Genomic DNA, 144179 nt, shown 5'->3' with positions numbered 1-144179 from the left:
GCTTTGTCTGAGATTAGGATTGCTACACCTGCTTTTTTTACTTTAGCTGAGGCGCAATATATTTTACTTCAGCCTTTTACCTTTACCTTGTGTGTATCCCCCTGTTTCAAATGTGTTTCTTGTAAACAGCATATTGTAGGATTATGGTTTTTAATCCATTCTGCTATCCATTTCTGTTTTATGAGAGAGTTCATCCCCTTCACGTTCAGAGTTATGATTTCTATCTGTGTCTTTTTCTCCATCCTATTTCCCCCTGTTTCTGCTTTTATTTCTCCCTTTCCCCTTCTCCTCCTCAACACAGTTTTGCTTTTGACCGCCGCCTTCCTCAGTTTACCCTCCCTCTTTATTCCCCTCCCTTATCTTACCGTTTCCCGCTTGTTACTTCTCCCCTCCCTTCTGACCACCCCCCTCCCTTTTTCCCCCCCCTTCCCCTCCTACTTCCCGTAGGTCAAGTTAGATTTCTAAACTTATCAGGGTATGTTATTCCCGTCTTGAACCAAATCAGATGACAGTGACGCTCAAATACTGCTCTTCTCCCTCCCTTCTTTCCCTCTACTATAATATGTTTTTGTGCCTCTTCATTTGGTGTAATTTACCCTTTTCTACTACCTCCTTACCTCTTCTCTCATAGCCCTCCCTTTACATCTCCTACTTATTTTTTTTATCTTTACATCAGTTAATTTATACAGGCATGAACAATCTATGTGTATCCCTTTCAATTGTCATAATAGCTGTACCATTCTCAAGACTGACATATATATGTATATATATAAACATACATATGATGATGTACTCCCACATAAAGATGCAGACAACCTGCCCTTATTGGTTAATAAGGTTTGTGGGGGTTTTTCCCCCTGGTTACCTTTTTATGTCTCTCTTCAGTTTTGTATTTGGAGATCAAATTTTCCATTGAGTTCTGGCCTTTTCATCAGGAAGGTCTGGAATTCCCTTATTTCATTGAATGTCCATCGCCTTGCCTGAAAAATTATGCTTAGTTTTGCTGGGTAGTTGATCCTTGGTTGTAGTCCCAGCTCTTTTGCCCTTCGGAATATTATATTCTAATTTCTCCTGTCTTTTAATGTGGAAGCTGAGAGATCCTGTGTGATCCTTACTGTAGTTCCATGATATTTGAATTGCTTCTTTTTGGCTGCTTGCAGTATTTTCTCCTTTAGTTTATAGTTCTGAAATTTGACTATAATATTTCTTGGTGTTTTCAGTTTGGGATCTCTTTCAGGGGGTGATCAGTGAATTCTTTCAATGACTATTCTGTCCTCTGGTTCTAGGACCTCTGGGCAGTTGTCTTTGATAATTTCTTCGAAGATACTGTCAGGGCTCTTTTTTTCATCGTGGATTTCCGGTAAACCAATAACTCTTAAATTGTCTCTCCTGGATCTATTTTCCAGGTCAGTTGTTTTCCCAATCAGATATTTCACTTTTTTTTTCTATTTTTTCATTCTTTACATTTTGTTTTACTACTTCTTGGTGCCTCATAGATTCATTAGCTTCCACTTGCTCAACTCTAACTTTTAATGAGTTAGTGTTTTCATTTTGCTTTTGAGTCTCCTTTTCCAGTTGGTTGATTTTGCCTCTCAGGGTGTCATTTTCTCTCTCTAGATTCTGAATCTCCATAGCCATTTCACCAATCTTTTTTTCCATATTTTCTTTTAGCTCCCTAATTTGGTTTTTAAAATCCTCCTTTAGCTCTTCTAGCAGTGCTTTTTGGGCTGGAGACCAGTTCACATTACCTTTTGAGGTATCCAATGTATCTACAGTGTCATTGCTGTCTTCTTCCATATTGGTATTTTAATTCTGCCTGTCTCCATAAAAAGAATCTATTGTCCTCGATTTTTTTGTTGTGTTCTTCTTCATGTTTGTTGGTTTGCCTTTTCCTGCCTTTACAACAAATCTCTGCCTTTGGGCCTCAGGGCTCTATGTCCCAGCTTTCTTATTCTGGGGATTGTGAGTCTAGAATTATAGCCTTCAGTTTCTTGAGGTGTGGGGGAGGGGTCTGGCTCCCTGACGTCTTACTCCCTATGGGTGCTCTCCAGCATTGTTGCTCTTCAGCAATGGTCTCAGCTGTTTGTTGTTTGAGCTGATGTCTGGCACTTCCCCTGGGGGAGCAAGATTACAGTCTGGACTCCTGGTCTTGAACCCTGCCGACTCTGCCCCTCTGGGACTAATGAACTTCTACTATTTGACCACTGAAGTCCCACTTCTTTCTCTTCTGTTCCAGCTTTCTTTTTTTTTTCCCCAAGGAATTGAATTCTCTGGGTGAGGTGGGGAGGGATTAGAGCCGTTTAGCTGGCCATTATGTCTCATTCCTTTGGGCTGCAAGCCTCAGGAGTAGGTGTTTTCCCAGCCGGTGGCTTTGCGCTGCCTCTCCTCCCTTCCACAGACTGCCGTCCTGTGTTGGGAGGCCTGGGGATCTCTGCCGGTTTCGGGCACCCAGCTTTTTCCCAGCCTGTCTCCCACATGGATTTCCTGGCCGGCCGCTTCCGCTTTGGTCTGGAGCAGCTCCCCAAGTCCAGCCCTCTCTGAGCCTACAGATTCGTGCCTTCGGCCTTTCAGACTCTCCCGGCTCAGAAATTTGCCCCACTCAGACTGCTCGTGGTTTCTGACTCTCTCAAATCTGCTCAAATTCACTTTTTTATAGGAATCTGACAGACCTTGTGAGAGAGCTCCGGTAAGACGTTGCCTTCATGCAGCCGTCTTGACTCCGCCCCTCCTAACTCCTTTCCAATATCAGTTTGGGGTCAGTCCCTGCACCACACAGGGTACCTGACATCTTGGGTCAGGAGAAACCACTAAGGAGCCTTTACTTCCTCCATACTTCCTATCCAATTTTATGTCTTTATCCCAAGATCACCACTATGTGGTACTAGTCTTCCCTAAATTGGGCTTCCTATGTTTATCATGTTGAAAAGTTCAAAAAATTTATCAAACAGACAATTAGCAGTATCTATAGATACCTATCTGGTCATAGACCCTTTATCCACATCTAACCATGTGATCTGAATTTTCACTGACCAAAATCACCAATCTCTCCTCCCCCAGCTGGTGGAAAAGTTAAAAATTCCATCCTACCGAGCATAATATCATTTTCCTTATCTCTCAAAAAAAAAATAAATTCAACCCAATACTCTGTTCACTTTTAGTTTCACAATTTTACCTAACATACAAGCTCTGGTACCTTTGTGAGAAGGAAAGCTGTGCTGATTGGGTTTGTCAATTGGGTTATAGAAAGGTAAATTACCAGCGCAATCTTATTTTTAAAAGGTCTCCGTCTAGAGAGCAGGCTAAGTAGAAAACAATGGATGTTTGCTTCAGGACTATATTCAGCAGCTGTCCCTTTTCCTACACAGCTGTAGCTAGACTGGACTGTGTATTAGAGCTAGATGCCTGAAGTGGTGGGCAAGCTGAAGTTAACCCAAAGCTGCAGGTGGCATAGTGATTTCTCTAGATGAGAAACATCAGGATCTTTCTCTGTCACTGATATTCATGGCTTGGTTTTAGGTGGTCCTCAAGGGAACAGAGTTGAGAGTTGATAGTGTTGGAAGTGTCATTTCATAAATATGGGGTTCACAAATTAAATATGTTTTTATATCACTTGTGAATATATGTGATTGCCAGTACTAGTTGAGGAATCAGTGTGAGGGTCAGAAGTCAGTGAACATATTTGCGGGAAGCTGCTCCGATACATATCTCTGATAAAGTATATGGGAATATTTGCCTTGTCCTTCATTGTAAAATGGATGAGAGAGAGAGAGAGAGAGAGAGAGAGAGAAAGAAAGTGGGTGTGTGTGTGGGTGTGTGTGGGGGTGTGTGGGTGTTTGGTGAGATAGGAGTAACTCCTGAGCCAGTGGCTGGTGCCTTGTGGCTGGCTCTGTGGGAGTATAAGCCCTACCTGTGCCTCAGGTAATGCCTTCCCCTTTTTATGTTACCTTCATCAAGTTTCTGTTTCTTCCTCCTGCTCCTGCTCCTCCTCCTCCTCCTCTTCCTTCTCTTCCTCCTCCTCCTTCTTCTTCTTCTCTCTCTCTCTCTCTCTCTCTCTCTCTCTCTCTCTCTCTCTCTCTCTCTCTTTCCTCCTCCTCCTCCTTTTTCCCCTTCCTCTACCCAGCTCCCTTTCCTCCCTCTTTCTTCCCCCTTCTTCTCCCCCATTCCTACTCTTTCTCTCTCTCTAATATATATATATGTATATATATATAATATGTATCTTATATTCACCTAGTTATTTACATGTTGTTTCCCTCATTACAATTTTTTTTAGGATTCTCTTTTAAGGTAGAAACCATGTTTTTGCATTTCTTTGTATCTACAGTGTCTGGTAAATGCTTAATAGATGCTTGTTGACTGATTAAGAGTCCCAGATCTTGGGTTGGTATTGGGGATTATGATGACAAAGCATTTACAGAATTTGTATATTGTTTTGGACAGTTCTAAGTGGCAAAAGAAAAGTCCTAGGGGGATGGTGATAGATCCAGGATTGGGGCATGAAAGTTATGTGTAGAAAACTATTTTAACACTATCCTTCCAAGCACTATTCTTTTTAGACACTAGGTGTCAGTAAGCACTCTCTAAAACATGAACAATCCTTCACACTGCTCTTCCTTCTGTAACCTGCAACCTTGAAGGACCATCCTCGACCACTGGAAACACACAAATAATAACAAATCATCACGATACTGTCTGTTGCATAGATCCGATGCCTTATGGATTCAGTGAGCTAGCGTAAGGAGCTGCCACTTAAGCAATAGATGTATGGTACATCAACTTTGGGATCATAGCTCTACCATCATAAAGGCCCGCAGAGGTGGCCCAGTCAAATTCTCTCATTTCAAAGTTGAGGAAACACATCTAGGGTGATTCCAAAATCACACAGATCATAGGCATCAGAGGTAGGATTTGAATTCACTCCTCTGACTCCAGAATTAAGGATCTTTTCAATGTGTCTCCTGAAAACATCTGGGTATAAACATACTTTGAAATATGAAAAGTCTCTGTTTTAAAAGCATTGATCTTACCAACTTAGAATGAAATCAGTACACATTTTCAAGTTACTATAGACAGAGGAGATCTTCAGAGAAAGAGAATTCCCCTTTGATTATCTCCTAACTTGTAGTTTTCAAATCCAGGAATGGCTTCAGAAAACAGAGGCAGTGTGATGTTTTAAAAAGCACCCTGGACTAGATGTTAGATGTGTTGATTTCCAGATATGATTTTGCTGCTAATTAGTTGTGTGATCTCACACAAGTCACTTAACCTCTTTTAGTCTCAATTTCTTCATGTGCAAAATGAAATGTTTGGACCAGATGTTCTCTGATAGTGCTTTCCATTTCTAAGAGAGAGCCAACACTGCATTGTAATTAAAAAAAAACCTTATCATTGGTAAAAATTTAAATTGCTCACAAAGTCTCATTTTCTGAACATATAGAAAAAAGATAATATTTCAGATAGAAGATGAAAGCCTCTGGAAGAAAAAAAAACCCCAAAATTAAAAAAAAATAATCTTATGTCAGACATTTGGTTGCCCTTCCAATGCAGCGTTGAAGTGGAAAAGTACTAGATTAGGAACCCAAAGTGCTGGGTTCTACTTTCAGCTCTACTATTTGCTGACTGTGGGAAGGGTAAGATGATTTAGGCTTGAATCTTGGTTATGAGACTCACTGCCTTTGTGACCTTAGGCATATCACAACTTCTTGGGTCCTTAGATTCCTTGCCTGTGAAATGAGAGGATTAAACTAGATCATTCTAAAGGTATCTTTTCAACTCTAAATTTTAGGATCCTATGACAATACACAAGTCACTTCACTCTAGTCCTCATACTTATAAAATGAAGATTACGATACCTGCTATAAGGAAAAGATGAATGTATTTTGGAAAGAGTTATATAAGTCTAAGGATGAGAGTTAATTAATCACCTTACCCATCCTAAAGTAACTGACAATATTAACAGGATGTCTTGATATCTTAATCAGGTGAGAACTCTTCTCAATTTAATCAATCATAACATTTAGACAGATTGTGGAAAAAGTCCTTAGCTATATTGATGTCCTTGGAAATCAGTTGGATGAACAGGAGTGTTGTTGCACAGATTGGTTGCAGAAACTTGGTCATTATGTCCTGTGGGTTCTACGTAAGAAAGCATGCCACATTAGAATCAAAAGGAGCATTTGAATATCTGGAAGCATAAGGTGGAAGACTTTCAGCCAAGCCCTTGAGAAGGAATCACTTGTAGGAAGCAGAGGAGAACCTGACTTTGGCCTTGGTCACCCATTTCCTTTTGGCCAGAGGAAGATTTTGTGACCAAAGATCATAGAATTTGCACTTTTTATTGGTTTCCTCTCAGCATCTCCAGGGTAATGGAGATTGAGGCAGTGTCTATATTGGAAGCTAAGGACAAACTAAATGCATAGAGGAAACGTTGCTTCAAGACTCTGTAAGGAACTTAATAGAAAGCTTTAGCATGCTGAAAGGAAATTTCAACGAGTATCAACAAATGGCAGAAAAAGATGGGTAGCAACCAGGAGCTGAGAGTTGTTCTTTTGCCACATGTAGTTTCTAAGCTTGAGACCACTTTTCCTTGGATTGGGAGGAAAGTATGTCATAGATTTTTGGTGGGTAATGTTATATACCAACAGTCCTTACTATACTACTGTGTTAAGTACGTCTTTCTAAAACACAATTAAGTCTAGTTGGTTAATCAATATCAGCCGATAATAATGGAAGCATAACAGTAGGGTTCATGATTCTATAGCATTAGGACAATATTCTTATTTTCTTAAATATATCTCTAGAATTTCGGGGAGAGGGTAGGGCAATATAGCAGCTACTCTGAGCATCCAACCTGCCATTGCAAACGGGGGTTGAGAGAGTAGGTCAGAGTACATGAACTGCACATTATGATGAATTAAAGGTTAAGAAGAGGTAGAATGTATGCTTCTTGAGCACAGAACTATTTTTCATTTTTGTCTATATTGCCACTACCTTGTACAGTACCTGGCCCAGAGTAGTGACATTGTTATTGTAGTCGTTAGAAGACATTTTTTAAATGGAAAAAATGGTTGCATAAACATGCATTAATTTAAGGAGGTATTAGAATTATTTTATAATAACATTTCTCCAATGAAGGAATTTTATATGAATCTCATATTCCTCAAAAACTGAAGAAGAAACCCTTACCAGGCATACCCAGCCAGGATTAAGACTGCCATAATGCCTCTCTGATTTGTTTGGTCTGGATTGGTTGGGTATTTATTATTTTGGCATTCAAAACTGGCTCAAGGGATACAATATTCTCTTCTAGAAGAGATCAGAGTACTTCTCTTCCAAGTTCATCTTCATTAGTGAGATAGTGGAAGCTTTCACAGCATCTCTGTATCAATTTTGTGATGTATTCCATAAGAAATATTTGGTTCTAAAAATTCTTTCGTTATAACCAAAAAATAAATCTTTGGTTATTTAAAGGAGAAAAGGTTTAAAAGTCTTACGATTCTCTAAATGATTTTCTTTGAAAAGTTTGAGACACTTGCAATATCTAATCTGTAACTCATCATCACCTTGGGTAGGACTGTTACTCATTCATGACTAAAAACTGAACAGATTATAATTCAAGATATTAGCATTTATTTGTTTAAATTTTTCCCACCCTTGTTTTGCATATGAATTTCTCTAGACTCAGTACAGGCATGCCTCTTTTTATTGTTCTATGCTTTATCGCACTTCACAGATACTGCATTTTTTACAAATTGAAGGTTTGTGTCAACCCTCCATTGAGCAAGTCTATCGGCACCATTTTTTTCCAACAGCATGCGCTCACATCATGTCTCTGTATGACATTTTAGTAATTCTCACAACATTTCAAACTTTTTCATTATTATTATATCTGTTACAGTGATCTGTGATCAGTGATCTTTAATGTTACTACTATAATTACTTTGTGGTGCCACGAACTGTGCCCATATAAGACTGAGAACTTAATTGAAAAATATTGTATGTATTCTGACTGCTTCGCTGACTGGCTATTCTCTGGTTTCTCTCTCTCTCTCCTCAAGCCTCCCTATTTCCTGAGACACAACAATATTGAAATTGGGCCAATTAATAACCCTACAATGGCCTCTAAGTGTCCAAGTGAAAGGAAGAATTAATCAATGCAAAAAACTTCATTTTTTTTAATTTTAAGGAATTACCATAGCCACTCCACCCTTCATCAACAGTCAGCCTGATCAGTCAGCAGCCATCGACATTGAGGCAAAACCCTCTACCAGCAAAAAGATTACATCTTGCTGAGAGCTCAGATGGTGGTTAGCAAATTTTTTTTTTAGCAATAAAGTATTTAAAAATTAAGGTATATATATTATATATTTAAAGACATAACACTACTGCACACAATGGACTACAGTATAGTGTAAACATAAATTTTATATGCAGTGGGAAATCAAAAAATGTGTGTGACTTGCTTTATTGCAGTATTTCCTTTATTGTGGTGGTCTGGAACCAAACCCACAATATCTCCCAGTTATGCCTATACACGCTGGGGTATTTGAGATCAGTTTAGAGTTTCACTTGTTATGTAAGTTCACCCTCCCACACCCAAGGAGTGTTTCTGGCTGTACAGTACACTCTTCAGTAATTACTCAGCTCTGGTTGCTAGGATGTTTTCACATTGGAAAACAAAACAAAACTTACACAAAAAACTCCCCAGTTGCTCTCATTTATCTAATGTTTTGAGGAGTAGCCTGGCATAGTAGATAAAGCATTGACCTCAGAGTCAAGAAGACTTGAATTCAAGATCCATCCCTGACACATACCTGTTGTGTAACCCTAGGCAAGGCATGGAACCCCTTCAAGGCTCTAGTTAACTCTCCAAGACTGAGTTGCAGAGAAGGTGCCAACTGCATTGGTAGAAGGAATTTTCTCGTCCTGGGGTTCCCTATGAAATCCCAGCTCCAGTACCTATCCCTTTTAAATGGTTACCAAGTACTATTTTCATACTAACCCTGTGAAGGAGCTAGTACAATACTTTGCAAATCAACTGACATTTCTAGAATGCTTTAAGAATTTCAAAGCACTTAATATACATTACCTTGACTGATGCTTTAAAAGACCCTATAACATATTACCCTTACTTTAAATGTAAAGAAATAGGAGGGGTAGGGAAGAAAAAAGAAGAAAAAATTTACATGATAAATTTGATATTTGAAAGGAATAGCAAGTTGTGCATAGCAGATTTAAAGTTTCATCTACAATCATTTTTTAATTGCACTGTTATGGAAATGCTTGTTTTATTCCATAAATTAAAAATAAAATAAGTAGTCTGAGAGAGGTTAAGTGACATTCCTAGGCAGCACCTAGAATGCTGTCCTGGGCACTTGGGCTAAAAGGAACTTGCGATAAGACGTAACCCTTGTCTGTAAGGGACTAATAGTTGCAATCTATCAGGAGCAAATAGTCTAGTAAGTAAAAGGAACTGCTCTGAAATTTTAGACTCAGGGGCATCCTTAGGTAAAATGGGATAGTAGACAAAATTTATTTCCTGTGAACCCTTTCTACTCATGTACCTGCCCCTTCCCCCATCAGTGTGTGATTTTATTGCTACTCACTTATCATTAATTTGCCCAAGATCACAGATAAAGACACATAGACACATAAGAATAGAGCTTAGCCAAGTCACTTCAATGAAAAAGCTCCAATTCCTTTAGGTCTAGAATTCGAATGAAAAAGTTATCTACAGGTTAGTTAGCAGGCTACATGAATTTTCACTGAGTGAGCATAACCCTCAAGCAAACAACTATGAATTAATTAAACTCCACATTAACTCTATTTTATTGGCTACATCTCAGGCTTTCAAGGAGCCACATTCACACACATAATCAGCGACGTGGTGGCGTGTCACCTTTGCATATAAACACCAACCAGTGTCATGCTATGACTGTGCCACTCAGATTGAGTTTTCTACTTTAACCCATCAAGGCAAAACTTTCCAAATTCAATCCAAATCCCAAAGCATATATTAAGTGGCTACTATTTGCAAGACATTGTGCTAGACACTAGAGATACAAGGATAAAAATGGCAACCATTTCCCTTCCTCAAGAAGCTTATGTGGATATATCTATTGACAACAGGATCAATGGATTGGTGTGTGAAGTTCCTTGTAAAAGGTGGGATCACTGAGGCTATATCAGACCATAAGCAAATTTTTGGCAGGTGACACTGTGAAATTGGATGCCATGGTTTGTTGACACACACAGGCCATAGATTTAGAACTTGAAGGAACCTTAGAGATAATCTTTTCCAACTCCTTCCTTTTTGAGGAAATGGAGATACAGGGAGGGGAAATACTTGTGCAAGGTCACAGAGGTAGGAAATTGCAAAAAACAGGAATTCAAACCCAGGTCCTCCTATGCTGAATTTAGTATTCTTGCCACCACATCTCATGATGCCTTTAAACACAACTAGATTTTTATATTGAAAAGTTTGTCACCATCCAAATGCTTAATACACATGTTTCAAAGACTTATTTGAGTCACTGGCAACTAAAATGTAATGTAGCCCCAAATGACAGATGGGATTAAAAAGTAAAAATTAGTTCTTCAGGTGACTTTGGACTGAAGTCACTGAATTACTTGGACAGCTATGTGGTTCAGTGGATAGAGAGTACCAAGTCTGGAGTCAGGAAGAATGATCTTCCTGAGTTCAAATCTGGCCTCAGACAGTTACTAGCTCTGTGACCCTGGGACAGTCACTTAGTCATGTTTGCCTCAGTTTCTTCATATGTAAAATGATCTGGAGAAGGAAATGGCAAACTACTCCAGCATCTTTGCCAAGAAAATTCCAAATGGGGTCACAAAGAGTCAGACCAGACTGAATCAATGGCGACTGGTAGCTTTATGGCCTGTAATTTTTGAGCTAGTTGAAGGAAAGCTTAGGACACTCTGGAATGCAAGGGTAACCTGACTCCTATGACTTGCTTTTTTTTCCCCACCCTTAGCTTTCTAGTCTTTCCTCTAAGACTCAGCTCTACTCTCTCAAGCTGCTCTTCTCTTGTTTCTTGCCCCAGAAGAGAGAGGAAAAAAATAAAATGTAACGATCATCTTTTAAGTCTTATTGGTTGGTTGTTATCCTTTGCTCTCAAAGAGGACTAAAATGACATCACTATGTTAGAATTAAGTTACAGTACATCTGACTATGACTGATCAGACCAATACTATCTTGGAATGCTCTATCATAGGTCAGGTATAAATAGTCCATATGCACATTTGGGTGGATTCTCTAAATTTGCACATTTCATGTTTCTTTTGAGCTAATTCTTTTTTGTTTGTTTTGGGGGGAAGGCAAGGCAATTGGGGTTAAGTGACTTGCCCAAGGTCACACAGCTAATAAGTGTGTCAAGTGTCTGAGACCAGATTTGAACTCAGGTTCTCCTGACTCCAGGACTGGTGCTCTACTCACTGTGCCATCTAGCTGCCACTTTTTTGAACTAATTCAATTCTGCTTTGTGCATAGAGCACAGCACCTTCTCTGATGAGGGCATAGCATGCTGGGCAGTTCTGTGCCAGTGTCTCCCATGTCACAAATCAAGTTCTTAAGAGAAACCTTGTGAGTGTCTTATATTTTTTCTTCTGACCACCATATGAGTACTTGCCCTGTGTGAATTTTCCATATAATAGTCTTTTAGGCAAGCATATGTTTGGCATTTAAACAGTGTGACCAGCCCATTGTAGTTGTGCTCTGTGCAGTAGGGTTTGAATGCTTGGCCATTTAGTTCTTAAAAAGACCTCAGTGTCTGGTATCTTAATCATGCCAGGTGATCTTCAGATTCTTCCTAAGACAATTCAAGTGGAAGTGGTTCAATTTCCTGATGTAGTGTTGGTAGACTGTCCAGGTTTCATAGGCATATAATAATGAGGTTACCACAACAGCTCTGTAGATCGTTAGTTTGGTAGTCAGTCTAATACTCTGATGACAAAATACAGACTACTTATGTGTCTCTTAAATATAGGGATTTTGTTTGCTTTTCTCCCCCAGTCCTCCATGAGCTTATTCATTATTGAAAGCTACCTGGGAGAGGAAGGTTTTATTTGGTCACATGGGGTTGATTCCTCTTGAAGGTTCTCATTAGAATATGCCTTTGTGGAATGGTTCCTCACTTTGGGAGTTAACACGTCAGGATTCCAAATATTGGTATTGAAAACTTGCTTGAAAATTGAGTATTCCACTTTACAAAATACACATGTATTCACACATTTCATCTGGTTAACACTAACCATACAAAGTTCAGATTTTTTTTAGGTAGAATCTATGCATGCAATGTAGAGAATTGAGGCAGTAATCTAGGTAATCAAGCAATGTAAGCATAATCACAGTTATTTTTGTTTAAAGGTAGTTCAGGTAATATTATTTTGGCAAGAATTATTGGGATGATTGCTATAATTTTCCACTTCTCTTTAAATGTGTAGTTACAACCTTGAAGTACAATCAAGATACATTCCCCCTGACTTCCCCCCAAAGGGAAGCCCGTGATTTGCCTAAATTTTGTGAAGAGTAAAGTCATTTTTGAGATGATATCAGCTAGGAAGTGTTCCAAGTCCAGGTATTATAGGAATAATTTTACCCTCTTTTTGCAACTGGTAGTAAGTTAGATACTACTAGTGGTACATTGACTCTAATATTATTTAGTAATTTACAGTTAATGATGGTCCAGTGACCTTCATGGTCCCTGAATACCTCCTGCCCCCCATCTCTGGTTCCTTTAAAGCAGTACAGCTCACAAGATAAGGGCGCCATTGACTACCTGGCTCACCCTACTACCCCACAAGGTTTCTAAATGAGGAAAAGAAAAGTTCAAAAGAGCACTCGGGGATTTCAAAAAGCCATTTCTGAGCCAGCAGATTAAGCTCGACATGTGGTTCTGAAGGTTATGAAGCTAAGTTTCTGTAAGCTAGCATTTATGATGATTCCCGGGAGAGAAATTTCCTTGGATATAATATCAATTTTCAAGGTAAAGAATTCAAATGTCAGGAGACTGACTCATAATGGTCACTTATTTTACAATTCCTGAATCCTGAGTTGTAATTTCAATAGCACATAAGAATTAGAGGTATTTTAAAATGTGTCCCATGATCTTTTGGAAGGATGGTTGAATAGCCTATTTTTTTCTACTTAAAATGTCAGTAAAGCAGACACTGAGATAGAAAGCCAAGAGGTCTTTGTTGCTTCTAATAACACTATTAAATGCTCTGAACAGCGCTGACAGAAATACTAAGGATTGGTACTTAGAAATGAAATGCTGACTGTGGTCACCAGTGTATTAATGAAGAGAATATTGTTTTTTGGGAACGGGCATTTATATTTTTGTGTACTAATATCTCAAGTTTATTGGAACAAAGGTATTAGTTACATACACACTTTCTTTCTGTTTGTTTTGTTCAGTGCGTCTTCCTTTTCCAAAGAAGGAGCTACCCTGCCCTTCCTCTCCTCTCCCTGCACCCCCTACCCTACTTTATCTGGGAAAAACACACCAAACCAAACATGGAACCCACTTTAAATATGAACTTTAATGGACCTGTGATCTCATCTCTGTGAGGGTTTTCTCCAAAGGTATAGATCAAAATATAACTGTCTTCCCATCTTTGGTGATTTTTGTCCTTGTCTTTTATATAGGGTCTGCCCAGTATGATAGAGGTCTTTTTCTTCATCTTTTTTTTTTTAAAGATTCAATTGTTCCAGTGGAACTTTTGGGCTGTCCATCTGTTATCCCTCACTCCACTGTTTACATGATTGGCCAACTTCTTTTTCCAAGCACATATTTCTTCGCTGACATACATTATACCACAACAAAACTCAATTTCTCTTATAGCAGGGGTGATTAGAAGAACCCCTACTTAGTCTTATGAGTCCCCTGATCAATATGATGTTTTTTTGCAGAGTTTTTGAAGGGGACACTGCCCCAAAGAGCTATAAACACACTCCATCCTCCTTGCTGATTGGTCCTAAGTGACTAGGTGGACTCAAAGATGATTGGCAACTGAGAGAGGGGAAAAATACCCAACAACAAATAGACAACTCTTGCTAGAAGAATCTGACTCCTCTGTGGGTTTGTACAGAACTGTGAAGAAACTGCTTTAACCTTGGAACACTTTTCCTTGGATTTTTCTTTGAGTCTGGAATAAATCAAGGTGAGAAGAGAAGGAGATTTCCCTCGACTTTTTCCCTCTTTCCTCCAGAAGTGATGATGACCTATAGAATCTACACATGCCAATGGGAGATGTGCTTGTCTAGGTGAGCTGGAGACTGGAGTTTCTGGGACTTCCTAATTCTTGGGTGCCCTTTTTTGGTCTTTTTGTTTCCTCCTCTAAGCCCACAGGTCAGCGATTAGTGATCCCAAGAAATGGACATTTCTAGCCTTTATGGATAATCGCTAGTTTGAGAGTTCTGGAGTGAGAGACAAGTATTATATTTTCTGATGGAGAAAATTTACGTAACAGAGAAGAGGATCACCAAAAGTGAAGTCCTGTAACTGAAAGACTAAAGATATGCCTGGGCAGAAAATCTGGGTCTTGCTCACCCTCTATGGGAAATGCAGGACTAAGAAGATTAAAAAATATTTTTTTAAAAAGTGTCTCACAAAGGGTCTTTATGTTTTATGACTATAATGGGCTACTTGAACATTTTATGCTTCTGCATATATTCATGAGTTCTTATGCATCTTTTGTATCTTTGGCATTTTCTATGATGGAGAAATAGAAAGCTTCCTTACAAAAGATAATCAAATTGTACGTTGAGTAACTTTTGTGCACAGAGGCTCAGTTATCTATATACTTGGAAATCATAGACATAAGCCATATCAAAGCTTTATTTTAGGGATTTCCCTTAAGTTTTATTTTGGTTTGGGTGACAAAATCAGAAAAATAAACCCATCCTCTGTAAAGGCTGGGACCCCAGGATGGACCAGGGTCTGTGTGAGTGCAAAGTTCTTACAGGGAAAAAATTTTTTAAAAAAGTTCTTTACAGGGGACAAAATTAATATAGACCAAATGATTAAAAATAGAAAAAAAGATAAAGAAAAAGACAGGGGCAAAAAATCCCTAATAAACTACAAGCTGCTGTCACCTCATAGGGAAAGTCTAGTTTCAGATGAACAACCAAGACAAGTGGGGATTTCTAACAGGGATTTACTACCTGGAGTTTGTTGGAGTTCTTCATTAGGTGAGAAACCAAACTATCCTGCTTAACAATTACTCCATTTGATCTCTACAGTACATAGGATAGCATAAATTTCTAACATGTATTTTTGCAAGAGTGAAGATCCAAATGGAGATCTGCATAAAAATCTCCAGAGTGGGTCTCAAGGGCCCCCAAATTTTCTTCAATGTATCCATGTAAAGCATAGGGAATTCCAAATGGAGGTCCAGACCCACCCCAAAATAGCACAAAGAGGTATCTCAGCCAAACTCAGATGAGTCCCAAATATGTATGAGGCTCTCAAAAAGGGATTAAACACTTAGAGTTCTAGGCAATCGCTCAAGTGATGTTGAATTTCCCCTTCACCTCAGATGTGTACTGCCAAAGCAATTCTTAACAATTATTATCACAGCAGGATGCCAAAGTCCACATCTCCTGCTCATCCATGGCATTGCCTTTATCCTTTGGCTGTAAGAGCCTCCTGTGGGTGCTCTTCTCTTTTATTCTCTGAGAAGCATGCTGTTATGGAAATCTCTTTCTGAGAATTTGGTATCCAATTCTACAACTCAAGAGATCTCAAAATTCAGTATTACCCATGAGGTAACCTCCAAGGTTATAATCATCCCTTTCTCAGGATTGCCAGTTGGTGACCTATGTTTAGAAAAGAGAAAGACAGAAAGAGTACCTGGGAATTTGGAAGCTGCAAAAACTCTAACCTCCAGAACACCTGGACAAGCATATGTATCTCATTTACATGTGCTTCTGTTGTAAGTCACTATTGCTACTGTGGGGAGATGCATAAAAGGAGAGGCGAGAAATCTCTTCCTCCTTTCACCTTTATTTTATTTTTTTTTTAAATATTTATTTTCAGTTCAGGGAACAAAACAAACATTTCTGTAAGACAGTACATGATTGCACATGAAACTGCAACTTACAGTACGACTTACTGTTCCCTCCAAACATGCGACAAAGTTGTCATAGACATTTCTTTTTCCCCCTTTTCTTCCTTCCCTCTGATGTCCTGCTCTAAAGATGGTTACCATTAGATACAAATAGGCATATATGTGTAAAATTATTCTATACATACTTCTATTTATCAGCTCTTTCTCTGGTTGCAGATAGCATCTTTCTTCATATGTCCTTTATTTTTAATGTATATATTTATAATAGTTAAAATGACTTAGTCGCTCAAAATCATTCTTAAAACAATACTACTGTTACTGTATACGATATTCTCTCGGTTCTGCTCACTTTGTTCTTCATTATTTCTTGCAAGTCTTTCCAGGCCTTTCTAAGATTGTTGAGATCATCATTTCATTAGTGTTCCATCACAACCATACACAACTTGTTCTCCCATCCCGAATTGATGGGCATCCCTTAAATTTCATTAATTCCTCCCTTCACCTTAATGCATTCTAATCTTGAAGTTCAAGGGAGAGAGCAGGAGAAAAGGGTCTCAGGGTTGAAATTCTTTTATCATAGCTCACTCTTCTACACAACTGACAGCAGAGGGCAGAGGTTCCTCCAGCAAGAATATGTTCCCCTTTCATTTTTAGCTTTCAATCAAATTTGATGTAGCCCAGTCTTTGGGGACCACATCAGAGGATTTTCCTGTGTTGTCTCAGTAAGAGGATGAAATACATATCTGACTGTGGGAGCTGCCCACTGCAAAACAATGGTCTACATCAGAGGTGTCAAACATATGGCCAGTGGCTGATTGGGGAGAAGATCAAAATGTAATTGGGAAATATTTAACAAAATAAATACAAATACATTGGAGCACAGACAATGTTTACGTGGTTTTCTAAGTCAGTATGCTACTGACTTATGTAGATCCTTATGTATGGTTATACTGGTTGCCATTTCTAGTTGAATTGGACACTACTGGTCTACATCCTACAAAAACTGTAAAGTGGAGCTTGAACTACAAAAACCCAATTTTTCCTGCTATATACTATTCATATTTCAGGGGGATGGATAACATATTTAAAAAATAATATTTTGGAGTGAGTAATATTTTTAACAAAACAGGATATTTTAAGGTGTAAAATATGTGAAATCCAGTCATAATTCATGTGCTCTTGTGAAATTTATGGGATTCTACTAATTTTTCAATATTCCAATTTTGATAAAGTTTTGTTAACTCTTCAGAGCATCATTTTTCAAATTTCCAGTACAGTAATAGGCAGTATCTTTGATAAAAAAATCACCCAAGAGATCAAATGTCCCTACTTATAACTGACATCTTCAAATTCATCTATCCAGGGAGAAAAGCTGTGTTCATTAAGTCAGACATTTATCTATGTCCAAAAATTGTTATTTAGGTTTGTCATTGTAACAATATTGCATTATATCTCTCTCAGTTAGCAGACTAAGTGTGTCCCAACTGGAGTGGAAACATTACACTTAGATTCTCCTAAGTAAATGAGGTATTGATTTCCCATGATTTCCTCTGGAGTATTTTCACTGCAATCCTTAGGTTAAATGGTCTTTTCCTAATGAATACCTTACATGAGAGAACTTCAGGAGGTCAGGTCAGGGTGGATAAAGATTCTTAATCACTGAGGCAGAAAGAGCACAAATGAAATGGAGCAAGGGAAGCGAAATATCTTTTTTGTGCATGTGCCTCTTTTTATTTTCTCTCTCCTTTAATTTTTACATAACTATACATAGTTGTCTCATTCTGCAAAGTTGTGAAGTTTGATGCCTTGTATTGAAGCTATACTTAGGATATGTCTATATCTACATCTACATCTATAGACATCCATATAACTTTATAGCTATATACCTATATATACACACCTATATACCTATACTTATATACACACATATGCATAAATATACACACATACCTATGTATGTATACATATATGTATTTATATACATGTATATATATATATATATATATATATATATATATATATGGAGAGAGAGAGAGAGAGAGAGAGAGAGAGAGAGAGAGAGAGAGAGAAAGAGAGAGAGAGAGAGAGAGCACTTACTATGTGTCAGGTATGATGCGAAGTAAATGCTAGGGATCCAAATACAAGCAAGTACAACAACCCCTGTCCTCAATAAGCTTACATTTGAATGGGGGAAACCAACCCATAAGGGGTGTTGAAAAATTTGAAAGCAGGGATGGAAGGGTAGAGGAGATGTGAGTATAGAGAGGAGACTACTAGAAGTTGCATGGTAGTCTGGAAACTATAAGGCAAAAACTCATCTACAATCAGAACTGAGGGAGCTTGGGGTCAAGTCCAAGTTTCTGGTAGGGTGGAGATGATAGAGGAGAGTCATGGTAAGGAGACTACTAGAAGCTGTAGAAAAGGGATGCTATACACTCTTTTTCTGTAAATGGCTGTATATTTGACTGATAATTTTGTGGCGTAACTTAGAGACAGTGTGATATATCAGATTGAGTACTGGACTCTGAGTCAATAAGACCTGAGTTCAAATCCTGCTTCATATCTTTATTTGCTATGTGACCCTAGACAGGACACTCAACCTCTCTGGGCCTCAGTTTTCTTACTTGTTAAATGAGAGGGTTGAACTGGATGACCTCTGAGGTTCTTTCCATTTTGAAATAAATAATCCTAACATATCCAGAAAAACTGAGTTTAATTCTTCAGGGACAAAAAAAATGGATGTTTAATGGAATAGAGCGCTTTCAAGTGTGTCTGATGAAAAGACCAGACCTGAATAGAAAATTTGTCATTCAAACACAAGACTCAAGAGATGCAAAAAAAAAAGTAAACATGAAAGAGAAATCAATAAAGGACTCAATAAGGTTTAATTGTTTATATTCCCATATAGGAAGATGAAACATGTGACTCCTAAGATCTTCGTTATTATTAAGGAAGTTAGAAGAAGTCTACATAGAAGCCATGGGTGTGAGTCAATTATATTAGGATGATCTTAAAAAAAATGAGGAGGTGAGAAAGAGGGATGTATTGGGAGAAGGGGTAAAGGAGAGGTAGAATGGGAAAAAATTTTCTCACCTAAAAGAGGTGTGCAAGGAAGAGCTTTTATAGTGGAGGGGGAAATGGTGGAGTGTGGTGGACAATGCTTAAACCTCACTCTTGTCAGAGTTAGTCCAAAGAGGGAGGAACACACATGCATGCATACTCTCACACACATACAAACACATACACATTCAATTGGGCCTAGAAATCTATATTATCCAACAGGGAAATAGGAGGGCAAGAGGATAAGAAAAAGTGTGTGTGTGTGTGTGTGTGTGTGTGTGTGTGTGTGTGTGATAAAAAGGAAGGGAAGATTAAGGGGGGTAGTGGTGAGAAGCAAAACAGACTTTTGAGAAGAGACAGGATAAAAAGAGAGAGAGAGAGGGATAAACAGAAGAAAATGTAATGGAGGAAAATACACAGTAATCATAAGGGTGAATGTGAATGGGATGAGCTCACCCATAAAATGGAAACAGATAGCAAAAGGGATTAGAAACCAGATATTTAAAAATTACACTTGTAACAGAAACACACACAGTTAAATAAGAGGCTGGAGCAGAATCTATTATGGGTCAGCAAAAAGAAAAAAAAGCAATCATGATCTCAGATAAAACAAAAGCAAAAATAGATCTATTTAATAAAGATAATCAGGAAAACTTTATTTTGGTAATAGGTACCATAGGCAAGGAAGTACTAACAAAAATTTTTACATCATGTTTCTCCAATAAAGACATCTCTCAAATACATAGAGAATTCAGTCAAATTTATAAAAATAATAAGAGCCATTCCTCAATTGATAAATGGTCAAGGGATATGAACAGGTAGTTTTCAGAAGAAGAAATCAGTTATCTATAGTCATATGAAAAAAAAGCTCTAAATCACTAATGATTAGAGAAATGCAAATCAAAAGAACTTTGAGATACCATCTCACATCTATCAGAAATGAAAAATGCTGGAGGGGACAAGGAAAAATAGATACACTAATGAACTGTTGGTGGAGTTGTGAACTGGTCCAATCATTCTAGACAGCAATTTGGAACTACGCCTAAAGAGCTATAAAATTGTACATACCCTTGACCCAGCAATACCACTACTAGGTCTGTATACCAAAGAGATCAAAGAAAAGGGAGAAGACTTGTATGTACAAAAATATGGGCAGCAGTTCTTTTTGTGGTAGTAAAGAATTGGAAATTGAGGCAATGCTCATCAATTGCGAATAGCTGAACAAGATGTGGCATATAATTGCAATACAGTGCTATTATGCTATAAGAAAAAATATGAATGATTTATATAAACTGATTCAAAATGAAGTGAGCAGAACCAGGAGATTATTATACAGTAACAAAAATATTGTAATGATAATAAAATGTGAAAGATAGCTGCTGTGACCAAAATCATGATCCAAGACAATTCCAAAGGACTCATGATGAAAAAATGTTATTTACCTTCAGGGAGAGAACTGATGAACTCTGCATGCAAAATTGAAGTATAGTTTTTCACTTTTTCTTTTTTTTCTTTTTGTGAGGTGGCTAATATGGAAACATGATTTGCATGATTTTACATGTGAAATTGATAAAACGTTGCTTATCTTCTCATCGGCTATGGGAGGGAGGAAGAGAATTTGGAGCTCAAAATTTAAAAAAAGAATGCTTAAAATGAATTGATAATAAATTTATTTAAAAAAGGAGAAATCAATGATCCTATAAACAGACCATTTAGAAAGAAAATGAATTGAAGAAAGGACATGAAATGGCTAAGCTCCATAGGATTTCTTTTTCCTCTTTTTATTATACCTCTGGCAGGCCCATGACTAGTTTTGGAATCAGACTGACCTGATTTGGATCCTTACTCTGTCATTTACCAGCTCTATGAATTTAGGAAAATCATTTAACTCTTTGTAGCTGTTTCTTCAACTCATTTCAGGGACGTGAATATCTACTATATCTGGAGGTATTGTTATTATATATAATACTACTACATAAAATAAAATTACATATTATACACACTATATTAAACATAGTATATTATGATATACAGTTATGTAAAATATATTTAAATATAAATTATGACATAATTATATCATTTTATATTAAATAAATTATATATTTATGTGTATTTGTGTATATATACATACATACATATACACACATGTGTGTATAAATGCATATATAAAATTTTGTCAAGAAGCAAGAGGGTGCAACAGGGTGTTGGACCTGACATCAGAAAGACCCGAGTTCAAATTCTGCATCTTACACTTATTATCTATGGGGTCCTGGATCACTTAGTATAGTTCTGTCTCAGTTTCCTTGTCTGTAAAATGGGGATAATAGTAACATTTATTTCCAAAGTTGTCATGAGGATTAGTCAGCAAGTCAATAAACATTTAAGTAGCAACTATGTGTCAGGCACAAATGCTAATCACTGGAAATGGTATAAAGGTCCCTGCTCTTGTGAAACTTGTGAAATTGTGAAACAATTTAATGGGAAGATAACATTCAAATAGCTATGTACCAATTAGATATACATACACACAGGATATATTGCAGTAATATATATGTGAATACATGTATGTATACATATATACATACATATATGTATATATATGATATATTGCAGATAGTTAATAGATGAAAAGCATTAGAATTAAAGAGGTGGAATTTTAGCTGGAGATAAAGGAGAAGAGACTTCTTGGCATTGGAAGCAACCATGATGAGGGTGGTGTCAGTGTCAGAAGAGAGAAGGGGATATATATGAAATATAAAGGTAAAACGGACAGGCTTTGGCAAGAGATTGTATATAGGAGGTGAGAGAGGCTGAAGAGTCAAGGATGGCGCCAAGATTTTGAGCCTGGGTGACTGGCAGGACGATGATTTCCTTAAGAGTAATAGGGAAGTCTGGAAGGGTAGATTTTTTGGGGGGAAGGATGAGTCCAGTTTCAGACATGTTGAGTTTAAGAAATCTATGAGACATCTAGTTTGAGATACTAAAAAGTAATTAGATATGCAAGACTAGAGGTTAGCCACAAGGTTAGGGACACAGAAGTAGACTATCATTAGCATAGATATTGTAACTGAATCAATGGGAGCTGATGGGATCACCTAGTAAAAGAATGTAGGAGAAGAGAAGAGGTCCTTGAGAGATACCCATGGGGAAGGGCATGACCTGGATGAAGATGAAATATCTACCACCATCATCATTACTGTTGCTATTTTTATTATCTTTTGCAAAGTCAATAGTCAGTAAACATTTATTAAATGCCTACTATGTGCCAGTCATGGTGCTAAATGCTGAGGATACAAAAAAGAGGCAAAAGATAGTCCCTGCCTTCAAGGAGCTGATGATCTAATGAGGGAGACAACAAACAATCTATTTGCAGGATAAACAGTAAATAATAGAGGGGAAGCATTAAATTTAAGAGGGGTTGGGAAAGGCTTCTTGTAGAAGGTGGGATTTTAGCTGGAGCTTGAAGGAAGCCAGTGAAGTCAGTAGGTGGAGATGAGGAGGGAGGGCATACTAGGTATGGGGGACAGCCAGAGGAAATGCCTGGAGCCAACAGGTAGAGTGTGTTATTCTTGGTACAGCAAGGGGACCGGTGTCACTGGATCAAAGAGTATGCGGCAGAGAGGGAGGCACAGAAGAGTGGAAAGGTAGGAGGGAGACAAGGTTATGAAGGACATTGAACACCAGACAAAGGGTTTTCTATTTAGTCTTGGAGGTGATGAGCAGCTACAGGATTTTATTGAGTAGGGAGATGACATGGTCAGACCTTCACTTTAGAAAAATCAAATTAATTAATAGGTTTAGTGTAAATAGTGGCTATTGCTGTTATCATTGTCATCCTCTTGCCTATTATTTTTACTATATGTATTATTTAATATTATTTAATTTTAATTTAACATTTATTATATTTAATATATCACTGTAATACATTTACTCATTATCCTCTTGATCTTGGGGCGTCAACTTCTGTCGCAGTGATAGAATCTCTGGAAGTCTCGTGTATTAGCAAAAGGACTACCAAATGATGAGTCTTAGAAAGTTTTGTATTCCTAAGTACTTTACCTCTAAAAATTCTCCCAGAAGAGGATTACTTAACTGTACAGGGAACTTTGAGGCACTAACTGTTCTTGATGCCATGACAAAAAAAGTGATAGGGACATAGGATAAATATGAAAGGAATACAAAGGAAACCTTTTCAGTAAGCTGGCATTTGACAGATGAATTTGAATCAGACAGAGAAAAAAATATATTACAGTTACCCATGGGCAAGACACTGATCTCTTTGCTTTGGAGCTAGTGCTGATTTGTTCTTTGTAGACAATGAGATTTCTCAAATTGTATAAAAAGTCTCAGAAGAGAGAGCTTTGAGCATATAAAATGGAATAGAGAATTGAGTCAGTCAGCTGTCTACATAATTCTGGACTCTGCTGACCTTTGCAGGGGGAAATGATTAGATAGAACGATCTGTCCTTTCCCCCGCCCCTGCCACCCCCTCTATTCATCAATTCTTCGCAAGAAAATACTCTTAAATTTTTTTTTTTTGCATCCAACTCACTTATTCTTATGTTACTGTTACTTGTGTATCTTTTCTCCCTCTGGAGATACCAAGGTCTTTTGAGAGAAGGGTCTGCATTTTATTTGTCTTCGTATCTTCAACACTTAGCATAGGGCATTGTACAAAACAAATCTGGAATAAATTATTGTTGAATTGACATAAACCTAAAAAGGACCATCAAAGAAATCTAAGCATAAGAGACCGACTCATCCTGGTATAGAATTAACCCTGGGTTTGTGAAGGTTAGGGCAATAGAGTTTAAGTTCTCTCAGGTTCTGCCAAACTGAAAAATTTGTGCCTTCTGGTATTTCCCATCATATTGTCCCTCCTGTCTGAGAACCACCCTGGTTAGGTATGGAGAAGTTCATTACTTGTAGGGTGGCCATCATGGGATGAATTCTTTGGGTATGGCAAGTCATGAAACAAAGAAAAATGAAAAGTGGCCCATGTTTACTTCTGCATTGATGACAGTAGTGTTAGAGAAAGGGGGAAAGGGTGTTAAGAATTAAATTTTTTTTAAACTATCTTTAAACATTAACTTAGCTCTTGGTGCTCTTAATGTCTGACCATCCACAGTTACATACTAGAGGAAGTGTAATGTATCGTTGGATCACAGATTTAGAACCGACCTTGGAGGCTATTAAATCCAACCCTTTTTATTTTATAGGTGAGGAACTGAGGCTGAATGAGGTTAGGTCTAGGGTCACAAAGTTAGAAAGTGTCTGACACAAGATTTGAACTCAGGTCTTCCTGATTCTAAGCCCAGATATCTATAGATTATGCCACTTATCTGCCCAATTTTAATATTCTTACTGCAAGTGAAACCAGAATGGAAGTTTCAATTAAATGGAGGGATGGTTCACAGGTTGTCCTTGAAAAGACTTATAAAGGAGAAAAATTACAGTTCTTCCAGTAATTTATGTAGGCATTGGTTATTAGGTAAGGATCTCAGATTTAAAGTACTAACACTATAGCACCAAGAAACAAGATTTCATGGGTACTTGACCATCTTACTTTTTCTTGTTCATGATCAATATAACCACAAAGACCAGTGCAGCTTATATGCCGATATCTGCTACAGAGAATGAAATGATAGATTATGAAGAACTTAAAGGTTTTTCAGATCAAGTCGATGTACAGATTGATATTTCATTTCTCTAATGGGCACACTGTGGGCATAAGAGAGAACAGTGAAAAATAAGGTTCAGGATTGAAAAATGAGAGCTCAAAGGCTTGTAGGTGACTCAGAAACCACACACCTTTGTATCATCACTATTGTCTTCAAGTAGAGAGCTCCAATGAATTAGACTTGCTGAGCACCAAACACCTACCACAAAAAAAGAAAAAAAGAAATTCAGTATCATAATGGAAACCAAAGGCAGAATCATTTCCAAATCACCCATCTATGTGAAATTAGACCATAGTCCCTCATAGGGACATAGAGATAATATTTAAGAAAATTAATTCATGACTGTAGAAGAAATCCATTCTGGACATGACATAGTTTTGAAAGAACTGAGATACTAATGTTCAAGATGTCTGGAAAAGGAATGGTACCAAAGGATTAGAAAACATTATGGGCAATAGCCTTCAGTTATCTCCTCATATGTGAGCCCCCCAGAAAAGCTTCCCAATGCTCAAGGTACCCTGCGGGTCCACATTCACTCAAAAGGATAGCTCACATAAATAATGTGGAATCAAAATAAGGGCAGCTAGGTGGCACAATGGATGGAATGCCAAGCCTGGAGTCAGGAAGACCCGAGTTCACATCTGGCCTCAGACACTTAGTAGCTGTTTGATCCTGGGCAAATTTCTTAATACTATTTCCCTCAGGGCCTCATCTCTAAAATGAGCTGGAGAAGGAAATGGCAAACTACTCCAGTATCTTTGCCAAGAAAACCCCAAATGGGGTCATGAAGAATTAAACGCAACTGAAATGACCGGCTCAACAACAAAAATAGTAAGATTTAAGATTTGTAGGAGAACCTTCCTTTCCATAAACCTAGGACACTTTATCCCACAAATATGTATACCATCAGTGGGGAGAATGAGCATGCCTAAGGATCGTGCGTGAGAGACCCCAAGGTAGGGAATATGTGTGGAGGGGCACCTCACCCCTATACTTCCAAGGTGTCTCTGGTCTCTTCTGGTGATGTCACCCTTCTGTGCTTACTGGGACTGCCGTGGGTGGTCTCTCTGCTTGACATGTTGCTTCATTGATCTTTGCTGGTCCTTGTTATGTCTTCTCCACTGTTCTCATTGTGAGTACCATTGAGGCAGGTTTTCACAACGATTTTCTATGAAAGATTCCATGTTCATAATAAGTCAGTCAAGAAGAACTTAATAAGCACCAACTTTATGCTAGGCATTGTGGTACGTTCTAGGTATACATGGGAAAGGCAGAAAATGGTATTGATTGGAGTAGGGAGAGACATGGAATAGGGATACCATTTCAAAGGTGTTTACAACAACCTAAGCCAGAGATGATGAGAGTCTGAACAAAAGTAACTGGTTTTGTGAGTGGTGAGAAGGGGACAGATTCAAGAGACATATAGAGAGGACAAGGTCTGATAAACGATTGGATGTGTGTGGTAAGTGAGGAAGAGTTAAGGAAGTCACCAAGGTTATGGGCCTAGATGACAGGAAAGAAGTTAGTGCTCTGAACAATGACAAAGAAGTTTGGGAACCAGGAGGATTTGAAGGGAATGATAAAGAGTTCAATTTTGGACCTGTTGAGTTTGAGGAACCTATGAGATACTCAGTTCAAAATGTCCAAGAGGAAGTTGGTGATTCAAGCCTGGGGATCAGGAGAGAGGTTTGATCTAGCTTTATAGGTCTGGAATTCATGTGCAGAGAGATGATAGCTAAATTAGTGAAAGCTGATGAGATTATCAAGTGAGATAATATAGAGTAGGGGTTCTTAACCTGCAGTCTACAATAGATTTCTGAGAGTTTGTGAACTTTGATGGGGAAAATAGTTACATTACCATTTTTAACTAACCTTGTTTTCCTTTATAGCTTAATTTTATGTTAGTTTATATATTTAAAAACATCCTGAGTAGTCTATAGATTTAACCAACCACCAAAGCAGTTCACAACAGACAAAAACAGATTATGAATACTTGGAAGAGAGAGAGAGAGAGAGAGAGAGAGAGAGAGAGAGAGAGAGAGAGAGAGAGAGAGAGAGAGAGAGAGAGAGAGAGAGAGAGAGAGAGAGAGAGAGAGGAGAAGAGAATCCAGGAAAGAGTTTTGGAGGACAGCCAGGATTAGTGGACAAGAACCAGAAAAGAGGGTGGAGGAGGAGCAGTCAGTCAGGTAGGAAGAGGCTCAGAAGAGAACAGTATCATGAAAATCTAGAGGAGAGAGCATACGAGATGAAAGTTGAAAAAGGTCATTCAATTTTGCAAATACAAGATCATTAGTGACTTTGAAAAGAGTAATATCAGTTAAATGATGAGGCTAAAAGCCAGATTACAGAGGGTTTAGAAAGGAGTGAGAGGAGAGGAAATACCTAAAATGGAGAGAAAAGATAAAGAACTATAGCTAATAGAGATGGTAGGTTTTTTAATTTTTTTTTTTAGAAGAGGGGAGATGTATGATAGTAGCCAGAAAGGACAGAGCTCAAAAGAGTAAATTAGTATTTTAGAGCTGGAAGGGATCCTAGGGATCACCCAATCTCGCACTTTCATTTTAAAGCTATTGTCTGAGCTGGAATACATTAGCTCACTATAGACATGAACAGCATAGCAAAGGTTCTTTTTCCTCAGATTAATTTCAGATACTCAGAAGGGGACTTTCTGAGGTACAGCAATAGATCACAGGAAAAGTTAAGATTGAATAGGGGTGGGGTTGATGAAGAGAAAAACCCAGAAATAGTGTGTAGGAGTTTGTCAAGTGACCTTGCTGGAATCCCTGGATAATAATGGGCATGGTGGCATTAGGAGATTGACAGGAAGGTAGGCAAGTAGGAAGAGGGTGGGGAAGGCAAGCTGTGTTTATTTCGTAATTTTGCCTAGAATAAGCTGGGCAATGATGACGACTATAGATGTGGAACATTGCAGAAAATGTGGAGCTTTTCTGATATATAGGTTAGTTTTTTCTGAACTCTTTAACCCCCACTTTTTAAATTCTTTACTATCAAGGATAGCTCTCTGGGAGTGGGTTGTAGGGACTACATTGGGAAATATAGATGATATCTTAAAAGTATTCCATAAAAATACATTTTGTAAAAGTTCTAAAGTCCTCCCTTCCCTTTAAGAATGATTCCTTCTCAAGGACCTGTTTCCCCCACCCCTTCCTCCCTCTAATTCTGGTACCAACTCTCAAACCAATGAACCTTGAACTGGAACTCTTTCCTCATCATACTGCCCTACTCTTTTTATACAGAAACCCAAGAAGTATGATTGATTCTCTCAAGAAATCACATAATTTATTCCCTTTCTCCATTTAAAGAGGAAGTTGCCCCTGATAAAGTGACCAGAGGCTAAATAAATCTTGTTTATCTATTGCAACCTAGTCGTGTGTGATTATATCATTGTAAGGTTTTAAGAAAATTCCTTTAACACTTATTACTCCATGGATAGATTGATTCTATTGTGCTGCCTGGGCCTTCTAGGATTTTGTTAAATGAGGTAGAATCCACCCTCTCATTTCCTTCCTCATATTTTGTTTTAAACCAGTTGACTATGTGTTTGCACTGGTGAGGGGCACCACAGAGGTGAAAGGAGAAATGGCCATGAATTCCATGGATTGATTTACCCTCAGCAGTGTTGTATGTTCTTCTACTTTGAGGAACTATTTCTGTAACTTATCAACATGATTTCAAACATTCTTCTTTTATGATGTGTTATCCACCATAGTGGATAACACAACAACTATGTATACTAATTTTTGTCACCAAGTCAATCATAAGAATAATGATTGCTCATCCTTAGGATCATAATCTATAGCTGAAATACCTCAGAGGCTATCTAATCCAGTCCTGGCTTGTACAAATGAGGAAACTAAGTCCTTAAGGAGGCTTAGTATCTTTTTGAAGCTCACACAAGTAGGGAGCATCGGAGGCAGGATTTGAATAATGTTGCAGTGGAAAAACATTGGAATTGAAGTCAGAAGACCTTGGGTTAAGTCCCAAGTCTGTGACTTCCTTGTATATTGTGGGGATAAAAATTATCCAAACTACAGTAAGAGAGACTGAGGCAGAGCTCTGAGCCAATGGCACTTTATTAAAGGGTCCATGATTCCCTCTAAAGAAGTGGTGCTCAGATCTTCCTCACCATCTGAGATGCCTCCTCCTTCCAGGGCCCTATTCTTATAGAATTAGGTATATAAACATTCAAAGAACAGCTACACCAGATACAAAATAAAAACATTGGTTGACATATGATGAATAAGCAAAAAAGAAGCAAGGTCATGAATTGGATGAAGCAAAGAATATCTCTACTGACTAGGTAGTCGTAAGATGATCACCTGCTTGTGTTGGACAAGAGAGAATGGTCTGGAGGTACAAAAGTAATTGGGGGACTTTCCATATAGCTGAGTCATCTCCCTCACATTTGGCTGGGTCACCATAACAAGAAAAAAACAAAGGTAGAGGGAATCTAGTTAGTTTCCTATGATTATTCAAGTGATCTTGCAATCTGCAGCTCACCTAGTGACCATAATATACAGTTGACTATGTGTTTGCATGGGTGAAGGGCACCACAGTGGTGAAAGGAGAAATGGCTATGAATTCCATGGATTGATGTACCCTCATCAGTGTTGCATGTCCTTCTCCTTTGAGGAACTATTTCTATAACTTATCAACATGATATATATATATATATATATATATATATATATATATGTATATATATATATGCATAATATACAGAACTTATAATCACTATAATTCCATATGGAATCATATCAAATTTATTGGAATAGAGTAGGGGTGTTCAGTGAATCAACTTTTTCAGTATTGGTGTGGACAAATGGTTTTTTCTCTCTGAGTCTTAGTTTGCATGCTTGTCAAATGTTAATGATAATATTTACACTGCTTTGTGTAACTCTGTCTCACTTAAATCCAATTTATGCGTCAGTCAAAAGACATCATCTATACCATTTGCATCACTTACCTTTGAAGGTGTTATGAAGAAAGTACCATAAAAATGTGAGCTGTTATTATTTGTACAGAGCTTTAGGGTTTGCAAGATTCCTTCCTCACAACAACCCTGGGAGACAGGTAGCCCAGATCCATTTGACAGATGAAGAAATTGAGGCTCAGCAAGAAATTAATGATTTACCCATAGTCATGTGGTTAGTGAGTGATAGAGTCTCAGTCTTCTTATCCCAAATCCAGTGCTGTTTCTACCATGCCAAGTTGCCTTAATTAGACTTGGGAACTAATACAAACCATCAGGCATGGCCTTTTGGAATGCTGCTCAACATATCTTATTATTTTGACATGGAGACACTGGATGCTGCTCTTTGGGTTTGGTTTTCCATTTTTCTAGTCAGCCAGCATTTTAGGATCCCAGTTTGTTGCAAATTGTGCCTTGTGGAATGTCATCAGAATCTTTACTGGAGTCCAGATAAATTGCATTTATTGCCATAAAGCCTTATTATGCTGTCATAGTAGAAAATTAAATTGGCCTGACTTGATTTGCTCTTCACTGGGCCTAGTTAGTTATTACTGAATACTCTGTGCTCCTCTAGGCCTTTGCAAATTGGTTGAGTGGGTGTATGAATGCTTTCCCAAAATCTTTTAGCTTCACTTATTACAAGTGCATGTATTTATTGTCTGCGGCTTTCAGAAAGTAATGTGTTTTACAGTGAATTGATTAATGGTAGCAAGTAGTAAATCCAATTTAAGTGCATTTTCTTCCAAGCCCATTTTCAGCATTTCTCACCCTAAAAGGCTTTCCAAAGGCCAGCTTTCTGTCTAAGAAGGACTCTTCAAAAGGAGTGTGATTTGAGATGTTTTTGAGCTGTCTCTTGAAACAAAAACATCAATCAATCTTGCTGCCTGTTATGCCACCTGTAGAGCTCTGTTCTTTTGGACCTTAAGTTTTTCCACTTCAGGAGGCCCCGTGAAAGTGATGTAACAACAATGTTACTTGCCGCTACTGTGGCTGTGTAAGGCCAATAACACCAGTATATAGAAGGGCTGCCAGCACAGGTTCTTTGATCTGCTTTTCTAAGGAAAGCAACTTTAAGGGGTTAACAATCTCACTTTAATCAAACATACATATATCGTTTACTTAGTTCAGGGGAAAAGCCAGCGCCCTGAACTTCAGAGAGAATACAAACAGAAATTACAAACATACATTATATAAACAGAGCAAATAGCACAAACCAGTCTATCCATAACAATACATAGTTACCAGAGGAGTACCAATATCTGGGTTTTCAAGCTGTGGGGAAGCTCCTTAACGGCTACCCAGATTTTCCACACCAACACTCTTCTGGTGAGTGAGAGCCCCAAACAAAATGTTAACCTCTGAGTTTTTATACCCTGTTCAGGGCCCCAAGGCTTCACATCTAATCAGCAAAAAGGTGAGTCACGGCCTGGGGCTTTGCACCTAATCAAAGACACTTGATTATTTTAGCATTCTAAAAGAGAAAACAGTAAAAAAAATACCACCCTAATTACAATACAAGTGAAAATACCTCTGAGAAGGGCTAAATCTTAATGATGAAGCATTATTTGGTAGATATCTGAAAGCAACACCCCATGGGACTGAGATAGGTGCTTGGTTTGCAAGGTGGGACAGTCAAAGAATGAAGGAGTAGAATAGGGAAGGTAGCAGAGACAAAGACAAACTTGACCTATTTCATAATTCAATTTATCAAAAATTTATTAACCCATTATTTATTAATAGCTAACGATGTGTCAGATATTATGCTAGGTACTTAGGTTATAAAGATAAAAATAAAGTGGTCCTTGAATTCAGGGTCCTCCTTAAGTGGAATATAGCATGCATACAGATAAGTAAATTACAAAGGTAATACAAAATAATTTCAAGAGAGAGAGTGCTAATAACTTTGGGTGGGGGGTAGAGGGAAGGAGGGAGGTCAGAAAAGGTCTTGCATAGGAGATGGCACCTGAGTTGTGCTATGAATGTATTTCGCTTATAATCATTCTTAAATTTTATGATCATTTTAGAACTTCACAGAATGTTAGAAAAAGCTAGAAGTGATTTTGGTCTTTAGTACCACACTCTTATCTTATTTGTGAGGAAACTAAGGGTCAGAGAGAAGATGTGATATACCTGAAGTTGTAGGCCTCGAATCAGGCCTTCTCAACTTCCAGTTCAATCCTTTTTCCACTGTACCATATTTGGGAAAGCTCTTCATGAAAATAAGAGTAATGAGTACATCTCATATGTCCCAGTACTGGTGGCAAAATAGGAGAACATACATTACACTTCAAAATTTCTCATATTTTTTTTCAATTAACAAGCATTTTTTCCCTTCTTCCCACCTCCGTCCTCCATTGAGAAGAAAAATGAAAAATTAAACATTGTAACAAAAATGCAGACATAATCAAATAAAATAAAGTCCCATGTTGGTGATTTTCAGAAATGTATATCTCTTTTGGCATGGTGAGTCCAACATTTCCCTATTAGGAGGTGGGCAGTATGCTTCATTGTTGTTCCTCACAATCATGGTTGGTCAACATATTAATCAGGATTCTTAAGTCTTTCAGAGTTGTTTGTCTTTAGGAAAAGAGGCCTTTTAAGACCTTCCCACAGATGTCCTTGCATTCTTTGGAGAAGAGAACTCAAAAATAAAAAAGGTCAACCAAAGCGATCCAGGAAATAAACCCCAGAGCTTGCAACACTGGTACACTAATGTATAACAAACTGACACAAGACCCTGTGACTTCTACGGAAAGATATAATGAAGTGGAGAAAGGAAGAAAGGTCAGGAACTGAAAGAGATTTGTGAGTCATTCTCAACATTTACAGAAGGAAGCTAAATTCAAAAGGACTCATGAGATCTTTCACTGGAAAAAAAAACCCCAATAATAATTATAAAAACATCCCCAGTTTTGACATTATTTTTGTTCAGGCCAAAAAAAAAAAGCACATGGGAGAGGACAGCAAGAGCCTATTGCTTCATTAAACTCCTAAACATCTTAGCCAGGGGTAATCCTTCACTCTCCTTCCCCCCATAGCACTTTATACCACAAATGACACCATCTTTCTTATGATATGGTTTATTTTTTGGTAGTTATTTTAGTCTTGTGCCCCTTTGCTGACTATAGGTTCCTAGAAAGCAGGGGTCATATGTTACCCATCTTGCATCGTGAGGTTTGTCCATGAAAGGCAGCTTGGTAGTGGATGGGGTGCTGGGTCTTGAATCAGAAAGACTTGAGTTCGTATCTGACTTCAGATACTGGGTAACCTTGAACAAGTCAGTTAAAGATCTACTTGCCTCATTTTCCTCCAACGTTAAATAAGGATAATAATAATCTGTGAGCAACAAATGAGATAATATTTGTAAAACACTTAGCACAGTGCCTGGCACATAGTGTGTGCTATATCGATGCTAGCCATTATAATTCCTTTATAAGCATCTGATTAATGATTTGATGTACTTTTGAGTATAGTTTCAAATTGTTTTCCCAAATGTCAGGATAAATTCACAGCTCTACCAATTGGGTATTAGTCTGCCATTCTGCCCTTGTTCTCTCCAACAATTATAATTTTGTATTTTTAATTGTTGTTATAATCTTTGCCAATGTGATAGGTGTGAGGTAGAATCTTAGAGTTGTTTTCAATTTCATTTTTCTTATTATTCATGATTTGGAGTATTTTTCATATGGTTGTTGGTAGCTCGCATTACTACTTTTGAAGATTGTTCATTTACTCTGACCACCTATCTTTGGTGGGGGGGAGGGGAGGATACTTTTTGTTCTCTATACATTTTGCACAATTTCATCACAAAAGTTTGATAAAAAGATTTCCTCCCCCAATTATAACTGTTTCCCTTATAATTTTATCTATGTTGATTTTGTGTAGAAAAACTTCCATTTTATGTGATTAAAATTGTTCATGTTATCTCTTGTGATCATCTCTTTCCTGTGCTTGGTCAAATATTCTTCCCTGTGCTCAGACATGAAAGTTAATTTCTTCACTATTTCTTCTATGATATGACCTTTCAAAAATATAGTTTGTGTTTCCATTTGGAACTTGTTACATATAGTATGAGATGTTAGTATAAATCAAATTTCTGCTGTACTTCTTTCCACTTTTCCCAAAAATTTTTGTCAAATCATGAGTTCTTAGACCAGTTGTTGGACAGCTTCATTCTGATGCTCTACTACTGTAGTAGCAATTTAGATTTGAAGATCTTTCCCACCCATTAATAGGCCATGTGACCTGCTTATATCACAGGAAGCCTAAGTCACATGTGGTGGGAGGAGCTTCCTGACAGGAAAAGGAAGTTGTGTCACAGGAAATGCTGAGAGAGAGAGATGTTATGGCTGCTAATGGCTGCTAATGGCCACCCTTGTGATTGTTAGAACTGAACAGGCTGACTTAGCTGGGGGTCAGAGAGGTTTTGGGATGGGAAGGCTCCAGATTGTAATATTGTGTATTGAATGTTTTGGGTTCCTTGCTGTTATGATGAAGTGGATTGACTGGATAAATGGCTCATGGGATATGGTTCTCTGGTGTCTGAATAAATGGTTTACTTCTTCTACCTTCTATGTGGAGAGTCTCATATACTTTGTGATACAGGACTACATAAGCATTTTGACAATTATCATCTACATTGTTATTATTGCCTTACTGTTACAACTACACATTCAAAACTGAGTTGTATTTTTCTCCAAACCTCTTCCTCATCCTCCTCCTAACATTCTGAATTCTACTAATGGTGGCACTATCTTCTACTTATCAGGAATACTCAAAATTATGAAGTTATTTCTAATTTTCTTTTTCTCCTTTTCCTTTCTATCTTCCTACAATTAATTGGTCATCAAGCCTGATCAACCCTGTATCATAAAGCATCTCACATCTGCCTTCTCGCCAACTGCCATCCTAATTTGCCTCTACCCTGGGATGTTAGAATAAACTCCTAGTTGGTATTCATGTCTCCTGTTTCTTCCCTCTTCAATCCATCCTACACATTCCTCTGGGGATACTGAATAGCCAAGAAGGCAAATGAAGGAAAAAAGAAGCTGATGGATTGGGAAGGGAGGAAGTGACTGAGGGGTTGGTCGTCAAAATAGGGTGAAGAACAGATTCATCAGGCAGGACCAAGGGAGTAGAAGAGATGGAAGTAAGGGAGGTTATAGTCAGAAAAGTGGCTCTTCAGAACATGAGATAAACATAAGTAATAGACAATCAATCAACAAGCATTTGTTAAGGACCTAATATGCGTCAAGAACTATGCTTGGTGCTAGGGATACAAATACAAAGAATGAAAAAAATCCCTACCCTCAAAAAGTATATATTTTAATTGAGGAAATCCCTCTCTCTGCCTCTCCTTATGTATGTATCTGTATCTATATAAAGTATATTCAGAATTAATAGAAAGGGGGATGAGGATAAGCATATATATGCTTATATATTGTATAAGCATTATGTAAGCTTTCTATGATATGTAAGCATTAGTATGTATGTATACACACTATATATATATGTCTGTGTGTGTGTGTGTGTGTGTGTACATACATATATGTATGTATATATGTATATATAGTGAAGGGAATAAAAACAAATAAAGAATACCAGGTAATAAGATACAAGATAAAGAGGGTGCAAGCAGTTGGGGAGATGACGAAAGACTTCATGTAGAAATTAGAGTTGGAGTTGCATCTTGAATGAAGAGAGGGAATGTTTGGGAAACAAGTGTGGAGGGAGTTCATTCTGGGATAAGTGAATGCATAGTAGGAACAAAGACAAGAGATGGAATGTTACATGCAAGTAATGGAGAGAAGTCCAATTTGGCTGGATTGCAAAACAAGGGAGAAGGAATGATATCCAATGATACTAGAAAGATGGTTTGGGTGGCTACGTTGTGAAAGACTTAAAAATTTCAACAGAGATACATATATTTCATTCTAGAGACATTAGGGGGCCATTAAAATTTGAGTATGAAAGTGACATGGTGACTTAAAAAAATCACTTTGGCAACTGTGGGAAAGTTAGAGGGGAGGTAAGGAAACCATCTAGGAAGCTATTGCAATAATCTGGGTGTAAAGTGATGAGGACCTGAACTAGGGTTTTTGCTGTGTGTGTGGACAGAACAAGTCAAATGATTCAGATATAGAGGTAGAAACGGCAAGACCTGGCAACTCATTGGATATGAGGGATTAATGAGAGAAAGATTTTGAGGCTAACTCATAGACAATAAAAATGGTAGAGTCTTCAGTAGAAATAGGTTCTATACATGGATAATATGTTCATGGAGCTCTGGTGAGAAGCAGGTAAGTATAGGATAGAGTGGTAAGAGAAGGCCATGGGTAAGACCATGGCTTGCATCTTGAAGATTCAATGAGATTTGAATGGTTAAAAGGGAAACAGCCTGAAGAAGTGGAGTTAGATCAAGAGAAGACAATGAGGTCACTGGCTTGAGGGTTCATGTTGAAGAGTAGTAAGATATATGATTATTTAGGCCTTATGAGGCTAGTCTATGAATAACCTTTCATGCCTGGTTGAGTTACTTCGTCTTTATCCTGTAGGCGTAGGAGACCATTGGAAGTTGTTGAGTATAGTAGGAAGATGATGATTTAGATCAGGGGTGGACTGTGGCCTTGAGGCCACATGTGGCCTTCTAGATCCTTAAGTGTGGCCTTTTGACTGAATCCAAATTTTACAGAACAAATCTATACATAATTAGACACCAAAAAAAAAAAACCCCACAGATGAGTATAAGATGTACTGGAGAGGGAAAAAAAGATGAGTATAAGATGTATCAGAGGGAGAAGAAGACTGGATTCAGGGTTTTGGTGCTGGATCTTGAATGGGCACAGACATGAAGGGATATATTTGAGGGCAAGAGGATTTCTCTGTGTCTCTCTTCCTACAGAGAGATGAGGAGGGGATTAGTATGGGAAAACAGTTTCTGAAGTACTTTCGAAATGATGATGGCAACAGTTAGAAAGAATAGTTCAAAGACTGAAGAATTTGGAATCAGAATACCCAAGTTAATCTCCTTTATCTCTTTGATTTTAATATTCTATATCTATTGGAGGCAGCTAAATGGCACAGTGGAGAGAATGCCAGGCCTGGAGTCAGGAAGACCTGAGTTCAAATTTGACCTCAGACACTTACTAGCTGTGTGATCTTGGGCGAGTCACATAAGCCTGTTTGCCTCAGTTTCCTCATCGAGCTGGAGAAGAAAATGGCAAACCACTTTAGTATCTTTGCTGAAAACAACACCAAAAATGGGGCCATGGAGAGTCAAACATGACCGAAGCAACTGAACAGCAGCAACAGCAAGCAACAGGTGAGAAAACTGAGATATATCATCATCATAATAGAATAATAATAAATATTCATCTATTAAACCTCTCTAGACCTCGGTTTTCTCATCTGTAAAATGAGAACTTTGTACGACTCGATGGTCTTTAAGGTCATGATCCCACGGCATGTGCTGGGTTAAATTTGTTTATATTCCTGTCATTTATTCTAGATCTCAGGTTTCTTGAAATCAGGTAAAATCTATTTTGTTGTTGATGAAGCAAGAATGGGGTCACATCACCAGGGCACTTAAATATTCCTGAACATAGAAATGGCGATTTCACAAATGGGTAACCTTTGAAATAGAAGTTAAGCGCATGCTGTGAATCCCTGGTAGAGGCAAGACGATGGCTGACTGGGGATGGGTTTGGGGGTGGGCGGGGGAGTTAAGGTGCTTTGCTCATTGGGAAAATCTGTGTCACAAATGCTAGTGACAAAGAGATTTGACTGCTTTTCTATGGCTAAATAGAACACCGAAGGCTAAATCCTTTCCAGTGCCTCAGTGCTTCCCTCATAGTAGATCCAATTCTGTAGAAGATCCATTTGCCTTTTGATGATAATGATAATCATAATAGCTAAAGTTTATATGGTCATTTTAGGTTTACAAAGTACTTTAAACATATTATCTCATTTGATCCTTGCAACAACCTTGTGAGGTAGGTGCTATTGTTAACTCTAATTTACTAATTTACAGAAGAGAAAATTGAAATTGACAGAGGATAATTGACTTACCTTAGGTCACACAGTTGGCTGGTATCTGAGATGGGGTTTGAATTCAGGCCTTCCTGACTCCAAGACCAACCCTCTATCCACTACCAGGTAAACATGTACAACAAGTATAGTCTTATTCTGCATAGGATTGTCATTATTCTTTATTCGTTTTTAACATCACTTTTACGGAAATACCTCATACCTGCCCCTACAAAATTATTTTGCCTGGAGTTGCATTTTTGCCACATTTAATGATTAATAGCATAATAGTTAATAAATTAATAACAAATAAATGATAATATTAATTAATGATTAATAATAATGATATGGCCATGCCTGAAAGCATTATTTTTCTTCCCTCTGTACTCACTAGAAAATGTAAAATCTTGAATCCTCTTAGATCTTGGATCAATCTTAAAGTCAGGGATCATAAAAAATGGAAGGGAAATATCATCCGGTACAATCCTTTCATTTTATAGACAAAGGAAAGGTTCGGTGATTTGCCCACTATGGCACAGCTAAGTTTGTCAAGTCAGAGCTGGGACTAGAACCCAGCTTTTCTTACTTGGGGTCAATGTACTTTCCATTCCTCCCCGCTTCTGTGTGATACTTAACATTTTGGAGGCTAGGGCAAGAGCGTTGCAGCAGGAAGTCATAAGAAGCACAAGAGTTAGCTTTTAGTTTTGGCTTTGTTATTAACAACATGTGTGACCTTAGGTAAGTCACTTCATCCATTTAAGCATTTGGTTTCCTCATATGTAAATGAGGAGATTATAATAGACTGATCTCTAATGTCTCTGGAATCTAGCAGGATTACTCTGAGGCAGGAACTAGGAAGGAGACTTCCAAATTGTCTGTGTCTGTGTATTTGAAGGGAAGCAGCTGTCTGACCCACAAAGTTGCATTCAGAGGAACAGCCATCCAAGTTAAAGATTAGGGTGGGTGTTAAACACTCTGATTCACACACACACACAAACACATATAATATAGTGCATGATTCTGATCCCAACCTATAGGCTGTCACATGACCCTCTTCTCTTGGGGGTTGAAGTACTCAAGAGGAGAGTTCTTTGTAGTCCTTTCTAGGCTTCATCTAAGGCCTCTGCCTCAACTCCTCTCCCCTCTCCTTGACTGTTTATTAAATCACTTCTATGAAAAGAAGAACATAAATGTTCTCCATCTAATAATTTAATAAAAGGCATTTAATAAAACTGCCTTTTTCTTTAGGGCTAGAGCCAAGTCATGGACATTTTTGGAGTTGTTTTCAAATATGCAACCTTGTGACTTTACACATGGTTTGTATTTTAAAAGCTGTGTCAATTTCTAGTAATGGTGTTTTAAGTGAAAAAGAACCCCAGGGAAGGGATATTTTTGAGGAGAAGTTGGAATCTGAAGGTGAGGGGTGGCGAGTGTACAAGTGTGTTAAGGCTAAAAGGAGGGGGGAGAAGCATCTTGCCCAACAGCCTTGTATACCTGATTGATGATATAACGCAGAGGCACTAGAGAGAATACAAAAATGTTGCTTTCCCTCTCTTCAAGAAATTTATATTTTAATGCTAAATATTTTTTAAAAAGGCATTTTGTTTCATTTTCAGAATATGATGTCTTTTATTTATGAATAAGGAGAAAAAAATTGGCCAGGAAGGCAAGACACTTGCCTCATACGGTTGTTTTATTTTTTTTTTTAAAGGAATACTTAGAAGGAACATTTATTCAAGATGTAGCCATCTTTCCCCATAGTTCCATTTAAATTGACTACTTAGATTCTTTCCACAACATAACACATCATTAGATATAGACAAATACAAGACTTTTCACTGGAGCAGAAAAGATGCCTCAGAGTTCCATGATCAGTCTCTGAAAAGCTTTGAAAGGCAGCTTGGATTTTTTTCAACTACAGAGATAAGACCAGAAAATCTACCCTCTTTTTCTCTCTGTGCCTCTGTGCTTCTTTCTCTTCCTCTGTCTGTGTCTCTCTGTGTCTGTGTCTGTGTTTGTCTCTCTCTTTCTCTCTGTCTTTGCCTTTATCTGTCTGTCTGTCTCATACTGGGGAGTACATTGAGTCATAACTACCAACTCTTCCACCTGGGAAAAGAGAGGGGGAGTAGAGACTAGGCAGTGGTGTTGATATAGTGGACTATCTGACCATAGGTGTAGTTGTACAGAGAGAGGGGCCAGTTTCTTTTCTAGGGAATCTGGCACTTGTCCTCAAGGGACTGGTTGGGGAAGATGGGCCGCGGGAAAGGAGTGCCATGGTTTCAGGACCCTGGAGCAAGGAAGGGAAGTAGTTGTATAACACATTGTCGCAGATCAGGTGAGAACTTAGAAGTAAGATAGGGAAATGGTGGTCACCCTGGATCAAATTTCTGCTTGCCCTAACTTTGTTACAGATCTGAGTACATTAATTCGTTTGGTACCTTCAGGAGGAGCTAGTTTAAAAAAAATGCTGTCATTTACTATCAGCAATTTTGGAAAGACGAGTGGTTGTAGAGATCTGGGCAAAGATGAAGGCAGAAAAGGAGGAAAAAAGAAGGCTGGTAATGACTGGCATTTATATAAAGCTTTAAGTGATATAGTTCTTTATGAATATTATTTCATTTTATCCTTATAACAACCCTGGGAGGCAAGTGCTTTTATTCTTTCCATTTTACAGATGAAGAAACTGAGTCAGGCAGTGATTAAGTGACTTGTCTAGGGTCACATAACTAATAAGGATTTGAGTCTGGATTTAAATTCAGGTCTTCCTCACTCCAGGTCCATTGTTCACTGTGCTATCTAGCTGCATAGGCCAATGGAGGCAAGAGAGAGATAAATGGAGAAAGAGGTGGATAGGAGGATAGGTGAGCTGCAACTTTGCTTTGTAAATAGGTTTCAATAAATGGCTTCTTTCCATCTGGATCAGGTGGTTCTGAGCTGGACCTGAATGATGGGTGGAGTTGATTCCCACTTGGGAGCTGATTCATCAGAATTACCAAATGAAGGCTGTCTCAGAGCAAGACCCCATCTACCTGGGAAATAGACTCTCTTCTTAACTATAACTGGAGGAAAGAGGCAAAGTGGCCAGTTTTGACAGAAAGCTTTAAAGTTAGTCTGGAGGCATAGGTTTAAATTCTGGGTCCCCAAGCAAAATGTTCAGAAATATCCCACTTATTATTCTTCAGTTGGCTGCAAATTAAAGGAATGTTTATCTCTTTGGGAGATACATCCCACCAATAGAGGAGGACTTTAGGGGAAAACTAAAATGGAAGATTAGAGCAAATATATTATTTAAAATAATGTAAAACTCAAATAGAAATGGGGATGGGGCTCAACTAAAGCACACGTAAGGATCCCTGCCAGCAAATATTAACTTAGAAAACCATATTTTATTGTATTTTTATTGATTTCATTAAATATTTCCCAATTATATTTTAATCTGGTTCAGGCTACACTCAGTGCTGTTGGCCGTGCAGGCTACACTCAGTCTAGATGCTGTATGTTTGACATTCAGATTCTGATATAAAATGCTTGGCCCTCATGAGGTGCACACATCACACAATATGTGGCACAGTACCTGGAGAACTGTTGGTACTTAAATGATTGCTGATAGACTGAATCACAGATTTATGCTTGAGGCATCAGAAACCCAGAGAACTTGTGACTTGGCCAAGGTCACCCAGCTAGGTAATAACAGAGTCAGAATTAGAATCCAGCTTTCAACACTGAATCAAGTGCCTTCAATTCAATTCCATAAGCATTTATTAAGGTTTTATTTTGAACAAGGCACTATATATATCATGTTGCACTGCAAAGGTTATGTGGACGGGGACTAACTAAAATGTTATAGGTAAATACTTCAAGAATCTCCAGTTTCAGGGGCGTGGCTATTCCCTTGATCGTTAATCCTCTAACACTGTGGTTGCCAGTCTTTGTGAGTTGCTGTGACTTCGACTGTGAGATTCTTCACTTGGTGGGCAACCTTTGGTGATGGGTCTCTCTGAATACTTTTTTTTAGTAAAGACCTGGAATGACATACACATAGTCCACCACCACATCCATATAGAAAGGCTTTCCATTTGGGCGGGACTTGGCGGAACTTGTACTTGGATGATAGAACCTTGGAAAAACCTCTGCACCACGGCAAAAATATTAGAGTGTAGCTTTATTGGATCATTGTGGGTAAAGATATTTTAAATGGGTTGTTATGTTCTCCATGGTGATTTCATTGCATCTCACAGCCAAACTTTTTTTTATGAGTTTCATAAATAATATCAATGGGAAAATGAGATTTAATGAACAGAAATCTGTCTTACCTTGAGATTTTTAGGAGCAAAATCAGAGCTAATATCTGGTTACTTGTCTCCACATTGCTCAAACAAATTATTTGCTCTTTCTTAGGTCTAAGATCACTCTCCAGTAACTTTCCTTTAAAAAATGTGTCATTGCTGTTTTTTGTTTTTTCACTGTAGTAATTTTTGGGTATCATTCTGTATCTACATTTCTCGCACAGAGGAGTGAGACCTTCCTCTGACCTCAGGCCTTCCATCTCTTACTTCAAGTGCTCCATCCTCTCTTCCCATCTTAGGAAATCCCTCGAATGCCCTCCTCTCCTAACTTTCCTATTATTGTCAAGGGCGACAAGCAAGGAGCAGCTAGGTGTCGAAGCAGATAGAGAGCTGGGGCTGGATTCAGGAAAACTTGAGTTCCAATCCAGCTTCAGACATGGACTGATTCTATGACTCTAGACAAATCACTTAATTTCTCGGTTTTGCCTCGTTGCCTCAGTTTTCTCATCTGTAAAATCGACATAATAATAGCACCAGCCTGATAGCATTGTTGTGAGGATCAAATGAGAAAATACCACAGTGCCTGGCACATAGCAAGCGCTATATAAATATCAGTGATGATGAGGATGACGATGATGAAGAATTGTCCTCTCATTTCCCCAAGCTTACAACCTAGCTGTCATCTTTGACTCCTCACTCTGTTACTTACCCCTTCTATCCATTCTGTTTCCAAGGCCTGTCTATTTCATCAACATCTCTCAAATACTTCTTTTTCATTCATTCTTTTTTTGTTGTTGTTGAAAGGTAAAATGAATTTATTTCAGTACTCAGTGTATATTCATCCAATGGCATATTTTCTAAATTATTTTTAAAGTTAATTTATTTATTTTTAGTTTTAACATTCACCTCTATAAGCTTAAAATTTTCTACCCCTCTGCCCTCTCTCCTCTCCTGACAGCATGCACTCTGATATAGGCTTTACATATACATTCCTATTAAACATATTTTCATGTTAGTCATGTTGTATAGAAGAATTAGAATGAATGGGAGGAACGATGAGAAAGAAAAAAACAAGACTAAACAAAACAAAAAAGAAAAGCGTCTACTTTGCTCTGCATTCAGACTCCATAGTTCTTTCTCTGGATGTGGATGGCATTTTTCATCATGGGTTTTTTGGAATTGTTTTAGTTCCTTGCATTGCTGAGAAGGGCCATCAAAGGGCTATCGAAGTCAGGCATTGAACACTGTGGCTGTTACTGTGCACAATGTTCTCCTGGTTCTGCTCAGCATCAGTTCATATAAATCTTTCCAGGTTTTTCTGAAGTCCCCCTGCTCCTCATTTCTTATCGCACAACGGTATTCCATTACATTCATATACCACGATTTGTTCAGCCATTCCACAATTGATGGGCATGCCTTCAATTTCTGGTTCTTGGCCACCACAAAAAGAGCTGCTATAAATAATTTTGTAGATGTAGATAGGTCCTTTTCTCATTTTTATGATCTCTTTGGGATACAGCCCTAGAAGTGGCATTGCTTGGTCAAAGGTCAAATACTCCCTTTTCTCCCCTCTGACACTGCCACCATAGTGCAGGCCCTCATCATCTCACACCTAGACTATTGTAATAGTCTGTTGGTGGGTCTCCTTGCATCAAGAGTTTATTAAATTGAATATAATAGAAGCAAAATCTTTCTATTTGTGTCTGTTTCTGACCTTCCTTCTGTTCTCTTTTGTGTATATTTTAACATTTTATCAATGCTTTTTTCTTCTTTTCTTACATCACTATTATCATCTACCAACTCTACTCCCCTTCTTCTGTTCACCATAGAAGCTCTCCCTTGTAACAAATACATGTGGTTAAGCGAAGAAATTCTGTTGTCCATGCCTGAAAATGTATGTCTCATTCTGTACCTCTAGTCCACCAATTCTTTGTTAAGAGATGAGAAGCTCCCTTTGCCATTATCCTAGTCTCCCTGCATCAAGTGTCTCTCCATTCCAAACCATCCTACCTTCAGCAATTGAAGTGATTTTCATAAAGTACAGGTCTGACCATGTCACCCTCCTACTCAGTAAACTCCAGTGGCTCCCTATTGCTTCCAGAATCAAACACTGAATGCTCCTCTTGGCATTCAAAGCCCTTCACAGCCTAATCCTCTCTTACTTCTCTAGTCTTCTTACACCTTACTCCCCATCACGTATTAACTTGATTTAATTTTGAACATCAAAAAACATGGGCATTTGTCTATACAAAGAAGAACCAAAAAGGGAATTGCATTTGCAACTTTCAACTTCTGTTATATACAGATATTTTGGGGGGGAGTTTATTAAATTGAGTATAATAGAAACAAAATCTTTCTATTTGTGTCTGTTTCTGATCTTCTGTTCTCTTTTGTGTATATTTTAACATTTTATCAATTTTTTTTCTTCTTTTGTTACATCACTATTATCACCTACCAACTCTACTCCCCTTCTTCTCTTCACCATAGAAGCTCTCCCTTGTAACAAACACACATGGTTAAGCAAAGAAATTCTGTTGTCCATGCTTGAAAATGTATGTCTCATTCCGTACCTCTAGTCCATCAATTCTTTGCTAAGAGATGAGATGCTCCCTTTGCCATTATCCTAATGAACTCATGATTGGCCACTGCATTGATCAGCATTCTGAAGTCTTTCAAATACTTTTTCTTTACGTTATTATGGACATTACGTAAGTTGTTCTCCTCCTTCATTTTGCTTCACTTCATATCAGTATCCCCAAATTTCTTGGAATTTTTCACATTCATTATTTCTTATAGTATGGTAATATTCTATTACATTCATGTACCACAATTTGTTAACCAAGCCCCCAGTTGATGGACATTATGTATTTCTAGTCATTTATTTATTATTTTTAGGTGGCAAAGAAATAGAAACAAAGTGGATGTATTTAATTTATGAATCCTTGATTTGTACTTTAAGTAGGAAAAAAACATTATCTAGGGGTTGGAGTTTCCTTTTTGCAGGCAGTGCTAAACCTTTCAGGTTTCGTCTGGTCCCCAAAAGCCTGAAGCAACAGAGCTCAGTGAAGGAAGACTGTCAGAAAAGTAAATCCAACTTCTAGAGTATTATGTGACTCATGAGCATATCTACCTAAAAAAGAAGTCAGTTTTAATTTTGAATTCTGGAGAAGAAAATGCTCTGTAGTAAGCACAGGCAAGTGATGAGAAAGTAGTTCTCATTCCTCTTGTGGGTTCTGATGGAGAGGAAGTATGATTCATTTTAGAGGAGTTCAAATGTTCAAGGGAGAAGAGGATAAAAAAGAAAAAAAAAAACCTTGCACATATCAAAGCGTAAAGATAATGAAGAAAGTGAAAGAATAGTTAGAGAGGTCAAAATGATGTGTGTGTGTGTGTGTGTGTGTGTGTGTGTGTGTGTGTGTTAAATGATTCACAGCAAGTTCATTTTCACTTGCAAATACTGCTACTTATTACCTGGGTGACCTGGGGTAAGCTGCTTGATCTCTCTGAGCCTCAGTGTTCTTGTCTATAAAATAAAGGAGTTGGACCATGTGGCTTCTCAAGTCTCTTCCACCTCCAGGTCTATAATTCTATGATCCTATGGGCTTCTTCACATTTTCCTTAAAAACCTTTGCTTTAAAGAAGAGTAGCAAATAGGGAATGGGGCAGCTAGGTGGTGAAGCAGATAGAGTGCTGGGCCTGGAGTCAGGAAGACTCATCTTCTTGAGTTCAAGCCTGGCCTCCTACTCTTACTAGCTGTGTGACCTTGGGCAAGTCACTTAACCTTGTTTGTCTTACTTTCCTCATCTGTAAAATGAGCGGGAGAAGGAAATGGCAACCTATTACCATACCCTTGCTAAGAAAATCCCAAATGGGGTCACAAAAAGTTGGCCTCAAGTGAAAAAAAATTAGGAAAAATACAAAGTGTGTCATAGTTACCAAAGTTTACACTGTTAACAGGAAAAGAACAAAAGATAGAGGTAACATTCTTCTCCTGCAAACTCTTTTAAAACCAAAGCTGAGATGCCTTTTCTATCAATCCAAAGAGTAGGTCTTCTTGATGCTTGAAAACATGTAATGTTTCCAATTGTCCCAAAGAGAAAGGAACTTTGGCAAAAGTTTGGGAGATACGATGTGTGTGTGAGAGAGGGGGTGTTGGTAGAGAGTCACGAAGAGGAAGCATGGTAAAGTAAAGAAGATTCTGTATTTGTTTTCAGAAAGACCTGGGTTCAATTCTCACCTTTAGACACCTAGTAGCTCTATGATCCTAGATGAGCTACTTAACTTTGAACATCAATTTCTTTGAACCTTAGTTTCTCCATCTGTAAAATGAAAGGGTTGGATTTGATGGCCACTAAACTCCCTTTCAGTTTTAATTCTGTGATCTGTGAGAGTCATGTTTATAGGTCTAGAATGATTGTGAGAAACAATGTCCCATAGACCTAAAGTTTTTTTAGGGGGATAGCATTATTATGCATAGGGAGCTCTGGTTTCTCTTTCTTCATTAAAGAGTCCTTAAAGGACTGTGGGAACACTTTAGGAGACTGGCAATGGAACAGGGACACCCCTCCTTTCAAGGCTTGAGACCCCTCCCCCCATCCCCTTTTGCCTGTTTGTATTCTCCATGGTGTCCATAGTTGAGCGTTGATATGGAGGTGGAGATTGTGGATTAAAGGGCATTGGCACAGAAACAGGAGATTGCTTAAATCAGGTAAATATGGAGGAGGCATTCAATCCATATTTGTGGGTTGAAGGCTCAGAGGATCAGAACTTGAAAGGAGCTTAGAGGTGTTCTAGTCCAACTCTTTCTTTTTACAGATGTGGAAAGTACAATCCAGTAATTTGCCTAAGGTCACAGATGTGGTATGTGGCAAAGTCAGGATCTGAGTACACGCCCTCTGATTCCAAAGTCGGTGCTCTTTCCATGGTTCTATGACTAGGAAAGGGTGTAATCTAATTTGGGAACAGAGAGGTTGGGTTAAAGCCTGAAAAGCTCTGAGCAATATTACAGAGGGTTGGAGACCCCAGTGATGGCAGAGAGGTGACAGGAGAGGGTGGATGTTCATAGGATCATAGGATCAGTTGACAAGCATTTATTAAGCACCAACTGTGTGCCAGTCACTGTGCTAAGTGCTAGAAGTACAAAGAAAGACAGAAAACAGTCCATACTCTCAAGAAGCTCATGCTCCAATGGATCATATATTTAGAACTGAAAGGGACCTTAGGATAGAAGTAAAGAAATGAACATCTATTAAGCATTTATGTCTTATATCCTCAACATCTAGAACGGTGCCTGATACAGAATACATTATTTATGAAATGTATATTGATTGTTTGATAGGATATCAGAGCTGGCAGAGATCTTAAAGGTCACCTAGTTAGATCATCTCATTTTAGAGATAAAGAAGGTAAGATGCAGAGAACTGTTTCCTTTGAAAGCCAGTTTGGTGCCAAGTACCTGATAAAGTCTGCAGTCTTTTGTGGCCTGATTTTGTGATCTGATCTGGGACTTCCTGACAACTTTGAGGGTGTGTGATGAAACACCTAAATCGTATATTCAACTTCAGAGTGCCATCGACTATATGTGATATTGCATTTTGGAATATTTGGGGGTGTTGCCAAGTTCTGCTCCCTTCCTTAAGTTTTAGGAAAACTAAGGGACTCTCTCATTCCCATTTCTATGCCCTTTAAATAGCAGGCTTGAAGGGGTAATTGCAGTTTCTATTGACCCCTGACTCTTCCAACGCTCTGTTGTCCCATGAGCACTGTGGGTAATATGGAAAAAGCTCCAGAGTGATGCAAGGAGCGATGTTTCCCTGTCCCATTGCTACAGCTTTCCATAATATTCTCTATACCTTAAGTGGATTTCTTGATGCAAACACGGAATTCAGGACACCACGTAATGCTCTGTGGTACCACAGGGTACAATGAGTCTCTTGTTGACCACAACCCTTACTGGAGAGGCATGATATCAAATATGGTTCAGAATGATTAAAAGATTAGAAAGAGTCATAACTCTGCACAATGGTAGTCCAAGCCATAGAATCATTTTCTCACTGGACAGTAGTGGGATTTGGCAGCCCCCAGGTGTCTGATCAGCCCTTTTCTAAGGATCTACTCTCCTGGTATGAGGAATGGGCTAGACAAGGTGCCCTAAAATTGCCTGTTTCACTCGATCCTGGACTGCTGCCTGTGGCAGAAGAGGATCCTACCTTGTGGTTAAAACAAAAAAAGTTGTACAACTTTTATGAAGATAATTCTGCTAAGCATTAGCACATGGAATGTGTGCATACTTATGGACGATGAAATGAAATCCAGCAGACTTGAAAGACAAACAGCTTTTGTTTTGTGAGAGAACTCAGCAGGTATCACATCCAAATAGCAGGTCTGCCAAATGAAAGCCAGCTTACTGAAGTCAGAGTTGGATATACTTTTTTTCTGGAGTGGCCAACAGTGATGGAGAACTCCGTGAGGCAGGCGTGGGTTTCTCAATCAAAACTAATCTAGTCAACAAGCTTATATGTCTACCAAAAAGAGTGAATGGCAGGCTTGTGACAATGTGATTGCCACCTTCAGGAAAGTGCCATGCCACGATCATCAGTGTATATGCTCCCACCACAATGAACCCTGATGAGGTCAAAGAAAAATTTTATGAAGACCTAGAGAGCCTCATCATCAATGTGCCAAAAGAGGACAAGCTTATAATTCTGGGTGGCCATAACACCATAGCAGGAACAGACTATCAGACATGGCAGGGAATCCTTGGGATGAATGGGATGGGAAACAGCAACAGCAAATGGTCACTTACTACTGAAGATTTATGCATCTCATGACTCATCAACAACACTGTCTTCCACAATAAAACTTTATGGACAAACCCTTGCCACAAACATTGGCATTTAATAGACCAAGGAAATGAGATAGATGGGATGTGACAAAGGCAATGTGTGGCTCAGATTGTTGGATGATCATAGATTTATACTTTCCAAGCTCAACATTTACATTCTTGCAGGGGGGATGGCAGGGCAATTGGGGTTAAGTGACTTGCCCAAGGTCACACAGCTAGTAAGTGTGTCAAGTGTCTGAGGTCGGATTTGAACTCAGGTCTTCCTGACTTCAGGGCTGGGGCTCTATTTACTGTGCCACCTAGCTGCCCCATCAACATTTACATTCAACAAAAGTGGCAGCCCCAAGGCAAGAGGACTACCAGAAAACTTAATGTCTACAGATTAGAATGCTTCTCTGAGTGTGAATATTTCCTTCCTAACTTGGAGGGAAAACTAAGCCTTTGGTTGGCAACAGTGGAGCAGAAAAGGAGTACAACACTGAATTAACCTCTCTGGGCCAGAATACTCACAAACCTCAAGACTGATTTGACAAGAATGATGGGAAAAATGAGAACTCCACACGGTTTACCAGTAGGATAATTCATTCATCTCTAATTAGGCAACATTTAACTTCATCAAAAGTTGTTGTTTGTCCTTTATTCTCGAAGAGGAACATGACATCAGGAAGATGATCTCATGACTTGCAAGTTAATTGGATTTAAGTGAGGGAGGGCTGTGCAAGGTCACCAGCTTCACTTTCTTCTTCTTCAGATCCATCTAGGTGCAGTGGCAAGATATAGATCAGGATGACTGGAGATGGCCCCCTCATCAAAAGCAAAGTGCAAGCAAATCTTAGAGAGATGCAGGATTCTTGGCTCAATAAGAAAGCAGATGAAATTCAGTTTTACATTGATAGTAACGATCCAAAGCACTTTTATGATACCCCGAAAGCTATTTATGGACCGAAGACTTCTAGTGCATCTCAACTACTCAGTGCTGATAGAGCCACATTCATTAGTGATAAAGACATGATCCTGGAGAGATGGGCTGGACAATTCCATAGTGTTCTTATCAAGTTGTCATCAATCAATGCTGAAGCCGTTAACTGTATACCTCAGGTTGAAGTCAATTACTCTCTTGCCAAACTTCCAACTGAAGAGGAGGTTTTGAATACCATTAGGTTCCTCTTGTGTGTCAAAGCACCTGGTTCTGATTCTATTCCAGCTGAGATTTACAAGGTAGGGGGTCCATTGCTCATACAAAATACAGTACAAAAGCTGACAGAAATTTTCCTGGTTATATGGCAAGAGGAGGTTATCCCCCAGGAGTTTAAGGATGCCTCCATTGTCCAGCTCCATAAAGAAAAAAGAAATAGGTTGTCTTGTGAAAATCACAATGGGATCTCTCTTTTGCCAGAGTCCTAATTAATAGGATTATTCTTCACCTGGAAGATGGTCATCGACCCAAGAGCCAGTGTGGGTTCGGAAAAGGTCAAGGAATGGTCTATATGGTGTTTGCTGCTTATCAACTCCAGAAGAAATGCCGGGAGCAGAACAGATGTCTGTGTACAATGCTTACAGATCTAATGAAGGTTTTGACATCGTCTGCCATGAGAACTTGTGGAAAATTATGACAAAATTTGGGTGCCCCGAGAAATTTGTGATGTTTCACAATGGCATGCCTGCATAGGTTCTGGATAATGGACAGTGCTCTTGTGCTTTCTCAGTCACCAACGGAGTGAAGCAGAGATATGTACTCGCTTCCATGCTTTTTAGCATGATTCTTTCTGTGATGTTGTCAGACACCTTCAGTGAAAATGAAAATGACAACAAGTTCATCTACCACACTGATGGTAAATTATTTAACTTGAAAAGGCTACAAGCTAAGACTAAAGCTGAGGGAGAGTTGGTGCATGATTTTCTGTTTGCAGATGATTGTGCATTCAGTGCAGCCTCTGAGGCTGAGATGCAACAAAATGAATTGATTCTCTGCTGTGTGTGCTAATTTTAGCCTAACAATTAACACCAAAATAAAATCAGAGGTTCTCCATCAGTTAGTACCACACCATCCATATGTGGAATCATCAGTTAGAGCAAATGGAGAAGTTTTGAATGTTGCGGATAAGTTCACTTACCTTGGCAGTGTACTTTCCAGGGAGGTACACACAGATGATGAGGTTGACACATGCGTTGCCAGAGCTAGCTCAGTGCTTGGGAAGCTCTGAAGGAAACGATGAGAGAGAAGAGGTATTAGACTGCCTACCAAACTGAAGATCTATGGGGCTTTTCTGCTAACCTCATTGTTGTATGCCTGTGAAACCTGGACACTATGCCAGCACCATGCCAGAAAACAGAAATGCTTTCATTTAAATGGTCTTAGGAAGATTCTGAAGATCACCTGGCAAGACAAGGTACTGGACACTGAGGTTTTTTCTTGAGCCAAGTATTCAAACTTGACTGCAGAGAGTAGAACTCTGATGGGCTGGCCAAATTATTCGAATGTCAAAAGTACATTTGCCTAAAAGACTGTTTTATGGAGAACTCACACAAGGCAAGTGCTAACATGGAATTAGACGAAGCAATAAAAGAACACTCTTGAGGTCTCTCTGAAGAACTTTGGAGTCAACATGGGAAACACTGGCACAGGACTGTCCAGCCTGGTGTGCCTGCATGAAAAAAGGTTCAATAATCTATGAGTGAAGCAGAATTGCAGTAGGTCAAAAGACATATGAGATGTGCAAGTTCAGAGACAGCTCCCTTCCAAGTGTTCATATGGACTATTTGTGCCCGACCTGTGGTAGAGCCTTCTGAGCTTGTATTGATTTGATGAAGGACAGCAATCAGTAGTAGTAGTTAGTAACAAAGTCAGCATGGCATATTGGATAGAGAGATGATTTTGTTTGAGGTCAAATTTGGCCTTTGACACATGCTGACTGTATGACCCTGGACAGTTCACTGAATCCCTCAATGCTGAGGCAAATGTCTAACATTATAAAATCCAGAGCAGTTTGCCAATCTGTGTCAGTGGAAGGTGTTTCCACCAGGGAGCTCTTGGTATCAATTAAATTAAAGGTATAGACTCTCTGGGGCAGCTAGGTGGTCAAGTGGACAGAGTGCTGGGCCTGGAGTCAGGAAGACTCGTATTCCTGAGTTCCAATCTGGCCTTAGACACTTATTAGCTAGAGAAGGAAATGGCAAACCACTCCTGTACCCTTGCCAAGAAAACCCCAAATGGGGTCACAAAGAGTTGGACATGATTGAAACAAGTGAAAAACGACATGGACTCTCCATCCCCAAACCTGACCCTGACCCCAACCAAACAATTATTGTAATCCAGACTTGCGATGTCATTACTGTAAGGAATTCACAGTGAGAAAAATCTCCTCCACCAATGCAGATTAGTGAGAGCTAAGGCGGCTAGGTGGTAGGATGAAGTGTAGGACTTAAAAGTCAGGAGAGGTCTGAATTTGAATCCTGCCTCAGTTGCTTACTGGGTGTGTGACCAGAGACAAGCCATTTAATTTCTGTCTGCTTCAGTTTCCTCATTTGTAAAATGCGCTTAATTATATCACTAACCTCCCAAAGTTGTTATAAAGACAAAATGAGACGATATTTGTATAGTGCTTGGCAAACCTTAAAATGTTGTCTTGTGTTAGTATTATTATCATTATTTGTAGTTTTGGAGGTGCTTAGGAGGACTGAGAAATGGATGACTATGGTTACATGGCTAGTATGTGTCAAAGGACAGACTTGGCCCCATGTCTTCTTGATACCAAAGACCACAGTCTATTCAGTATGCCAAAGATTACAGATCTTTTGTAATTGAAAAAATGTGTGATAGTTTGACTTTATTCAATTAATGTTTCAAAAAAGCATAGTATGTTTTCAGTATTATAACTGTTCCAATATTCAAATTCTATAAATATAAAAAGGCACAATAAAACCAAAATACAAAAAGTCAATATTTATTTCTCACTCAGAAATGCATTATTAGATACAATAAGAACCAATCAGAAAGCAATAAAACCCAAATCTACAATTTTGTTGTTGTCTGTTGTTGAGTCATTTTCAGTTAGATCTGACTCTTTGTGATCCCATTTGGGGGTTTTCTTGGTACAGATACTGGAGTAGTTTGCCCTTTCCTTCTCTAGCTCACTTTACAGATGAGGAAACTGAGGCAAACAAGATTAAGTGACTTTCCCAAGGTCACATAGCTAGTAAGAGTCTGAGGCAAGATATGGACTCAGGTCTTCCTGATGCTATGCTTGGCCTTTATAAAAAGACAAACAATTGCTTCTTGGTTGAAAGAAGAAAAAAAGTCCAACTCATAAATATGAGTAAACCTTGTGTTATGTATGTATTCATGTGTGTGAGTGCCTGGCACATAATAGGTGCTTATTTCTTTCCCTGCCCTCCCCTTCCCTTCCTTCTGCACCATTAATTCCCTCATAAGGTTGCAATACCTTAGTTAGATTTTTAGTCTGAATAACACAGTTCATTTTTCAGATCTCAACCTCTTAGAGTATACTCTGAGCCCCCTGTGGGCCAAATGCTATGACACTACTGAATATTTCAATTTTTTTTTTTGCTAACTCTGACCATTTCAATTACAGAGTATCATTTCCCAAAAAAAAACCGATTGTGACTGTTAAATTTCCAGGTTTTACAACTGCTAGGTCCATCTGAAGTGCCTCCTATAATCCAGGAACCTCATTGGTCTCTGCCATTTTCACCATTTTTACCAATTTGTTTAAAATTGCATTGGGTAATAGAGTGATAGCACCATTCCGGTGATGGTTGAAGTGGTAGCCAATGGGGAAAAAACATTGCATTTGGTAAAAATTCATTCTGTTCATTCCATGTATGGTCCCCAGTGCTTGTCTCCAGAGCCAAGTTGTCTGGCCTCATTAAACATGCAAATTAACCTGGCTTTATGGACAAAAGTCTCTAAGAACAAAAAAGGTAGATATTCAACAATCTGCATTGGTTGAATTTGATAGATTCTGGTAGATGTGAGAATTTGATAGTTGGTAGGTTTCTTCATTAGGAATTTCCAACACCAATGAAATCACTGGTATAGACAATGATAATATTATTTTGTGTGTCTGTATTTGTGAAGTATGTGGTATTTAATGACCATAAGGACTTACCCCTACCCTGTTGCTATTGCCTGAAATTCTACCACTCTTCCTTTAAAACATGAATTGTCTTGGGATAATTAAAATAATTCAACTACACGATTAGTGACTTACCCATTGGTCACTCTCTTCCTGATGGGAAGGGAGGCCAATGGATATTGAGAGCCTGGGAGGGACAAAATGCGGAAGAGGACTACAGTGTGGGAGGCTACTAGGAAAGGCATAGAAAAGAGAGGTTAGGCCACAGCTTTACCTAGGCTAGTCCTGAGCTTCTTAAAGAGGCCCATAGAAAACTGAGTCTCAGGAAACCCTCCTGAGGCCCTAAGTTTCTAAGATACCCATGAATTTTTTTCCTCCTCTGCCATAGTGCTTGAAACAGTTGGAGGTAATTAGATGGCACAGTGGATAGAGCACCAAGCCTGGAGTCAGGAAGACTTGAGTCCAAATCCAGCCTCAGACACTTACTAGCTGTGTGACCCTGGACAAGTCACTTAACTTCTGTTTTCCTCAGTTTCCTCATCAGTAAATTGGGGGTAGTAATAGCACCTACCTTCCAGGGTTGTTGTGAGGATCAAATGAGAAAATAATTGAAAAGTGCTTAGTGCAGTGCCTGGTACATAGAATGATATGTTAGCTATTAGCATTAATTTAATGTATCATGCACTTATTAAATGCCCACTATATACAAGCTATTGCTGATGGCTGCTAGGACAAAAAAAAATGAAATTCCCTCTACCCTTAAGGGACTTTTATTTTACTGAAAATAATACAATAATACATGTGTAAAAATGTACTATATATAACATATGCACATATAAACAAACACAAATATGCACATATTATATATGTGTACACATACACATATGCATACAAACATATGCAATGCATGTATGTATATATACCTACACATATGTATCTCTCTCTCTCATCTATGCTTATATGTATCTATCTATATTTATTTCATACCTCTATGTGTATATTCTATATCTTTTTATAGCTCTCTTTCTTTTTCTATATGTATATTTTTCTGTCACTCTCTATCTCCTATTTCAATCTATATGTATCTATATACTTACTTGTATATCTCTTTATTTCTATCTTTCTATCTCTATCATCTCTCTCTATCTTTCAGCATATGTATCTATCTCTATTTCTCTCTCTCTCTCTATATCTATGCATAAATATAGACACCTGTGTGTGTATATATATATCTATATATCTTTCTATCTCTTTTCTAAGTATCTCTTTATGTATGTATGTATCTGTCTGTCTGTCTAAATAGTGAGCCACATGTGCTGGTGGTGAGAAGACAGAGTCACCTCTCCTCCACAATGAGACAATCAAGTTGATGAGGCTGTGTACTGCAGTGGAAACAGTGTTTCACTCCAAGTCACAGAAACATGAGTTGGCATCTTCGGTCTGCCAGTTATTACCTCTGTGACCCTGAGTAAATCCCTCGATCTCTCTGGGCTTCCCAAACAAGATAACCTTTAAGATTCCTTCCAGGTGGCTCCACATGTCTGATCTGGTGATTGCAAAATCTTGCAAATTTTCCCCTGCCTCACATGGTACATACTTTATGGTTAGGCCAATGCAGAACATATTTCTGATTCAGTCAGGTTGTATCTGCTCTTAAGCTTTAATCTCTCATTTTTCTCCAGGATATACTTCACTAAGTGTCTTCCCTCCTCGGCACTGATGGAAAGAGTGCCCCATATGCTTGGTAGGAGTTTAGGAGTGGCTTTTAGAGGAAAGGTGTCACCAAGGTGCAATGAATCCAGAATGCTGTGCTTTGGCTCTTTGACTGGGTCTGATGAAATTGGAAAATGAATCAACAGCCACCAGAACTTGTACATACCTGCTGGCTTGTTGGAAGAGTTAAAGTTTATTGAGGTCCTTTTCCATACTGAGTAGTCATCATTTTCTGAACAACTGGGCAACCTCACAGCCAATTTTTGTGTTGTGTTGGAATGATAAGTAACTGTATAGTGTTGTAGATATGTCCCTCCTCCCCAGCCTCTCTGGTAATGAGCAATAAAATGATCCCAATATATCTCTTGTCAGTTAGCTCTCCCCATATTGAAGGAAGATTTAGGCTCTAGATTATAACTTTCCTTGCTACCTGGCCTCCTCCCCACAACCTTGAAGACTACAGCTAAAATCTTGTTTAATGAAAATAAACTCCAAAGGTCTGGCTTCATTCTATTGTTGAACAGACATTTTGTAAATTTTTCCATGATGACAGCAGATGTTGTAACAGGATTTGGCTTCTAGATGGGCCTGGGGTCATAATATACTGCTAACTGTTTAGAACTCCATTAAATAAAGTCTTTGAAAATTATTTTTAATTGTAGATTTTGCGATTACTGAGTTTAGGCAGACCAGTCCAAAAGCAAGGGCTGAGTGATAAATGCAGGATGTCTGTGGTTTGAACAGTCAACAGAATTCCAAACTTGGAAGGGACTTCAGAGATCATAATCCAACCCATATCTGACCAATGAATCCTTTTACAACGTTCCCATCAAAGTGGTGATCCAGTCTTCACTTGAAGATCTGTAGGGAAGAGGCTGGGGGGTACAGTGTATAGACAACTAGGTTCGAATTCTGCCTCAGATGCTTACTAGCTCTATGACTCTAGAGAAATCTCATAACTCCTATAAACCTCGGTTTTCTCACCTGCAAATTGAGGATAATACTAACACTTATTTCAGGAGGCTGTTGGGAACATCAAATTAGATAATAAGTATAAGGCACTTGGAAAATTTCAAAGCACCATACAAATGCTAGCTAGCTATTTTTATTAGTAGAGCCAACCAGGGCAGTCCATTCTATTTTTGGATGGCATCAATTGTTACAAAATTTTTTCCATTTAATATCTGAAGACTAAGTACATTTAAAAAATAGGTACTGAAACTTGTAACTGTGATGACTTTATCTAAAGATTATTGTAGATGTAATAGGCCATATAATGGAGCCCTTCCTCACTGCCTTACCCCACCCACTCCAGGATATTCAATCACCATTCTTGATTCTAAGGCTTGGAACCAAGGCAAATAACTATGGGGATAAGGAGGGAGAAAAGAACCTAATTACGTAGAAATCACATTTTACCTGTGGAAATAATTGAAGGACCTTCTAGAAAGTCATTTGTACCTTCAGGGAAGGGAGGGAGTGAAGTAGCTTGGTAATCAGGCCATTTTAATTTAATAATCATAATTTGAGCCATTTTTGCCTTAATAGATGGTTTCAAATCTTGGCTTTAATATTCTTTTTTTTTTTTTTGGAGGAGGCAAGGCAGGGCAATTGGGATTAAGTGACTTGCCCAAGGTCACACAGCTAGTAAGTGTGTTAAGTGTCTGAGGTCGAATTTGAACTCAGGTCATCCTGACTCCAGGGCCAGCGCTCTACTCACTGCACCACCTAGCTTCCCCTATTCTTTTTTTTTTTTAAACCATGTTTTTTCTTGAAATTTCTGATGTTGTGCAATACACAAGACAAAAATCATACTTCACTTTGGTTTGGCATTTTGAATAAAAATGGTGCATGAAAAAAGTAGCACAGACTATGTATTGTTGATTTGCAGAAAAAAGTATGATAATGTCATTCAGAATTATGATGTCATTTATTTTGGCTCATTTTCAGCTTAAAATTATGGGTTTCATTGTTAATTTACATGTTAGAAATACAGGAATGTGAGAAAGATTTGTAATCATTTATGAGGGAAGTTTCTGGGAACTTATTATCAACTACATGCAAGTCCAATCTAATCCAATAAACATTTATTATGTCTACTATTTACCAGGCCCTGTGCTAATGATACGATTAACACAAAGAAAGACAGTCCCTACCCTCACGGAGCTTAAGACACACGTTGTAGTCCTCAGGAGCAGAGATTCTTTGTTATTTAATTGGTCTAAATACCCGATTAATCCACTTGTCAAAAAACATTTAAGTGTTTAAATAACTATTTGCCATCATAACCAAATCACAATCCTTGTACTGTGCACGAATCTTCATGGGAGACAATATATTTCTATACGCATCATCACTTGAAACCTGGAATCTTGCTTCTATGTGTTCTATGAAATATATACATGGAAATATGTACATATAAATGGAAGGGTAAAGAAGGTTAATTTTTCTTCTGGAAATAAATGAGGAAAGAGTTTTACTCTGGAGAGTCACACAGTTTCAAAATTTATCAGGGCAATATAGACCAAAGGTAAAGTCTGGGAAGGAAAATCAAGGACTAGGTAAACTCAATCAGGTATCTAAGTAAAAAAAAATAATTTTGGTTAAAAAAATCTAGATAACTGGGATCTGGGAAATGCTTAGAATTTGGGCTCTTCTACAAGCCTCACTTTATAGCTGGGACTTTTGAGTCACCCCTGAGGATGACTGGGCAGTCTGAGACAAGTGCCACCTAGGCTGTTTCTGGAAGTCCTCATCATCTCAAATTTACTTACTACTAGAAGACTGATAATCTCCTTCCTTCTCTCAACCTGCCCCAAAGAAAGCCACCAAGTGAAGTCACAATGCTTAAAAATGCCCAGAGGGAGGAGAAACAGGACATACAAATATCTTCCTAAGGGTCTAGCTGTATAACCTTCAGTAACCTCTGTTTGCCTCAGTCTCTTCATGTATAAAATGGGTGGTACCTACTCCCTAGTACTGCTGGGAAGTACTGCTCCCAAATGGGGGCAGTACCTACTTCCCAGAGATGTTTTAAGGATCAAATGAGATAATATTGGTAAACAGGAGGTACTTTAATACCTGTTTCCTTCCTTCTCCTTTTCAAAGTTAAACTTTCTAGAAAAGAGGAGCTATGCTAATTGCCTTCATTTCCTCACCTATTTTCTCAGTCTTGCAATCTGACTTCTGATCTCTCCACTTAACTGCAGCTGATCTAAAGTTACCAACACACTTTTCATTGCTAAATATAATCACGGATTCTCAGTTCTCATTCTGTCTGACCTTATTCTGCAGCTGTTTACGTTATCAGCTGTCCTCTCCTCCTGGACACTCCCCACTCTCATCCCATAACATTGCATTCTCTTGGTTCTCTTCTCACTTGCCTAACAATTCCTCCCATGTGTCCTTTGCTGGACCATCATTCTGTATGCTCACTGAGTGTGAGCTTCTTCCAAGGCTCTGTCCTAGGTCCTCTTTTCTCTCAAAACTGACTTTCTAGATGATCTCATCAGTTCCCATGGACTTCATTATTATCTCTATGAAGAGGACTGTCAGCGTAGTTTCTTCATCAAGCCCTAAATTTTAGCCCTGCTTTACCAACTACATCCCGGACTCCTCTACCAAAGCGCCCCTTCTCTTAGAAGGGCAAGTTTTGCTTTGATGAGACTGAAGGGGAGGTTACAGCATTTAAGTGCTAAAGTTAATCAATTTGGCTGAAGGTATAAAAAGACAATTAGAAACAGAAAAAAATTGCTTACATTTCTTAGAGATTAAGATACTTGCCCAAAGTAAGAGAGATAAAAAGTAGTAGGAATTTAAACTGGAATCCAAGCGTTCTGATTTCTAGTCCGGAACTCTTTTAAGAACATCTGGAAGAGTAAAAATATGGCCAATAGTGCTTTAATTTTTAAGAATGTTTTATTGAAGCCTTTTGTTTTACTTAAGTCATTTCTGGGTGTATTTTCTGCCCTCCCCAATCCCTTCTGGAATGGAATCTTCCCTTGAAAAAAGAAAACAGTTAAGTAAAAGATAAAATTAGTTTCAGCAACCATGCCAGATGCAACACACTCCTCTTGTAGTCCCTTACCTCTTGGCTGAGAAGAAAGAAGTACCTTTCATTATTAGTCCCCCTCCCCCCCACCCCTATTACTCAGAGTTCAGTTTCTTTTTAGTGATCTCTCACTTTATTTTGTTGTACTCATGATGTATTTTGTTCCTGTGGTTTTGTTTACTTCACTACACATCCATTTCAATCTTTCAAAAACCAACATTTCATTGACATTAAGATGGCACGGTGCATAGAGCACTGGGCCAGGAATTGAGAAGACTCCTCTTCATGAGTTCAAATCTGGTCTCAGGCACTTCCTAGCTGTGTGACCCGGGGTAAGTCACTTACCCCTGTTTGCCTCAGTTTCCTCATCTGTAAAATGAGCTGGAGAGGCAAAATGGCAAACCACTCCAGTATCTTTGCCAAGAAAACCCCAAATAGGGTCATGAAGATTCAGACACAACTGAAACAACTCAATGACAAAGCTTCTCACCAATTCCTATTCATAGCAGAAATGAACAATTCGGGGTTTGGTTTAAGGCAATGTATATGAGTCCAGAAGTGTAAGTTAAATTCTACATTCCTTAAACGATTGTCATCAGTTACTGCTTAATTCAGCTTTGATGTTCTTTTCCAGAGCTAAATGGAAAACAGCCTCCACTCACAGCTGAGAGCTTCAAGCTCTGCTACAATCTGATCTTTTGAACACGCCATTTTGACAATGCAAACCCTGCCCTTATTAATTGTTTATACCATTAGCCCTACTTACCTCGATTGCCTTGAAAAAACCATATATTTGACTGTATTTCAGGGACCTGCAAAAGATCCTTATTTGCTAAGAGATTTCTTTCTTCTTCCTGTGGTTTCTGTTCCAAGACCCTTCACACCCTTTCACTTTGACTAGTTAAAAAATAGAGACACAGTCATGGAGTCACATGCCTCATTTCCACATTTTGTATTGCCACAGTGATTATCTGCTTTCCAAATATGCCACGCTACTAGTCTCCTCTACTTTGGAACCCTTCCATTATGTATAAGGTATTTCACATGTTTTGAACGATTATCATAAAGAGGCTGACAATTCCCGGCTCTCTCTAATATTCTTAATGTGTTTTTGCCTTTTCCTCTACTGAACATTTTAGAATATATCGTTAACAAAATAGAATAGTTTTTCGGCATAACTAGACAGCATTTCCTTGTTGGAAAAATATTGTCTTCTCGGAAATCATCCTGAGGACTAGAGAAGATCAAGTCAGTAAGGGAAAGAAAAGCTTTTGTTTGCTAAAAGGCAGAGGGCAAAGGATGAGAGAAGAAAAAAAGAATAATAAAAACAACAGCAATAATTTACTAAGAATATTTATACACATTTTATCCTTCTTCTATCCACAGGTCAGGGATGTAGCATAATATAACAAATTTGTAACTAGAGGACCTAGCTTTGAATGCCAACTCTTTTACTTCAGTAAGTGTGGCCTTGAGCGAAAAAAATGACTATAAAATTATGACTATAATGACTATAAAATAATTATCTATAAAAAGACTCAATTTCCTTATCTGTAAAATGAGGGATTTAGACTAGATGACCTCTGTGGTCTTGTCTAGCTCTAAATTATGTGACCCTTATGTTTAGTACTTTTTACATGGCGAAGTGTTTTTATATCCTTTATGTCGTTGTGTTGAATTCTTCATGACCCCATTTGGAGTTTTCTTGCCAAAGATATTGGAGTGGTCTGTCATTTCCTTCTGCAGCAATCTTACAAATGAGGAAACAGAGGAAAACAAAGTTAAGTGACTTGCCCAGGGTCACAGAGCTAGGAAGTGTCTGAGGCCAGATTTGATCTCACAAAGAGGAATCTTTCTTACTCCAGGCCCAGAGCTTTATCCGCGTTGCCATCTAGCTGCCCGTATCCTTTATTTCCTGATTAAAAACTGTGAAGTAGGTGGGACAGGTTTCATTATTGCCATTTTGATAGGAGAAAATTGAGGCATGGAGAAATAAGATTTGCTAAAAGTAACTCAGCTAGTTAGTGGCAAACATAGGATTAGAAACCCAATCTTCTGCCCTTGGTGCAGTGTGTTTCCAGCTAGTAAAAATAAAATAGAAAGGGTTGCTATCTTTAAAAAAAAGATGCTGCTTATGTTGTATGATGATCTATTGTGAATGACTTAACTATTCTGAGCATACAACGATCCAAGACAATTCCAAAGGACTTATGATGGAAAATGCTATCCAGTTCGAGAGAAAGAACTAATGGGAATCCGAATGCAAATCAAAACATGCTAAAAAACCCCAAAAAACCAAAAGCTTCTTTCTCTTTCTTTTGTCTGCTTCCTCTCTTGCAAATGGCTAATAGGGAAAAATATTTTGCCTGACTGCACATGTATAATCTAGATCTAATTTCTTGCTGTATCAGAGAGGGAAAAAGGAAGGAAAAGAGGGAGAAGATTTGGAACTCACAATTACAAAAAAAAGTTAAAAATTGTTTTTATATGTTATTTGAAATAAAATATAAAAATTTTCACAAAAAAGAAGCTGCTTCTATCTTTCAACACTTATAGGATGCCCTAAATAAAGCAAATGGCCATGGTATGAAAAACCCAATAAAATTTCCTTTGCTTCTCTATTCCCTGAAGCTAGTACTGATTACAGCATTCTATGGGTGCCAATCTAGTGACAAATGGGTTGAGGCAGTATTGATTTGGACAGTCAGTTTTATTTCTTCAGTGCTTTCTTATACAGTTCTTTGTTGCCTTTTATATTAAAGTTTTACTTCACAGACTTTCTGTATCTGCTAAATTAACAGAAAAGAAGAACCCCATTCTACTGCAGTTACCTAGCCACTATGACTTATTTGCAAAATTGCTCATAGTCTGCTAGGGGGCTCCACGTATTCTGAGCATGACCACTCTCCAAATTTCCCTATTCCTATAGGAGAGATTGCTGCAATTGGTGTTAAGCTATTCTGATGGATTGAACCCCAAGCCATTTTACTCTCAAATTTGTCTTTAAAAGCAGAGTATATATTTATCAAATACATAGAACTAAAATACCCCTTGACTCTGGGCATGTAAGCTAAGAACAAAAAACAAATACGGCAATCTGCAAAAAACAACTTAGGTGCTGTTGCAACAATTTGGCTAGCAGCTGCTGTGGGGGTGAAAGACCAACACAAGTCCAACAACAAGAACACTGCCAGCACAGGTTCTTTTGATCTGCTTTACTAAGGAAAGCAGCGTTAAGGGGTTAACAATCGTATTTCAATCCAACATACAAATATCACTCACTTAGTTCAGGGGAAAAAGCCAGCACCCTGAACTTCAGAGCAAACACAAACAAATTACAAACATACATTACAAACAGACCAAATACAGTTACCAAGAAACTATCAACACCTTAGTGAGCCGGGAGGCTGTTAGAACGGCTGCCCAGAGTCCCATGCCTCCAGGAGTGAAAGCCTCAACAAAAAGCTCTGTTCTCTCTTCTTATACAGTCTTTGGACATCATCAAATGTCATCTGAGTGACCAGAACTTAGGCTTTTACTATTGGCTCTGGTCTTAGCAACTCCCCTTAGGACACTGAGGGCTTTACACCCATATAGGATTAGCACCTAGTAGACAGGGGTTTGGGCCTGGGGCTTTGCACCTAGTAAGGCTCAATCAAAGGTGCTTAATTAATTTATCATTCTAAAACAGTAAAAAAGTCCCAGCTTAATTGATATTACAGGTACATAGAAAATTTAGTTCCAATACTGAAATCCATTCCTGTAAAGAGGAAAAAGTAGGCAGGGATTATATAGCTTTACTGAAGTTTATTGGAACAATGGCAAGTATCAAGAAAATATTTATAGCTGATATTTATGTAGCATTTAAATGTTTGCAAAGTGCGGTACATATGCTAGCTTATTCGACCCTCACACAAACCCTGTGAGATAGTTATCATTATTCCCATTTCACAAAAAATAAGGTAAGGCCTCCACTTGCCAAGGAATAAGGAAAGTGAGTTTAAGTGACTTGCCTAACATCACATAGATAGTAATTATCTGAGGCAGGATTCCGACATTCAAGTTCAGCAATCTCACATTTTTGTGGAGGAGAAACCCAAGTCCCCAGACCATGAAACCAAAGGGATCATGGTGTCTAGAATCCTCCAATTCTATTGTTTTGCATCATCTCCATCCACAGAGAAGACAGAAGAGATTTGTTTATGTAGCTAAACAACAATGGGGTTTTTTTTTGTTCTCCATAAAGCAAAGAGACTAATTCGAATAATCCATAATGGAGCACTTAAAAAGAATAAAGCTACCAAACTTCTCACCTTGATCTAGAAATTGAGTAATATGGAACATTTCAGTAGATTCCCTGGGGACCACATTCTTATTTTGGGTTTATTTTAGGAATATTTTGCTTTTTAAATATCAAGTTCTCATCAAACCCATCTCCAAATTATCCAGGAAGTTTCACACACTATTGTTAATGATTAGTTGGTTCAGACTCTAAGACATCAAAAGACAATTAATTTACACGTAGCAATTTTAGCACTATACTTGGAGGACTGAACAACTTCTATAGTCCCTGGAATCCCAAATGACGAGTTAGTACATTATAGCAGCCAGATGTTACTAGTTTCTAATTCTGGAAAATTAACAAAGAACTCTCTATAACCAATGCCCAGTTCAAAAGTTTATCTTTATATTATGGGACAGAAATGTTCAGAGGTATCTTTCTAGATGATCTAGATTTTCCTGCTAACAAATCATTTATCATCTCTGAACACGTATAGCTAAATTAGCATTATATCATCAGAATGGCACAATGATAGATTTGGAATCAGAGGACACGGGTGCAGATCCTGACTCTGAGTCTTACTATATGATTGACTGAAGGCAAGTCAATTCAACTCTCTGGACTTCATACATAACATGAGAACGTTAAACTGGATGTTTGCTGAGGTTCTGTTCAGCTCTAACTCTTTTTTTAAATGTTTAATTAATTTTAAAAATTTGAATTTTTTTTAAAAAAATCAAACATTAAAATAATTTATCGAACACAGTTTTAGATGACAAAGTGAATTCAACATACCTTTTGTATTTATAATTAAAAATTAACTTGTTTTCTGTATAATATGAATACAAGCATATTAATTTCTGTAGCTATATTTCACGTTCTCAATTTTTTCGTTCATTTTCATAGGCATTTTCATTTTTTTCTCCTATATATTTGAAGTTAATATGCATTCTGTCCTAGTTTTACTTTCTTCACTTTAAAGTACTTTAGAAGGCTTTACAAATTTCTTTGTTTCTCATATTTAACATTTTAATAGCATTATATTCTTCTATTACATGAAATGTGTCACAGCTTACTTAGCTCTCCAACTGTTGGGCATTTAGATCGTTCCTAGTTCTTAATACAAGTACAAAACTATAGGGGAACTATCTGTGGGATCCTGTGTTCATTTCCTACTCTCATTGACAGTGTGGTTAGAGAACTTGACTTCTTACATAATGAAGTGAAAAGCCTTATCAGGATAGATGCAAATCTGTCTCCCCACTCCCAAGCATCAAATACTTTATAAATAAGACTAAAAAGCTATTTACTTCCTGTACTCATTTCCCTCATACCTCTCTAGTCTCTTTAAAAGGTGGTGAAGTCTTGATATAGGCATTAGTAATACACCAGTTGCTGCTTGGATTATCTTTGACACTACTGCTCATACTCTTCTCTGTGTCTCTAAATATGGGGAGAGTCCTTTGGGCTTATGTGACAGTCATTCTACTGGGAAACCTGATGACTTCTAGAGGACTTGGGACAAGTAAGTCAAACCTTTTGGGTATAAGTTCATGGGATGTGATTCCCCCCCCCCCCCTTTTTTTTTTGGATGTGCAGCAGTCCCTTTTTAAGGATACTTGAAACTTATAACAGACTTGTCTGGGGCTGTGTATCCTTACAAATTGATTCCAGTGATGTGGAAATTATATTAAATAGTTGCTTCTTGTTTGAAGTCAGGGTTAGAGCTTAATGAAGTTTTTTGTTTTATGGGTTTTTTTTTGACAGCAGAGAAGCCAAGTTAAGAATCTGGGGGCATTTAATTGAGGAACTCATAGACTCTTTCTTCCTTTTTACCTTCAAAGATATTCAATTGGTTTTTTTAAAAAAATAGCATTTATTTTTCTGTAGTAAGGTCATTTCACAAAGGAATAAAAAAGACAGAACAGTAACGAGATACAATGATGCAACTAAAATGATGACCACTGAGGAATGAAGACATAAAACTTAGTTTAAGCCCTACTGAATGTAAGAGGGGCTGTGCACACAGGAACACCTTCTGGGAATGATTAGAATCCTTTCTTATCTTGCTGTCCTCCTAACCTGGTTTCTGTGGAGACTTCAGAAAATTATTGCCAGGCTATATCATGTTATGAACTCTGTTCAAAGGACAAATAGGAGACACCAGATGGGAAAAGTTCCAGCATAACTGAAAAACATATAGCAGATTTCAAGTCAGACAGCTAATATTTTATACTCCAGCTCAACATGCTGGCAGTGGATTGCCACGCCATGCAGATGAAAGCAGGTATCATTCTTTATGGTCCCTTAACACTCTGAATTCTCCCAATGCTTCAACTATGATACAGCTCCTTACTTTCTAATTCTGTGCCAACCTCCTATCCACATGAATTTGTAAAGGTTCTTAAAGACATCACTTTACTCATGGTTTAGTGGTTGCAAATTGGATTGCCATGTAGAGTGTTTGGGAACGCTAATAAGATATTGTATTGCGCTTCTACATGGGGAATGAAAACAATGAGAGTTTGCAATTGAGTTCCAGCCTACATCCCCATGATTTACAGCTCCAGTTGTAATCCTAGCTAATCTGTCTACACATGCTCCAATTAATTAAATTCTCTACCAACACCACAAGGCAGGGGAATGATGAATTAAGTTGTAACTTGAATTGCTGGTATACATGGAAGTAGATTCATTTCTCTTCTTTGAAAATCTAGACCTTCCTCTCTAGCACCAACCAACTTGAGATTGGATGAGAAAAAGGACTTAAAAATAGGTTCTTAGCCCAGTTAAGTACATTTATATGAAGGCAGGAAATTTATGAAATAATTACGTGTGTTCCAGTTTCTTGACATCATTTATCTGTATTCCTTTCTGTTGTTGTTGTTTGGTCCTTTCAATCATCTCTGGTTCTGTGTTTGAGGTTTTCTTGGCAAAGATATTGGAGTGGTTTGCTGTTTCCTTCTCAAGCTCATTTTACTGAGAAAATTGAGGCAAATAGGATTAAGTGACTTGCCTAGGGTCACCTATTCATCTGAGGTTGGATTTGAACTCGTCATCTTGACTCCTGGCCTGACACTCTATCAACTGTGCCACTTAGCTGCCCCACTCTTTCTCATACCTCTTTTAGAGAATAGCTTGGGATATTTTTCTCTCACAATGCAGAGATGGCATTCTGCTAACTATAGCATGGTGCAGAAGAAAAATCACTGGCCCTGGAGTCTTAGAAGACTTGAGTTCAAATCCTGTCTTTGATTTTGCCACCTGAGTGTGTGAGCAAGTCGCATTGGCTTCAGTTTCCCCACTTTTACAGTGAGGAGGTTGAATAGATCGTCTCTACAATCCCTTCCAGCTCCATATCTTTCTCATTCAGGAGTTCTTTATATCAAAGAAATAATAGGCTCTATCTACTTTCCTAGTACTTAATTCATTTTATTAGTAGCTCATCTCTTATGTAAGACAGAGTACATATGATCATTCCCATTTTGTAAATGAGGAAACTGAGATCTAGAGCAAATGAGGGATATGTGCAAGGTCATCAATGGATCAGTGCTGGAGCCAGGACTTCTTCTAATTTTGAGTCCATTGCCATTCCCACAAAAGATGGCAGTGCTCTCAGTTTATGGGGCTGCTTGCTTGTGGTGGAGACAGATGATTCCCGGAATGAAGTCACTGATGTTTCAGAGCCCAGATGGAGCTTTGTGCTCAAAACATCCTATTCCTAATGATTCAGGGTATAACAGAGGGGCTCAGCAGGAAGAAACAAACAAACAAACAAACAAACAAGAAAAGCTGGATCTGGAGTTAGAAGACATAGCTTCAAATCCCAGTTTTGCCATTCGCCACCATGTGACCATAAGAAACTCATTAAACTGCTCTGGGAAGTGCCACCACCACCACCACCACCACCAATAACAACAGCCTCTGTTTCCTCACCTGCAAAATGGAGAGGTTGGTCTAGATGGCTTCTAAGATCTCTTCTTGTTTTCCATCTATGAAACTATGGTTCAAAGAGAGAACTAGATATCACACCGCTTAAACTCCTCCAGCCTGGCTGGTTATTTCTTCTGGAACTCCTCAGGGCTCAGGGTAGAACAGCTGACTTTTGTAATAAGACATCAGCCTTCTCAGCTTTAGTTATGAAAAATAAGCCAATACAATGATCACCCTGTAGTTCTCTTCTCGAGGGAGTTATGTTGTATGATTTGTTCTTTGTAACAACATAGGGCTTTTTTTTTTAGTAATTACTCAGAGTTTACTTTCTTTGGGGGCTGATTTTACTTACATTATTATATTCATTCATAATTAATTTTGAAACCCATGTTTGAACTTGGGAAATCGAAATTTTTTTATTTTATTTCATTTTGACACAAAACTTGTGTTTAAGATGTCTGGGCTGATAGCAACATTTGTGGTTGCTTATGAATTTTCATCATAACTAGGGAACTGAAATATTAAGTAGGTGGTTTTTTTTTTCTGGCTGACAAAAGTTGTTTTGGAGAATTTTGCTTAGTTGTGCCACCATTTGAGATAAAGATAATGTTCCATTATATAATATCTTGTCAAGTTCCATCCTTGAGGAAAATGAACTTAGTTTTTTTTTAATGCTGCTTTTCTCTTCCTGTCTTAAGAATACATTAACCTCAGATAGTATGTTTTAAATTCTTTACTTATGATGTAGTCAGAGGGAGACAAGACTTGATAGATCTTGTTCTGTGACTGACATGCTCATGTCTTGCTGTGAAGGAAATGGAGTAGACCTGTGATTTCCCTGGTACAGAAGACCCTTTTGATGGAGGAAATTGCCTCTACAAATGCAGGTCTAAACTCATTCTGAAACTTAGTGTCTTAGAGAGTTGCTTAAAGTACTGAGATATTAAGTGACTTGCTTAGCGTCATACAGCCAGTGTATGACTGAGGTAGACCAGATCAACTTGCCTTTGAGGCTGCTGCCTCTACTCTCTGGACCCATTCAAATTCAAATCCAGAGGATAAGACTTAACATTATGTTAGAGCTCACAGAGAAATTAAGATCTAGGGCGAGCTTTACACCAGAAGCCATAATTTTTTTTTGTTAAAATTAATCATTTAATCAGGGAGGGAAGAGGGGTGGGACAGCAAGAGGCATAGAATTTTGAACTCAAAATTTAAAAAAAAAGTTAAAAATGTTTTAGAATGTAATTGGGGAAAACAAAATGTTATATATTAAAAATAATCATTTTAAAAGCATTTATTATCCCCTGGCCCCCAATTAAGGAATGAAAACGAGGAAGAAAACCTTCATAATAAATAGACATAGTCCCACAAAACCAATTTTCATATTGGCTGTGCCTCAAAATACTTCTCATTTTGTATTTTAAGTGCATTACCTTGCTGGTAGGAGACAGGCAGAATGTTTCATCTCCAGTCTTCTGGATGTATGTTTTATCATTGCATTGGTCAGAGTTCTAAAGTCTTTCAAGGTTGTTTTTCTCTACGATGTTGTCCTTCTATAAGTTGTTCTATTGGTTCTAGTCAATTTACTCTTGTTCAGTTGTTTTAGTCATGTCCTACTTTTCATGACCCTGTTTAGATTTTTTTTTTTTTGGCAAAGATGCTGGAGTTGTTTGCCCTTTGTTTCTCCAGCTCATTTTACAGATGAGGAAACTGAGGCAAACAGGGTTAAGTGACTTGCCTAGGGTCACTGTTAAGTGTTTTGAGGCCAAAGTTAAGCTTAGAAAGATGACTCTGCCTGACTCCAGGCCTGACACTCTATCCACTGTGGCACCTTAGATTTACTATAGATCAGTTCAAAGAGATCTTCCCAGTTCCCTCTGAAACTATCCATTTCATCATTTTTTGTGGTATTAAATAATATAGCACTATATTAATATAACATAATTTGTTTAGCCAATTCACAATAGGGAGATAATCTTTTAGTTTCCATTTTATTTATTTATTTGTTTTTGCTTCTCCGAATACTTTTTTGTACGTAGCAGGTCTTTTCCTTCTTTTTTTGATCTCTTTGGGGCATAGGCTTTGCAGTGGTACAGTTGGGTGAAAGGGGATGTACTGTTTAGTAACTTTTTAAAAGCGTAGTTTCAAATTGTTTTTCAGAATGGCTGGACCAATTCACAATTCCACTAGCTGTGCACCCAGTGTGCTGGTTTTCCCATAGCCTCTCCAACATCTGTCATTTTCCAGAGGATAGGAATCTTCAAGGAAGAACATAAAAGGGAAAAGGAACTCAACACATTGCCCTAGTGAAAACAAGAGTAATTAGTTACATCAAATGTTGTTTTTGTTCAGCTGTTTCAGTCACGTCTGACTCTTTGTGACCCCCTTTGGGGTTGTCTTGCTAGAGATATTGGAGTGGTTTGACAAAACTGAGGCAAACAGAGTTAAGTGATTTGCTCAGGGTCTCACAACAAGGAAGTGTCTGAGGCCAGAGGTGAATTCATGAAGCTGATTCCTGACTTGAGGCCTGACACTCTATCCACTGATCCACCTAGCTGCCCTGGGAGGAACAATGTTGTTCAACAGAGCGTTAAATTTGTTTGATTGAATAGACAAATAGTTATAAAAATAATTTTCACACATATGACACTTCCTATATATATATGTGTATATATATATATATACATATATATATACATATATATATATATACACATATATATACATATATATATCTACTACTCCTTTTGCTTTATAGGGCTTATAGGCTTTAGAATGATAGGGGGCCTGTAATGTTAATGGAATATGAAGATCTTCCCCATCCATTAATAGGCCTATGTGACCTGCTTTGATCTCTGGCCCAGCTCACAGCTGGGATACATCCTGAATCACAGAGCAAACTGGGGGAGGGGAGCTTGCTTGGGGGCAGCTTGCTTGTAGGAAGGCTTTCACACCTTTTGGTACTAAGTTGATTAGACACTGAGTCATGAGGGTTGTGATACCTTCTGGCTCTGAGAAGTGTATATATACTCTGAGTTGGTATTTTGCTTTGGGGACTCACTTATGAGAAAGACCTTTTGATTTCCTAGTGGAGACTCTGAGTAGCCGTATGTTCAGACACCCCCCCCCCCTGCCCTGACTGCTCAGATGTAAATGCTCTCTTGATCCAGTGGTGTATGTAAAGTGTATAGCAATATTCCTTTGATTCAGGCAGTCAGAGCCCTGTCTGTTGATTTTTGTGCTAATTTCTCTGCTTGTATTTTCTCTGTTGGTATTTTCTCTGCCTGTATTTTCTCTGACGTTCAGGGTGCTGACGTTTCCCCGGAACAGGTGAATGTAATTAAAAGTAGGATTGTTAACCCTTTTTTGAGCAATCTTTGCTAGGAAAGTAGATCAAAGAACCTGTGCCAGCAGGCCATTCTGGGTCTGGTAGGGTGCTTGGTGTTACAAGCCTTAGAGACCATCTATTCCACCCTTCCCAACCCCATTCTCGCAACTTATTTTATAGATGGTGAAACTGAATCTAAAGAACAGAAGTGACTTGCCCAAGGTCATATAGGTAGTAACTAGCAGAGTTAGAATACAAACCTAAGCTTTCTGAATGCCACTTATAGGTCTCTTTCAATTACTCCCTGCTTCCTTTAACGCGCACACACACACACACACACACACACACACACACACACACACAAACTATATTCCGTATGATTAAACTTTACAGACAGAAAAAGAGTGGCAGCTAGGGGCGCAGAGAATAGAGCACAGGCCTTGGAGTCAGGAGGACCTGAGTTCAAATCTGGCCTCAGACACTTAACACTTACTAGCTGTGTGACCTTGGGCAAGTCACTTAACCCTTGTCTTCCTCCCTCAAAAAAAAAATCTCTCCCTCCCCCCAAAAAAAGAAAAGAAAAAAAAATAGAGAAAAAAATAAAGTCCAGGTCTTCACAATCAGGTTCAGGTTTGATCTCTGCTGTAATTATCTCATATCATTTTAAAAATGAGTTAGCTAAGGAAGAAGCTCTGCAATGTCAGTGATGTCTGGGAGTGAAAATATTGATGTCTCTGACACCATTGTGTCTCAGTAGGAGGCAATGAGGTGATACAATAGGAAGACCTGGATTCAAATCTAGCTTCAGAATTCTCTAGCTGTGTGACCCTGGGCAAGTCACTTAACCTCCGTCTGCCTCAGTTTCTTTATCTATAAAGCAGGGATAATAACCTCCAGAGGGGGTTATGAAGATAAAATGAGATGAGATCTGTGAAGTTCTTTGTAAACCTTAATGCAATCTACAAATGCTAGCTGCTATTACTAGGACCAGACTAGCCCGAAAGATGTTTACTCTCACAGGGTCTGTGGGACTGCTCATATTTCTGGGACCTAGCAAAGGAGTATTCCATCGAAGCTTTGCTCCTACGTCTGCTGCTAGTGACATAACAGAGGATCCTACCTGTCTGCAGTAATACAGTCCTACAGGAATCCCAAACTATCTTTCAAGCAGGAAGGACGGTGTTATTGAATTGTTTGCTGAATCAGGCGTGCTATTCTGTTGATACTGGAAATGCATGGCATGGTGGGAAGAGTGCTGACGCTGTAATCAAGAGGTCCTGGGTTCAAGTCTTGCCTGTGATGTGTACTACCTAAGTGACCTTCGGCAAGGCACTTAATCATTCTAAGCCACCGTTTCTTGATTTGTAAACTCAAGGTGTTGGAGTAGACATCCTTTGAAGTATTTCCCAGCTCCAAATCTATGATTCCGGCTTTTGTGTCCCATTTAAAAGTGTAAACATTTATGAAGAATTAGTAGGTTCTCCAATGGAAGGAATAAATTTAGAATGCTGCCTAACAGCTATCCACGAGGAGCTTCTTGTCCAGCATATTGTTGCTAAATGTCCTTCTTATGTATCTGAAAGATGCTGCTCCTTCCCTAAGTTCATCATCCTTTCCAAAAACATGGGTCTGTTCATTCTCCCCCAAACATGCCAGGAACATTCTTTCCTCAACCCTTGGACTCTGATTCTCCTAGCTTTCTACTCACATAAGAGGGGGTGTCCCAGTGAGACTTCCACAAAAGTTAAGTGTCTGGAGGGGTAGAAATAATCTCTTACTTATTGAAATTTTACAATACGTCCCTGCATCACTGGTTCTAGGTCACAGCTGTTTATCTTTTTGTAAGCAAACAAGATCCCCATCTTTTCCCCCTTCCCCCAGTTACTTTCTTCTTCATGTGTTTTCTTAAAAAAAAAGTCTCATTGATACCTTTTGTTTTTTACTTTACATTTATTTTGGACTGTGTCCTTCTCCCTTCCCCTACCAAGTGAGTCTTCCCTTGTCAAAAAAAAAAAGACATTAAAAAAAAATCAATTCAGGAGAACCAATTTACACAGCACCTCTTTCTGACACAGCATCCCACATTCCACATCTGTAGTTCCCTACATCTCCAATGAAAAGAGGTAAACATATTTTTCATCTCTTCCCCAGGAGCCGGTTTGACTATTATCACTGTAATGCATTCAATTTAAATTTATTCAGACATAAGATATTTTCATGATTTGGATGCGATTTCTGGTGATTACAGCAGTCCCTAGTTGGTAGTTATTGTCGGTAACTGCTGAAAAATTTTAAATGATGCCAAATAGTTGTAAATGTGACATAAGGATTTTTTTGATAATCACTTTTTTTTTTGGCTAGAGAAATATGGCATATGTAGTTCTGTGGTTTGGCATATGGCCCACAAAGTTTCTGAGGTAACTGTATGACTTTGATTTAAAATGCCCTATAGTGTTTGGCTATTGATTTCCATAGTGATCACAAGCTTATTGTGGTGTCTAATAGATATTTCTACAAGTCAATACTTAAGGGACCCTTCCTAATTTTGAAGGAAATTTTCAGTATTCAAATAATGCCTGTCATATGTCTTGGTTCTACAGTGTGCAAATTTATCCATCTCCAAAATGCTACAGGGACCATTTTTTTTATCATTTCCTGCAGTGTTTGTGTTCTGAGAAAAAGATCTTTAGAGTATATCAAACAATTAAAAAAATACCCAGAATTTTACAATTCACAGAATTAATCAGCATCAGAGATGCTATTGATATTAATTTCCTGTCCTGCAACTATACTTTCTTTGAATCTCTGGTTGTCATGGTGCCTGGAAAATGAAGCTTTTTACCAGAGATTGAAATAAATGGAGGCAAATGGGACCTAGAGTGCCCCAGAAGTGAATAATGCTATAGATTCTTGCCAAGGTTCATAAGCTCCTAACTTTCTTAACCTAGATGACTCCTGGTTTCTTTTTGTTTGGTCACAAAGCAGAAGAAAGACTCTAAAATCTATTCTAATGTATCCCTAAGGTAGAGATTCCCAACTCAAATGTGGCTGCAATTATGTCATGGTATATTGTAGACACAGAATTGTCACGGGATTCTCTAGCCTTTTCTGGCCAAAATTAAACTTCATTTACTTTAATTTTTTACCTTAAAAATGTGCCATAGAGCATTCTTTGTTTTTGTTGTTAAATCATTTTTCAGTTGTGTCTGACTCTCCATGACCCCACTTGGGGTTTTCTTGGCAGAGATACTGGAACGGTTTGCCATTGCCTTCTCCAGCTCATTTTACAGATGAGGAGCTCAGGCAAACAAAGTTAAGTGACTTGCCCAGCATCACACAGCTAGTAAGTGTATGAGGCCAGATTTGAACTCAGGGAGATGAGTCTTCTTGACTCTAGGCTCAGCCCTCTATCTACTGGGACACCTAGCTGCCCATTCTTTGTATATGGAGTCTATATGTATTTTTTCTTTGAAAGGTGAAGGTATGGGTTGTTGTAGCACCAATGCGATACCCACAGTGAATGGTATGAATATGCTGGCATAGCTATGAATTGCTAAATATAACAGACTCTTTCCATTGAAGGCGAAATCAAAACATTTATTCAAACACCAGAAAGCCAAATCCATCATAGCAGCAAAGAAATCTATACAGATTATCAATACAGGGGTCACCAACATCCCCAAGCCTTTCCTCTGTTAGCATTCCCAGAAACAAGGGCAAAATCACTCCCTCTCTCACTCAGGCTCGCTGCTGCCCTGCTCCCCCCCCCCCCCCAGCCCTGACTGCTCTGTCTCATTCCCTCACAGCTCTGCTCCACCCCTTCCTACTTCACCCATTCAGCATGCTCCTCCCACCATAGGCTCATGTGACTCAGACTTCCATGTAACTGAGACAGGTCACATGGGCTCATTAATGGACGGGAAGATCTACAAATTGTATAACCATTACAGTATTATGAAATTTCAGAAATGATTTGAGTGTTGCAAACTCCCCAAACTTCAAAATTCATGCCCTAAGAAACTCACCAAATCAATAGCCCTAGGGGTCTATGTCTAAATATTGGCTGTGAAACTGCTGATTTCAGAAAGGATTCTCCCTGTCTCTCTCCCTACCAACTTTGTTAATTCCAAAATTAACAGTTTCCCTTGAATCAAATCAACAACTGCTTACTGAGAATCTGCTTGATGTAGAGCCCTGTACTATCTTTTGGGGGAGGTATCAAATCTCAGACACAGTCCCTACCTAAGTCTAGTCAACTGCTAAGCAGAATATGATTAATATCCAAATGAGTGCTACAGATGTCATGCACTCTATGAATTCAGAAGAGAGGGAATGATATTTTAAGAATAGCTATGAAAGGTTTCATGAGGAGGTAGGTAGTCATAGAAAATAGGTTGGATTTGGAATCATGGGCATGTACTCCTAGGCATATTGATTTAGGGCTTGAGAACATCTACCTCTTTATTTACAGATATGGAAACTGAGGCCCAGAGTCAGTGGTCAAGTGACTTGCCAGTTTTCATAAAGGTAGGCAGTAAGTGGCAGAACTAGGATTCAAACCCAAGTCCTCCCACTCAAAATCCCATCTATTTCCCCGTACCATACATCCTTTCAGTAAAGAGAAGGAAGACAGGGCAACGGTATGAGCAAAAACTCTTTTTTTAAATTAAAAAAAAAATTTTTTTACTAAACTACATTTTATGCCCTTCAACAGACTTTAAAAATTTCCCCTAGTGAAAAGGCAAGGCATGGAACCCCTAGTTCCCTTTGTTTTGAGAAAATGAGGAAGTGAAAACTTTTTTTTGCAATGTATAAAAGCTCTGTCCCACCCCCTCTCATACCGCCAAAGTAGTTGAATACATCCTAAATCATTTTGCAGCTTGCCAAGCTTAAGTAATTCTTGCCAACACCATCTAATGGCAAGAATTTAGTGTGTACATAATGCAGAAAAGCAAACCAATACAGTCCTAAGTTACTCAGTTCCTTTTAAAGAAAGGAAGCAGAATGATAAAAAGAAACCTGACAGATTTATGTATCTGGCTTTACCACTGACACTTTATGTGTGTGAGTCCTTTAACTACACAATGTTTTAAAACTTTGGTCAGAAAATGGGGATGTCAGTTCTTATCACAAGGCTTTTTTATAGGCAGATCCAAAGAAGGTTGATGACAACATTCACCAAGAACAAAGCTGTGATCCTCACATGATATGACAGCCAATAGAGGGTGCTCATGCTAACTGATAGATTGATTCCACCCCTGGCAGGTGGGAACTCTTTATTCAGTCAGACATCTCCTATCTTACATCTGTAATTGAAAAAAAAAAAGTAGTTCAGGCAAGTGGTGGTAGTCATATGTAAAAGGCATCTGTTGATTGATGTCATTGAATGAGAGAATCATAGGATTTATGAGCTGGAAGGGACTTTGAGGCAACCTTAGGCTAAGAAAGGTGAATGCTTTGCCTAATGAGACCAAGCAGAGTTACTTAGATTGACTCCAAGTCCAGTGTTCATTCTAGTGTACATATTGTCCTCTCAGCACACATAAAATAGGACCCTCCAACTCAAGAAAAGAATTATTTAATTAAGGAAACAAGATATAGACAAACTTCCCAAAAACTACTCAAGTTCAAGGCATATTTGGGATCAGCATCCACTCTAAAGTCTAACTCCTCCAGCATTTCTTTTGATAAACCAACCACAGAACACACTAGCTTTTTTTTTTTTAAAAGACACTTCATTAAGCCACACAACAAAATAAATGACAAGGGAGTTTCTTCCTATGCAGACAAGTATATAATTTCTCATATATTTCTAGTATATTCCCAGGAACATATGTGGGGAATAACCACAGAAGAAGGCAAATGCGTCAGGAACATGGGTGATTTATTCTTGCAGGGCCACATCCCAGCTAGAATCTACTTCTGCTCCAAATACAACTACTTTCTCTTCAGAGCCACTGAGGATTATCTGCTTGTCTGATGGATGCTATCAAGTCTCAATGTACTTCCTCCACTGTTACACTGCCCTGACGGGGTCCTCTGCTGCTACTTGATGGTCTTCTGCTGAGTTGCAGAGGCTATATATCCTTTTCCCCACAGATCAGTGTCTTGGCTCTTTTTTTACCCCTTAAGCCTATAGGACCATGCAGACTCTTTCTTAGACTCAGACTCCTTGCCATACATAGCCCTGACAGCAAAAGCCAGCAGAAGTCCAAAGGCTTAGAGTAGGTCTATCATTTACACTGGATCTGCCTTATGTTTCTATTCCTTAAATTAGATAAGTATTTGAATTAAGTGAGAAATTTCCTTGTAGTTTCTTTCGGCTCCCATCATGTCAGTTGTGGACCATGTGACTCTTACTGGGACCTTTAGTGTGGTGGCAGCTTTTGTCAGACTTTTCTGCCAGTAACGAAGCCACTGACTTTCTTACAAAGATATGGAATGATTATTGAGCAGTGCCAAATGAGTATGAAAGAACATAACAAAGTTCTAATAGCTAAATGACAAATAACTTATACCATTGGCAATTAAAATTTGTTGTTCAGAGCAAAGTGGATCACAATATCCCTATGACAGAGTCAAATGGCATATGGACATTGATATTATTGGGTAGAGATAGGAGGGGATGGAGCCCTTCATAAATGGGAGACCAAGGAAACTTCTGGAACATAGGAGTGTTCTACTTAGCTGCTAATGATGCTCCACATTTCTCACATCTGTCTTCTTCTCTCCATTTATAGTGCTACGTTCTCAGTTCAGGCCCTTTAACAGCAAGCACCCTGGCACACCCAAGATAGCCTGCTAGCAGAGGTTCTTTGATCTACTTTTCTAAAGGAAAGCAACTTTTAAGGGGTCAACGATCTTACTTTAATTATATTCACTAGTTAAGGAGAAAGGTCAGCACCCTGAACGTGGAGACACTACAATAGAGAAATCAGCACAAAGATCAACAGACAGGGCTCCAACTTCTGAACAAAGCAATATTGCTATACACTTTACGTGCATTACTGGATTGAGAGAGTGTTTACATCTGAGTAGTTGGGGGGCTCTGAACAAACCAGTATTTGGAGTCTTGACCAGGAAATCAAAAGGTCCTTCTCATGAGTGAACCACCAAAGCAAAATACCAGCCTCAGGATATATATACACTCTTGGCTAATAGGCTCAGAGCCAGAAGGCATCACAACCCTTGTGACTCAGTGCCTAATTAGCTTAGTACCAAAAGGTGTGAATGCCTTCTTACAAGCAAGCCTCCCCCTAAGCAAGCTCCTCCTTAGGCAAGTTCCTCCCCCAATGGGCTCTATGTGATGCAGGATGTATCACAACTGTGATTGAACACATGTGGTCACATAAGCCTATTAATGGATGGGGAAGATCTTCCTATTCCTATTCCATTAACATTACAGGCCATCATCACTGGTCTCTCAAATTATTGAAAAAGTCTCCCTCTTTCAAGTTTTGCTTTTCTTTAATCCATTAATCAAGCAAGCAAGAAAACCAATGAAAAAGCATTTATTAAGGATCTTACCAGGTACTGTGCTAGGCACTGGGGAATACAAAGAGCAAAAGGAGACAATCATTGCCTTTAAGCAACAGTTTCAAATGGAGAGAAAATGGAAAACATGAACAGATCTAGGCATATGGAAAACACATACAAAAGAGATATAAGGGAACTTTGGGGATAAGATAGTAACAGCTAGGGAGTCGAGAAAAGGTTTCATGAAGAAGGCATTATTTGAGCTGAGTTGAAAAGCAAGTCAGAAATTCCAAGAATCAGAGATGAGAAGGGAAAAAGTGAATTCATAGGATTACAGGATCATAAATTTGTAACTGGAAAGGACTTCAGAAAGATCATCTAAGCCAGGGGTGGGGAACCTGTGGCCTTGAGACCACATGTGGCCCTCTAAGTCCTCAAGTGCAACCCTTAGATTGAATCCAAACTTCCCAGAGCAAGGTGATTTGCTTTGTGAAGTTTGGATTCAGTCAAAGGGCCTCACTTGAGGACTTAGAGGGCCACACATGACCTCAAATTCTCCACCCCTGAATCTAACCCCCTTATTTTGTTGTTATGATTGTTTAGTCCTTTCAATCGTATCTGACTCTTTGTGACCCCCATTTAGGGTTTTCTTGGCAAAGATACTAGAGTAGTTTATCATTTGCTTCTCCAGCTCATTTTACAGATGAAGAAACTGAAGCAAAAGGGTTAAGTGACTTACTCAGGGTTGCACAGCTAGTGAGTGTTTGAGGCCAGATGTGACCCGAGGAAGATGAGTCTTCCTGACTTCAGGCCCGGCACACTACCCACTGCACTACCTAGCTGCTCCAGCTCCCCTTGTTTAAATGACTTTCCCAAAATCACGTGGGGAGTAATAATCAGGATTTGAAACCAGGACCTCTGATGCCAGAATCAGCCTGCTTTCTACTAGTCAGCCCAACATGGAGGACTTCCAGTGCCAATGTACAGGGGCAAAATCGAGTCTACACACCGGCCAAAATTTCTGGGTTCTCCAAATGCCCATAACAGAATTTGTAAGGGAGAGTTGAGTGTCATTCATTTGCAAATGAGAAAACAGATCTGCATAAGTGTAGTGATTTGCCCCAAATCACTCAGGTAGTAAGTGGTACAATGGGGTCTCAAACTCAGGTTCTCTGAATCTAAATCCAGTGCTCTTTTTACCATACCATGGAACCATTTAAGGGGTTACTTTTTAAATATTCTAGCCACAACAACGAACATTAGGGATCCATTTGAACAGAGCAGAGGTAGAAGTGGAGAAAAGGAAAGATAAAAGAAAGAGACCATGAGAGGATATAGATAAAACTTCATGAAAGTGAGAGCATGAGAAAAGAACCAGTAGGGACAAATCAGGGGCAGGGGAGTGAGAAGATTAATGTTAGCAAAGGCAGGTCTTTAGTTATATCAGAGAAGGGCTACCACTGCTCCTTGAAGTATTGGTATGAGCAGCAAGAGTAGGGGCGATTTTGGATTAAAAGATAAGAATCTGCCTCTTTTTTGGTTCTCAACCATCTTTCTTTCCTGATCCTCTTTATTCTGCTCTCTGTGGCACTTTACCAGCTGAATGCATGGGGTGTTCAGGGAGGACTAGCACCTCTGGTGTGAGGGTGTGCAGAGCCTGTTTCAGGGCTGCTCATCTACCCTTGGTGTCCACCTTCACCCAATTTTTACCTGTGGCTCCAAGAAACTCTAACATGTGCAGTGGCCATCTTAGCAGGTGGCTAACCAGGTTGAGGGTAACTGAGAAGCCTCAAACCCGTCGGTGGGTTAGGAAGGGTGTCTACCTCAAACATAGGAAGACCTCCCCTGTCACAATGAGTAGATGAGAACAACCAGTTCCGGCAGCTGTGAAGGCAGCTGAAGCAGGTGCTCAGAGCTTGGTCAGACAGGGAAGATGCCAACGTCATCACTACATCCCAGGCCATCACCAGTCATCTTGACTTGGGTCTTGCCACTGAACTTCGATGATTCTGTATATCACCAATGGAATACCCACAGCGGCTGCTAGGAATGTGCAGGTGAATTCTCAGGTTTGAATCGCAAGATATAACAGACTGACTTCATTGAAGGCAAAACCAGAATGTTTATTCAAACACTAGAAAGCCACGTCCATCATAGAAACAAAGAAATCCATCATAGTAACCAAGAAGTCTATACACATTATCAGTGCAGGAGGTTCCCAAGCCTTCCTTCTGTTAGGGCCTTCCCACAAATGAACTCCCATAAGCAAAATCACTCCCTCTCTCACTCACACTAGTTCCTCTGCCTGCTCTCTCTTTCCCAACTCTGACTGCTCTGTCTCCTGCTCCACCCCTTCCTGCTCCACCCATTCAGCAAGCTCCTCCCATCACAGGCTCATGTGACTCAGGCTTCCATGTGGCCCAGGCAGGTCACATGGGTTTATTAATGGATGGGAAAGATCTTCCCATTTTCATTAACATTACACTATGAGAGAGAGTGAGGCCAATGACTTTCTGCAGATCTGCCCCAAATTCAGTACATGTGTAAGTCATCACATCTCACTTCTCTTTGAAAATGAAGGACAAACAACAACCAGTTGAAAACATACCAAGGAAATAGTCTTCAAACTGATTAAGAAACCTGAATTCTGTGATTAGAGGCCAATACAATATTCACAAAACAAAAATTATAGCAAGATTGGATTGTTTTTTCCATTTTTGCTTCTTTGCTAAAATCTAAGGTTTTTTTTTTTTTTCTTGCTTTAGGATAGTAGAAGTCAGTTTGGATATATTAATTCTCCTCTGTAAAATGGTTCTATCCTATCAGGGTAGTGGATAGAATACTGGACTTGGAGTCAGAACACTTGAATTCAAATCCCACCTCAAATACTTACTCATTGTATAACCCTGGGCAAGTTGCAACTTTCCTCAGTCTCAGTTTCTTCATCACTAAAATGGGAGAATAATAGCACCTAGGCTTTTTGCAAGAATAAAATAAAAAATGTAAAGAGTTTCACAAACCTTAAAGCACAACATAAATTTTATTGTTATTATTATTAATCTTATTTAATTCCCAGGACTTGCCAGTTCAAATTCTATACTTCAGCAAGGTTCATTTTTTGTACCATTTGCTGAAACAAAATTCATTCGTTTATACTTCCTTGACTTTATTCATGTAGCTGTGTGCCTAGAATTCTCTCTCCATGACCTTTTGACAACAGCAACGTTCCCTATTTTTCAAGATCTAGCTCAATTAAGGGGTTGAAGAAGGTACATTGTTCAGATCCCAGAAGCTCTGATCCAATGTAGATCTCTATCTCCTTTCAAACCTGATTACCTTTATTGTATGCCCAAGATGTGCTGGTAAATATTTAATAATCAACCCTCCAAAAAAAAGTCTATTCATGACACACTTCAAATTTAATCTGCACACTTTTTTTATTACTTTCTTTTTTTTTTTTTATTTTATTATTTTTTATTTTTTTTTAAATGCAATTTATTTATTTAACATATTTGGTTTTCAGCATTGATTTTCACAACAGTTTGAATTACAAATTTTCTCCCCATTTCTGCCCTCCCCCCCCACTCCAAGATGGCGTATATTCTGGTTGCTCTGTTCCCCAGTCAGCCCTCCCCTCTATCACCCCCCTCCCCTCTCATCCCCTTTTCCCTTCCTTTCTTGTAGGGCAAGATAAATTTCTACGCCCCATTGCCTGTGTATCTTATTTTTTAGTTGCATACAAAAAGTTTTTTTGTTTTTGAACAACTGTTTTTAAAACTTTGAGTTCCAAATTCCCTTCCCACCCACCCTCCCTAAGAAGTTGAGCAATTCAACCTAGGCCACACATGTATTATTATGTATAACCCTTCCACAATATTCATGTTGTGAAAGGCTAACTACATTTTGCTCCTTCCCAACCCATCCCGCTTTATTGAATTTTCTTCCTTGACCCTGTCCCCTTTCCAAAGTGTTTGTTTTGATTACCTCCACCCCCATCTGCCCTCCACTCCATCATCCCCCTGCCTTTTATTTTTTTTTTATCTTCCTCCCTCTTCTTTCCTGTGGGGTAAGATACCCAACTGAGTATGTATGATATTCCCCCTCAGGCCAAATCTGATGAGAGCAAGGTTCACTCATTCCCCCCTCACCTGCCCACTCCCCTCCTCTCCTAGAACTGCTTCCTCTTGCCACCTTTATGGGAGATACTCCACCCCATTCTATCTCTCCCTATCTCCCTCTCTCAGTAAGTTACTCTCTCATCCCTTAATTTCATTTTATTTCTTTTAGCTATCTTCCCTTCATCCTCAACTCACCCTGTGTCTGCTCTCTTTCTTTTACATATATATATATACACATACATACACATACATACATATACACATAGATACATGCATACATACACATTCACTTATATATATATATACATAAACATATATATATGCATATTCCCTTCACCTACCCTAATACTGAGGTCTCATGAATCATACTCATCATCTTTCCATGTAGGAATGTAAACAAAACAGTTCAACTTTAGTAAGTCCCTTGCAATTTCCGTTTCTTGATTACCTTTTCATGCTTCTCTTGATTCTTGTGTTTGAAAGTCAAATTTTCTATTCAGTTCTGGTCTTTTCACTGAGAAAGCTTGAAAGTCCTCCATTTTATTGAAAATCCATATTTTGCCTTGGAACATGATACTCAGTTTTGCTGGGTAGGTGATTCTAGGTTTTAATCCTAGCTCCATTGACCTCCGGAATATCGCATTCCAAGCCCTTCGATCTCTTAATGTAGAAGCTGCCAGATCTTGGGTTATTCTGATTGGGTTTCCACAATATTCAAATTGTTTCTTTCTGGCTGCTTGCAGTATTTTCTCCTTGATCTGGGAGCTCTGGAATTTGGTGACAATATTCCTAGGAGATTTCTTTTTGGGATCTATTTGCGGAGGCGATCGATGGATTCTTTCAATTTCTATTTTGCCCTGTGGCTCTAGAATATCAGGGCAGTTCTCCTTGATAATTTCCTGAAAGATGGTATCTAGGCTCTTTTTTTGATCATGGCTTTCAGGTAGTCCAATAATTTTTAAATTATCTCTCCTGGATCTATTTTCCAGGTCAGTGGTTTTTCCAAGGAGATATTTCACATTGTCTTCCATTTTTTCATTCCTCTGGTTCTGTTTTATAATATCCTGATTTCTCATAAGGTCACTAGCTTCCACTTGCTCCAATCTAATTTTTAAAGTAGTATTTTCTTCAGTGGTCTTTTGGACCTCCTTTTCCATTTGGCTAATTCTGCCTTTCAAGGAATTCTTCTCCTCATTGGCTTTTTGGAGCTCTTTTGCCATTTGAGTTAGTCTATTTTTTAAGGTGTTGTTTTCTTCAGTGTATTTTTCAGTATTTTTTTTGGGTCTCCTTTAGCAAGTCATTGACTTGTTTTTCATGGTTTTCTCGCATCCTTCTTATTTCTCTTCCCAATTTTTCCTCTACTTCTCTAACTTGCTTTTCCAAATCCTTTTTGAGTTCTTCTATGGCCTGGAGCCAGTTCATGTTTTTCTTGGAGGCTTTGGTTGTAGGCTCTATGACTTTGTTGTCTTCTTTAGGCTGTATGTTTTGGTCTTTGTCACCAAAGAAAGAATCCAAAGTCTGAGACTGAATCTGGGTGCGTTTTCGCTGCCTGGCCATATTCCCAACCAACTAACTTGACCCTTGAGTTTTTCAGTGGGGTATGACTGCTTGTAGATTACAGAGTTCTATGTTCTACGTTTGGGGGGGAGGTGCCAGCTCTGTCAGAGCCGCACTCCTCCTTCCCCAAGGACCCCCAGTCCAGACTGGGCTTAGATCTTCAGCAGGCTGTTGCACTCCTGCTCTGATCTGCCACTTAATTCCTCCCACCAGGTGGGCCTGGAGCCGGAAGTAACAACAGCTGTAGCTGCCCCACCTCTGCTGCCCCCGGGGCTGGAAGCCGAACCGCGAACTCCTTCCACTCCCGCAGCTTTTCCCACTAACCTTCTCCGCAGTCTTTGGTGTTTGTGGGTCGAGGGGTCTGGTAACTGCTCACGTATTCAGGGCGCTAGGGCCCCCTCCGCCCGGCCTCTGGTCTGGATCGTCCACGCCGCTCAGGCTGGGCTCTGCTCCACTCTGTTCCCAGCTCCCAGCTCCCAGCTCCCAGCTCCCAGCTCCCAGCTCCCAGCTCCGTGTGGAATAGAGCTCACCCAGAGACCATCCGGGCTGTCCTGGGCTGGAGCCCTGCTTCCCTCTGCTGTTCTGTGGGTTCTGCCGTTCTAGAATTGGTTCAGAGCCGTTTTTATAGGTTTTTGGAGGGACTCGGGTACGGAGCTCACTCTAGTCCGTGCTTACCAGCTGCCATCTTGGCTCCGCCCCCCTATTACTTTCTTAAGTCTAGATAATCAATAAAAGAATAATTCAAGCCTTGATTTGTAGCATTTACCTATTTACAAAGTACAAAGATTACTCTGAAAATTTGATTGGCTCTTGAGAGCGAAGAGCTGGCTCCAGCACTCCTCTGCATGTGCTACTCTTTTGACACTTAGCCTATCCTGTACTATTTCACTTTTTGTAGGTGTTTGTGCTTCTTCTATTACATTGTAAGCCCTTTGTGGGCAAGGGCCACATCCTATACCTCTAGCTCTCTGCAGGGCACATGGTAAATACTGAGTAAGTATCTGTTTGTCTGATAGCTCGTTATTGCCTTCTACAAACTCTTGTGAGGAAAGCAGTTCCAACTATGGATATACTGTTTAAAGTAGTTTGTCTCTTTCTTTTGCCCAATATATTCCCATTTCATGAATGTTTGTTTGCCCTGGAAGTTCCTCATGCTTGTTATGAACTCCCTCATCATTTCTGTCTCTTAGAATCTGGGATTTCCTTTAAGACTCTACTCCATATTACCTTCTACTGAGACTCTTTCCTGGCTTTGCCCCCCTCCCCCATCTCCAGGTTCTAGTGTTCTACCTCCCCAATACCTTGTAATCATTTAGCATGTTCTCTCTCACCCTTACTCTCTCCATCTCCTTCCCTCCTTTTCTTCTCTTCTGTTCTCTTCTCTCTCTGTATATATATAGATGTATAGTCTCCCACATTAGAAGCAAGCTCCTCCAGAGCAGGGGCTGTTTAACTTTTGCCCTTGTATCTAACACTGAACACAGTGCCTAGTATATAGCAGGCATTTAATAAATAGTTATTGATTGATTAAGGTCAAGGATTAAAAAATATCTTGCCATGACTCTTTATTTACTAGCCTATTTCTCTCCTTAGGAGCCAACGTGAGCATACAGATCATCAACTTCAATTTTGAAAGGACACATGTTAAGTGGAATGTCAGTGAATATTTGGCTGAGAAGAATTTAACTTTCCTTTATGGGTAAGTATTTATGAAGAAAATCCTCAATACAATGGAAAATGAATCACATATGTTCTTCTGGAACATCTTCCTCATATGGGGAGTAAGGAGAACGCCAGAGGAAGATGGCATCCTATTTAAATCTCTATCTTTCAGAGCTCAGTTTCATCCTTGGTTCACACTTACAACCATATTTATCTAAGCCTTTTCATGAGTCAGAAGCTTAACCACTTAAGCTCTTATGCTAGTTTTTTCCAAACATTTATTCACACCATGGAGACTGGTGAGTTTAGCGGATGGAGCAGCTGATCCTATGGACATTTCTGACATTTTTTTCCCCTACTGTTTGATAAGGTCAAGGATAGGAGTTGTACCTGTGATTCCATTAGTATTGGGAATTTCCTGGTATAATGGCAGCTAGATAGATGGCTTAGTGGACAGAGCTCTGGGCCTGGAGTTAGGAAGAGCTGAGTTCAAATCTGACATCTGATACTCACTAGCTGTGTGACCCTGGGCAAGTCACTTAACCTCTATTTCCATTAATCTACTGGAGAAGGAAATGGCAAACCACTCCAGTATCTTTGGCAAGAAAATCTGAGGGACAGTATTGGTGTGTTATGATCCATAAGGCCATGGAGAGGAGGACATGACTGAACAACAACAAAGGAAATTTCTACCTGTAACTCAGAGTTACAGTCAGAATTTTCCAGAGCACTGAGAAGGTAGGTGACTTCCCCAGCGTCACATTTCCGGTATATGTTTAAGACAAAATTTGAACTCAGGACCTCTTGGCCAAAAGCTTAACTTTCTATTCATTACACCATTCTGCCTTTCTGGTACTAATATAGTCTTCATTATGAAGTCATTTCTAGACTACAGGAAAAACATGTAGTAATAGGCACTCACAGTTTAATGTAGGTGAAAGGACTTGTAAGCTATAAGGCAGAGACGTCAAATTCCTGACTGAGAGTGGGCCATAAAACCGTCAAGTGCCTGACCCAGGTTAAAATGTAATTGGGAAATGTTTAACAGAATACATAAAAAATATAATACAATGTAGATAATGTTAATTGGTCATTTTTAAAGTCAATATGATTCAGGGATCCATTTATATTTGAGTTCAACACCATTGTAAAGGGCTACGCAAACGAAAGATATTAGTATTATCATTACTGTTATTTTTTCTCCTACTGCTACCACCACCACCACCACCACCACTACTACTACTACTACTACTACTGCTACCACTACCACCACTACCACCACTACTACTACTACTGCTTCTTCTTCTTCTTCTTCTTCTTCTTCTTCTTCTTCTTCTTCTTCTTCTTCTTCTTCTTCTTCTACTCCTTCTTCTCCTTCTTCTCCTTCTTCTTCCTAATAAGTCAGTCATCAAGCTTCAAGCTTTTATTGAGGACCTACTATGTGCCAGGCATGGTGCTAAGCACTAGGGATACCAAAAAGGTGACGCACAAACAGAAAGTCCTGGTGCTCAGCAGCTCACAGTCTATTGGGGGAAATAACGTGCAAACAACGATGTACAAGCAAGATATAAACAGGATAAATTGGAGATAATCATCTAAGGCAAGACACTAGTTGTAAAGGGATAAGACGTCTTAGAGAAAGTGATTATTTTAGCTGGAACTTGAAGGAAATGAGGGAAACTAGGAGATGGAGAGGAGGAGGGAGAGTATTACAAGCATGGGAGACAGCCAATGAAAAGGCTTGGTGTCAAGAGTGGAGTGTTGTGTGTGAGGACCAGCAAGGGAGTCAGCATCATCGGATCTCTGAGTAAGAGGGTGTAACAACAATGTTGCTACTTGCTGCTACCGTGGCTGTGTAAGACCAATAACACCAGCACACAGAAGGGCTGCTAGCGTAGGTTCTTTGATCTGCTTTTCTAAATAAAGCAACTTTAAGGGGTTTACAATCTCACTTTAATTAAACATACATATATCATTCACTTAGTTCAGGGGAAAAAGTCAGTACCCTGAACGTCAGAGAAAACACAAACAGAAATTATAGGCAGAAATTATATAAACAGAGCAAATAACACAAATCAGCAGAAAGGCTTCTAGCTCTCTGTCCAAGACATTACACACATAGTTACCAGAGAGAGAAGCACCAGCATCAGGGTTGTGTCTGGTCAAATCACACGACACTCTTCCAGTGAGTAAGCCCCAAGCAAAACGCTAAGGGTCATAGGGTGTCACAACCATGAGTCTCAAACCCATGTGTCCTAAGCCTTCCCATGACTTAAGCAGGTCATCGAAGACTCCCAATTCGATAAAAGACTCTTGATTGAAACAAAGGCAATACTCAAAGACACTTGATTGCCTTAGTGCTGAGAAGCATTCCAAAACAAAAGACAACAAAAAAGTCCCACACCACTTGCCATTATAGAGGGGTAAGGAGGAGCAAGGTGTAAGGATACAGCAAAGGCAGAAGGGGCCCTGATTATGAAGGGCTTTAGAATTCCAAACAAATGTTTTTATATTTGATCCTGGAGATGATAGGGAGAAACTGGAGTTTATTGAATAGGGTAGTGACACGGCCAGAACTGTACTTTAGAAATATCAGTTTGATAGCTGTGTGGAAGATGCACTGGAATTGGACAAAACAAGGGTATCACAGGAGTCTAAGGTTGAGGTGATGAGGTCCTTCTAGGCTGCTCGTTATATGCATGGAGGGAAAAGCACATAAATTAGAGATTTTAAGGTAGAAATACTCAGACTCAGCAACAGATTGATGTGTGGAGTGAGAGAGAGAGAGAAGTCAAGGATGACACCGAGGTTGTGAGCCTGGGTGACTTGGGCGATGGTGGGGTTCCCACAGTAATAGGAAAGTTGGGAACAGGTGAAAGGTTGGGGATGCTGGTGGCAGAGATAAAGTTCAGTTTTGTACATGTCGAGTTTACAGTTACTATGGGACATCCAGTTTGAGATGTACTATAGCTTGTTTCTCCAGCGTAGTAGTTATCATACTTATTTTTTCTCAAGCAAAAGATTCTCAATATGTGACATATTGGAAAGACAGTCTGGCCTTGCAGTCAGGAAGGAGGTGGGGTTTGGAATATACATTTATATAGTACCTGTCATCTTCCAGGCACTATGCTAAGTGCTCTATCAATATTATCTCATTTGAACCCAAGAAGACCTGGGTTCAAGTCCTGCCTTTGACATGTACTACCTATATGACTCTGGGTAAGTCATAACATCTCAGTACTTCCTGATGATTCCTTTAGATCATAAGTCGCAGAAACATTACCATTCTGCACCAGGGGTGAGAGCTTGCAAACTAGAAATTTCCTACATTAAAGAAACTTACAGCTCCACCAAAAAAAAAATTAAGTGTACATTGTGATTCATGACTTACAAAATCCTTACATACTAACAGTGTTTTGAGGCAAGTAGTGTAAGTATCACTATGTCTGTCTTACAAATAAGGCAAACTGACTTACCCATGATGATACAATTCATAGTACTGGATTAAGGAATAAGCTAAGTCCCCTGATTCCCAATCCAGCACTCCTTTCACTATTCTGCCTTGATAGACCTATATTTTTTCTTTGGATTCAGCATTATGTAAGAGCTGGAAATCAGAGGGATGACCATCAATTGGGGAATGGCTAAACAAATTGTGGTATATGATTCTAATAGAATGTTATCGTGCCATAAGAAATGACAAGCAGGATGATTTCAGAAAAAGCCCCAGAAAAACTCACATGAACTAATGCATAGTGAAGTGAACAAAAGGAGAATGCTGTGCATGGTAACAGCAATACTGTAAGACAAAGAACTGTGAATGTTTTAGCTATTCTCAGCAGTACAATGATACAAGACAATCCCAAAGGATTAATGATGAAGCATAACATCTGCCTTCAGAGGAAGAACTGATGTTATTTGAATACAGACCAAAGCATGCTATTTTTCACTTTCTTTCATTTTTTTCTTTAATTTAAGTCTTATACAAAGTGCTTAATATGGAAGTGTTTTACATAATTCCACATGATTAACCTATACCTGACTGCTTACTGTCTTGGGGGGTGAGGGATTGGAGGTAAGGAACTCAATTTGGAACTCAAAACTTCAAATAAAAATGTTTACACAAGGAATTCAGCATTATCTCACGTTTTAGGAGATGTATTCTAATGCATTTTGGACCTCACATTCTAAGAAAAGAGGGTAAATACTGAAAAAAGTCGTGGGGAGGAAGACAAAAAATGAATTGAGTTGTGAAATAATATGTATGAAGAAAGGATCATGTGATCATAATTTTAATTTTATTTTTTCAATCAACAAAAATCTATTTTTTTTCCTTCCTCTTTCCTCCCTTGCCTAATGGGAGTGGGGGCAAGGAGGAAAAATAAAACTCTTGTAACAAATATGCATAGTCAAGTAAAATGAATCCCTGCAGTGGCCATATCCAGTAAATATATCTCGTTCTACTTACTGAGTCCATTACTTTCCTGTCAGGAGAAGGGTAGAATGTTTCATCACCAGCCTGGCTGGTCATTACTTTGACCAGAGTTCTTAAGTTCACATCATAGGTTAAGAGGTAGAAGGAACCTTAACAAGTCACCTTGTTTGACTCAAGGTCACAGAGGTAGTAAGTAACAGAGCCTGAATTTGAACTAGTGGCTTTCCAAATAAATCACCCTGTAGAGATGAAGTTTTTTATCCTACTGCTGAATGAAGTAAAAGCCTATTGTAAAAATACCCCTTAATGTTATTGTTTAGGTCTTGCTGAATCAGTCCAAATATATTCTGCATTTACAAAATTAGGTATCTCTTGCTATAAAATAACACACATCTTTTCAAAACAAATATGGAACTTCATCATGTAGTGTTTTTCTGGCCTGCCAATAATACTGTACTATTGACAATTCCATTATATTTGAGAGGCTATCATGGTGAAAGTACAAACCAACCATTTCATCTCCCAATTATAGTAGGAGAGACTTAGATAAAAAGGGTTTCCAAGCATTGATTAAACCAAGGGTTCCTTTATCTAAGGCAAGCTCTCAATTGTGTCCTTGCTATCTCTCCATGTGTATGAATATGCATATATATTTACACTTACAAATATATAAACACAATATAAATATGTAGATATGAATATCCACATTTACATATTTGCACATATATTTATAAGTATGAATGTACAAATATAATATGATATATAATACAATTAATTTACAAATATAAGTTTTATACATATTTCCATCACACATTCAGATATGTGCATGGAGAAACCCTTTCACCTTCATAGAGAATAGGTTCTAGAGGTCTTTACACAATCCTCAATCCATACTTGAAAAGGACTTCAGAAGTCATCTAGCCCAGGGCTTCTTAAACTTTTTCCACTTGTGACCCCTTCAGCACTTCTTGAACTGTGGATTGCAACCTAACCCACTCATTTAAAAAATGAGGAAGCTAAGCTTCAGAGCAATCCAGTGACTTGCTCAAAGTCACACTGAAAGCCAGAGCTGGGATCTGAAACCATGTGCCCTGGCTCTAATCCCTATGCTTTTTTTCACTATACAGTTCTATCTCTCACAACTTCCTCATAAGGACGAGTCTCCACCAATATTGATATTAGAGTTCTAAAAACCAGAGGTGGGATGGAGGGGGAGCCAGAGCTAGAGAGTCTCACTATTATATAGCTCAGGTGACCATTTTTCCTGCACTTTTGATATGTTCTGTAATTAAAAAAATACTTAAATTGTATTTTAGAAAAATTTTTTATTTTTTATTTATTATTTTAGAAAAGTTTATTATCATGATTTATGTTTTTTCTTATTGATATGATTTACTATTACCTTGCTGCACTCCCTGCCATAACCCCGTGAGAAGGTATTTTATGTATTATTATTTCCATTTTACAGACGAGAAAACTGAGATTTAGAGAACCTAAGTGATTTGCTTATGGTCATATAACTAAGTACCAGATTTTCATATAGATAATTTCAAAAAGAAATGGAAAGACTTATACGAGCTGATGTAAAAGAACAATTTATACAATAATATTAATATTATAAAAATGAAAAAAATGAGTACTTTTATGAACTGATGAAGAATGAAATGAGCAGAACTAAGAGAACAATTTACACAATAACACCAACAATGTAAAAACAAACTTTGAAAGCTATAAGAATGGTGATTTAATATGTTTAATAGGAATGTATACGTAGAGCCTATATCGGATTGCGTGCCATCTTGAGGAGGGAGGGGGGAGGGAGTGGGAGAAAATTTAAAACTTATGAAAGTGAATGTTGAAAACTAAAAATAAATAAATTAACTGATAAAAAAGTATACAACACAGGCTTCTAAAACCTGAGGGAGGAAAGAATGATGATTTAAGCCAAGTTCTTCCTGCAATCCTACTTTCTTACTTGCTGATGATACCTCCACACAGTCTTACACTGATACCTCACTGTAGTATGGAGGTGATCTTGAGCTCTTAAAGGTTTTGCCAGTGGAGTAGGAGTCCTGGCATATGTTGCCATTTTGGAAAGCTTTAGGCATGGTTCTTAGGACCTCTTTAGCTAAGATCTGGAATAGCTCATCACTGAGAAGTTGCATACTTGCGATGACTGCTTTGGTCGTGACTACTGATAAAACAAGGGAAAATTCAAAATGGCCCTCAATCTTAGGTAACCTTTTCTTTATTTTTATAGTGATGGCAGAGTGGTAGAAAAGGTGGTAGACTACATAACTAAGAGTGGCATAGGTTTTAGATGGTCTATGAACATTAACTTGCATTGAAAATTTCAAGGCAGAAATTGACATATAAAGTGATAGTAACACTAACTTTTTTTCTTTAATTGTAGATTAAACAAAGCTTCACCTTCACAACAGTGTCCTCATTATATTCTTGATCAAGGTTATACTGCTGGATGTCTTTTTAAGGCTGGAGACAGTAGACTGGCTTTTTTACTCAAGACAGAAGATAAAGTTCTTGAACAAAGGGAAGTGAGGCTTAGCCGTTATTGTAAGTACCAAGTTCAGTCTACATTTTTGCTTTCTCAGCTGCTGAAATCCAGTGGAATCCATTTTCTAGACAGGTCCAAAGCAGTAAGTCCCCCACTAAGAGGTGAAAATAGATTTACAGTGGTGGATGTCAGTGCATTTGCTAGCTATCATGGCCTTTTTTGTTGTTGTTGTTCTTGGTTTTATTATAAATGAATAGGAAGAAGTTTAAGGAGAGAGAAAGAGACAGACAGACAGACAGACAGACAGACAGAGAGAGAGAGAGAGAGACAGACAGACAGACAGACAGACAAACATAGAGAGAGAGAGAGAGAGAGAGAGAGAGAGAGAGAGAGAGACAGACAGAGAGAGTGAGTCTTAAGCCTGGCCTCTACCTGTTAATAGCAGAGAAGGGGAGCAAATCTTGTTTATTTAGGTGTCTTAAAATTTGACTAGACATTTATGATAATTTTAAATTGCTCAGATATGCTTATCTTCCTGATCTCTGTTGTCTTTAGGAAAAGGGGCTGAACATCTCATTTCCTTTGTATAGAGAATTTCCAGACAAGGAAATTCCCTTTCCCATTGCAGACCTGTATATCCTCAACAACTTAACACTCCATTTTAGAGATGCCACTTTGGAGTACTGAAAGTTTAAGTGCTTAAGAGTTTAAGCCATGATGTATCAGAGGCATATTTGAACTCAGATCTTCATGGCTCCAAGGCTAATTCTCTCTTTATCATACCATTCTGCCTCTCTGTAATCTTTATTACATAAAATACTGTATTATGGACCACCATAGTTTAAAAGAAAAATTTTAATGAAGTCCTAAAAGACTGATAAGAGGTCCTCAAAGACTGATATGAGAAGGAAAAGCAGACAAGAAAACCCCAGGGATTTACTAGAGCTGAAATAGTTTTCTCTGAATAATGTTACTTCTGGTAAAATATGTTTCCTCTTTCAGTAAAACCCAGCTCTCCAACCAATGTGAGCTTCACATGGAGAGAAGACTCAGTTACAATAACATGTTCTGATCTACCCATTCCTGGTCTCATCTATGAAATTGAACACAAAAGCATCTTTGATCAAAAATGGCTGGTAAGTCCATCAAGCATGTTTTGGCTTCATCTGATTGTCTAATCTTAGATGGAGAGAGATCTTAGTTCCCGGACAAGATATCCTAGTTAGAGAAGTATAAAGTAACATAATCTTCCTAAATATTTGTCCTTTTGCTTTAGCTACATCTTACTAAACTTCATCACTCTAAGTGATCCTCATTAACAATTGAATGCTAATCATCAGCTAATATGTAATAGTTGACCATATGCTATATACTTGGGGTAGTGGGTAGATTGCTGAACCTGCACTCAGTGAGACTTGAGTTTCTATCTCACCACAGACATTGACCCCAGGCAAGTCACATAACCTCTCTCAGACTCAGTTTTCTCATCTTATGAGGATAAGAAATGATAAAGGGTTAACAATGGCACCTACATATCGGGGTTTTTGTGAGAATCAAATGAGTTAATAAAAGTAAAGCTCTTTGCAAACCTTATAACACTCTATAAACACCAGCTATTACCATTACTATTGTGGTTATTAATAATATAATTGGCACTATGCTAACCATTATGAGATATGTAAGAGATCTAAGACATGCTCCCTGTTCTCAAGGAGCTTAAAATTTATTTGGAGTGAAAAGATTCAGAATCACAGAACTTGAGAGCTGGAAGGAACATCAGTGACAAACCAGTCCAACTGATAGAGGGACAGAATCTCCGATATAACTTACATAACAAGTGGTCATTCAACCTCTGAATGAAGACTTCCAAGGAGGGAAACCTACCACCTCTTGAAGCAGCTCATTACATTTTTGGATGGCTCTAATTATAAGGAAGTTTTTCCCTCCCAGGGATCAAGCCTAAATTAGACTTTGCAATTCACATTAATTTTTCCTGATTCTACCCTTTCATCCTTCTCTCTCATGATAGCCCTTCAGATACTTAAAGAGAGCTGTCATGTTCCTTCCCAAATTTTCTCTTCTTCAGGGTAATTATCCCCACTTCCTTCAATTGAAGCCCATGTGACAGTGACTTAAGTCGCTTCTCCATCCTGGTTGCTCTCCTCTGGACACACGGAATAAAAGCAAATCATATAAGACAGAATATAATTAAATGCTAGATTCTGTGGCACTTTTTCTTAGGACCATAGCAGTCAAGAAGAAGGCTGGATCAGTGAGAGGTGGGGTAGTCAGGGAATTCTCCATGGAGGAAACGGGACACAATGTGAGTTTTGAAGGATAGGTGGTATTTGGATAGAGAAAGGAAGGCACAAAATGGTTAATAGCACCAAGGCAAGATGAGTACGGGATGTTCATGGAAAAGTAAGATATTAGAGTTTCTTTTCCTTTTTGCTACTTTCCCTTTATGTTCCCACAATTCCCTCAGTACATATCAGCCAGACTGTACAGTTAAGGTTGAAGGAAAAATGGAGCAATGGGACATTCCCAGATCATTGTTTATATTTTGGAATGACATCTATCCATTTCATTGGAGAGCTCACTTAGTGGAGACAAAGTATCCTATTTGTACAACATTTTAGGTATAACTGTCCTTGAGTGTGGCGCTCACTTCTGTACTGTGCCTTGTCTTCCTTCAGGAAAAGGCACATGCTGTCTTTTTATTCCAGAAACAAGCACAAAACACTGACAATATTTTTCAATGCTTATTGTCAATCAGTCAGTCCACAAACCCTTATTTTTTAAGTGATTACTATATGCCTGTAAAGAGAGAAGCAGCCAGGGGAAGCACCACTGTAAAATATAAACTCATTTGTAAAATCTTATCAAAGAATATGGCAAAAGTCAGTGAGTAATATTGCCAAATAAAAAAGCAAGAAGTCATGTAGAAAAACAAATGACACATAAAGCAAGGCAAGAGACCAAATGGAGCAAGATGGTAGTCATGGCATTTAAAGGTGAAATTGTAAAGAGTCAATCGGTCTTTCAAACACTTAACAAGCATTAAAATAAAATAATTTAATTAATTATTCAAATAACAAGAATTTATTTAGTACTACCATGTGCCAGGGCCCATACTAAGTTCTGGGCAAACAAAGAAAGGCAAAGGCAAGGTCCCTGACCTCAAAGAGCTCATATTTAATTGAGAAGACAATATATAAATTAACAAGCAAATAAAAAATATATACGGGGTAGATGGAAGCCAATCTTTGAGAAAAAAACACTTTTTGTACTCAGAAGGACCAGAAGAGGCCTTTTGAAGAAGGAAGCATTTGAGTTGAGTCTTGAAAGAGCCCACACTGGGTCCTGAAGTGGCACGATTAGTGTGATGAGTGCCAGGTATTGATCGGCATACCTGTACTGCCTTGGAGACAAGAAAAAAATCCCAAAATAAATGGAAATTTTTGCTGAATTAAAAGTAAACTATATTCTGATAACTGGAGGGAGGCATTTTATTTTCAATTTATCTATTAAAGTTTCATATTTACTCCTTTTTGAGATACTGATAATGAAGCATGACTTAGAATACTGAGACTGAAGAGGCCACCAATATTGTCAATTTCCAATCCAGTGAATAATCTGACGTCTAGTAAATCAAAATGCTAATTCAAGAAGGCACCTGGAATTATAATCACAAAACATGAACTTGAATCCTAATTCTTATGATTACTATCTGTGTAGCACTGGACAAATCATTTCTCCTGTCTGGGACTCAGCTTTCTAATTTGTAAAATAAAGCAATTGATAAAACTAGAAGGGAATTTAGAAGTTATCTGGTTCATCTCTGGACAGCTAAGTGGGGCAGTGGATACAGCACCTGGCCTGGAGTCAGGAAGACTCATCTTTCTGAGTCCAAATTTGACCTTAAATGCTTTCTAGCTGTGTGACCCTGGAAAAGTCATTCAACCCTTTTTGCCTCAGTTTCCTCATCTGTAAAAATGAGCTAGAGAAAGAAATGCCAAGAGAACCAAAAACAACTGAACAACAATTCCTCTCTTTTAATTTACAGATTAGGAAAATGAAGTCCACAGAGATAAAGTGACTTTTCTAAGGGTACATTATTAGTGTCGCATAATTTCTAAATCTTTCTACTCTAAATCTCTGCATTTCTGTCCCAACGTTTATCTTGGACAAAGGAGTAGGCGATGTGGGGAAAAAAGTCAACAGCAGGGGAAACGTAGATAGTGGAAGGGGCAGTCAGCTGATGCAGAATGTGGAGCATTGTAGAGTGGATAGGAACCCAGAGTCAGGAAGACTTGAGTCCAAATCTGGCTGCAGACACCAGCTGTGTGACCCTGGGCAAGTCACTTAACCTTGTTTGCCCTAGTTTCCTCCTCTGTAAAGTGAGATGGGGAAAAAGAAAAGACAAACTACTCTAGTATCTTTGCCAAGGAAACCCCAAATGAGGTCACAGTCAGACATGACTGAAGCAATCGAACAATAACAAGAGAGTGGAAAAATGGGGAGTCAATAAGAACGGAACTGAGAAAAGAGAAGAGAAATTAGTAATAAATAAATAGCATCTAAAAGAATTAGACCGGACCTATGATTTTATTCGTGTAAGGAACACTTAGTGAGAAAATTTAATCTGCCTATAGAGATCAGCCTCTGCTCTTCAACTTCTAGTTTCAGAGAGCTGCCTGGAGGTATAGAGAGGTTAAATTACCTGCCCAGCATTACAAAGTCAGTACGTTTCAGAGACAGGACTTGAAACTATGTCTTCATGGTTCTAAAGCCTGCCCTCTACCCACATCCCATGGCTGCTTCTTATTAAATATTTTTTAATCACATTTTCTTAAAGAATCCAGATCTACATTTTTATTGATGTAAAGCAGAGGTGTCAAATGGTAGGCCCAAAGTATCAAGTGTAGCCTAAACCAGATTAAAATGTAATCAGGAAATACTTAACAAGTAAATAAAAATATAAATTAATATGCCCCATCCATATTTTTGGTTCAGAGGCCTCTGTTTCTATTTGAGTTTGACGTCATTGGTGTATGGTAAGCTAGGTGGCACAGTGGATAGAGCACTAGGCTTGGAGTGAGTTCATGAGTTCAAATCTGGCCTTAGACACATACTAGTTGTGTAACCCCAGACAAGTCACTTAACCCTGTTTGCCTCAGTTTCCTCCTCTGTAAAAGGAAATGGCAACTACTCCAGTATCATTGCCAAGAAAACCCCAAATAGGGTTACAAATCATCATGGAACTACAACTCAACTACAACAACCTTTGGTGCATACAAATGTTAAAGAAATTCATTTTATCAATCAATAGAGGTTGGCAACTGCTTTACAATGTATAGAATTTAAGTCATTCTTGAGAGACAGAGAAGTTAAATAACTTTCCCAGGGTCACACAGCCAAATCATACCACTTCACCAAAAGTTATTCTATCTTTAAATACCACGTCACAAAAACATGTTATCTCCTTTGACTGTCAGTTGTCATTCATTTGGGAAGGCTTGTTATTTTGGAGTTCCTCCTTCAATACTAATGCTCTGTGAAATGGATGGAAAGGGAGGGCCAGATCAAGAAGGTCAAAGAAAGCACTTGGATGAATTGTCTCCTGAATGACTGAGAATAATAGAGTTCATCACTTTGTTTGATACTCTTCTTAGTAAAGTATATAATTTATTAATAGATGCATGTATTTGTCTCCAGCCCAACACGAGTACAAAGTGTAATGTTACAATAGATGGCTTGGATTCTGAGAAGTGTTATTTCTTCCGGGCCAGAGTGATAACAAAAATGGCTATTTATGGCAGTAAAACATACCCTAGTGATTGGTCCCCTGTAACACACTGGAGGAGCAACAAATTGGAAGGTAATGCCAAATCCAAGACTATCCATTTATTTTTAAATGATTAATTTCTTTTTTTCTTATTAAATACATTTTCATATTACTCATGTTGCATAGAAGAATTATAATGAATGGGAGGAACCATGAGAAAGAAACAAAACAACACAAAAAGAAAATAGTCTGGTTTGCTCTGCATTTTGACTCCATAGTTCTTTCTCTGGATGTGGGTGGCATTTTCCATCATGAGTCTTTTGGAATTGTTTTAGAACCTTGCATTGCTGAGAAGGGCTAAGTCTTTCAAAATTAGTCATTGCATGCTGTGGTTGTTACTGTGTACAATGTTTTCCTGGTTCTGCTCCCCTCACTCAGCATCAGTTCATATAAGTCTTTCTAGGTTTTTCTGAAGTCCACCTGCTCATCATTTCTTATAGCACAATAGTATTCTATTACATTCATATACCACAACTTGTTCAGCCATTCTCCAAATGATGGGCATCCCCTCAGTTCCCAATTTTGGCCACCACATAAAGAGCTGCTATAAATATTTTTGTACATGTGGGTCGTTTTCCCATTTTTATGAACTCTTTGGGATACAGCCCCAGAAGTGGTATTGCTGGGTCAAAGGGCATGTACATTTTTGCCCTTTAGGCATAGTTCCAAATTGCTCTCTAGAATGATTGGATCAGCTCACAGCTCCACCAACAATGAATTAATGTTCCAACTTTCCCACATCTTCTCCAACATTTATCATTAAATGATTAATTTCAAGGGGAAAAGTGTGATATGTTGCTCTCTGAAGGTACAGTGGTCTTGTTAATGTGGGTCTGGATTATATATGACTTATTTTAGATTACCAACAATGTTAATACCCTAGCTTCCTTTTTTCTTCTACATAATATATGAGATGGAAAGGAAGGAATTTCTTTTAGTTTTCATATCCCTAGTTAGCCTTCCTCATCATATCACAGTGAACTGAATTATGCTAGAGGCGGGTAGATGGTATGGTGGAGAGAGTGCTGGACCTAGGCGGGAAATGCAATGAGGGAGAGTGAGGCTCTGAGCAGCAACTGAGGCAGAATCTGGCCACTGGACATTGGAAAGAAGACTGCTGAAAGAGGCAAAGATCACAGAGAAGGTATTAAGGAGGGCATTAAAGATAGACTTCCCCTTGTTTCCCACTGAGGAACACCTGAGCATGCTGGGGCTTAGCGCAACCATTATGATGCTTTCTGTCAAAAGGAGTATCTGGAGGATCTCATCATTTATTTTTTAAAAAATACTTCTTGCATTTGGATTCTGTAAAAGATATTTTCTATGACAGTTGAGAACATGTCTGGAAAGTGTATATCACCCTTTTGAATGCCTTACAATACTAATATTCATGTCACTGAATAGCATTATCTTTGTGTTTGTATCTGTCAAGGAATTTTGTATGATCTTAAAATATGTATAATAAAAATAGCTAACATTTACATAGCATTTTAAGGTTTGTTAGCCATCAGTACTTTACTCTTGGAAGATCTTTCACTGCTCCCTGTCATTCATTCTTCTTTGCTGTTTATGGGACATTAATGCTTATTAAATCCTACCTTCCTTTTGTGTAATGTTGTAAGTTGAACTAATATCCTAAAATTGGGTTACCCTTGGCTCCTGTGGTTTCCCATTTGTTCGGGGGATCTAGTGTTTACTGGCTAAGATGTTCTCTGATTTCTTTTGCCTCCTTATTACAACATTTGCATTATATCAATTAACCTTCTATAAAAATCATTAAAAATAAAAATCTAAGTCTTTTCCTCTATCCTTTCCCCAATTTTTGGTCTTAACACTTGAAGAAGCAAGACTGAAACTCTTGTACCTGTTCACAATATCTTTGTCTCACTTTTATCTTTTCACCTACTTTGATGTTGATTTTTGAACTTTTTTTCCAATTAGTTGATAATCTGACAGAATGATGATGGCTGATGGATGCTAGTATCAGTAATGAGTAGCATACTGTCTCATTCTTTGTATCCTCAGCACTTAGCAAGATGCCTTGCACATAGAAAACATTTAATAAATGCTTGTTGATTGAATGATCATTAAGGCACTGTCATGTTCGATTTTTGTGTATGTTGTCATTTGGCTTACCATATCCTGTATCTTCTGATTCTCTTATTAAAGAAAATGTGCATGATATTCAGATATGAGGCTGCTCAATAATCTATGAGCCTTTGGCCTCTCCAATTTTGCCGTCTCAAATTCTTATTTTCCAAGATATTTTTTGTCATCATTTGTTATGCCCACTTTTCCTTTGAAGTCATAAACTATCAATACATTTGTTTGCTTGGACTTTTTGTTTTGAGTTTTTCACAGAATTTCTCCACGTTTTTGTGTAATCATCTTCATGGCGATCTTTTTGCTTATGTCCATCAATAGCTATATGGGGAAGATGACCAAGTGAACAATGAAATATTTTTCTAGTTGCTTTTGGGGGCCTGATGAAATTAACTGCACCAATTCATTTATTCCTCCTTCTGCAGAGAGCCTGGGACCCATAGTTTACTTATCCCCAAGTTCTTTTTATAGGATCACAGATTTAGGTATTTTGGAGGCATCTAGTCCAACTGCCTCATTTTGTAGCTAAGAAACCTGGGGACCATCATTTATTTATGCCCAAGTTCCTTTTGTAGGGTCATAGATTTAGACCTTGAAGGGACTTCAAAGGCATCTAGTCTGACCCCCCTTCCCATTCTCATTTTAAAGCTCTAAGCAAATAGAGGCCAAGAAGCTTTAGTGGCTTGCCCAGGGTCACACAGGTAATAAACATCAGAGATAGGTTTTGAACTTAAGTGCTTTGGCTTGATAGTCGGTTCTCTTTCTACTGTACCACATTGCTCATTTATTGAGAATGTCACTATTGGCATTCCTTAATTCTTTTAGGAGCATATTAACTCATAGTTCAATGGAAAAGGCTTTAAGGCTTGAGTATCAATAGTTAAATTCAAACTTATGAATGGTCTAAAAACTCTGATTCTTTTTATTAGTTATTATATAACTATTATAAATAGTTATATATAAATATAAATAGTTATTATAACATATTATATATTTATATTATAAATAGTTATTATATAACTATTTTTTCAAATTACATGTAAAGATAGTTTTCAACATTCACTTTTAAAAGATTTTGAGTTTCAAAACTTTCCCTCTCCCTTTGCTCGCTCTCCCCAAGGCAGCATACAATCTGATATAGACTATACATGTATAATCATATTAAACATATTTCCACATTATTCATGTGGTAAAAGAAGAAGCAGAACAAAAGGGAAAAACCACAAGAAAGAGAAAACAAAAAAAAAAAAGAGAGAGAGAGAATATAGTATGCTTTGATCTGCATTCGGACTCCATAGTTCCTTCTCTGGATGTGGATAGCATTTTCCATCATGAATCTTTTGGAATTGTCTTAGATCATTGCATTGCTGAGAAGAGCTAACTCCATCAAAGTTAATCCTCACACAATGTTGTTATCACTGTGTACGATATTCTGGTTCTGCTCACTTCATCCAGTATCAGTTCATGTAAGTCTTTTCAGGTTTTTCTGAAATCTGAAATCGGCTGATACTTAGCTACCTAAATAGCCATTTAAAAAAAGTTTACTTTAGTTTCATGCATTGCTATGGCTAAAGGATTCATCCCATAGTGGCCAACCTATTGACAATGGGCCTCTATGTACCTAAGCACCTAAGTATGGGACCATACTTGAAATCTTTCCAAAGTAGTAAAACCTATTTCTTGCATTTCTGTGAGGTGGTCTTTCTAATCCTTGAATCATCTCCATACTTTCTGGAGGCTTTAGAGTAGGAATTTTGGTGGATTAAGTGCCTGGTTGTCACTTCACAATTCTTTGAAGATTGAATTTAATTGAACTTCCCTTTTATTACCAATTATATATTCTAGGTACTAAATATCATGCTCTTCTACATTCTTTCCTTGTAGTGTCGGAGTGAAGTTGAATAAATATGCAGCAGGGTTCTCACCACTGGAGATCATATGAGGAAGTTGGACAGGTTTTCATCTTTTTGCTCCAGTTCACATTCATTATAGCTTTATGCTTAACTAATAAACAGGCTACTCATTAATGGGAAGTTCTTTCAAAAATACATGGGAATATTCAACATTTCTTTCCTTAGAGCATGCTTAAAATAGTTTGGTATAAAAAAAACTGGATTTTGAATCAGAATGCCTAGATTTTAGACCTAAGTTTGCCACTGAATAGCTGTATGACCTTGAAAAAGTCCATTTAAACTCCCAGAAACTCAGTTTCATCCTTTATAAAATAGGGGAAACTATATCTCTCTTATCCCTATCCAGTATCGTAAGAATCAGATGAGAATGTGCTGACTTGTTTTGTAAAACTGAAAAGAGCTATACAAATGTAAGGTGCCATAGAATGCTGAACTTGGAGTCAGGAAAAATAGAGTTCTAAGATATTTACTAGCTCAGGGGTGGGGAACCTGTGGCCTCGAGGTCCCATGTGTCCTTCAAGGTCCTTGGGTGCTACCTTTTGATTGAGTTCAAGTTTTACCAAACAAATCCTTTTATTAAGGGGATTTGTTCTGTGAAGTTTGGATTCTGTCAAAGGACCACACTTGAGGACCTAGAGGGTCACATGTGGCCTCGAGGCTGCAAGTTCCTCACCCCTGTACTAGCTGTTTGACCCTGGGTTAATTGCTTAACCTTAAGCCTCAGTTTCTTTATCTGTAAAGAACTGTTGTGAGGACCAAATAAGATAATATACGTGAAGAGCTTTGCCAACCTTAAAGTAGTATATAAAAACTAGCTATAATAATAATTTTGTATTATAATTATACTCATATACTATAATTATTCTACATTATTATATTATAATTATTATTATATTTAAGTCAATATCAATCCAAAGCTCCATGACCAAGAAACATTTTGCTGGGTAATATGACCACAGGGGTCTCCATAAAAGGTCACTTGTATCTCTCTAAACCCCCAATTTTGCTAAAAGCCTCTCTTGCAGAATGCCTCCCTTGGTAAATCCTGCCTGCTTGACTGACTGTTCACTTCATGCTTGGCAGTATTAGTTTATGGATTGATTACCTGATGCCTTTTGACATCCCTTTCTGAATGTAAGGGAACTATTACATGATTTAAATATGGGCACTAGATAATGGTCTGTCTTTTTTGTTACATATTTTTCCCTCCCTATTGTTATTAATATTATTATTATCAGAATCCAATTAGGATTTTTTAGAATTTGTGAACAAGAAAATTTGACTTTAACTGGAAATATGCACTAACAGCTATCTTGTTTTCTTACAGATTCATGCACTGACACAGTGAAAAAACCTTCCCCCAAATATGTCTACATAATTACTGGCCTGGTTATCTTCCTAATGGTATTGCTTCTCCTTTTATTTTTGAGGAAATCAGCAAGGTAAACACAAACTCGAATGCTTTCAAGAGATGAATGTGTTATGGATATTTTAAAATGCATAGCTATACTCATTTAAGCTCCTTGAAGGAAGGGTCCAGATCTTTGTATCCCCTCTAGAACTGAGCCTAGTGCCTTGTATGCAGAAGGCTCATAATAAATGTTTGTTGAACAAGCAGTGAAGAAAGAAAATTCTTAAGTAAGCAAGACATTGTTTCAATGACTACCCACATACTTTACTAAAGGAAATCAAGAAATGATTAGCTAGAGAAAAGGCAAGTAAGTCAATACATTGAAGATAAATAATCTAGCATATAGAAATTCAAAATTACTTCAACATATGCCAGATACTAATTCTGCTTAAAATAATATTTTATTATTAATAATTAAACATGTATATTATATTATTATTTAAAACAATTTTAAACATTGATTTTTTTTATAAAACCCCTCCCTCTCTTTTTCCCTTCCCCTCTTTCTGAGGTGGTAAGAGTTCTGATATAGGTTATACATGTGCAATCAGATATTAATTCTGAAAGAAATTTTGAGAGACTGGTCAACTGAATGGGTATTTGTAAGATTACTGAAAGCTGCTAAGTTAGTTGTAAGATTTTTTTTTAATTTTTTTTTGGAAGGGGAAGGCAGGGCAATTGGGGTTAAGTGGCTTGTCCAAGGTCACGCTGCTAGTAAGTGTCGAGTGTCTGAGGCCGGATTTGAACTCAGGTCCTCCTGACTCCAGGGCCAGTGCTCTACTCACTGAACCACCTAGCTGCCCCGTAAGATTTTTAAGAATAATAACTTACATTTATAGAGTACTTTAAGTACTTAGTGCTTAGCATATATTGTCTCAGAACTTTGTAATTGAGAGGCAGGTAGTACAAGTATTATTAATCTCCATTTTACAGATGAAGAAACTGAAGGCAGAAAAAAGCTGATACATGTCATTTGTATTTGTTCTACAATAAGAGTTATGCAGATGATTGAAAAATACTTATTGAAATGGAACTGAAACAATTTCCAAAAAGGCTTTAGCAGAAGAGGAGTTCAAGGAGTAGTTTGAGATTTCTTTAAAGTCCATTAGACTTAAGTTGTGCTGTTTGCCCAAAACAAAACAACAGTTCTTAGCATGTGCAGCTTATGGTTTACAAATGCCACGTTGAAGATATTTTAAAATCTTTGATAAAAAACCTTTAATCATCAACTCTTTCTCCAGTACATAAACTGATTTAAAGCCTAGGTGCCAGAAAAGTTAGGCTGACAATGGACAGATGGACTGATTATATGCAGTTTCTTGAACCATGGTGGGAATGTCTATCTTCAAATGACTTTATAGTTATAAATTGGCTGGGCATATTGTACTGAATTCTTGCAAAGGGGCCCATTTCAATTTTGTCTTTAGTAGGAGAGGAGCTCAAACTGAAGCAATCAACATCAGTCTCTCTTTCAAAGGAAATGAAGTAATCTGATAAGCATATTAAGGGCATGAAGACAAGACAATCTGTTCAATCTAGATGACTGTTTGGTATTTTAATATAGAACAGATCTAGTTCACGAAGAAAAACCTTAGAAAATAACCTCTAGATGGAAAAATACACTTTTTCTCTTATTCAGGGGAATCCCTTGCTCAAACAAATAAAGTGTAGAAGAATCAATTAAGTCAAAATGATTATTATTAAATTAATAATATCAGTATTTTTAGGACGCTTCTAAGACACATGAAATGCAGTTTTCTGTAGAGTATTTCTAAAGTTTGCTCAGGATCCAAAATTTTATCATCAAGACTAAGTTGGAAAGTACAGGAAAAGTACGAAAATACGGCTAATATGAAGTTGATACCTGAAGGATCAAACATAGCAACAACTTACCCTCAATGAGGTCAATTCACTGAAGCCAACTATATGCATTGGTATTGAAAGAATCAGAGGAGTCAACTGCTGAGGCACTGTCAGTGATCTCTGAAAGATCATTGAGAATGAGACTAGCTATTAAAGTTATTGTTAATGACTATCTATAAACGGAAGTGTTGATCTCAAAAAGCCACCATTGTTTTATCAATAATAAGCTATGACAGTCTCAGCTTATTTCCTTTTTTTTGATAGTTACTAAACTGGCAGGTGAGGAGAATGCTATAAATTTAGTTTTATTCAGACTGACAAACCATTTGACAAAGTCTTTTGTTCTACTCTTGTGCAAAAGGTGGGAGAGATGTGAGCTAGATGACAGTACCATTATACAGGCTCACAATCGGCTAAATATCTGGGTCCAAAGAGTGTTTATTAATAGTTGTAGTGGTGACTTGGAGACCTCCCAGTAAAGCATCCCAGTAATCTGTTCTTGGCTCTGCGGGATTTGGCATTCTTACCAATGATTTGGATGAAGGCATAGATGTTATGCTTATCAAATGTGCAGATGATGCAAAGCAAGTGAGCTGGTCAACAGACTGGGTAGCAAAGTCAGAGTTTAAGAAGACCTTGCCAGGCTGGAATCTTAGGTTCAATCAAATAAGATATAATTTATTAATAAATATAAAGTCTTAAGTTTGGTTAACAAAGCTTGATTTCACAAGTACAAGATGGGGGCCTGTGGCTGGATTGTTCATTGTAGATTTATGATTCAACAGTGTGATATTGCAACAGAGAAAACTAGTGAAATCTGAGGCTATTATATTAAGAGAGGTTCTAAGATGAGGGAAGAGGAAGTCCAGTTGAACTTTGCCTTTGTCAGAGCACATCTGGAACACCAGGTTCAATTTGTTCCATATTTTGGTAATGGCGTTGATAAACTAGAGAGTATCCTGAGAAGGGCCACCGGGATGGTGAAGGACTTTTAGTTCATCCTGGATAAGGATCAATTGAAGGACTTGGGGGTAGACTGGGAGCTCCTTGAGAACAAGGACTGTTCTTTACCTTTGTTTGTGTCCCCAGCCCTTAGCACAATACCTGGCACACAACGTGTGCCTAACAAATACTTGTTGACTGACTAAGAGACTGTTTATCCTAAAGAACAGATGACCTGGCAGGGATACGATTGCCATGATTAAGTATCTGAAGAACTGTGATGTGGAAGAGGGATAGGATTTATTCTGTTTGGCCTAAGGGGAAAGAAGAAGAGCAACGGAAGAAGTTGCCAAAAGGCAAAGTTGAGCTCAAGAAGAGGGAACACTAAAAAAGTAATGATTAGAGTTATCTAATAGTGGAATAGACTACCTCAGGAGCCAGTTGGCTCACCACCACTGGAAATCTTCAATTCTATAGTGATACTATATGCTAGGCACTATGCCACATGCTGGGGATATGAAGACAGAATCAAAACAGTTCCTGCCCACAAGGAGTTTATATTCTATTTGGGGAAAACAACACATATGTATTATTATAAAATACACACACATGCACACATATACATGTGTGCACATAAACATACTTACATACATTTCAAAGAGGCATCCTGTAAGAGGTGGCACCTGAGCTGTGCCTTGAAGGAAATAAGGAACTCTTTTCTATAGAGGGGAGGAGGATTTGCATTCCTAAGAGGTGGTTGGGGGTGAGGGTACTATCTGTAAAAAGACTTGGAGGTAGGAGATGATCTACCATCTACTGGAACATAGCAAGTATGTCAGTTTGGCTGGAACATAATGAGTTTGAGGGGTAATAGTGTACCTAGGCTGGAAGCCTAGATTTTTGAGCCAAATGTTGAAAGACATTAAGTGCCATCTGTTTAGATATTGTAGAAGGAATTGTTTTTTTTAGGAGTGAGTTGGACTTGATGGCCTCGAGGGAAGCTAGATGTCATAATGGGTAGGGCACTGGGCTTGGAATCAGGAAGACTCATCTTCATGAGTTCAAATCCAGCCTCAGACATTTACTAGCTGTGTGACTTTGAGCAAGTCAACACCCTGCTTGCCTCAGTTTCCTCATCTATAAAATGAGCTAGAGTAGGAAATAGAAAATCATTCCAGTATCTTTGCTGAGAAAATCCTAAATGAAGAGTTGGGCATGACTGAAATGACTAAACAACAACAAAAAGATAGCCACAAATGTTCCTTCCAACTCTGATGTTCTGTGATTCTATAAAATGACTTCAGCTGAGGCCAAGTGGTTTTTATGGAATGAACAACAGCTAGGAGATCAGGGTTCTAGTCTGCTATTTACTAGCCCTATGACCTTCAGTAAGTACCAACCTTAAGCCTTTTCCTTCATCTGTAAAGTGAAGGTAACAATATCCTCCTGTCTAGTCTCAGTCAAATCTCAGTAAAATGGATCCAAAAGAGCTTTGAAAACTGCAAAGTGTTCTGTTCATAGAGGTAATGGTAGTGCTATGGGATGACTACAATAAGGACAATAACTCAGTTATAAAACACTCTAGGATTTACAAAGCTCTCTCTCCTAAGGCATAGGTAGTGTACATATTGTCACGGCCATTTTACTCATAAGCAAAGTAAAGCTCAGAGGTGTTAACTGATCTGGCCATCGTCATCCTGGAGTTTAAGCTACCTAAAAAGAATTTTTGTTTTAATTTCAGGGTTAAGAAATTATTCATGCCTGTCGTACCTGATCCCAAATATGCTTTTCCTGGTTTATTTGATTGTCACAGGGGAAACTTTCAGGTAACTATAAGTATTTTTTTGCATTTTGTTTGATTTTTAAAAAATCACTGCTACTAAATCAGGATTACTTGTAATCAGATACAATACTGTGTAGAATAATCTGTTTGAAAATGAAATATTATCCTCTCTGCTGAGACTCAAAGCAATGTGTGATTCAAAAGCAGAAACTCTGTCTCTATCCCTTAAATATTTCGCTTATTCTGAGGCTCTCCATTAGGCCTAAAAGGATCTCTCATTTTTCAGCTTCTATGGGTGAGACCAGGGGAAAGGATGTGCACTTAATTCAAGTCATGGTTCTGCAAAAAAATTCCATATAACTTATTAGGCCTAATGGCAAGGAAGTTCTCTTGATATATGTGTGTGTGTGTATGTGTGTGTGTGTATATATATATGTGTGTATATATATGTATATACATATACATGCACACACATACACACACATATATTTGTAAAGTAAACACACTTCTTCTCCTCTTTGAAGGTGAAGAATACTTTAGCCAGTTTTCTTTTAAAGTTAGCATGCAAATCAAAACGCATTAACTCAACTACCCTAAAATTACCCTAATCTAAATTCCTGAATTCAAATTTGGGGCAATCAGAGGAAACTGGATAGAGGATGAGGAGAGGAACAGGCCAAGTGGCAGGTCTATCTCTCTTGAAATCTCAAAATAGCCAGAAAGAGGTAGGAGGCATAAGAGATTGAAGAGCAAGGCACCAGCCTACCAGGAACCCTTATCCTGGGTAAGTAGCTTCCTTCTGTCTTGTGCTTACCATAAAATCTAAGTTTATAAGTTTTAATGAAAACAACACTTGAGTTAGACCTGAGAAGGACTTTAGAAATCATCTCTCCACTTGCTTTCTAGATGAGAAAACTCAATCCCAGAGAAATTACATGACTTACCCAAGGTCACACAGGTAGTAAGTGACAGAGTCAGGATTTAGCTCCATTCCTCCATCTCCAACATGGCTCCATTCTCTCCCCAAATTTATACCTGATAGAAAATCATAGAAATGAGTGACTGGAGATTTAATGGATCTTATGACCATATTTTAGAGGAAAAAAAAAACAACTTCCAGTCCATTTGATGTTGAATTTCCTCTTTGTCTTGCTAGCTCATACTGACATTAGAGCACTATGCTAGCAGATAAAGTATCTGATATTGCATTTTTGGATATCTGTATCAAAAGAAGGAGAATGCAGGACCAGATAAGTGTTTTAGTGGAGGAGAAGTTCTAATTTATATGTTTCATTTGAACAGGAGTGGATCCAGGATACTGAAAACGTGACCAGCCCAACTAAAGTAGAACATTTGGAGCAGGAGTGTGTTGTTGAGGAGGGGCTTATAGAGGAACTTGCCAAGAAAGAGGCCAAAGATAAAGAGCTGAAAGCCTTTTGGGAATATCCACAGTTGAATGAAGACAGTCTGAGCTCTAACCAAATCTCTTGTGTCCCACCTCAAGGCACTGCCACCACTTGCCTGGGTGATCTTAAATTTGTCATGAATGATAATATGTATGTTGTATTATGATGCTGCATGGCACACAAACAGTAGATGGAGTCTGGGCCAGAATAAGCCTAGTAAGTTTCTGGAATTGATGGCAATAATTATAATAGCTACCATCTGTAGAGTACTTTAAAATGTGCAAAATACTCTGCAAATGTCTCATTTTAGGCTCACAACAATCTTGGGAGAGAACTGCTATTATTATCCTTGTTTTACAATTGGAGGAACTGAGTCAGACAGAGGATAAATGACTCATTCAGGATCACACAACTAGCAAGTATCTGAGGCTGGATTCTTACTAGGGTCATCTTCCTGATTCTGGGTCCTGTTCTCTATCCACTATGCCGACTAGCTGACTGTGGACACAGATGGGGAAAAAAGGTTGTTTCCAGGACCTCTGAAACTCACAAGTCTGCCATGAATTAGACAGCTACTCAGTGAGAAATCTTGGACTAAATTACATTCATTTTTGTTTTAATTATAGCATCTCTGCAATGTATATACAGCAACTAATCATCCTTAATGTCTAAGCTTAACAACTCATAAACGTAGACACATTTCAATCTGAGTAATTATTAAGCCACAGATTTATTTTATTTAGGATACTTAGAATAATTAATTTGAAATGTTTATTATATTTTCCCTAATTCTACATTTGTTCTATGTATGCTTTTCATTTAACTCGCAGTGAGAGAAATACCAGTATAGATGGCCAATAAAGAAACACATGTAAAAGGGTTTTCAAATATCTTGGATGAAATGACAGAGTATAGGGGGAAGAACATTGAAAAAGGGAGTCGGGCAATAGAGTTCTAGACCTTTCTCAGAGACCAGCTTTAAGACTTTGGCCAAGTCACATCTTTCGGCTTCCTTTCCTGAGTTATAAAATTCTGCGGTTGGATTCGAAAATCTCTAACACGGCTTTGAGCTCTAAGTCATAGAAACTCCTTAAAGTCAGTTCTAGCTCCAAAATGATCTTGTGTGACTAAATAATTCTTGCATAGATTTTGGATATAACACCAGGGAATACAAAGCAAAATATGACAAAGTGTGACAAAGCCTCAAGTGCCCATATTGGGATAGGAAAACAGAAAAAGGATTTTCAAAGCTTAACACAATCGACTGAATCATTGTATTGAAATGATAGACTGACTTTGCAAAAATACAACATTTCCTCGTGAGGGGAAACCCCCAAACAAACCCCTTTTTGTAACAAACCATTCCAGTGTTTGATAGTCTTTGCTTTACAAAACATTTAGCACAGTCAGTCCCTAGATCTGTCTGGTCCTTGACTTTGTTTTTCTGTGTTTTCACTTGTTAAATAAAGGGGGGAGAAGTTACCATGAGTGTTATCTTTGAGAGTAAAGTTCTAAGTGTTGATTTTGGTGTTGATAGTAGAGGGGATTTCTGTACTGAAAATTCTTCTAGGGTTTGAGGACCATCAGGTTTTTTAGATGATTGAGATTATAAATTCAGTAGGTGGAAACTAGGTTGAATTGCACATTTTCAAAACAGTTGAGCAAAGACACTGTAAAATGTTCATATTTCTGTCTGCATTTTGCTGAAGGGGGTTGGAAACAGTAACAAGGAGAACACACCATACTATTTCTGAAGTTATTAAAAAGTCTCAGAATGTCCCTGGTAAGGATTGAAAATAGACAGGGATGGTGGAATGAACTAAGGTATAATAAGAACTCTATAAACTAGGTCATATGCCCTAGCATTTGGCTACCTTCTGGAATAAGTGTTGGGATCCATTCACCTGCCTTAGAACATTGCTGTTACTGCACCAAATCAGGTGAAGAAATTTCAAGTAGGAAACCAGAGAGAAGAGGACAATGGTGGCAGGAAAGGATAAAAAGGCTCAAAGTATCTTGGGATATGTTTTCAAGAAGGCTTATATGAATGAAGCCTAAGAGTTAGGAGCCGAATTCTAAAGCCACCTCAGCTTCTAGACTGCCAGGTACAGAAGCTCTTTTTATATGAAACCAAAGATGGGAATTCGTTTCAATAAAATGACAGAATTTTAGAATATGTGCTTCTTCAAGTCAGGAGCTATCCTTGCTAATATTGTCAACTGTGGACATTCAGCATTGTCAGGCAATAATGATGTATGGATAAAAAGAATAGTTGTTTCTTGTTATATTTTTTAAAAAATGATAGGAAAACTGTCTAAGGGCCTCTTTCAGGTTGCTGTTCAACTACACAGGTGACTGTCAACAAATCACCTGGACTTTAAGTTACCCTACAGGGACTGGAAAGACTGAGAAAATAACAGAATCTGTATGGGTCTTCTATTTCCCTTCCCATTTTTTTTCCTTTCTTTTCCTTCCTTCCTTCCTTCCTTCCTTCCTTCCTTCCTTCCTTCCTTCCTTCCTTCCTTCCTTCCTTCCTTCCTTCCTTCCTCTCTCTCTGTCTCTCTCACTCTCTGTGTCTCTCTCTGTCTCTCTGTCTCTGTCTCTGTCTCTCTCTCTCTTTTTATGTCCTATCATTCTGGGAACAATTGTAAGTGTAACAGAAGAAAATGCCAGTGATGCCGTAATCCCCACCCTTTCCTCCCTACCTCCTTGGTTTCTGGAGATGTAATTAGTCATAACCAGTTACAATAATTAGTTCATTCTAAAGCTCCCGGCCCCTTAGGCCCAAGTGATTCTGGACTCAGTTGGGAGTTTGTACTAAATGGAAAGTTAGGAGTACAATCACAAAAGCTCACAGCCCCCAGGTAGGGAAATTCTTAATGTTTAGATAGAGATTTGCATTTGGATTTAATTCAAATTTAAATTTATCTTTAGCCAAAATACCTAGCTTCTTCATGGTTGAGCCAAAATTCAAGTTGTTAGAAATGTTCAGGTAAAGAAATGAGCAGTCTATGTTATAGTTTCTGCTAACAGACAGGCATCAGAAGGGAAGTTGGGGAAAGAGCAGACCTTTTCTTGGAACTTCCCTTAGTCCTTAAAGAGGTACACACTACTTGTTGGCTCCATTTTGAGTCTTCTGTTTTGAGATGCCCGTAGGACTGATGGTTCAATTTCTCCCTTCTCTAACATAGCTCAGTCTTACTTTTTTTCCCCTTTTGCCTGTTGTCAGTCTCAGCTTTTGAGGTTCCTACTCCTTCTTATCTGCCACCAGACATTTGAATATCTGCCTTCCAAATTGGTTTGATATTTTATATAAAACCCAATGGGCATTCCCTTTATTTTAACAACAGTCTTATCAACCAATCCAAATGCATTTCCTGTATTGTCTCATTTCACTTCATTCAGCTGCTTTCAAGGACTTCTAAATTGATTAAGGCATACATTTATTTTTCTCTCTATCATCCATTTCTCATGGACTGGCCTTCTTATTTAGTTCTGTTGTCAGATAACTTTGAACAGTTCTTGCTCAACACTAAATGAACATATGTTTTAAGATTAGGTACAGCTCCAAGATACCATTATTATCATCATTCTGATCAATAAGTATTTTATATTCTCTACCTGATTTTCAAGGATTTTAAAAATTGTTAGATGTTCTTCCGATGATAGTGAGGTGGGCACAGTGGATAGAGTGCTGAGCCTGGAGGCAGGAAGACCTGAGTTCAAATCTGGGATCAGATACTAGCTGTATGACAGTGGGCAAGTCACTTAACCCTGTTTGCCTCAGTTTCCTCATCTGTAAAATGAACTGGAGAAGGAATTGGCTAATCACTCTATTATCTTTGCCAAGAAAACCCCGAAGGGGTAATGAAGAATCAGATGCTACTAAACACAACAAAGCTATTCTTCCTAGAATCACTGGGAAGTAGACCATCATATAGTCACCCTATTTGCAGGTGAACAAAATACATCCAGTAGGATGACAAATTCTTTTTTCAGGCTATTAGATGTTTGAGAGCAGGGGTCATGTCTTAGTTTTGTATTGTTCCCAGAACTGTGCACTGAACAACAGAAGTTACAAAAAATATTTTTTAGGTTACCACATTAATAGTTAGTATTGAGGTTAAAGAAAAAATGATGATAGGTAGGTAACCATAGGTTTCTAGGGGTGCTTGAGACCCCAAAACACCTACACCTTGGGTCCTGCCGAAAGAATTCAACTCAAGCCTTCTCAGCCAAGGGAAAAGTCAAAGTTTATTAGGGATTCACCATAATGGGTTGTCTTAAGAAATCCCACCCTCTGTGATGCCTGTTTTCACCAGCGGGCCAGATTCAATCTACTGAGCTAGATTGAGCACCTTTATGGAAGCAAGATGGAGATTATATACACAAAGATTGTGGGAGGGATCAAGGGGTGGTCTGGGGTGACTAGAGGAGGGGTTTAGAGAGGGTCTTGAGGAGGAGTCTAAGGAGGAGCTTGATGGGACCTGGATGAGGTCAGACTCCAGCAACCAAGGGAATGGGATTAAGGGTTGGAAGTAGCTGAAGGACTGGATATTGATGGTATCAAGGGTGGGAAGTAGCTGGACAATAAAGGGCAAGGCTAGGTAGAGATTTAGGCCTAATGACAATGTAAAGCTTATGGCCTTAGGGGAAGGCCAGATCTAGATGGAAGATTCAAGGAGAGTTCAAGGGGGTTCCCAGAGACTGTGCCCTCATCATTTAGCACCTTTATAAGGCTGGCATAGAGGAAGTGCACTAACGCTTGTTACAATCTACCCATATTTTATTAGATTCCAATATATGTTATATTTTTTCCAGAGGAGATAATTTGGTTGGTGCTCTAGCTAACCCTTGTAAAAAGAGCAACATTAAAATAAGATTCTGCTGCATTTGAATTCTCCTGAAAACATCTGATACTGCATCATCATGTGGAAGCAACCCTTGGCTCTAGAAGTCTCTAGTTCAAGCAGGGCATGAGGTGGGCAGAAGAGGCTACAAAACTGGAAAGGCCTTGAATACAAACCTTGTGAGGGACTGTGTGTTTTTCATTTGAGGACAAGCCTAGCTAAACATAGAGAGGCTACAATTCTACAATGTTTCTCAACATTGTCAAAATGCTCAATGCCCCTTCAGGCCATTTTCTCTTGGAAAGAAATACACATCCAAATCACAGCTGTTTCACAACCCTACCTCAACTAATGCTTCTCTCTCTACAATGTCACTTAGGTGAGCTTCCTACCACTCCTCTGTCTACTTCCTCATACTTCTAAATACTTCCCATCAGAGTGTGATCTTCCCTCTATGCAGGGAAATTTCTTGTTTGCTGATGATATCTGTTATTCCACTATCTTCTGCTAGATGTGCTCTTTTAGCTTGTTTTAGAACTCTCCTGAAATTTCTGGTTGGACATCTCAGTGGGTCGAGTAGTGCTGGAGCCCACTCCAATCATTCCTTGTTTTCTCCTTTCTTAGAGTTTGGCCACCTGACTAAATTTAGAGGTGCTATCCACTTGCCTCCGGAAGTAAGACCTCTCTACCTTTCTCAGGGTTAGAGGGATGCTATTCAGCTATTTCTCCCCACTGGATCTCATCTTACCAAAGTGCTAAGACTTTACCCTCAGGTGACTTTGAAATTGAGCTCCTCTTATTTTGGTGCCCCTTGTTCAGAGGGCTGTTGAAAAAGGCTACTCCAGGTTCAAGGTACTCTGTGGATTCAAATCCACTCAAAACCTTAATGACTGAGTGCCATACCAATGGGTTGACTTTTACTAATCAGTCAGAGTACACAATAAGGCCAAAACAAAGGCATAGAAGGAAAAGTAGCAGTAGCACATTTTCCTTATAAACTTTGGGCACATTCTCCTCCAAATTCACAAAGCATCAGTAAGAAAAATGGATAGGGGCAACTAGGTGGCATAGTGAATAGAGCACCAGCTCTGGATTCAGGCAGACCTGAGTTCAAATCTGGCTTCAGACACTTGATATTTACTAACTGTGTGACCTTGGGCAAGTCTCTTAACACCAATTGCCTTGCCTTCTCCCCTCCAAAAAATGGATAGACATAGGAATCACATTATGTACCATACATTTAAGAAACACAGGTGATTGAAGTACAAATTTATAAGGGCATATGTTATGGAGCAAGTATATCCAATGCATTAGCATGGAGATCTTCACACAGAAGAAATTTATGTATCCAGGGACCATATGTAGAGAGGAACTCGTGCCTCCCATGTTATATGGATGTTGTTATCTTCTGGTGATGTCATTGCTTTGCTCCCATTGGGTCTGCTCTCCATGGGGTATTGATGTTTGTTCAGTATGGTTCAGATAGGATCTTTACTGTTTCCTGCTCCCTGTCTTTTTCTGGGTACAATGGTGTATTGTGTGTGTGGATTACCATCTCTCTCTGCTGCCACCTACTGATCTTTGGCTACCATCTTTGGCTACCTCTTATAAAAAAAAAGAATTTCCTCTGAGCAAACCATGAGCATCCTTATTCCAACTCCCACTCTCACAAATAAGTCTTGGATCCCTGCTTCAATATACTAACTCCATGCAGTCTATTACAATGCATACTATACAATGAAAATGGCTCCATTTATTCTCTTTCTGCTTAAGGTGAATTTTGGAACAAAAACAGTTCCTGCCCCCAAGAAGCTTATATTCTTATGAAGGAGACAACATGTAAATAATAAGTACACACAAAATGAATATGGAAAGTGATCTGAGAACAGAGGGTGCTAGTATCTGGGAAGGGACCAGAAAAGGCCTCCTGTAGAAAGTGAGATGTGACTTGAGTCTTAAAGGAAGCCAGGCAAATTTTGAGTTGGAGATAAGGAGCCAGAGCATCCAGGGATGTGGAACAGACAGTGCAAAGGTTAGAAGATGAAATAATAATTATGCCACTATAACTGAATTGTTGTGTTAATGGAGTGGAAGAAGATTGGAAAGAGAGGAAGAGGCTAGACTATGAAGGGCTTTAAATGCCAAGCAGCATTTTGTATTTAATCCTGGAGGTATTCCACTGAGCCAGAACAAAGGTGGATGGAGAGATGCTGTGAAAGTGGAAATGACAGGATTCGGCAATGGATTGGATAAATGGCGAGAATGAGTGTGAGGTATGAAAGATGACACTGAAATTGTAGGCATGGGTGATTGGAAGGGTGGTGGTACCCTTGACAGTGATAGAAAATTCAGAAAAGGGGAGCATTTGTGAGGAAAGATAATGAATTCTCTCTCAGGGCATGTTGAATTTGAGCTGGCTACAGTATATTCAGTTATCCCAAGAGCAGTCAGTAATCTGAAAACGAAGCCCAGGATAGAGACTAGGGCTTGATATATAGGTCTGAGAATCATCTATATAAAAATGGTAGTTGAACCAATGGGGGCTAATGAGATTCCCAAATGAGATAATATAGAGGAAAAAGGGAAGAGGACCCAGGACAGGGCCCTAGAAGATGTGACATGAATTTAGAGTCAGTTCTGATAAGGAGAAGTCAGGCATATAGGAAGAAAATCAAAACAAAATTGCCAAAAGAAAAAAAAAGAGAGAGGAGACAGTATCAAGTAAGAGAAAGTGAAGGATAGTGTCAAACGATTGTCAAGAAAGATAAAGACTGATAAAAGGATCACATTAGATTTGACACTTAAGAGGATCATTGGTAACTTTGGAGAAAGCAATTTCAACCAAATGATGAGGTTGGAAACTAGATTTCAGAAGGCTTAGGATTGTGCGAGAGGAGAGGAAGTGAAAGCATTGAGTATAAGGAATTTTCTCAAAAATTTTATCAATGAAAGGGAGGAAAGATATAGGATAATACCTAGAGATAATGGTAAGATCAAGCAAGTTTTTTTTTTCTTTTGAGGATGGGGAAAACATGGGGATTTTTATAGGCATCAGAGAAGGAGCCAGTGGTTAGAGATTTAAGATCAGTGAGAGATTGGGAATGATAATAGGAGAAATATTCTGGAGTGGATGGGAAGAAATAGAATCCATCACCTTCTCTTCATGTGAGACTGGACTCTTACCATTCTATAAATTCCAATATGAGAAGGGATGATGAAAGAGGAAGGGATATTCTTGCTGTGGACAAGTAGCTGTAACAGCAATGTTGCTAGCAGCTGCTGTGGAGGTGAAAGACCAACAAGAGCACACAGGAGGGCTGCTAGCACAGATTCTTTGATCTGCTTTTCTAAGGAAAGCAACTTGAAGGTGTTAGCAATCTTACTTTAATTAAACATACATATATCATTCACTTAGTCTAGGGGAAAAAAGTCAGCACCCTCAACTTCAGAGCAAATACAAGCAGCAATTACAAAAAGAGACAATATAAACAGATAGACAGATTTCTGTCTGACCAAATCACAATACATAGTTACCAGAGAAGCACCAACATCTGGGTTTTTCAAAACGGGGGCTTTCAACAGCTACCCAAAGTCTCGTCACCAACACTCTTTCAATGAGTGTGCCCCCAAAGGTGAAATGCTAACCTTCTAGCATATATACTGCTCAGGGCCTACTTAGCATTTAGGGTGTAGGAAAGCTCTTCAACCACTAGCACAACATCATATAAATTGTTTCCAATCAATGACTCCCCATTGCCTTAGTGTTGGGAAGCACTGCAAAACAAAGATAACAAAAGGGTCTCACTTTGCTTGTCATTACATTTGAAAGGCAAGACTCAAAGGTACTTGATTACCTCAACACCAAGAAGCACTCCACAACAAAAGACAAAAGGATTCTGCTTTACCTGCCCCGTTCAAACAAAGGCAAGACTCATTAAAGGCACTTGATGGCCTTAGAATTCCAAAAGAGAACAGCAAAAAAGTCCCATCCTAATTACCATGACAGTAGCATAGTGATGGTGGTCAAGGAGAGCTGAATATATGAACTTTTTCTGTGTATGTTAGCTCTGCTGGTCCTCTATCACAGGAGGCATCTGGGAAGAGTAGGCCATGTATGCTTCCTCTGAGGGTGTCTGGTGCATTTGAGTTCAAATTGACTTGCTACTCTAGAGTTTTGGCATAGTTGGTACCATGCAGGAATTGACTGTAATGACTCTCCCTACAGGCTTTTTTAGAAGCTACATACCTGTAAGAACTGTCTAAGAATGTTTCTACAGTAAGGCCATGTCTGGGTTGGGGGGAGTAGGGGTAGGACAAATAGAAAACTCTCTAGGACACACTACCCATTCCTTTAGTTGGCTTCTGCTATCAGATTAGGATAATACAGAGAAAACACATGAACACCACTTCAGAGAGTGTTTTTAAAGAGCTACACTAATTTGGGCAAGAAATTGGAAGGAGACATTTCAACCACCTGCAGTGAGGAAGAAAGCAATGGAGAGCTGTCATATCTCCTGTTTATTTATTCAAAAGTTGTCCTGTTCATCAAAGGAATATTCTCCTCAGATGCTATGTTCAGCACCTAATTATATCCTATAGAAAGTCTGGTGCGGAATATGTAAGTCTATAGATTAATGAAACTGTAATTTTTCAAGTGACAAATAGCCAGGCAGTACATTTATCTATCATCAAAACATGCCTTGATATGAAAAATTAATTAATTTAAACTTGATGGAGATGACATCAAGGAGGTTAGCCTAAGAAGAAGGAGTTGAATTCAAAGCCACCTCTGCCTAGGGCTTACTTCACAAACAAGGACCAGTAGCGGGAGATTTGCTCATATTCAATGATTTTTAATTCTTCTCATCTCTTTTTTCATCACTTCATATGAAATTCCATACTGACCTGGAATAAATTGCATGATGGAACCAAAAAATCAGCTCATGCCTCACATTCTGTGGGAGGTTTTTTGTGGCTTCCCAAGATCCTGGTGCCTTTGCCCCTGGGATTATCCTCCATCTTCTTTGTATATATCTAGTTGTGTCATTCCCTCATTCTCGAAGAGGACCATGACATCAGGGAGATGATGACACGACCTGCAGCTGACTTTGATTTGAGTGAGGGAGGGCTGTGCGAGGTCACCAGTCTCACTTTCTCCTCCAGAGCCATCTGGATCCAGTGAAATGATATTCATCAGGATGACCCAGATGGCGCTGGAGGAGAAAGTGAGGCTGGCAACCTTGCACATCCCTCCCTCACTGAAATCAAAGTCACCTGCAGGTCGTGTCATCATCTCCCTGATGTCATGGTCCTCTTTGAGAATGAGAGACAAACACAACCTGTGAGTAGTGCCTGAATGGAGACCCAGCTAACTTGGTAACTCAGCTGGTCCCCTCCCTCTCCTTCTCCTGTCCAAAGCAAGGTAAATTTTGATGGCCAAAAGCTGCCTAGTTAACTTGGGGTTTACTGACTAGACACCTTTCTCAAAGACCAAGCCTTAAACCCATTTCACTCTGGAGCTCATAGATTGAACAACAATAGGTCCCTGCCCAAGCACCACTTAATGGCTATTTTGGGGCCCTCTTGGCTCAGAGTAAATGTAAATAGTAATGGGTTTTCTTTTGGCCAGCAACTCTGAGGGTCTTCTTCTCTGAGTTAATTTTTTTTTTTATTAAAGGCACCATCTCTTGACTTCTTAAAGAGACCTATTCACTGCATAGGTATTACCTCACTCAAAGTGAGAGCTTTAAAAGATCTTAGCCTAAGAGGGCCAGGGTCTCCCATATATCTTGTATGATTTAGGGGATGAGGAGGGAGAGAATTCCAGACATGAGGGGTATCCTGTAAAAATACCTGGAGGGGGCCAGTTCAGGAAAGGTTTGGAAAGACAGAGGATTTCATATTTGATACTGAAAGAAGTAGGGAGATGAAGAAGGGATGACATAGTCAGACTTGCACTTTAGAAACAATTTGACAGCTGAGTCCATGGACTGGATTGAGGAAAGATTTGAGGCAGGGAGATAACAAGAAGGCTACTGCAGTAATCCAGGCATAAGAAGATGAGGGCTTGTACCAGGGCGGTAACAGTGTCAGAGGAGAGAAAGGAGTGGGTGTGAGAGATGTTGTGAAAGTAGAATAGATAGGACTTGGCAGCAGATTACATATGTGGGGTGAGAGAGAGTGAGGAGTCCAGGATGTCTTTGAGATTGTGAGCCTGGGTGAGTTGGAGAACAGTAGAGGCCTTGACAGTAATTGGAAAGTTAGGTGTCCCATCACCTTTGAGTCTTGTGTTTCCCTATGTAAATTCTAGAATTATGTTCCTAGAATATAGTGAGCGTTAGGCAAACACATACAGAAATACACACATATTCACACATTTATAGACACATTTATAGGTAAATTATATATAGAGATGATAGTTAGACAGAGAGGTAGCAGAGAAGGCAGGACTGCATTTTCTCACTCTCATTTTGTTTAACCATTTGTATGTTTTCCTGTGAATTGACTCTACTGTAAATCAGCTCTATTTTATTGGTGGAGAAATATTTTATTGTATTTTGTGGCCTAAAGTTGCATATATAATATGATGTTTCAAATGTGTTTGGACAAATTGTTTTTAGAAAAAAATTTTGTTGTTGTTGTATAAGAATATAAAACTTCATATATGCCTTAGAAAGGTTTTCAATGCTATGAATTAAAATATATAAGCTATAATTTTGAAGTTGGTAAGTATATTTTCTTAGTGTTAAGTTAACCTGAGCCCACGGTAATATTTTAAAATATCATACAATGGGTACAAGAATTTAAAATCTTAGCACTATAAAAATCCCTTTAAATTTAGAATCAAGCTCTAGAAGGAAAAAAAATTTTCACTTTAAAAAGGAGGGTTTTCAGCCTTGAGAATTTAGTCTCCCTAAATAATACCTCTGCCAAGTGCTCTATAAACTTTTAAAATATTGTGGCACTACCTGCCATTAATATATTGTTTGTTTCTCATTACCTAAGAGTCTATTTAACTTATAATTGATGCCTATGGGGGTAGAGTAAATAAAGAATTTTAATCCTGGGCTTCTAAAATATTATATTTAAATGCTACTTGATTTTGTAAATTTAGGAGCAATCCCTTCTACGTAGAAAAACTACCATTGGTCACATGGATCATAACTTAAAAATAGACATGAAATAGTATTTAGAATATAATTTAATGTTAAGAGATTGCTTATATAATATCTATTAATTAAGTAGATGATTTATCCCCTAGAAATATGAACCCTGTTGCTATAGGCCAGGGGTGGGAATAAATAAATTAATTAATAAAAGGATTTGTTCTGTAAAATTTGAGGCCACACTTAAGGATCTAGAAGGCCACATGTAGCCTCTAGGCCACAGATTGGCCACCCCTGCTATAGGCTATTCATACAATTGTGTTTCTGACATTTTATTTCCTGTTTTGTTGGGATACTTTTTAGAGTTAGTTTTCTTTGTCTATTTCTTGCTCTCTTTCTCCTTCTCCCAGTCCCCACAGATGGCAAATGCAATGGTGTTGGCATACATGAAATCACAGTAAGAATATATACATACATATGCCCAGTTGTATATGTGGTATGGATACATATATTCACATGTATGTGCATACATGTGTAATAGTGTGAATATACATATACAAGTGCATCTATAGTTATAGATCTATAGTTTATAGTTATAGATGTACATGTAAGTACACATATTCTATACCTACATATATGTTCACACTACATTTCAACACACAAGTTTCATATATATTCATAGTAGCAATCAGTGAGGTTATCAAAATGGTAACTCCAAATGTGGTGTCTTAACAGGGGAATAACTTTGCAAATAAAAATGTTTGGTGTGATTAAACACAGCCTATGAAATAAAACCAAAAGGCTTCTCACAGATATAGTAAACTTGTTGAAAACTATAGTGTTAAACTCTGCCACTGTGTTTAAGTTTTTCCTGCTTACTTTTTTAAACCCTGCCTTGATTTTTATGTAGAGATAAATTCAGTTTGTATTCAGCATTGTTATTCTAAAACATGAGGATGTGAAACTATGCATATTAAGAGGTAGGAGTTGAATATGTTTCAAAACCTCCTCTGTTAGTTTTGGAATTATTCATTTGATTCAATAAGTGAACAATTATTATATGTTTTTAAGAAACACTGCTTAATTATACATTAAGTGGTATAATAATTTATGGAGCATATCAAAATTTCAGACACAGACTGGATGCATTTATACTGTTATAGGAATGACCTGCTTCCACTTTTACAAAAGAAGGCCATATGTAATATGAGTACAGGGCCATGCTGACAGAACTGAAAAAATGTATCTAAAAATGTTTAAAGACCTTATATGGAGGATTATGGAAGATGGAGGTGTGCTGGGATGCAGGACATCCCAGATCTCCCCAAACACGTCACTGAGTTTTAGAGATGAGTCACTCTACTCTGTTATAAAGAGAATCACCTCTAGACTCTCAGGGACAACCCAGGACTTGACAGAGGGACCCCTGGAGTCCATCAGAGATAAGCCTCCAGGGCAGGAAAAGAGCTTAGTTCAGCTGTTCCAGGACCCTTGGTGGAGCTGTGAGTACCCATCCCAGCCCCTCTTTGCCCAGGCACAGCTTGCTGTTCCAAGGCTATAGAGCACTTTGGAGTGTTCTAATTGGGCACTTTCTGATCAAGCTGGTCAGAGGCCCAAGCCTCCCCTCAGATAGAGGCTTGTTACCTAAACTCATTTTAAGAGAGAGCACCCTCAGGGCATTCCCAGCAGGTCCACCAAAACACTCCACAAGTCTGAGGTTGGCCTAGATCCAACGAGGCACCAACCCAACATCGGCCCGGAAGAGAAGACAGCTTCAAAATGTACAGGGAAGGATTGAGTGGGGCACCATTGGGCAAAGCCAAGGTGTCTAAGAAAGGCTCTTGGCAAAACCAGGTGAATTAGTCCTGACAGCCTGGAGTAGAGAAAGTACAGCACAAAAGTAATCCCTGAGCCCAGAACCAGCAGGTGAAAAACCTTGGTGGAGCCTTGCAGCAGGGAGAGCCTGGTAACAAGAGGAAGTCCCTAGGCTGAGGTCCTAAGAGGCCCTAAAGGAGGGGCCCTACCACGGCCCACTATACTTAAGACCTAGAATTTTGATACTGAGAGGGGAAGAAAATATTTATAGCATGTAGCCCGAAACTGTAAGCTAAGAGAGCATCCTATTGATATAGTATAATAAATGAGTCTATAAGAATGAAGATGTAATATGTCATTCATCTCCTTACAGAGAAGTAATGAATGTAAAAGGTAGATAGAGACATATTTTCAAACATGGCTAATGTGAGAGTTTGTTCTGTAGTATTATGTAGCTATGTATTGAGGAATTTGCTTTTTGTTTTCTGAAATTTCTTATGGGGGAGAGTGGAAGGGAAAGATCGATTTAAAAAGCTATTACTTGGGAAATTTAAAAAAAAATGAAAGTCCTATAATTAAAAAAGAAGACTTCATATTAAATCAGTGACTATTAAACACATTTTCAATGTTGACATACTGTGTCACAGCTGCAGGATATCCAGTGAATGAATGCTTTATGAAATATTCAGTGTGTCAATGCATCCTTAAGCCCCCAGATACAGAAAGACAGAAGCAAATATTTTTATTGAAAAGAAATCAACTATTTTGTTATTATGTACCAAAATTTAAGTAATCTTCCATACTCAAGGATGCAGTTGTGGGGTATGAGTTCCAATTAAGAAATATAGCAGGTAAATTGTAGACCAAGAACTGACTCAGGGCCCTAAGAGCTTGGACTAATCCTAGGACATTTTTGATCCGCCCTCCCCTTAAGCCGTACTTCACCCATGTGCAACAGAAGCACATGGGGGCAGATTATAATTGAAACATTAGAAAACATTAGTTGCTTTAAATTCCTTTTGTTAGTCTTATGATACTTCTTGAGCCGTTTTCTGCCTTAGGCAATTTGGGAAATCCAAAAAGGTAAAGGAAGTATCTCCTCTCTCATTATGAGTGTTATTGTTCAATAGTTTCCAGCCATGTCTGACTTTTTATGATCCCATTTGAGGTTTTCCTGGCAAAGAAACTAGAGTGGTTTGTCATTTCCCTTTCCAGCTCATTCTACAGATAAGGAAACTAAGGCAAACAGGGGTAAGTGACTTGCCCTGAGTCACACGGTTAGTAAGTGTCTGAGGCCAGATTTGAACTCAGATTCCAAGCCTGGCACTTTATCCACTGGACCACCTAGCTGCCGTCATTATGTACTCATTATGTGAACCTTTTGTAATTTTGTAATTTGTCTTTCGTAAAGAATTTTTTTCTAATGCCCATTATTATTATTTTGAATTTGTACTACTAGCAATTGTTGGTCAGTATTAAAGATAAATTGACGTTTTCTTTGTAAAAAAAAAAAACAGAAGAGCAGGTATTGTTACAGTTACTATAAGAGTTTAAAGGACTTTGTCCTGTTTGTCCCCCTAAACACCTCCTTTGCTACATGTCAACTGATGCTTGGTTTGGAACAATGTATGGAATAAAACTTTTTATCCACTTAAATTCTAAAATATAATAAAGTATATTTTTCTTTCCACAGCAGTATATGTCCATGTGAAAAAGAAATCAGTTCTTTTTGATTACTTTTATTTATTTTTAATTTGATTGTAAGATTAGGCTCCCTTCTTTAGGAAAAAACTAGTCTTAAATTAAGCCGGTAACATAGATAGTCTCTTAAGTCTAGGTTACCTATAGATTTAGTGAATCAATAGATTGAAAAGAGTTTATCATTTAGTAGTGGATAATTTAGGGGAATAAAATAATCATAAGATTATAAAGCTTTTCAAAAAGCTAAGTCCCCCTTTCTAGAAGAAAGAGGGGTTGACCAGAGGCTAAGTTCCCCTTTCTGGCAATTGGAGAAAGGTTAGCCAGAAGACAAGTTATTTTTTCCACTCTTAGTGGGTGAGTCACCCGTCTTTTTTTTCCTTTTGCTGGAGTATAAGTTGAGTAATGGACTCTGCTAAAGAAGATGGGGGGGGGGGTGACTGCTAACCACTGACCACAAGTTCCCAGTACACTTTCTGGTTACAAAAGGTACCACCTGGAGGAAAGGACTTCTGGAAAAGGATTAAGAAAGTCTGGGAGAAGCTAACTGGTCAGGTGACCTGCCTTATACATTTGAATTATGTTCAAAAGAAGTCTGTCATTTTTTATTCCTCTTTTTTGTTATAAAACCCCTATCTGTACATCACTCCTTGTCTCTGATATCCGGGGAGTCAAGTGACTTGTTTTAATATCCAAATGCTAGGTTTGCAAATCAAATCATAGATGGCTTGGTAACTTTGTCCTTTGTTTCCTTTTATTTCAGATAATCAATTTTAACACATGTACACTTGAAGAGATAAGCAGGCAAAGATCTAGTACTCTTTCAGTTGATGGTTGTATACGCTGGGGGAAAACGGGAACTTAAAATTATAGGAGTGGATTGCCTGGGACCGGGTTGAGAATTAACACTGGTATCCCAGGACTTGGGATATTTGTTCATTCTGGACACAGGATTTAGAGCTATAAGATATCCCAGAAATAACCATTCCATATTATTTCCATATTCCAAACCATCAATTCTATATTATTTTATAGATGAGGAAACTAAGTTCAAAGAATTATTCTTGGAGAAAAGAGAAGCAACATAAGAGCTGAGTAATTCTGTCTTCTATGCTTTGTCCATTATTGGCTTCTAATTGAATTTTGGCAATGGTCTTCATTTCATGCTATTCTTCCTTTCAACATAGCTTGAACCCCACCATCCCGAACATTTTATTGTCCTTAGCATTCATTGCCAGACTCAACACATTTTGGGAGATAGTAGGGTTTTTTTTTTAATATTCTCACAGGATCATGACACTTGTTTATATTCATCCCCAGTTACCTGTCCTTGCTTTCTTATTCTGAGCATGTCTTTTTTAAAATCTAAGTTGATCCATGAGTTCCCTGTGGGCCCACATTAGTCTTTTTAGACAGCTCCTCCTTCCTTAACTTTTGGGATAATGTGTGTTTGTGTCATGAGAATTTCATTCTCAAAAATTGACTTGCTTTGCACTGACTTCCTCTGTAGAATTTTAAGCCATGAGGTTCTACCTGAGCTACCTCTGAATTTGAAATCCTATAGCCTCTAACATAGAGTGTGCATCTCATTATGTCCGGATTTCTCTTTTGTATCCATAACCAATATGCATGTAAGAAATAGAATAAAAGTTTCATCAAGGAAATATATGACTGAGAAAAGTGTGGATGGTTTGTGATTTTCACTGGTGGGAGGAGATAACTAACTCATGGAAGTAGCAAAGTGTCTTTCATGAACTTCAAGGTGGCATGGTCACATTCATTTGCTCCCAACATTCCTATCATTTGTACTTCAACAATGGTCAGAATCATGCCCAGAAAAACTGTTCCTTTCCATCCACATTATACAATACTCTCCTTCCAGAACTCAATGGCTCAGAAAAACTGGTCTTCTCTGCTCTTGCTCCTTTTACCTTTTCATGCCTTTAAGCTGGCTGTCCCCCATGGCTGGAATGCATTATCTCTCTCTCTTCAAAACATCAGCTTCTGCATAAAGCCTTTCCTAATATCTAGAACTGCCAGCACAACTGCCAGTGCTTCCCTCCCAAACTACCTTGCATTTATTTTGAATTTATGTTATATAATACTGCATGTCCCCAAAGTCTCAATGCAGTTTTAAGCTTTAATAGAGTTTGGGGACATCCTCTGTTTATCCTGGATATTTTCATATTTTACATGTTGTAACTCTAGCAGGATATGAATTTATTGAGAGTAGAGATTGTTATTTTTTTATATTTCTGTCTTCAGGGCCTGGCACAGTGCCTCGCACTATGGAAGCATACCCTGCCCCATTGCCTCTTTAAGTTACATATTGCAAGTTAACATTAGGATAAATACTTTAGACTCAAGTCCTTGTTCTCACCTGAATGTCTTTTTTCTTTAATTATCAACTCCAAAACCATACTTTGTACTAAATTCTTTTTCCCTCCTCACCAAAGACATTTTTTCCATAAAGAGAGAGGATAAAAGTTTATAAAGGAACTCTAATCTCCTAAAAAAAATAGAAAAAGGTGATAACTAGACATAGAGCTGGAATATCTTACTATAACAAAGGCCATTACCTAGCTTCACTCTTGACTAGACTGAATGGTTTAGGAAAATGATGCTCCAGGATACCCTCACATTTTGAGTGATTTTTATTCTATTTGATCAATCTAAACTATTGAAAATTTGTCAATGAACATGTATTAATCATCTTCTATGTGCTAGGCACTATGCCAAGAAAAGTAAAAGATTGTCCTTAGCCTTAAGGATCTCAGGGTCTACTAGAGGAGACAATATGTAAACAACTATGTACAAATGAGACACATACACACACACACACACACACACACACACACACACACACACACTCATGACAAATTGGAAATAAAGAATAGTGAGAAGGGACCCGAATTAAGGGAAATCAGGAAATGCTTCCTATTGAAGGTGGGATTTTAGCTGGAACTTAATGAAAGTCAAGAGGCAGGATTGAGGAGGTGGAGTATTCCAGCTACAGGATCAGCCAGAGAAAATATCCAGAGTTGGAGATGGAGTGTTTAATTTGAGGAATAATAAGGAGGCCAGTGCCTATGGATTGAGGACTATATAGGGTGGTGAGGGGTGTAAAAAAAACTGGAAGGGTGAGGGCGAGGGGAGGGGCATGAAGGGCTCGGAACACCAAATGGAGGATATTATATTTGATGTGGAAGGTGACAGGGAATTACTGGAATTTATTGAATAGAGGAGTGAAATGGTTAGACCCATGCTTTAGGAAAGTCACTTTGACAGCTGAGTGGCAGATGGACTGTAGTGGAAAGAGACTGGAAAATGTCAGATAACTGAAATATACATGCATTGAAACATAGGTGTGAGTCATTCCAGCAGTTCAATGTGGGAGAAGCCAACTAGAGATTTAGCAAGGATGTGCTTATCAAACAGACATTCCACTTTGTGAGAATTGAGAGCACTGGAGGCATTTTGCCTGGTTTGATTATATGATCAGCCAGTCCTTTGATGGATTTTACCTATTTGTCCAAGTAGTAAGTTCTGAAGAAATCACATAAATGGGGGTCATTTTGGCCAGTTGCCAGTTTGTGAAATTCCAGGAACAAATGATTGACAGTTTTTCCAAGTACAAAGTCCACTACACTTCATCTCACTTTCCCAGTCACTGTGGTCTGGTTTCTTGATGACCTAAGGGAAAATTCTGCCATTTTGTTGGTTTTGAAGTTTTATCAGCTTCTTAACATGTCCTCTCTCCTCATGGGATTGGTATAGAAGATGTTTGGTAAAGTTCTTCAAAGATACATCATCCTGGTTGAAGTAAGACATAGGTAGAGTTAGGAGGTCTAGAGTTCCAAATTGATCTGCTGGTTGATAACAGCCTCTGAGTCCTGGTGGTATTTCTGCTGTACTTAAGAGAGGGAAAAGGTCATCTTGGTGGCATTGGTGTATCATAGTGAGGAAGCTGCTGCTGAAGAGGCAGGGTAGATTGAAATAGGAGGTTGCTGCTTGGAAGGTAGAATGAAAGACAGTTGGTTAATGGAGATGAAGGTGGAAAGGTAGCTAAGGGAAGATCTGGCAAGAAGTTTACTTGAACTCTGTAAATATGTTATATGTTGAGGAATTTTGTCTTTTGTTGAAGAAAACTACAAATTATGAGTGGAAGTAGCTTGTGTCAGATGAGGAAACTGAGTCAAACAGGGTTAAGTGACTTGCTCAGGGTTGCACAGCTAGTAAGTGTTTGAGGCCAGAGTTGAACTCACAAAGATGAATCTTCCTGACTCCAGGCCCCACACTGTGCCATCTAGCCCTTACATCATCCGCAGAAAGGCATTAAGATTATTGAAGTATTTTCCTGTCCTTTGAAGATCTCACGCAACCCTGTGGCACTATTCCCTCAGATCTATAAAAAGGAACCTATTAGAAAGCTTAAACTGAAGGGATCTGACACCCTATCATGATTAAATAATTGGCTAAGGTCAGAAACTGGCTTTTGAGTATTTATAACCTATTGGTTTCAAACCACGAAAGAAAGAATACAAAATTATCCAGCTCCCCATCACTTATTAGCTAAGAGATTGAGCAATTGAAAAAAAAAGTCTTGGCAAAGCTGTTTTGGTGTTCAGTGCTCAGTTCTAGCAACTCATAAATCACTCTAATGCATTCAATGAATATATATAATATATATATATATATATGTTCCTGAAATCTGTGATCTCATAAATACTGCATCAGCATACTTAGAGATAATAACCAATAAAAATAACAACTAGCATCTATATAGTCCTTTAAGATTTAACACTTTATAAATATCTCATTTTGTCCTCATAAAAAGAAGGAAACTGAGGCATAAAAGTAATTTCTATATATTCATTCTATTGCTATTATCACATCCCTCTGATACCATCGCTTCACTATCTCCTCCTTCACAGAAGTCTTTGATGATGATGAAGTGCTTCTTCTTCTGCTTGCCAAAGCCAATCCTTCTACGTATGTTATTGATACCATTGTCTTCTATCTCTTCTAGCGGATTGCTCCATTATAACTCCCACATTCCCTGTTATCTTTGATTTCTCCTTGTCTACTGGCTTTTCCCAAATTCTTACAAATTAATCTATGTCTTCTTCTTGCCCACCATACCTGCCAGCTATTATTGGATATGTCTCCAGTCTGATGACTTCTCAGTCTCTCTGGCTGAATCTTAATCCAGGTCACTCTGACTAACTATAGAGTCCCCCAAGTATTTGTCCTTAGTCTTCTTCCTCTTCTTTATCCTATCTTCCATGATGATGTCATCAATTAGCATTGGGTTCAATTATAACTGAATTTAGACAAGTCTGAGATCTACATAGAAAGAACTAGTCTCTCCCTTTTGCTCCTGTCTCTCATTACTAATTATGGAACATTTTAAACTAAATGCTAACATATACAAAACAGACCTCTTTATGATTCACCCAAACCTCTCCTCTTCTAAATTTCCTTATTACTGTTGAAGGCACCTCCATCTTTCCAGTTACTGAGGCCAACAATCTCCTTGAAGTTCTCATCTCCTCTCTCTTAGCACAAATATCCAATCTCTTATCAAATCTTCCAATTTCTTTTTCTCCAACATCTCTTGAATTTGTCCACAATTATTTTTTCATATAGTCATTACTATCTTCAGGCCCCCATCACTCATTTCACAAGAAATCTCATTTTCCACCAACTGTATAATACTTCTCAGATTCTAATTAATAATAGAAATGACTATGTAAAGTGCAACACAAAGTTTACCAACTGCAAAGTTAATATGATCTAATAGGATGAGAAGATAGTATATTGGCATTTGACATGTTCAAATGAAAGAATGCTAGCCCTATTTGCTTCATTCTATAACATTTTCATTTGTTTCAGCTAAAAGATGAAAGACATAATTGTTTTTCAAAACCTTCCACATTGAGTTTGAATTTGTCTAGCCAATTTCATACCACAAACTCCTCCCAATACATCTGGTCTGCCTGACAATTCAGGCACAGTGGAGATGCAAAATTCTCACGATACTTTCTTCTATAAAATCATACTTTTTTATATGCATTTGTAAATGAGAATACATTTTCAGACTAAAGAAAGTAAACTTTTCTTTATAATCAAACCATGAAATAATTTTATGTCATAATCAGTATTCAAATGTAGCAAAGACTTTTAGATCATTAGAACAGTTGCCCTTATGTAAGTGTAAGGTACAATCATTCATTGTTCTCTTAACTTTCAACTGGCTCTGACAGTCACCACAGTTTGGTGATGGTGGTGGTAGTGGGTCAATAAAATGAAACAAATAAAGAATAGTTGTAGGTAACTTTAAATGGCTTGTCCAGAAAAAAGGCTTCAGTATTGCTTTAATGTTTTACAAATACTTTATCATCCATATCCTGAAATAACATAACACTCCATTGTGACATAGAATCACAAAATATTTAATGGTCCCCCAGTGTCTGATTATAGTTTTTGAGAAGAAGCATCTACCAATTCCAAGGGACTTTTACAGATGTTGAGCATTTACTTTGACTATTTATTACCCCTGATTATAATTTACCTTCTGTTTACTTACTGGTCTTGAGATAGAGTACATTGAAATAGATTACAATTTTCTTCTCTTAATTTGGCATTGTATCTTACACACACACACACACACACACACACACACACACACACACACCCATAGTAGATGTGAAGAATTCTGAAAGATTTTCACATTTTACTACTACATTAGGCTAAATTCTAATATTCAGTGCAGGCAAATACATGTAGTTTTGAAAGTGAAGAAAATTGACTCCAACAGTGCAGTTTCTTATGTCAAATAGGTAGATGAGGAAGATTGTTAAGAAACCTGTATAGACTAAGGGGATCTGATATGTCATATTCAAAGCCCAGCTTGATCCTTATGTTAAATGAATATGCTTGGCCTGCTAACTCATACAAAGTCATAAGCAGTGCATGCCACTCACCTCAAGCAAAGCTTTTAATGACAGACTAAGCCAGATTTTTCCAGGTCCCAAGATTTACCTGGGGGTAAAACTACCTCCTTTTAATACAACTCATTTCACTTATGCATTAGGAAAGCATTAAGTTGATTTTCTAAGATATAAATGACTAGTTCCCCAGAATCCCACCCTCAATGTTCTAAGGGATATTTACATCTAAAAGAGGCTTATTATTTCAAAGGACTCTCTAATTTATGAAATTTCAGGCAGTGTGAGAGATAGGTGGGCATCTCTGGAACTATTCTGAAGCAGGCAAGCCTTACTGGAAATCTGCCAGAAGTAGTAGCTTGAGTACACTTCTGTTATGGAGATATGGAAGATTTCAGAAGGGCCTCAGAACATGCATTTTCTTACCCTACTTTGCTTTCTTCAGAAATAATCTCCCCAACCCTAATTAGAAACACCTAAATCTGGGTTGGAGCCAAGATGGTGGAGAGAAGCCGGGAAGTTGCCTAAGCTCTCCCCTGTTTCCCTCAAAAATAACATTAAATCAAGCCTCTAAAAGACAGAGTGAAACAATTTTTCCAGCCTAAGAGAACTTAGAATGACTTCAGGAAAGGTCTGTCTCACTTGGGTAAAAGGGGATGGAGCCCAGTACAGGTAGTATCTGGTCAAGCCAGTGGAAGGCACTTAGCCACAGTACAGATCAATGACTGAGGCCCCATAGTCTTGGCTCAGCAGGCCAGCTGTGAGACCTATACCCCCAGTTCAGTAGGCAAATTACCAGTCCCAGAACCCAGGGTACAACAGGCATGACTAGGCCTGGCTACTCCAGTGTAGTGGGCAAGCCACCAGCACCTCAGGCCCTGGAGCAGAAAGCCAGTGACCAGGCCCCAGCCCCCCAGTGCAAGAAGCTTGGGACAGTGCCCTCTATGACTGAGCAGGGGAGCTCAACTTTAAAAAATAAGCAAAAAACCAGAAAAGAGCCCTGACCATAGGAAGTTATTATGGTGACAGGAAAGAGCCAAACACAAACTCAGAAGAGGACAATGTTAAATGCCTGCATGTGAAACCTCAAATGGGAATTGGTCTCAAGCCCAAAAAGCCTTTATGGAACAGCTCAAAAAGGATTTTAAAAATGAAATAAGAAAGGTAGAAAAAAAATTGGGAAAAGAAAGAGGTATGCAAGAAAGAGTCAACAGCTTGGAAAAGGAGAAACAAAAATTGACTGAAGAAAACAATTCCTTAAAATATATGACTGCTTTAGCTGCATCCCATAAGTTTTGCTAAAGCAGTTCTTAGGGGAAGTTTTATATCCCTAAGTGCCTACATGAATAAAATAGGGAAAAAGGAGATCAATGATCTGGGCATACAGCTGAAAAAGCTAGAAAAAGAGCAAATTGAAAACCCCAAATTAAATACCAAATTAGAAATACTGAAAATCAAAGGAGAGATTAATAAAATTGAAACCAAGAAAACTATTGAATTAATAAATAAAACTAAGAGCTGCTTTTATGAAAAAACCAATGAAATTGATAAACCTCTGGCCAATTTGATTAAAAAAAAGAAAGAAGAAAATCAAATTACCAGTATCAAAAATGAAAAGGGTAAGGTCACCTCTAATGAAGAGGAAATCAAAACAATAATTAGGAATTATTTTGCCCAACTGTATGCCCATAAATTTGACAACCTTAGAGATATGGATGAATATCTACAAAAACATAAACTGCCCAGGTTAACAGAAAAGGAAGTGAAATTTCTTAATAACCCCATCTCAGAAAAAGAAATTGATCATGCCATCAATGAACTCCCTAGGAAAAAATCTCCAGGGCCAGATGGTTTTACATGTGAATTCTATCAAACATTTAAAGAACAACTAATTCCAATACTTTGTAGACTATTTGGGAAAATAGGTGAAGAAGGAGTCCTACCAAATTCTTTTTATGACACAAATATGGTACTAATACCCAAACCAGGTAGAGTCAAAACAGAGGAAGAAAATTATAGACCAATTTCTCTAATGAATATTGATGCAAAAATTTTAAATAAAATATTAGCAAAAAGATTGCAGCAACTCATCACGAGAATAATCCAGTATGACCAGTTAGGATTTATTCCAGGAATGCAAGGCTGGTTCAATATTAGGAAAACTATTAGCATAATTGACCACATCAACAACAAAACTAGCAGAAACCATATGATCATCTCAATAGACACAGAAAAAGCCTTTGACAAAGTACAACACCCATTCCTATTAAAAACACTAGAAAGCATAGGAATAAGTGGAATCTTCCTTAAAATTATAAATAGCATCTACCTAAAACCATCGACAAGCATTATTTGTAATGGGGATAAACTAGATGCATTCCCAATAAGATCAGGGGTGAAACAAGGATGTCCATTATCACCCCTACTATTCAATTTGGTACTAGAAACATTAGCTGTAGCAATAAGAGAAGAAAAAGAAATTGAAGGAATTAGAATAGGAAAAGAAGAAACTAAATTATCACTTTTTGCAGATGATATGATGATTTCTTTATAGAATCCTAGTAAATCAAGTAAAAAACTACTTGAAATAATAAACAACTTTAGCAAAGTTGCAGGATATAAAATAAACCCACATAAATCCTCAACATTCCTATACATTACTGACAAAGCCCAACAGCAAGAGATAGAAAGAGAAATTCCATTCAAAGTTACTGTAGACACTATAAAATATTTGGGAGTCTATTTGCCAAGACAAACCCAGGCCCTATATGAACATAACTATGAAACACTTTCCACGCGAATAATGTTAGATCTAAATAAATGGAAAAATATCAGTTGCTCATGGTTAGGCCGAGCTAATATAATAAAAATGACAATTTTACCTAAATTAATCTATCTATTCAGTGCCATACCAATCGAACTACCAAAAAATTATTTTACTGAGCTGGACAAAATAGTAACAAAATTCATCTGGAAAAACAAGAGGTCTAGAATATCTAGGGTATTAATGAAAAGAAATGCTAGAGAAGGTGGCCTAGCCATACCAGGTATTAAACTGTACTACAGAGCAGCAGTCATCAAAACTGCCTGGTACTGGTTAAGAAACAGGGGTGTGGATCAGTGGAATAGGATAGGTACACAAGTAGGAGAAATCAACAAGTTTAGCAATCTACTCTTTGATAAACCCAAAGAGGCCAGCTTCTGGGCTAATAATTCACTATTTCACAAAAACTGTTGGGGAATATTGGAAAATGGTAGGGCAGAAACTGGGCATAGACCAATATCTTACACCATATACCAAAATAAAGTCAAAATGGGTTCATGATTTAGGAGTAAAAGCTGATACTTTAAGTAATTTGGGAAAGCAAGGAATAGTTTACTTCTCAGATTTATGGAAAAGTAAAGAATTCATGACCCAACAAGAGATAGATAGCAATACAAAATGCAAAATGGATAATTTTGATTATGTCAAATTGAAATGTTTTTGTGCAAAAAAAAGGCAATGCAACAAAAATTAGGAGGGAAGCAGAAAATTGGGAGAAAATCTTTGCAACTAGTATCTCTGATAAAGGCCTCATTTCTAAAATGTACAGGGAACTGAGCCAAATATGTAGGAATACAAGCCATTCCCCAATTGAGAAATGGTCAAAGGATATGAACAGGCAGTTCTCAGAGGAAGAAATTAAAGCTATCTATAGGCATATGAAAAAATGCTCTGGATCACTACTGATTAGAGAAATGCAAATCAAAACAACTCTTAGATACCACATCTCTCCTGTCAGATTGGCTAAAATAACAAACAGGAAAATGATAAATGCTGGAAAGGATGTGGGGAAATTGGAACATTGTTACATTGCTGGTGGAGTTGTGAGCTGATCCAGCCATTTTGGAGAGCAATTTGGAACTATGCCCAAAGGGCTACAAAAATGTTCATACCCTTTGACCCAGCAATACCACTTCTAGGGTTGTATCCCAAAGAAATCACACAAGCGGGAAAAGGACCCATATGTACAAGGATATTTATAGCGGCTCTTTTTGTGTAACCAAGAATTGGAAATCAAAGGGATGCCCATCAATTGGTGAATGGCTGAACAAGCTGTGGTATATGAAGGTAATGGAATACTATTGTGCCATAAGAAATGGGGATGATACAGACTTCGTAACAACCTGGAAAAACCTACACGACATAATGCTGAGTGAGCGGAGCAGAGCCAGGAGAACATTGTACACAACCACAGATATAGGTGCAAGGACAACTCCAGGGGACTCACGATGGAGAATGCTATCTCCATCCAGAGAAAGAACTGTGAAGTTTGAATACAGATTGAGGCGCACTACATGCTCGCCTTTTTTGCTTCTCTTTTGTTTTTGTTTATGGGTTTTTTTTTTTTGGTTCTGTTTCTTCTTTCTCATGATTCATTCCATTGGTCATAATTCTTCTCCACAGCTTGACTAGTGTATAAATTAATTCAATGTGAAGTTATACATGGTAGTTAAATGAGATTCCATGCCAGTTAGGGGAGGGAGGGGGGAGGGAGGGGAGAAATTCTGGAACTCAAAATTATGTAGAACCATGTGTGGTAAACTAAAAATAAAAAAAAATTAAAAATAAAAAAAATATGACTGGCCAAATGGAAAAAAAAATCCACTAAAGAAAACAGTTCCCTAAAAAGTAGAATTAGCTAAATGGAAAAGGAGGTACAAAAGTTAACTGAAGAATATAATTTCTTTAAAGTTAGAATTGGGAAAGTGGAAGTTAATGACTCTATGAGACATCAAGAATCAGTCAAATAAAATTAAAAGAATGAAAAAATAGAATAAAATGTAAAACGCTTCAGTGGAAAAACAACTGACATGGAAAATAGATCCAGGAGAGATAATTTAAGGATTATTGACCTACCTGAAAGCTACAAAAGAGCCTAGACAGAACCTTTCAAGAAATATCAAAGAAAACTTCCCTGTGGTCCTAGAACCAGAGGGTAAAATAGTCATTGAAAAATCCACTGATCACCTCCTGAAAGAGATCCCAAAATGAAAATTCTAAGGAATATTGTAGCCAAATTCCAGAATTATCAGGTCAAGGAGAAAATGCTGCAAGCAGTCAGAAAGAAACAATTGAAATATCAAGGAGCCATAGTCAGGATTACAAAGGACTTAGCAGTTTCTACAATAAAGGATCAGAGGGCTTGGAATATGATATTCTGGAAGGTAAGGGAGCTTGGGTTACAACCGAGAATCAACCACCCAGCAAAACTGAGCATAATCTTCCAGGAGAAAAGTTAGGCATTCAATGAAATAGGGGACTTTCAAACTTTCCTGATGAAAAGACCAGAGCCGAACATAAAATTCTATCTTTAAATGCAAGATTCAAGAGAATCATAAAAAGGTAAACAGAGATGAAGAAAAAAAAACATTCAATAAGGTTAAACTGTTTATATACATGCATGGGCAAAAAATACTTGTAATTCTTGAGAACCGTATCTCTACTAGGGCAGTTAGAAGGGGTGTACAGAAAGTGTGGGTATGAGTTGACTTCGATGTGATAATATAAAAAATAATTAAGAAGTGAAAAAAAGGATTGTACTGGGAAAAGAGGAAAGAGGGAGGCAGAATGGGGTAAATTACATGACATGAAGAGGCATAAAAGACCTATTACAGTAGAGCAAAAGAAGGGAGGGGGTGAACATTGTTTGAACCTTACTCTCATCAGATTTGGCTCAAAGAGGGAATAACAGAGACACTCAGGTGGGTATAGAAATTCATGTTACCCTATAGGGAAGTAGGAAGGGAAAGGGAAAAGAAAAGGGAGGTGGGGACTGATAGAACAGATGGTAGACTGAGGGAAACAGTGGTCAGAAGAAAACGATTGGTGAGGAGTGACAGGGTGAAAGGAGAGAGAAAAATATAAATGGGAAAAATAGATTGGAGGGAAATACACAGTTTAGTAATCATAACTATGAACGTGAATGGGATGAACACTCCCATAAAACAGAAGCAGAGAGCAGAACGGATCAAGAAACATAACCCTATAATATGTTGTTTAGAAGAAACACATTTGAATCAGAGAGATAAACACAGAAAAAAAGGTAAAAAGCTGGAGAAGAATATATTATGCTTCAGTTGAAGTAAAAAAGCAGAGGTAGAAATCCTGATCATAGATAAAGAAAAAACAAGAATAGATCTAGTTAAAAGAAATAAGGAAGGAAACTACATCTTACTAAAAAGATACTATAGATAATGAAATAATATCAATACTAAACATATATGTACCAAATGGTATAACATCCAGATTCTTAGAGGAGAAGTTAAGTGAGTTACTGGAAGAAATAGACAGCAAAAGTATGCTAGTAGAGGACCTCAATTTTCCTCTCTCAGAATTAGATAAATCTAATCACAAAATAAACAAGAAAGAAGTTAAGGAGGTGATGAAAATTTTATGTTAGACATGATAGACCTCTGGAGAAAATTGAATGGGGATAGAAAGGAATATGCCTTTATATGTACATATGTATGTATGTATATATATGAATATATGTATGTATGTATGTATCTATCTATCTATCTATCTATATATATAATTTACTTATTTTTAGTTTTCATCATTCATTTACATAACATTTTGAGTTTTGAAATTTTCCCCCATTTTCTCTTCCCCTTTCCCAAGAGAATGTGCAATCTGACATAGGCTCTACTTATGCATTTATATTAAACATATTTTCACATTAATTATGATGCAAAGAAGAATTAGAACTAATGGGAGGAACCACAAGAAAGAAAAACAAAATAAAACCACAGAAGAAAAAGAAGCAAATAGTATGCTTCCATCTGCATTCAGACTCCAAAGTTCTTTCTCTGAATATGGATAGCATTTTCTATAGCAAGTCTTTTAGAGTTGTCTTAGATCCTTGCATTGATGAGAAGAGCTAAGTCTATCAAGGTCAATCATCACAACAATGTGGCTGTTAATGTGTACAGTGTTCTCCTGGTTCTGCTCACTCCACTCAACATCAGCGCGTGTAAGTCTTTCCAGGTTTTTCTGAAGTCCTCCTGCTCAACATTTCTTATAGCACAATAGTATTCTATCACATTCACGTATCACAACCTGTTCAGCCATTCCCTGGTTGATGGACATCCCCTCAATTTTCCATTCTTTGCCACCACAGAAAGAGCTGCTATAAATATTTTTGTACATGTGGTTTCTTTTCCCTTTTTTATGATTTTTCTGGGATACAGACCTAGAAGTGTTATTGTTGGGTCAAAGGGTATGTACAATTTTACCTACAGTATCTTTTAGCAGGATGTAGTTTTCTTTCTTATTTCTTGTAATTAGATCTATTTTTGCTTTTGCTTTGGTTGAGATCAGGATTGCTATCCCTGCATTTATTTTTTTAACTTCAGCTGACGCATAACATATTCTTCTCCGGCCTTTTACCTTTACTCTTTGTCTATCCCTCAAATGTGTTTCTTGTAAACAACGCATTGCAGGATTATGGTTCTTAATCCACTCTGCTATCTGCTTCCATTTTATTGGAGAGTTCATCCTATTCACATTCACAGTTATGATTATTACATCTCTCTTTCCATCCTATTTTGTCCCTCCCCTGCCTGTTTATGCTTTTCTCTCTCCTTTCTCCCTTTCTATCCTCACTAGAGTTTTGCTTTTGACTACCACCTTCCTTTGTCTGCCCTCCCTTCTATTACCACCCTCCCTTTTCTTCCCTTTTACCCTTACAACTTCTTCTCTCCCTTCTATCCACCCACTCCCTTTTCTTTTCCTTTTTCCCTCCTACTTCCTATAGGGTAAGTTAGACTTCTATACCTAACTGCATATGTTATTACCTCTTCGAGCCAAATCTGTTGAGAATAAGGTTCAAATAGTGCTAATCTCCCTCTTTTCTTTTTCTCTACTGTAATAGGCTGTTGTGCCTTTTCATGTGTTATAATTTACCCTTGTCTGTCTCCTCCTTTCCACTTCTCCCAATACAATTCCTTTTCACCACTTAATGAGATTTTTTTTATCATCACAACAAAGTCAACTTATACCCATGCTCTCTATGTATCCCCCTTTTAAATGGCATAATAACAATACAGTTCTCAGCAGTTACAAGTGTCATCTTCCCTTGTAGGGATGTAAACAGTTTGCCCTTATAAATAGCATGTTGTTGTTTTTTTCCTTTTCTGTTTACCTTTTTATGTCTCTCTTTAGTCTTGTATTTGAAGATCAAATTTTCTGTTGAGCTCTGGGAAGTTTGGAAGTCCCCATTTTGTTGAATATCCATTTCCTTCCCTGAAAGATTATGCTCAATTTCTCTGGGTAGTTGATCCTTTGTTGTAGTCCAAGCTCTTTTGCCTTTCAGAATATCATATTCCAATCCCTCTGATCTTTTAATGTAGAAGCTGCAAGGTCCTGTGTAATCCTGACTATGGTTCCATGATATTTAAATTGTTTCTTTCTGGTTGCATGCAGTATTTTCCTCTTTGACCTGGTAATTGTGGAATTTGTCTATAATATTCCCTGGTGTATTCAACTTGAGATTTCTTTCAGGAGGTGATTGGCGGATTCTTTCAATTATTTTACCTTCTGGTTCTAGGAACTCAAGGCAGTTTTCCTTAATGATTTCCTGAAAAATGTTGTCCAGGCTCTTTTTTTTTGTCATGGCTTTCAGGTAGGCCAATAGTTTTAAAATTGTCTTTCCTGGATTTATTTTCCAGGTCGGTTTTACCAATGAAGTATTTTATGTTTTCATGTATTTTTTCATTCTTTTCTTTCTGTTTGACTGATTCTTGATATCTCATGGAATTATTAGCTTCCACTTGCCCAATTCTAATTTTTACAAATTGTTTTCTTCTATTAGGTTTCCTGCTTCCATTTCCATTTGGCAAATATACAGAAATATTAAATGCATCCTTTTCAGATCATGGCACAATAAAAATTATGTGTAATAAAGGGCCATAGAAAGATAGACTGAAAATGAATTGGAAACTAAAGAATCTAACCCTAAAGAATGAGTGGGTCAAACCACAAGTCATAGAAACAATCAGTAACTTCATTCAAAAGAATGACAATAATGAGAAAACATACCAAAATTTATGGAATGTGGCCAAAATAGTACTTAGGAGAAATTTTAAATTTCTAAATACTTATGTGAATAAAAGAGGGAAAGAATGGATCAATCAATTGGGCATGCAACTAAAAAAGCTAAAAAAGGAATAAATTAAAAATCTTCAATTAAATACCAAATTAGAAATTCTGAAAATCAAAGGAGAGATTAATAAAATTGAAGTAAGAAAACTACTGAATGAATAAAGAAAATTAAGAGCTGGTTTTATGAAAAAAAACCCAATAAAATAGATAAACTTTTAGTTAATTTGATTTTTTTAAAAAAGAAGAAAACCAAATTACCAATATCAAAAAATGAAAAGGATGAATTCATCACAAATGAAGAGGATATTAAAACAATAATTAGGAGTTGTTTTGCCCAACTGTATGATGATAAATCTTACAATCTAAGTAAAATGGCTGAATATTTATAAAAATGTAAATTTCCTAGATTAACAGAAGAAGAAAAAATACTTAAATAACCCCTCTTTAGAAAAAGAAATTGGACAAGCCATCAATGATGTCCCTACGAAGAAAACCTCCAGGGTCAGTTGGATTTACAAGTGAATTCTACCAAGCACTTAAATAACAATTAATTCCAATACTGTAAAAATGATTTGGAAACATAGGTGAAGAAGGAGTCTTACCAAATTCTTTATATGACACAAATATGGTGCTGATACCTAAACCAGGAAGAATTAAAACAGAGAAAGAAAATTACAGACCAATTACCCTAATAAATATTGGTGCAAAATTTTAAATAAAATATTAGCAAAGAGATTACAGCAATTGATCACAAGGATAATACACTATGACCAGTTGAGATTTATGCCTTGAATGCAGGGCTTATTTAATATTCAGAAACTATCAGCAAAAAAGATCAGTAAAAATATAAGAAATATAATTATCTCAATAGAAGCAGAAAAAGCTTTTGACAAAATAAAGCACCTATTCCTATTAAAAACACCAGAGAGCATAGGAGTAAATGGAGTTTTCCTTAAAATGATAAGTAGCATCTATCTAAAACCATCCACAAGCATTATATGTGATGGGGATAAGCTAGAAGCTTTCCCAACAAGACCTGGGGTGAAACAAGGTTGCCCATTATCACCATTATTATTCAATATTTTACTAGAAATGTTAGTTTTAGCAATAAGAGAAGAAAAAAGAAATTGAAGGAATTAGACTAGGACATGAGGAAAAATAATCACTCTTTGCAAATGACATGATGGCATACTTAGAGAATCCTAGATAATAAACTAAAAAGCTATTTGAAATAATTAATAACTTTAGCAAAGTTGCAGGATATAAAATAGACCAACATAAATAGTAAGCATTTCTATATACTACTAATAAATCCTAGTATAAGGAGATAGAAATAGAAATAGAAATAGATTGTACATGTATAACCTGTATCAGATTGCTTGCTGTCTTGGGGTGGGGAGAAGAAAAAATTATGGACCTCAAAATCTTATAAAAGTGAAAGTTGAAGACTTTCTTTACATGTAATTGGAAAAAAATAAAACACTATTTTAAAAAAGGAGGAAAAAACCATCCTGGGAAAGTTGGAAAAGGTATGGCAAAAACTAGGCATAGAACAACATCTTATACTGTATACCAAGATAAGGTCAAAATGGGGACATGATTTAGACATAAAAGGTGATACCATAAGAAAATTAGAAGAGCAAGGGATAGTTTTCTAGTCAGAGCTATGGAGAAGGAAAGAATTTATGATCAAAAAGGAGATAGAAAACATTATGAAATGCAAAATGGATAATTTTGGCTACATTTAATTAAAACGTTTTTGCACAAAGCCAATGCAATGAAGATTAAAAGGAAAGCAGAAAGTTGGGAAATAATTTTTATAGCCAGTGTTTCCGATAAGGGCCTCATTTCTCAAATACACAGAGAACTGAATCAAATACGTAAGAATACAAGTCACCCCCAATTGCTCAATGGTTGAAGGATATGAGCAAGCAGTTTGCAGATGAAGAAATTGAAGCTATTTATAGTCATTTGAAAAAAATTGCTATAAATCACTATTTATTAGAGAAATGAAAATTAAAACAACTCTGAGATACTACCTCACGCTTATAAGATTGGCTAATATGACAGAAAAGGAAAATGACAAATGTTAGAGAAGATGTGGAGAAACCAGAACATTAATGCATTGTTGGTGGAGTTATGAACTGATTCAGCCATTCTAGAAAGCAATTTGGAACTATGCCCAAGGGACTGTAAAACTAT

General features: G+C 38.1%; 1 protein-coding gene across 1 annotated transcript; it reads left to right on the top strand.

Moving 5' to 3' along the window:
• The first annotated feature begins 50719 nt into the window (after nt 1–50719).
• CRLF2 (cytokine receptor like factor 2) lies at nt 50720–110579 on the top strand. The gene is made up of 8 exons (XM_036744162.1): nt 50720–50807; nt 86126–86231; nt 93043–93203; nt 94147–94280; nt 98863–99025; nt 104336–104450; nt 108966–109050; nt 110310–110579. Exons 1-8 carry the CDS (start codon nt 50720–50722, stop codon nt 110577–110579), a joined length of 1122 nt encoding a protein of 373 aa, XP_036600057.1.
• Nucleotides 110580–144179: the final 33600 nt, after the last annotated feature.

The sequence above is a fragment of the Trichosurus vulpecula genome, chromosome 2 (genome assembly GCF_011100635.1).
Source record: "Trichosurus vulpecula isolate mTriVul1 chromosome 2, mTriVul1.pri, whole genome shotgun sequence".
Lineage (NCBI taxonomy): Eukaryota > Metazoa > Chordata > Mammalia > Diprotodontia > Phalangeridae > Trichosurus > Trichosurus vulpecula.
The sequence above is the reverse complement of the archived record's forward strand: the minus strand, read 5'-3'. Positions and strand labels throughout refer to the sequence as shown.

Bases quoted from the DNA above. Each gene is read 5' to 3' on its own strand.
- CRLF2 (XM_036744162.1), top strand. From the start codon at position 50,720: ATGCTTTTTAGCATGATTCTTTCTGTGATGTTGTCAGACACCTTCAGT. The intron at 86,232-93,042 runs GTAAGTATTTAT...CTTTAATTGTAG, and splicing joins AATTTAACTTTCCTTTATGG to ATTAAACAAAGCTTCACCTT. The intron at 94,281-98,862 runs GTAAGTCCATCA...ATTTGTCTCCAG, and splicing joins TCTTTGATCAAAAATGGCTG to CCCAACACGAGTACAAAGTG.